The sequence below is a fragment of the Lissotriton helveticus genome, chromosome 7 (assembly GCF_964261635.1).
Source record: "Lissotriton helveticus chromosome 7, aLisHel1.1, whole genome shotgun sequence".
In the NCBI taxonomy this organism is placed as follows: domain Eukaryota; kingdom Metazoa; phylum Chordata; class Amphibia; order Caudata; family Salamandridae; genus Lissotriton; species Lissotriton helveticus.
The window spans coordinates 618,658,550-618,802,728 of NC_136068.1; positions in this window are offsets into that span (position 1 = coordinate 618,658,550).

The following is a 144,179-nucleotide window of genomic DNA, read 5'->3' on the forward strand; positions in this document are numbered from 1 at the left end:
GCTGGCAGAGCCGAACTGGCGGGTGGAGGTGTGGAAGCTGAGTCTGCTGTTCAGGTAGGCTGGTCCAGCGTTGTGGAGTGCTTTGTGTGCGTGGGTGAGGAGCTTGAAGGTGATCCTCTTGTCGACGGGGAGCGAGTGTAGGTCTCTCAGGTGGGGGGGATGTGGCTGCGATGGGGGACGCTGACGATCATTCAGGAGGAGGCGTTTTGGAAGCGTTGTAGTCGTCGTAGGTGTTTGGCTGGGATTCCTGCATAGAGTGCGTTGCCATAGTCCAGTCTGCTGCTGACGAGAGCCTGTGTCACCGTTCTTCTTGTTTCGGTGGGGATCCACTTGTAGATCCTGCGGAGCATGCGGCGGGTGTTGTAGCAGGAGGAGGAGACGGTGTTGACTTGCTTCGACATGGAGAGGGAGGAGTCGAGGATGAATCCTAGGTTGCGTGCATGGTCGGTGGGTGTTGGTGCGGTTACCAGTGTGGTCGGCCACCAGGAGTTGTCCCAGGCTGAGGGGGTGGGTCCGAGGATGAGGACCTCCATCTTGTCCGAGTTCAGCTTCAGACGGCTGCTCCTCATCCAGTCGGTGATGGCCTTCATTCCTTCGTGGAGGTTGGTTTTGGCGGTGCGTGGGTCCTTGGTGAGGGATAGGATGAGCTGGGTGTCGTCGGCGTAGGAGATGATGTTGAGGTGGTGATGGCGGGCCACTTGTGCGAGGTGGGCCATGTAGACATTGAGCAGTGTCCGGCTGAGGGATGAGCCCTGGGGGATGCCGCAGATGATGTCGATGGCTTCGGATCAGAAGGGTGGGAGGTGGACGCTGTGGGGTTTTTTCGGGGAGGAAGGACGTGGTCCAGTCAAGAGCCTTCTCTTGGATTCCAGCTTCTAGGAGGCGTGTCTTTAGAGTGTGATGGCAGATGGTGTCGAAGGCGGCTGACAGGTCCAGGAGGATGAGGGCTGATTTTTCGCCGTTGTCTAGTTTGCACCTGATGACGTCTGTGGCGGCGATGAGGGCAGTCTCGAGGCTGTGGTTTCATCTGAATCCATACTGGGATGGGTCCAAGATGTTGTTGTCTTCCAGGTGGCAGGCCAGTTGCATGCTGACGATTTTCTCGATGACCTTTGCCGGGAACGGGAGCAGGGAGATGGGCCGGAAGTTCTTGAGGTCCTTGGGGTCTGCTTTGGGCTTTTTGAGGAGGCCGTTGATTTCGGCGTTCTTCCAGCTTTCCAGGAATGTTGCTGTTTCGAAGGAGATGTTGATGACCTTCCGTAGTTGGGGTGCGATGGCAGCATCAACTTTGTTGAATATGTGGTGTGGGCATGGGTCAGACTGAGATCCTGAGTCGATGGAGTTCATGACCTTGCGTGTCTCGTCAGCGTTGACGTTGGACCAGGAGGTCAGGTGGTTAGAGCTGGCGGTGCTCTAAGGGGGAGGGTGTCTGGCGCAGTCGGGGCGTTCGTGGTGTTGAAGCTGTTGTGATGTCAGCGATCTTGCGGTGGAAGACGATGGCTAGTGAGTCGCACAGTTCTTGTAAGGGCGGGATGTCGTTGCCGTTGGCGCTGGGGTTGGAGAGTTCCTTTACGATGCTGAAGAGCTCTTTGCTGTCATGTGCATTGTTATCCAAGCGGTCTCTGATAGAGGATCTTTTGGCTAATCTGGTGAGGTGATGGTGTCTGCGGGTGGCATCCTTGTGGGCTGCATGGTTGTCCGGTGTGCATTCGTGGAGCCATATCTTCTCCAGTTTCCAGGATGCATGTTTGGAGGCCTGGAGATCGTTGGTGAACCAGGTAACTCTCTTGCTGGCGTGGCTGTTGGAGGGTTTCTTGAGCGGGGCGAGGGTGTTGGCGCAGTTGACGATCCACTGTCTGAGGTTACGGTCTGCGGAGTCTTGGTTGGTGGGGTCGGTGGGTGGGTTCTTGGCGAGGGAGGTGGTCAGCTGGTCTTCTGTGACTTTGCTCCAGCAGCGGCGAGGCAGCTGTTGAGTGCGGTGGTGCGTGGTTGGTGTCTTGAAGGTGAATTGGATGCAGCAGTGGTGGGTCCAGTGGAGTTCGGTGGTGTGGTCGTAGGCGACGTGGAAGCCTGTGGAGAAGATGGGGTCAACCGTGTGGCCTGCGGCATGGGTGGGTGCGGTGATGAGTTGTCTGAGGTCGAGGTTGGCGAGGTTGTCGATCAGGGTGGCGGAGTTGGCATCGTTGTTGTTCTCGAGGTGGAGGTTCAGGTCCCCGAGGAGGATGTAGTCCGTGGAAGCGAGTGCGTGGGTGCTGGTGAGGTCGGCGATGGAGTCGCTGAACTGAGACTGGGGTCCGGGGAGTCTGTAGATGAGTGTTCCTCTGAGGGTGGTGTTGGGGTCGGTGTGGATCCAGAAGTGTAGGTGTTCAGCAGTGTTGAGGGTGTCATCCGCGTGGGTGGCGACCTTGAGGGTGGACTTGCGGACGATGGCTATTCCTCCTCCGCTTCCGTTGGCGCGGTCCCTGCGGGTGATCTTGTAACCATCCGGGATGGCTATGGCAATGCCAGGGGCCGAGGAGATGTTCCACCAGGTGTCGGTCAGGAAGGCCATGTCTGGGGCGGAGGTATCGAGCAGATTCCAGAGCTTGACGGTGTGTTTGCGTGCAGAGCGGGTGTTGAGGAGTATGCAGCGGAGGTGGTTGGGTCCAGTCCTTGGGGGTTTGGTGGTTTCGTCGCAGGTGAAGCTGCAGGTGTGGCAGGAGAAGGGTCCCTGGGTCCGTTTCGGGGCGGCTTGGAAGCAGGTGTAGTTTCGTCCGGTGTTGAGTGCGCTGAGGGTGCTGGCGTCGTAGTGGATTCTGGCATTGTGGTGTTCGCGGGGTCCAGGGGTTCTGGAGCTGGGCGCAGTCCAGGCACGGACGGGCGCAGACGGGCTTGCCTTAGGTGCCCCTTTGGCGCGCCAGCGGTGCGTCCGCTGCGAGCGTCCGCTTCTCGGCCTGTATATGAGGTGGCTTGGGAGGGAGGAGCAGCTGGGAGGCGGGAGCGGGGAGGCCAATGGGTGTGCAAGGGGGCGGGCCGTAGGGAAGCAGCGGCGGGAGGGGCCTGGACAGGAGCAGTGGGGGGCGGGGGCAAACTGCCGCACAGGCAGGGGGAGGCAAGAAAACAAACTCAGGAACACGGAGGCAGCAAGCAGGTGACGAGCAGCGGCGTGGGGGCGACCTGCCTGCAAGCAGGGTCAAAGGTCGCTCCTGCTACCACTGTTCGGCCTGCATATGAGGTGGCTTGGGAGGGAGGAGCAACTGGGAGGCGGTAGCGGGGAGGCCAATGGGTGTGCAGGGGGGCGGGACCACAGGGAAGCAGCGGCGGGAAGGGCCTGGGGCCTGGACGGGAGTGGTGGGGGGTGGGGGGAAACTGGCACATGTGCAAGGGGAGCGAAAAAACAAACTCAGGAACATGGAGGCAGCAAGCAGGTGATGAGCAGCGGCGTGGGGGCGATCTGTCTGCAAGCAGGGTCAAAGGTCGCTCCTGCTACCGCTGTTTGGCCTGCATATGAGGTGGCTTGGGAGGGAGGAGCAGCTGGGAGGCGGGAGCGGGGAGGCCAATGGGTGTGCAGGGGGGCAGGGCCACAGGGAAGCAGCGGCGGGATGGGTCTGGACAGGAGCGGTGGGGGCGGGGGAAACTGGCGCACGGGCAGGGGGAAGCGAGGAAACAAACTCAGGAAAAGGGAGGCAGCAATCAGGTGACGAGCAGCGGCTAGGGGCGACCTGCCTGCAAGCAAAATATCGAAATTGTAATATCGATATACAAAAATATTGAGTTTAGAATATCATTGGTACAAAATATCGATGTTTTGTATATCGATGTTAAAAATCTTAATAATGGTATGTTTAGTAAAATATCGAAGTAGAATATATCAAATGTTAAAATATCGTAGTGTGAAAATATCGATAAAGTGTAGTATTTTGTGATTTTTATTATTTTTGGGAATTTTTTGTATGTAAGTGTTTTAAAATGTTATTTTGAATGTATTAAAAAGGTATTTTTATATATTAAATTATGATATATTTTTTTTAAATTTCATATATACTTTTAGGAGCGGGATGTTGGGTTTATGGGGGATAAGGGTGGGGAGTGTTTTAATTATATATATTTTAAATTAAATAATATTTAATTTTTAGTAAAATTAAAAATGTATTGATAAATAAAACATTTAATTTTGAAATTTAAATTTGAAATTCAATTTTAGGAGTGGGATGTTGGGTTTATAGGGGATAAGGGTGGGGAGTGTTTTAAAATATGTATTTAAATTAAATATTATTACATTTTTAGTAAAATTTTGAATTTATTCATAAATAAAAAAATACATTTTGAGATTTATTTTTTACATTTATTTTTAGGAGCGGGATGTTGGGTTTATTGGGGATAAGGGTGGGGAGTGTTTTTAAAAGATATATTTTAAATTAAATATTATGTAATTTTTAGTAAAATGTAAAAAAGAATTATAAGAAAAAAATTAAGGGCCCCATTAGGATGGTGGGCGGATTGCCCCCGCTGGGCCGGCGGTAGTCACTGCCGGCCCGTTGGGGGCAATCCGCCCGCCATCCCTGTAGAAAAGACTCCCGCCATATTATTATGGCTGGAGGTCCGCGGCAGCCGGAAAGACTGTCCACCGCTTTTCCGCCCAGTCGACATGTCGACCGGGTGGAAAAGGGTTCAATATGGTGGTGGTGTCTTTCAGACACCGCCAGCCATATTACAATGTGCATTTGTGAATGCCGGAAAGGCTTGCGGAGTCTGCTTAGGGGGCCCGTTGCGGGCCCCCATGCACTCAGGGGGGGTGGGGGGTGCACATGGGAGGTACCTATGGTACCCCCCTGCCTTTCAAAGCACAACATGTATTTTTAGCATTTCGGCAGGCGGTGCTTTCATCACCGCCCTCCGCAATGTTAAAAATACCCCCATGGGATCCCCGCCCTTATGGCGGGCGGTCCCTTTCACCGTGAGGATGGCGGGCGGACAAAGTCCCCCCGCCATCCTAATGATGCCCTAAATTTGAAATTTAATTTTAGGAGCGGGATGTTGGTTTTATAGGGAATAAGGGTGGGGAGTGTTTTAAATATATATATTTAAACCAAAAATTATTTAATTTTTTTTTAAATTGAATGTATTTGAACATTTATTTTATTATTGGGATGTTGGGTTTATAGGGGATAGGGGTGGGTAGAGTTTAAAAAAATACTTTTTGGGTGAGGCAATTGATAATGTTTAGTGATTAGTACGTGGCCCAATTTATTATACACTTGAGTGGGAATAGTAAATTAATTTTGTTTAGTTTCCAGCACCTGCCCTAATTAATTTAGATTGGAGTGGGAATAGTAAAATAATTAATTTTAGTGGCCAGCACCTACTTTAATTAATGTGGACTGGAGTGGGAATAGTAAATTAAAAATGTTTAGTGCCCAGCACCTACCCTAATTTATTATAGACTGGAGTGGGAATAGTACATTAATTTTGTTTAGTGTCCAGCACTTACCGTAATTAATTTAGACTGGAGTGGGAATATTACATTAATTATGTTTAGTGTCCAGCACCTATCCTAATTTATTATAGACTGGATGTGAATAGTGAATTAATTATGTTTAGTGTCCAGCATCTACCCTAATTTATTATAGATTGGAGTGGGAAAAGTAAATGAAATCTGTTTAGTGTCCAGGACCTACCCTAATTCATTTAGACTGGAGTGGGAATAGTTCATTATTATGATTAGTGTCCAGCACCTACCCTAAATTATAGTTGTCTGGAGTGGGAATAGTAAATTAAATATGCTTAGTGTCCAGCACCTACCCTAATTTATTATAGACTGGAGTGGGAATAGTAAATTAATTAATGTTATTGTACAGCACCTACCCTAATTAATTTAGAATGGAGTGGGAATAGTAAAATAATGGATTTTAGTGTACAGCACATACCCAAATTAATTTAGACTGAAGTGGGAATAGTAAATTAATTATATTTAGTGTCCAGCATTTGCTCAAATGAATTTATATTAGGTGGGAATAGTAAATAATAATTTTTAGTGTAGAGCAACTGTATTTAATTATTATATATTGGAGCTGTAATAGTTTAATAATTAAGTATAGTGCAGGAAAATGAATAATGTTAAAGTTTTAATATAATATGTTTATTATTATAGTAAATTTTATTAATATAAAAAAAATATAAGATAGTTTTGGATTTTAAAAATGGTTAATAGTAGCTAATACATTAAAAATATTTATTTAATATAATGTTTGTGAGCAATAAATTGTATTTTCCATATGTAAAATATAAATAATATAAGCAAAAAAAATAATTAGAAAACCACATCATTTTTATTGTAGAAGTTATAATTTGTTATTGTTTTTTAATTTGAGTAGGATAATGCAGTAAAATATATTTCAGAAAATATGTTATGTACATTTACAATACTTTGTAAATTTTTTGTTCATATTAATTATTAACAAAACATTATAATTTTGTGTTTCAAATTATATTTAATACAGTAATAGGTATTGAATATATTTATACAAAGAAAGTGTAAACAGTTTTTAGATAATATAAATGTTTAACATTTTTATATTTTTGTTACGTACAGATTACATTTTTACATTAATATTAATATTAAAAATATTAATTATTTTTACATTTTCTTAAACTTAAAACAATTTTAAACACAAATTAATTTTTATAATGCATGAAAAACATGTATAAAAATTTCTATACATTGTTTTGTTATATTGATTTTTCTGTAATTATGATAATAAATATTATATTTATTATAATATGTATTTTTATAATTTTACAAATCAGGTAAATTATGTAACTAGTTTTAATCAAATAAAAAATATTTCTACTATTTTATTTAAATATTTGTACAATTTTTCTATGTTAAATAACATTTAAGTGCATTAAATGAGTTACATTTCCAATGGTTAATCTTTGTTTGTTTTTGGGCCTTCTATTTTGTAACTGGTGTAGGAAGGTGGATATCTGACTATATGGTTACCCAAACTTTTTGCCTAGTGTTTAGCTGGTTTTTGACTTAGATGGCCTGGGATCCTGCTATTCAGGGCCCCAGGCTATCTGCTCTCCCTATAAAATGGACTCCATGTACCTTAGGTACATAACTGATTGGGTATTGGGTCACCTTTATGAGCCCCTGTATAGTGTACCATAGCTACCAAGGGCATAGGTGCATCCAAGGCCTACCAGGGGCTGCTGCATGTATTATGCCACCCATGGCTGGCCATCCAAACTGACACCACAGGCTGATCACTCAGCTTGGGTAAGGTGGTGTAATCACCCCTTATTTCGATATAGTACATCTATATCTACCTTATATATAGACACATAGCAACCTATAAGTCACTCCTATGGCAGGCCTTAACAATCCTGGAGGCAGATTGCTTGGTTTTATGTGAGAGGGTGCCCTAGCATGAGCTAAGCCCCTCTGCAGCTTTTGGAACCATGTCCTTATAGCTGTTCTATGATATAGCCATACCATATACTCTTAAGTGCATTATAATCCTCGTGGTTAATGCTAACTTTGGTTTGGCTTTATCAAAACATGTTGTGTAAGTTGTCAAACTCTTTGGAATACTACCCCCCCCGCCACTTCTGGCGGCGGGGGTAGCATTCCACCCTTCTAGAGGGAAAAGACATGTACGTTACTGCTTTACCCGGTTAAAGTTAAACAGACCCTCAGTATCACAAAATGGATGCTACAGACACGAGTGTGACCTCCTGCAGCTGGGGGAAACTCCAGAAAGGGAGGCCTGGACAATAGGTTTACTGTCGAGGGAGCCAGACAGCCTGTAGTGTATTGGGGCAGGGTGGGTTGAATGGAAAGATGCTTTTCCAGACACTGCCAGGGGCACACAAGGTGCTCCATGCATAGCCCGGTTCAAACCAGTTGCTGGGGCACTCCAGCCCCACTCTGGCACGAAACTGGACAAAGGGAAAGGGGTGTAACCACCCCTTCTCAGGGTCCACCCATAGGAGGGACCTAGCAGGTAATCCAGCCCCTAAAATCAGTATAAAGATAGGAGCTGTGTCTAGAGACATTAGATTATCCTGGACTGAAACTCTGAAATGGAACTCTTGGACCTTCGACATTCTATACCGACTAGAAGACTGACGACATCTCCCTTGTGGTCAAGGAGTGACCACCCTGTGCAAACAAGCACCACCAGTAACTTGCCAGTTTGCTTTGTCGATGCTCCTGCCGGAACCCGAAGACTCAGCGACTCAGGAACTGGACTTCCAGACTTCTCTGACTCCGATCCACACCCCCAGCAAAGCTGAGACCCGTGGCAGACACGAGAGACGTGGGACTGGACACCCTGGACTACCTGCACTTTGCTAACAGTGCAACGACCGAGGCACCCTCGAGTTGTACATTGGGGTTTAAGAAGCCCCAAACCCGAGCGCCATTTGCACTGAAGCTCAGCCCTCCACACTCCACGAGTGCCGCGTGGGGCCTGCTCTTGCATTTCAGCTTAATGTGTCTTCCCGGTTACTAGCCCGTTGGCTAGTTAGCCCCCTGAAGACTTTTCTTTGAATCTACACTGCTGGCCTGGTTACTCCAGGCTCGCCCCAGCTTCCCTGCAAAGGAGAAGCTCCCCAGACCTTGCTGGTCTGACTCGAAGCCAATCTTCCTTTGCTGTGTGGATTGCGTTGGCCAAGGCTTGTTGGGTCCAATCCAAATACCAACACCGCAGTCAACTAGATCCTTTGTAGGACAGCTTGAATCCAGCTCCTGGTTGTCGTCGATGCCTCCTGGTCCTCGTGGCTGCAGAGACAAGCTTCACCTTCTTCACCTGAAACACTTGAGATCGCCTGGTTCCTTCCTGGTCACTGGCTAGTGACCCAGACTCTGTCTCCTCTGCTTTCAGGTTCTTCACATCTTTGATCCACCCTTGGATCCACCCGGACACTTTTCTCCTGGTCGCCTGTAGCACTTCTTTGCAGCTTTCCATAGGAAACAGTGACCAAACCCAACACGAAAAGACACCTATGCACCCGGCTTGCCTGGGTGAGGTTGCTCGAGTACTCAGGTGCTCCCGTGGGTGTTGACTCTCGAAGTGTCCTAGTTTAAAATGGTTTTACCGTAGTCCATCCGGAAGTGTCCTTAATCAACTACTTTGAAACTTTTACGTTCCCATTATAACTCTATGGTAACTTGTGGCTGTGTTTAGACACTGCACGCGTCTCCTGTGGGCCTCCTACTTCCAATCCTTTGGTTGTCCAGTGTAGCCCCAGCTGATTCCCTAGGCTCTAGGTCTATTCACTATTCCTGAAGTGGTTCTTATACCACTTACTTAGTATATGGTTCGTGAGGCCGCTAGGGCAGAATTGTATTTGTGCAACTTATAGCATGCTTAATGAGTAACCTGTAATGTATCTCGATCTCTGACCTCATAGAGAGTCCAGAGGGGTTGTGTTAGAAATAAATACATATATATTTAATATATACCTTGTGTGGTGTCCTTTTATTTGATATTCAAGGGATTATATATGGTAAAACAGCTGGCTTCACATGCTCTCTGAAGTTTTAGCCTAAGACTGCTGGTCCATTCTACCACTAGGATAGCTTGTCTATAAGGTTGACTTTACAACCACCATCAATAAGGGTTGTTTAGACTGGTGCAAGGTGCCAACTAGAATAGTGGACATCATATGCTAGGCTAACTTCTCACATTGGTGTGCAGCGGATGGGATAAGAGCTTGCTGTTGTTTTACCATATAAACTTAAGATATCAATTGAAAGATCACATTAAGGTACATGAAGGTACATATAAATCAAGTTCTTATAATACTTAAGTTCTACTGAACTTAGTTGTTGATTGTTAGATCTGTTAGTGGAGTATGATGCAGTAAAGTCAGCAACCCCAGATCAGACAGGTAGTGGAGGGGGGGCATCCCTCAACAGAAGATTTCCAGGATGAAAATCTAGGGGGTGCTGATAATGAAGAGGATGATGATCAGGTCCAAGTTGGAGAACTGAACCAGGTCAACCTAAGACTTCATGGGACTGGAGAGGAGAGAATCCAATCCAGACCCCCAAGTAGGCTTAACACTGAGCACAGAAGGAGAAGATCACTTTCCATTGGTTCCAACCCTTCTGATGACTCAATAGGGTCCAATGCCTCAGCTCTAAGGAGAATGAGTTCCCCTGAGAGAAGAGAACATAAGGCTAGGATGAGAGAAACCAAGCTTAGAATCAAGAGGCAAGAAATTGCCCTTGAAAAAGAGACCCTGGGTCTTGAGAGAGACATCAAATTGTGTGTAGTAGAGTCCACTGGTGGCAGCAATATTCCTAGAGATCGGCAAAGGTCATATGACCATAGAAACCTAAGTAAGATTGTCCCGCCCTACAAAAGTGGGGATGACATCCACAAGTGGATAACTGCTTTGGAGAGGGCCTGTAAAGTACAACAGGTACCCCAGAGTCAGTGGGCAGCTAAACTATGGCTCTCCTTTTCAGATAAAGGCAGAGATAAGCTCCTCACAATTAGTGATCAGGATGCTGATAACTACACTATCCTGAAGAGTGCTCTAATAGAAGGGTTTGGCTTAACCACTGAGCAGTATAGGTTGCTGTTCAGAGACACCCAGAAGATACAGACTCAGGACTGGACTGATTTTGTGGACAGTGCTACCAAGGCTCTGGAGGGCTAGTTACTGGGCAGCAAAGTACATGACTATACAGGATTGTATAATTTGATTATGAATGAGCAGATCCTTAATAATTGTCAAAACCAGCTTCCACACCAGCACCTGGTGGACTCTGATCTGACCTCTCCCCAAGAATTGGGTAAGAAGGCAGCCAAGTGGGTTAGAACCAGGATTAGGCCTAAAGATCAGGGTGGTGACCAGAGGAAAGATTCTACCAAACTTCAAGAGAAAGGTCGGGATAAATCCAAGGACAAATCCACTACAGGGCCCCAAAACTCCTCTGAGGGGGGTGGGTCCCAAACTCCTTCCTCTAATGTTAGGAAACCTTATTGTCATATATGTAAGCAACCTGGCCATTGGAAAACTGACATCAGTTGCCCAAAAGCCAACAATCAGGAAAATAGTCCTCCAAGTAATACTCCAAAACCTCCTGTTACTACTAGTAGTAATCCCCCAGGTGGTGGGAGTACCCCCAAAACTGTGGCTGGGTATACTTGGGGAACTCAGGTGGACTCTGACCTAACCAGGTCCCCTACTACAGAAACTCTAGTCTATGAGAATGGCATGGGGTTTGCCAACTTCACTGCTTGTCCCAATACCTTGGGCAAGTACAGACAGGATCCCCTCATCAATGGTCAGAAAGCTGAGGCTAGCATCACTATGGTGACTGAGAGACTAGTCCCCTCAAAACAGCTTTTACCTGGGTTCACATACCAGGTTATCAATATTGATGGAGTGTAGAAAGATCATGCCATGGCAGTAGTAAATCTCAGCTGGGGAGGTGTCACTGGCCCAAAGAGAGTGGCAGTGTCTACAAACTTGCCTGTAGATTGTTTACTGGGCAATGATCTAGAGATCTCAGCCTGGGCTGAGACAGAAAAAGAAATCCATTCCAAGATGGTAGGCCTTCCTGAAAAGGTTTGTAGGGCTGTGATGGTCACAGCCCAAACTCAAACAGATTGTTGTGTTGTGAAGCCTGAAACTATGGATCACTCCACTCAGACAGAGAGTATTGAGGAGGAAGAAACGTCTCCCTCCCACCAGACATTAGGTGAGGGTCAGCCTCCTCAGGGAACTGACCCTACCCCTTGTGAAGTAACTGCCCCAGAGGTAGTCAGGCCTGGTCTGGCAGCGCCCCTGATGTCAGTGGACCCTTCCAAGGTGGGACCCAGTCTGGAGCAGGTAACCTGCCCCTCTCTACCCTGCCTCAGTCAGCCCAGGGCTGTAGGGGTCAGGGAGGCCAGGAGACCCCAAAGGGCCCCTGTCTAAAGGAACCCCCATCAGCAGATTAGGGGCGCCCAGTCTAGCAGCCCTATCCAGGTGAAAATTCCTAAAACGTCTGAGGGATCTCCCTTACCCTTAGGTAGGAACCTCCCCCAGATGGACTCAGGCAAACCTGGGACCTAGTGCCCCCAAACCTGACCTGTCCCTCCAGTGGTCCAACAAAAGGGAGCCAGTCTCCAGCTGTAGGTAGCCAGAGGTTGACCCTGAGAGCACAGTGCAACTCAGTCATGGAAAGAAAGGCGTCCATGGTGGATAGTGATTGGAGGAAGCTGAGCCCTACATTAGTGGAGCCTCACTTCAGTACTCCATCTCAGCACCAGCCTTTTAATTTGCCAAAACACACCACAGGTAGAGATTCCCTATGGTGGAGACTACACGGTGAAAAACCAAAAGTGTAGTACTGTTCACTTGAGGTCCTGAGGAATTGCAGAATTAAGCAAGAAACATGTCAACCTGATCAGAAGGTTGAGGTAGTTCCACTGTGCCCCTTACAGCCTCTATCTCCCCTCCCACCTTTTAACCAAGGGAATCAGTCACGCGAATAAAAGTCCTTGTGAATTGATCCACCTTTTTTATCATCACTATCCCCACATGACTACACCCCCATTTCCCCCTCACACGCACACAACGTTTGGCTTCAACAAAAGAACTCCGACAAAGAGCGCCTTTAAGGCGCCCGTCAGACATTGCAGCTCCAGTCTGACGAGGAGCAAGAGGCCAATGATGAAGCTTGACATCTAGCTCGCTGGGTGTGTGAGGCTTCTCAGTTCTAACAAGGGAGCCTGCTGCTCCCTGCCTCCACTCTCTTAGTCATTATTTACACACTCCTTCCCTCTCTAAAACGTTCTCGGGGAACTTTGTACCTTTTGTATTTCATGTTAGATTGGACATGTACACTGGTCCCCGCTAAATATTGTCCAGAACTGGTTCCCTCCATTTGTACCGATTATTAGAATAGTTCCAAGGTTTGTGGAAATAGCCAGATCACTATTGGTGAAAAAGATGCCCAATGTCGATCGTCAAAATATATGACGGCTCCATCTCGTAATGACACAGTAAACACAAATCGAAGAATCGCTATATTTAAAGATGTTTTAAAACAATCGGTATCAGGTCTACTGGGCGACTGCCAAAATGGCACCCCGAAGGCCGACCACGCCTGTCAAAAAAGATGTGTGTCAAAAAAATGTAAGTACATGGAAGTCTCATTGGTTTATCAATGGGCAGCAAGGTTCATAAAAGAGCAGCAAAGTTCATAAAGGAACCACCGGCACGGATGTCTTATTGGTAAACCAATGGGCAGCAAAGTTTATTAAGGATCAACAATAAAATTCGTAAAGCAACCACCGGCACGGATTTCTATTACTAAATTGGTGCTAAAAAGATAGTAATATTAAGGTCAAAGTGCACGTAGTTTCTAAAGAGCGGGCTTCATTTGGTAAGATAGGACTGAGGGTCCAGCCATAGTGCTTGATCAACTAATGCAGAGCTCAATATGTTTATATTGATATTGAGGATGACCCAAATTATAATCTATGAAGAGTGAACACTTGTAGTTATAGAGAGTCATGACAGCCGTGATAGTCACAAAAGTTGTCAATGTTAGATACAGTCCTCAAATTTGGACCCACGGATTCTCGTCATTCAACCCTCCAGTGGCACAATTCAATTTAAAAATCCACTTCTGTTCCTTGACAAAGAGATAGTGAGAAACATCACTAACATGCTGGGGGATGAAGGGTTTTTCCAGTACTACCCACTTCAATTCCTCAACATTATGTTTCATAGTAAGGAAATGATTGGTCAGGCGTGTTGCCTGTCGGTTTCGCCTGATTGTGCTTTTATGTTCAAGTATCCTAAACTTTACTTTTCTCGTGGTCATTCCGATGTAGCGAAGGGAACATGGACATGATATCATATAAATCACCTTTTCGCTATTAAAATTAGTGTGATTCTTCAGAATCCATGGGCGTGCTGTGCCAATGTCCACTGTTAGACTCTTCTCAGTCTGTGGACACACAGAGCACCCCCCACAAGGGTAATGACCCTGGACCGATGGTAGATTCCATAAAGTGGTAATGGACTCCTGAGGGAGAGAGCGAGGCCTGGTGTGCACTAGACCATCACGCAGATTTCAGCTCCTCTTAAAGGCGAACAAAGGACAGGGGATGGTCACTCCAGCAGTGTTCAGAATCCGCCAGTTTTTACGGATTATCTTTTGTACTTGCGTGGAGGCTGTACTGAAAGTGGTTACGAAAGTCAGATTTTTCAAAGGTAGTTTTGTAACTGGTGGGGCAAGTAAGGCCTCACGATGGTTGTTAGAGGCCCTTTTTCATGCCTTACGTATCAGGGCATTGGGATAGTTCCGTTGTCTTAGCTTGGTGCTCAAGTCACGAGATAGATCATCAAAATCACATTTTTCTGAAAAAACTATGCCCTTGCAGTATTCCGGGCGTTGCTGGGCAGAGTCAGCACAAGTATGCAGGCAAGGATGAGAAGGAACCAGTGAAACCTCCATCCTAAAAGCCGCGACCCCGAAGAGGCAAATTGCTCTGTTTGTAGAGGTACAATGCGACCTTCTACTGCCAGAAGAATAAGGTTCTAAATTTACCTATTCTTTTGACTATTAGTCACTTCACCACTCCCTGGTCCTGAAGAAAGCCTACTGACCTTTTGGCACTTAAGGCTGAAACATGTCGACCTTTTTAACCACAATTATAAAGTGCGCTTGAATTCATAACAGATTCCACAGCAGCACAATTTTGAATAATTTGTACCCGAATCCAGACCGATTAAAGTACCTTATCTGGCTGTCCGGGTTTTTTAAACAAACTGTCACCACTACCCCACCATCCACTTTTCCACGATCACTACTGCCTTAAACCAAAGGTAAAACCTCCTGACAGAGGGTGTACACAAAGAATTGACCCAAGGATTACGCACGCACGTGTAAAACAAGAGCGGGGACACATCATATACCCCTACGAGAACCTAAGAACTTTAAAACACGTGTATGAGTGTCTTTTTATTGGCAAACATCCCGTTACGTACCTGCAAACCTTGGTTTGCGCAGGACAAGTGATCCTTTCCCCCACTTGATTATAAATATTTGTTTTTAACCATCCACACTCTGCTTTTAACCTTGTCACCATGGTGACCGCCTCAATAAAATTAGTCATTAGGAACCATATTAGTCCATTTTAAACCAACACTGTTTAGTCTCACTTTTTATCAGCACACATTTTCTTTGAGCACTGCAACTTATCATCACTCACAGCTCATGATACACTGCTGTATGGCTTTCCATCACTGGTGGATCCTATACTAGAGTTTCCTCTCAACACTCCATGGTGAGGCACCTAGTGGATACCAGTTTGTATTCTGAAATCCCAGATGATGATGTTCCGCCAATGGGTGGGCTGATGGGTTTTCTTGTCTTAACTCTTTCCTCTCTCTTTTGTCACCCTTATTAGTTTATACAAACACTCATCAATTAGAAAACAGACACTCTCTAGCCATTACAGACCGATAGCACCCCTTTGTGTTTTGTACTAGTTTGATTAGGGGTTAGGGTGTATATAGGTCTTTAAACACTTGTTCCCCTGTAGACCTTCTATCCACTTCTGTTTTTTGTATGCACCGTACCCCATGTACGCTGGGTGTAAGCACCGTACCCCATGTACACTGGGTGTAAGCACCGTACCCCATGTACGATGGGTACACCCATCGTACATGGGGTACGGTGCGTATACCCATCGTACATGGGGTACGGTGCGCACACCCAGCGTACATGGGGTACGGTGCGTACACCCATCGTACATGGGGTACGGTGCGTACACCCATTGTAAATGGGGTACGGTGCGTACACCCATCGTACATGGGGTACGGTGCGTACACCCCATGATCGCAGGGGTACGGTGCATACCCCTGCGATCATTGGGTGTACAGACCGTACCCGGGGGGGCCGTTCCATACCTGTTTCGGCGCGAACTCTGCTTTTACGGCTGTTTTCAGCTCCCGTAGTCAAAGGGTCGTACGGTGCGTACCCTACACGTCTCGTAGTTGCTGGGTTGTAAAAACCAGCCGCGAACCGTACAGATGTCGCGTACAGCGGGTTCCGAGGGAGAATCGTACGGAGATTAGAGTCGTATGGTCTCTGTACGACTCGTACGGAGTACGGTTCATGGTACGAATCATACTTTGTCGTACGTACGGGGGACGTTGCAGGGTACGATTCGTATGGGAAAAATGCTCCGAACGGCTATTCGGAGGGTTTTTTCCCAAATCGGAATCAGCCCCATAGTGTTTTGGATGTTGTTATCTCGATTTAATTGGTTAGTGTGAATTTTGAATGTTTCTATTGGTTCATTTGTATTTTTTTTTCATGTTTTGGTAGTTAATTTCCAAATAAGGAAAACGCGAATTAGTAGTAAGTTGTGTATAATTTTGTATATATATTTAAATTGCATTTGTTATATGTTATATTATAGATTTAAATTATAATAGTAATATTTAATATTGTTGATGTTTAATTTAGTAATGTTGTTAATAATATTTTTGTATTTTCTTGTTGTGTTAATAGATTTTTTATGCAGTAAAACTGTTATTTGTAATCATTAATTTTGTAATGTGTTTTTAGTCATTTATTTATATTCATGTTGTTTTAATTTGATATTTATTATACTTTTATATAGTCCATATATTTAAAATTACGGTATTAGTGTTGTCTATAATATTGTGAACGATATTTTTTACCTAGTCAATGTATTTTGATGAAGGTCGATATTTTTAAATTTCGATAAGTGTGTTAGCGATATTTGTAATGTTGATATTTATGTTCTTCGATATTCTATCTTCGATAATTTGGTAAGTTTTTAAATAAGTATATGATGTCGATATTAATGTTATCAATAATTTTGTATCAATATATTTGTAGCTCGATAATGTATCTGTCGATTTTTTGTCAGTGACTCCTCATAGCCATTGTACAGAGCAGACATGAGTAACTTAGAGAAATTTGTTATGTAACTATGTAGTGCTAAAACAGTAATAATGTTGAAAGGCAAAACAATAAAAGTCCCAAAGCAAATTGGAAAAAAAGAGCACAAAGTAATGCACAAAAGGGCTCTATGGTGAGAAACATCCAATAAGGAAATCTACAGATACAATTTTTAAAGTTTCAAGCAGAGATATCACTGAGAAGGGCAGAGCACAAACGGTAGTCAATAAGTATATCGGTCCTGGGTTGCTTGTGTTCCAGTTCAGGGAGGACCTGGCTTGGCAGTTCAGGCTGGTGTGTTCCCATGAGGAACAGGGTCAACACTGATTTGAATATGACTGGGTCCAAATGTAGGTGGCATGGTGACCAAATGAATGATGGGTTAGAGTGCTACCCCAAAAGATGGCCAGTGGTTAGACTTATTGCAAGAAGCCTCCATCACCTTTTGTGTGCTTCATGTATCACTCTAAGTGGCATTTGTATGCCCAGGCATGGGTCCCATGCTCATTGTGTCACTGGAACCAAGTTGCAGCTGGCTGATGAGCCCATACCTAGGGTGAAGCTGAACCTGGGTTTTTTGTGTTTTGATTCAGGGAGGGCTGGTTTGACAGTCTGGGTTGGACCGTTCCCGTGAGGAACAGCGTCAAGACTGATTTGAATATGGCTGGGTCCAAACTGAAGTGTATGGTGAGCATAAAACAATGGGTTAGAATGCTACCCCAAGTGACTGCCAGTGGCTAGACTTATTGCAAGCAGCCTCCCATCATCTTGTGTGTTTGCCACCTTAAGTGGCATGAGTATGCCCAGCTGTGGGTTCCATGTTTGCTGTGTCACTGAGACCAAGTTGTACCTAGCTGATAAGCCCATAACTAGGGGAAAACTAATCATGAGATGCTTGTGTTCTGGTTCAGGAAGGACATGACTTGGCAGTTTGGGCCAGACTGTTCCCATGAGGAACAGGGTCAAGATTGATTTGCATATGGCTGGGTTCAAACTTAGGTGGCATCAGATGAGCAGAAGAACGATGGGTGAGAGCGCTACCCTGAGTGATTGCCAGTGGTTAGACTTATTGCAAGCAACCTTGTGTGTGTTTCATGATAGTCAATGCTCACAACAGATCAGGAACTAGGCGCAATTTGACATTGCCCACGATGGAGTGTGGGTCACAAACATTAACCAGGCTTGTCCTTAGAAAATATTTTAGCTTCTGACTTAGAGCTTAATTACAGTTTGGTCGATGGATATCACTTTGAGGGAGTACCCGCCCACCAACTTTTGAGAGTTACACCTGCCCAGTGGACATGTTTTGCATTTACAGGAACGACTGTAATGGCAGCTCCTGTAAATTCACTGAAAGTTTGATGGACGGCTCTGTCAACATAACTGACCAATGATGAAAACTTTATTCATTTCTTTTTGAAATAAGGAAAATAATAAAATGGCGAAACAGACAAATTATCGAACCTCTGAGGGCCCTTATTCTGTTGTCTGTAAGAGGTGTCTGTCGGCGGCAACACTACTGTAGTCAAACTACTGAAGGTGCGCCAGACCCTAAAGGAGGTAGGCAAACCTCCAGTTTGTCACGGAGGTCATCCCGTGGAGGATCCCAGTAAAGTAACTTAAATACTCACTGGGCGTCAGACAGAAGCCAACATCAGGGTCCATTCCAGGTCCAGCCATCATTGGTAACCTAGGCAGTTGCAAGAAAGACCTCTCGTAGCTTTCTGTTTCCCTGTAGCTTGAATAGGACGTGATCTTTATGACCCTTTGAATCCACTTATTTGACCTGGGTATAAGAGGGTGAGCAGGTCCAGTCTCTTAAGGTTCTTCTGAGATTTCAGACAGCAGGTTCAGTCGTCTTCCACTGGTCCAGGAGTGGTTTGATGTGGGTGACTGGAGATACCACATTTAAGCCTGACATGAATTAGTAGGTGTGAATGACCCATGGGCACATCCTAATCAATGAAGTAAAGGTTCTCAGGCTAACACTACCCAATTTGACCATTTTCAAAGAGTCTTTAGCCACACTAAAATTGGGTTTTGAAAGCTGGGGGTGTGTGTGAGAAATGTACTATGGCAATTCTACAGTCCTCCCAAATCTAACACTAAAATCCAGTTTTAGGCAGTCTCTGCACCTCCTTAAAACTCAGAGGCAGACGTCTGGTAGGAAAAAGCTGAGCTTTCAGCAACCAGACAGTGGATGAACAGAAATTGCTTTGGCATTTTGTTTCTGCCCTTTGAATATTATTCCCAAGGTTATACAAAAAACGCCAGCAGATCTACTTGACACTGCAGCAGGATCCAACACTGTGATGTTAACTGCATTGCTGCGGCGGCTTTTCCCGCTGTGCGCGGCAATTTTAAAAATACCGCGTCACATGACGAGCTCAGCTCGTCATGAGCGCACGGCAGGTTACGCTCATGACGAGCTGAGCTCGTCATCAGCCTGGAAGGGGTTAATAAGCAGTCTACTGTGTTGGAGATCGGTCTGATTGGAGGACCAAAACAATGGTGCAGGTCTGGGTGTTACCTACATCTGCTTGTGATAGGTAAGGCCCTTGAAGTTAATCATTTCCTTAGGTCCAGCACACAGGTCATACGCTCAAGGTCCCAGCAACACCTCCCCCACAACAAAGGCTTTCTGTCCCTGTCATGAGAGCAAGTTCACACCTCATCCACACCCACTGAAATGCTAATTACAAGCTGGCAGAAGTGAAAGAGTAAAATGCAACTTTAATTTCCAGTGAGGGAATTCAGGGAGGGTTACGGTGACTTTTTAAAAGTCACCTTTCTCAAATATCTAATAACTTTCTGACTTCCCCAGAGAATTTGGCTTGTAATATATATTTAAAATGGCAACAAATTGTATTTGTAGATGTTTCCTAGGCCGAGTTAATATTTATATTACTTAATATTGCATTCCAATGCTTTCCTGTGGAACAACTAACCCTCTTACAGTGCAAATAGCTTTGAGAGAATGTGTACTGTAAGGACATGTTTAGCAATAAACGTTTCCATGTTCTGCTTTTAGAAACCATGCACCATGCTCTAGGGGTACTTAGGATGACATATAAATATTTTTTTAGGATGGTTTAGACCTATCAAATAGGGGTTATCTTGGTGAATTTGCAGTTTAAAACTGCACAGGCACGCTACAATGGTAGGTCTGGAGACATGCTTTACAGTGCCAGTGCAGTGGATGGCACAATGAGTGCTGCAGTCCACTGGTAGTATTTAATGTACCTTCCCAGGGTACATTTGGTACCATATATTAGGGACTAATAGATACATTAAATAAACCAATCAGATGTATGCCAATTTCATCACATTGAAAGGATGAGCACAAGCCTGTTACTACTGGTTAGCATGTGTAAAGTACGCAGAAAGCCCTCAAAGCTATTTTCACTGTAGGAGCGTTTAGTGTTCATAGCAAAGAACTGGGATACAATATTGACATATATAAATGTAAACTACACTTAGGAAATGGCTTCACATGTAATTTGTTGGCTTTTTAAATATTTATGTCAAGCAAACTTCACTGGTGAATTCGTATTTATAATTAATATTTGAGTTCAGCAAAAGGCAATCAAATCTAGGGTGATCCTGCAGAAAGAGAACATTTCTAACAGGAGCTCACTCAAGAAAGGACACCGGCACCTATTTCTCAGGGCCGGGTCTATTGAATTTTTCTCCCATGCACAGACAGCACTGTGCACAAGCCATTAAAAAGCCCCAGCCTCTAGCGAGGCTTGTGCAGCTGTACATTCAGATTTGGTGCATGCTGCTAGTGTGCTTGCTTTGTGCGCACCAGTGCCTGGTCCTAAGGGTGGGGGAAGGGCAGGAGCATAATTTCAGCTGCGCTACCTAGCAGTCTGCACTTTCCAGTGTAACCAAAGCTGAAAGGTTAGGTGAGTTGTGTGTGTGTTATTTTACACACAACTGTTATCCTACAGGTGATAGAATAGTGCTTGGCCGTGGGACACCATCGATAAATTCCTGCAAAGTGGCACCTGCAGGAAACTGCCCAGTAGCTGCCTGCCTCAGGAGCCCTGACAAGGCCTAGCAGCATAATAACAAAATATGGGAAGCAGCTGAGGGTGGTCCGAAAGTGAAAAAATGTCTTCCTACCAGTCAGTGTATTAGTACCACACTCCTACCTGTCCCGTACATCTCCTCTCTATCAGACCCGTCCTCTCGCTTCTGCAATGGGCACTGTTTTAGCCACAAGCACCTTGAAGAACACCTCCCATCCCTGCCACTGTGACTGTGCCCCACTGCTACCTCCAACGGTGGCCCGGCCCTCTCTCCACAGTGGCCTTCTCCCACTTTCACGGTACCCCTCTCTCCACACTGCCTCTCTCACCTGTATCTCAGTGCCCCTCTGCTTATAGTCCCCTTCCCCCCTGTATCACAATGCCCCTCCCTGCAACAACACTCGCTCACTCCTGTTACAGTACCCCTTGGCTCCCTGCCTCACTCTCACAGCACCCCTCCCCACCATCGCTTTGTATTAAAGCATGCACTGGGCCCTGAATATCCATACTTTGAGTTTGCATGTGAGACCGCGAAGCCCTTCTCAGTCTTGGCCAATCAAACCGGGAGGCTTTCCCAATTACCCCCTAACCAGAGAGAGAATACACAGGGAATTTCTCAGCTTTGACCTGGAGAACAATAGCATTGATTCAAAATGTGCTATCAGAGGGACTAGGCGGTGTTAGGCGCTCTGTACCTCCCCCCACCCCCACAAGCCTGCTGAGATCTATCACCCCACACCTTCTCTTCACCTCCATAGACCCATTTCCCGTAAACCCCTGCTGCATACTTACAGCCTTATGTCCCTGTTGGATAGAGATGAGAGTTTTGTCTAGTTGAAGTTTTGACTGGTGCACAGAGGGGTAATGTAGAACATTTACCATGAGGGGGAGGGACTGCAATAATCTACAAAACGGAGATTGAAATTAACATCATCGCCACGCATCTTGAGACCTGGGGAGAGTTTTTAATCTTTTCTCTTGTCCTCAATAGGAAGGAATCATGGAAAGGAGCCCTGATTTACCGACCCCCAGTTATCAAAGCCAATTTTGCCGCTCAATTAGTCGACATCCTAGCACCCCATATATTAGCCTGTAAAAAGTTTCTACTGCTAGGTGACTTAAACCACCACATGGAAAATAACGATGACCTTTACACAATGGAACTAATGAACAGTATTGAGTCCCTGGACCTGAGACTACTCGAAACTGACCCTACACATAAAGCGGGTCACACGTTAGACATTGTATGTACCAACTCCCAGGATACGCATATAAACAGACTAATTCCTGTTCTATGGTCAGACCACGTAATAATTAAATTTACCATTAAAACAAACGAGTCCCTACAGGTTCACTCTAAAGAAAAAATGCTGAGCCGCCCATGGAAAAAGATTAATTCAGAAGTGTTCGCCAAAACCTTTGCTCCCCCGAGAGTAAGTGAGGACATAGAACTAGATAGATCAGTCCTAGAGTTTGATTCCACAATCAGTAAGACTCTGGATTTTATACCTCCCAAACGCCTAATAAACTGCCCGAAGCTGAAATCGCCCTGGTTCACCGATGAATTAAAAATTACTAAACAACATACCAGGAAAGCTGAACGAAAATGGCGCAAATCAAAAAACACTGACGACAAATTATCCTATAAAATTGCACACAAAGAATATATGAACAAAATCGCCAATGCCAAGAAAACCTATCTTGGGGAAAAAACTTAAAGCAGCTGGTAATTCACAGAAAGAACTTTATGCGATTGTAAAAGAATTCTCTAATCCCCTTGCGTGCCAAAAAGTCGTTCAGGAATCCCAGGACTGGGCTGATAAAATAGCCATCTATTTTAAAGACAAAATAAACATAATTCATGAATCATTTCCCACAGAAACAGGCACAACAAGTGAGGCATGCCATACTGTCCTCCGCACCATAAACCCCATACAGCAAAGCTTAGCTGACTTCGGTATAATCTCTGAAGACGAGGTAGCTGACATACTAACAAAGGCTAAATCAGGATCTCCCAAAGACCCAGCGTCCGCCCAGATTCTAGCTAAACTAGCGCCTGCCCTGGCTCCCACACTGACCTCCATTTTTAATGCGTCCCTAACTCGTGCCACGTTCCCTACTCCCTGGAAAGAAGCCATTGTGAGGCCAATCCTGAAGAAAAACAACGCAGACCCTAAGCAACCGATGAATTACCGCCCCATATCTCTATTACCACTTTTTGGCAAATCAATGGAATCTATTATCAACGCAAAACTGGTCAAATACCTTGAAAGACACGCGCTATTAGATTCCTCGCAGTCAGGATTCAGAGCTTCTCATAGCACTGAGACTGCACTGATAGAGGTGGTTGACAACATCCGGTTGGCACTGGATTCCAAACAGTCGGCTATTCTCATCTTGCTAGACCTTTTGGCGGCCTTCGACACCACATCCCACCGAGTCCTATTAAAGCGACTGGCGGAGATAGGTGTCGAAGGCCAAGCCCTAGGCAGGATCCAGAGCTATCTTGCAGGGCGTAGCTCTAGGGTCAAATCAGGACCTTTTTCATCAGAAGCTATTGACAATGACAAGGGAGTGCCCCAGGGCTCAATCTTAAGCCCAACCTTATTCAATGTCTATTTATCACCACTGGCCAAAATAATTAGGGACTTCGGCTTCGACACATTGTCGTATGCCGATGATACTCAAATTCTCATAACCCTTGGCTCTGAGCCATCTGAGACTAAAGTGAGATTCAGGAACTGTATGTTAGAAATAAAAGGCTGGATGACCAATAATTTCCTGATGCTTAATGCAGGCAAATCCGAAATATTACTTTTTGGTGCGGCCAAATCCATCTGGTCTCATGAGTGGTGGCCACCAGAACTCAGACTCTGCCCATCCCCAAAAAACACTGTCCGGAACCTGGGTTTCACCCTTGATGACAAGATGACCATGGCTCCTCACACAGACAAGCTAGTACACACCTGCATAGGTCTTATGAGGAGCCTAAGGAAAATATTCAAATGGCTACCCCTACCCTACCGTAAACCACTGATCCAAGGCTTAATCACTAGCCGCCTTGATTATGGTAACGCACTGCTCGCAGATGCAAATGAAGGCACACTAACTAAGCTGCAGACACTACAAAATGCAGCAGCCAGATTGACTCTCGACTTACCCCCACGTACTCCCTCTGCCCCGTGCCTGAAGAAACTGCACTGGCTCCCAGTCAGAAAGCGCATAAGGTTCAAGATCTGTTGCCTAGTGTACACATCATTAAATGGACAAGGCCCGAAATATTTAAAAAACAAACTTCAGGAATATCGTCCGGAAAGAACATTGCGCTCCTCAAACAAAAATCTCTTAACAATACCAAGAGTTCGCACTGTCAGAAATGGAGACAGGAGTTTCTCGAAGGTGGGCCCTATGGCATGGAATTCCCTGCCTACGGCCTTAAGATCAAACCAGAATCACAAATCTTCAGAAGAGAACTCAAAACATTATTATTCAAGGCAACGGCTTAAACAACCCTTCTTTTTCGCTTTCCTCAAACCCTCTGTCAGCGCTGTGGGACCGAATGGTGAAATGTGCGCTTTACAAAAATAAATACATACATACATACATACATACATACATACATACATACATACATACATGCAGATGACAGAACTATATTATGTAGATAGCTCAGTGGGTTTCTGTTTTTTGTCACAGACGTCCTTTTGTTACTCACTGATCATAAATTGCAATCCTAATATAGCACAGGCGGCAGACTCAGTTGAATTTTGTGCTTTATTAGTTAAAAAGTATGTGTGGAAGCTAGTCTGAATGGAGTTGAATGTCTGACTTCATTTGAAAATAGGTGGCAGTGGGATTTTGCGACTTACAGTCTGATCATGTAAAATAACTATTTGTTTAAAGCATGAGAGTGTGGTTCTCCATCAAGGTGTAATCCCAATGGTATAACTGACACTTTATTATGTTTTATCAGGAATACCTATTGTGACATAACAAAACATCTTTTTATGGCATAAAACTTAACACAGTTAAAGAATCACTATTGTGTGTCTTGGACTACACTACTGTGCATTGATGAGACAGGCCAAAAATGATACACTCCTGTCACCTCTCAACTTTACATAATTAATGACTGTATATTTAATAAAGCAGAGGTGTACTTTTTGCTTGCTCTATCTCAGTATCTGGTTTTCTTCCTCCCCTTCACACCTCACACCTTCACTTCTATCCAATCTTTCTTCACTTTCTGCCCTACATCGGCTTTCTCTTTATCGCCACCTCCCCTCATTGAATGCTTTTCATTGTTCAACTTTCCATCTTTCCCTTTCACTCTACTCTCACAGCCTCCCCACTGTTCTCTTTTCTTCTCTTGCCTTTCTCATTTTTTAACTTTTCCTTCTCATCTTGTTCCACTCCAATCTTGCATTCCCAAACTCTGCTTACTACATTTCTCTTCACATTGTCTACTGCATCTATCTTTGCCTTTAGACCTCTCCTCCTCCCTCACTCTCCCCTTTAATTGTTTTCTTCTTGCACATTTGTTTATATCTACTCCAGGAATCTGTGTTCTATCTCAGGGTCATAAATTGAAATCTTGGTGTGGCCACTCAGTCTTTTCATCTTTAGATAAAATGAGTGCAATTGAGCTGGATAACAACATGTTTGATTTGGTGTCAAGGCCCCCTCTAGTGAATATGTGCTTTACAAACATACATGGTGTGTTTCTCCCTCTATCCCTTCATTTCTACCTTTCACATTTTTTTCTTATTTCCTTCTTCTTTCATCCATTACTTATTTATTTCCTTACTCCAGTGCGCCTCTTCCTGCCTGCATTTGTTACTGTCTACTTTAATGTCTCCCTTCCTTCATTTTTTTTTGTTTGCAAAGCTGCCTCAAGTCCTCAAATGACCTTTCTATAATTTTAGTTTTTGTCATATGCTTCCAATATGTTATATTATGTTATATTGATTGGTATAGCGCACTACCAGGAGGGTATCCAGGGATTTGGGCAGGTGTGTAGGTGTGAGGTGTGAGTTTTATAGTTGCTTTTGGGAAGAGCCAGCCCTTCAACTTCTTGCGGAACTCAATAAGGGAGGAGGTGACTCCGATGTGTTGAGGCCTGTGGATGTGGGTGTAGCCAATAAAGGGAAGTGGATGGGGCCACTGGAGGGAGTGGGCGGAGCTCGGAAGTGGGTGTGGCGTGGTAAAGACTGTGAGCACCTGCAAATTGCAATTACTTAAATGGAATGCATGATGAGATCGCAAATAGCGATTGTGCTAGTAAGGGGCGCAAATTACCATCAATTAGGACTTCAAGGTAATTTGCAAAAACTTTGAAAAATACACTAAAGTGCATTAAGTTCTAGGTTACACACACATGCCATTGGGGCATGTGTGTGTGCAACATGTGTGCACAGTTCAATTTCAGAGGGGCAACAGGGTGTCCTTTTGACACCCTTGCACCCTTGAATTTGCATGCGCAATTTGCCAGTACCTTTTGGTACTCGCAAATTGTGCATGCAAACTCTCACTCATTCCTATGGGCCTGTAGGCCCACAGGAATGAATGGGAAGGCATTCCTTAATTGCGAGTCGCAATTTGCAAATCGCAATTAAGGAATGTTTAATGTTTGGAAATCTCGAATTTTATAGCGACTCCTACATGCAAAGGCTTTTGCAATGTCTTCATTGCGATTACTTAATAATCGCAATTAAGGAATCGCAAAAGCCTACATTGATGCATGTGCCTGTAAGTCTTTAAATTGTAGACGGCTAAATGAAGACTGATCTTCAAAAAGGAAAAAAATAGTGGAAACCAAAATTATTTCTCAATGCAAATTTTTCAATGAATTGATTATAAACAATTATATATTTGTAATAAAAAGCTATTTTGTTTGCAGTATCTTTAAAAAAACATTAATTGGGATTCAAATTATATATAAGCTGCCAATGTATACATTAAAACAAAGTAATGGAGAGGCATTGAATATGTCAAAAGAAAAAAAAACATAACAACGGTGAAAAAAAACAAATACAAGGCCACTGAAATAATAACATGTAGTTGTGTAATGAAAAGGAGATAAATGAAGCATATTTAAATGTGACTTAGATACCAAAATGAATTTGAAATAAAACAGTTCATACTGATGTTAAATTTTAGAAATGAATATTCAGTTGTATTAATACTATAAAAAATTAATTAATTCTTCATTATTTGATTACTTAAAATCTTACAATATTACCGATACAAAACATATACTATAATGTTAAAAACCATTAAAAACAATTACATAAAAAATACATTACAACTTACTAAGCCTCAAATTTAAGGACTTGGGGCCAGATGTAGGTAGGGTTTTACCGGTCGGTAACGGCCGAATTCGGCCGTTACCGACCGGTAAAAGGAATTTGAGATGTAGGGGGCAGAATCGGTAAATTTACCGTTCGGTAAATTTACCGATCGGTAATTTTACCGAATCTGTAAATATACCGGTCGGTAAATTTACCGACCGGTATATTTACAGAATCTGTAAAATCGATATGTAGGTGGGACTCTTATGAGTCCCACAAGGCCTAAGAAATCGGTATTTTACCATCAAATTCATTTTTAGATGGTGAAATACCGATTCAGGTGTGCATGCACATGTGTGCATGCACACCTGTGCCATATGACAGGCAGACCTGCCCTTAGGGCAGGTATGCCTGCCATATGGCCCCCGAACCTTTTTTGGGGGTGCTAGAGGGTGTCAAAGTGACACCCCCTGCACCCTTGCCAAAAATCGGTATTTACCGATCGGTAAATACTGACCGGTAATGCCCCATTCATTCCTATGGGCTTCAAAGCCCATAGGAATGAATGGAGCATTACCGGTCGGTATTTACCGAATCGGTAAATACCGACTTTTAAAGAATCGGTAAATCCACATCTGGATTTACCTACATCTCGGTACTTCATATTTACCGACTCTTAAATACCGAATCGGTAAAATTCGGTATTTAAGAGTCGGTAAATATGATTTACCTACATCTGGCCCCAAGTCTCCCAATTTTGCCTTAACTCTCAATAAATGTTTTATGAAGGCAGAGTTCATACTTATATCATTGGGGTGCAGACACCTTATCAGTGCGTGCCTACATGTCCTTATTCCTCGTATATTAAAAGATGGTTTCAGTAAAGTTTTTCTTTCAATCTGAAGTCCAGGGCAGATACATCGCAGGTGGACAATATTCTCCTCTCCATTTTTACACAATCTGCATTATTACTATAATGAAATTAGAAAACTATTTAACAAAAACAGCAGTAAGAAAGATGGACAAGGCTGGTATCTGATTGAATTAAAGAATAACAATTCGATTTTATGGGCAAATCGCTATTAGTACTAAATAACCATCCATTTAAGTTACATGTATACTATTGCTTCTCTTTCACTAGCTTATAAGCTCAACATGCAGAGTAATTCGATTTTTTTTGGCTAATAGAATACCTTCATTGCATGAGAAAAGCTCATGACGGTAATCGTTTTATCCCAAGTCTTAGTTGAAGCCGCAGATCATCATTATTCCATCTTGGCATGCCATCCATCCAAGAAACCAACAGAATACCTGCTTACTTTCATGGCACTGTAGAACATAGCAGTCATATTTTAATTAAGAAGAATTATTATCATTACTTCCATCTCAAATTTGGCAGGATTCAGACTTAACCATATAATACACTCAATTTTGTTTCCCACAAAATAGAACACAGCTACTTTGCAGACAAAGCACCTCAGGTAACTGAACTTGAGAGACATCACCCAGAAATTACTATCAATTTATTTTTTGAACATATAATTTATGTATAATAAATTATCTTAATTACAGATTGCTGAAATGAAGCTGTATTTTCTTGACTTTTTAACTTATCATATTTGCAAGTACTTTTGCTAAAAAAGAGTGTCTACATTTGTCAAGCAGATCTCTCATAAATATATTAAATTGTTGTTAACTATTGAAAAGGTCATACATGTTATTCCCTCTGCTGATATTTAACTATTTACCCAGAGATTGAGGGCATCCTTCAATTCTCCATTGCCCTATCGCTTTGATTTTCATTACATAAATATTTATTTGTTTTACTGATAGCCAAAGAAATAGTCGACACAACCACAATTGACTAAATAATCTATTGCTATTAACTGTTTTTGACACAAACATTTTAAATTTTTCCTGAAAATCCAAAAACGAACCTGTTGATTTTGGTTAAAATACCACCTCTTTCAGCTTTTGGTTGTATATTCAGTGAGGATGAAAGAGTAAAATGCAACTTTCATTTCCAGTGAGGGAATCCAGGGAGGGTTACGGTGACTTTTTAAAAGTCACCTTTCTCAAATATCTAATAACATTCTGACTTCACCAGAGAATTTGGCTTGTAATATATATTTAAAATTGCAACTAATTGTATTTGTAGATGTTTCCTAGGCCAAGTTAATATTTATATTACTCAATATTGCATCCCAATGCTTTCCTGTGGAACAACTAACCCTCTTACAGTGCAAGTAGCTTTGAGTGAATGTGTACTGTAAGGACATGTTTAGCAATAAGCGTTCACATGTTCTGCTTTTAGAAACCATGCACCCTGCTCTATGGGCACTTAGGGTGACTGTAGGCGTGGGAGTAGGGACGACCGTGACACCAGGCAATGCGGGTAAAGAGGGCTTTATTTTTAGGCTGCTTTTATACACAAAAGTCTTTCTCCTTCTCTGGGTCAGTCTGTCTCGGGGAAAAGTGCTGGAGTCCGTGACGGCGTTCTTCTCACGTCAGATGGCGGACTGGACGTCCGGGAGTGTTCTTGCGGGACCCACACCGGCTCCGTACATGCAAGAAACCAACAAGAGGGAGGCCGTTAGATCAAGTCCTCTTGGAGACAGTGCACCTGGGGGCCCGGGGTATGTGAGGATAGACCCAACGTGAGGTGTCTCACTTTTTACAGTGCACTGTGAACGAGGGGTGAAGGGTAGGAGGGTTGAGGCACAGGGGAGGAAAAGGGGAATGGAGGCAAGGAATGTAGCCACAGGGGAAAACGACGAACAGGGTTTTTTTTCAATATCTACACACGAGCACTCCGGCTCCCCACCCAGGCTGCCCAACGCCGCCGTACCTGTGACAGCCACACTCCTCCCTCGGGAGTGTGGCACGGCGGATCACGGGGTCGTTGGCCTCCTGGCTCTCCTTCCCTCTCTCGCTCTCCGTCTTCCCCGCGATGTTCCTTCGGGTCGGTGCTCTCTCCGTCTTCTCTGCTCTACTCCGTTGTTCCTTCCGCCTTCCGCTCCTCCGGGGTGAACACACACCTTGAGTACATTACTTCCTCCCTCTTTACCAATCCGGTCTCGCTGACGTCATCAGGGGGTGGTTCCTCCTCCTCGGTTAGTGACGCCCATTTAAAGTAGCCGCTGAGTTCGTCCTCTTCTTCGGGGTTGATCGGACCACCCGTCCATCTGTTGTTCTGGAAAGAAGGAGGTGGGGTAGGGTCAGCAGGGTAAGGCCTCCACCAGTCCTGAGCGATACGTTTTCCTACTCCTACCTCGTTACAGTGACATATAAATATTTTTTTAGGATGGTTTAGACCTATCAAATAGGGGTTATCTTGGTGAATTTGCAGTTTAAAACTGCACAGGCAGGCTCCAATGGTAGGTCTGGAGACATGCTTTACAGTGCCAGTGCAGTGGATGGCACAATGAGTGCTGCAGTCCACTGGTAGTATTTAATGTACCTCCCCAGGGCACATTTGATACCATATATTAGGGATTAATAGATAAATTAAATAAACCAATCAGGTGTATGCCAATTTCATCACATTGAAAGGATGAGCACAAGCCTGTTACTACTGGTTAGCATGTGTTAAGTGCGCAGAAAGCCCTCAAAGCTATTTTCACTGTAGGAGCGTTTAGTGTTCATAGGAAAGAACTGGGATACAATATTGACATATATAAATGTAAACTGCACTTAGGAAATGGCTTCACATGTAATTTGTTGACTTTTTAAATATTTATGTCAAGCAAACTTCACTGGTGAAGTCGTATTTATAATTAATATTTGAGTTCAGCAAAAGGCAATCAAATCTGGGGTGACCCTGCAGAAAGAGAACATTTCTAACAGGAGCTCACTCAAGAAAGGACCACCTCAGTCAGCTCCATCCATGCCCTAGGTCATATTTATCCAAACCAGAGTGTGCCCATAATAGTCAAAGGTAAGAATAATAACCTTTTAGAAATAGGCAATAATGGGACAGCCACCAAAAATTTGCCGCTGTTTACTCCATCCACATCTTTAAATCCTAACGTCCTTTTAGGGGTATAGTGGATGTTGGTTTCTAAATGATGATTGATCTGCATCGGTTTAACTATCAGGGAGCATCACTGATGCTGATTTATTGCTCGAACAGAGTGCGTGAGATGGTCCATCCTATTCAGTGAGGGTCCTGCAAGGTTTTTATCACAATGATGGTCCCAAATACCAATAGTGACAAAAAGTCCTAATCATACTCACCGAAACATTCCAATTGAGGACAGATTGATTCCCATTTTGAGGGGCTGTACAGAGAGAATTAGGAAACTGCTGACATACCTGCCATGTCGTCATTGCATGGTGGACCAACAGTCACACTTTTGTTTCTACAGCTGTTTTCTCTGTTGAGAAAAGATCCAGTTTTGCAAAACAAACTTACATACATGATGGGGATTTTCAAATAAAGCAGTTCAAAAGTGTCCCTCAGCGACACACAAGTGGTTGAGTACCCTGTCCATCAAATCCAAAGTCCATCAACTCTATTATGAGTCTAGCTAATGTCATATTTCCCACAACAATGGCCCAGCTTGCTCCATCATCAGAATGCTCAGTCCAACAGCTTTCAGCTTAAGGACATCAGCCTGCCCACCTTACTTAGAAAGGAAGCTCTGATGTATTTTTTCTATCTGTCAACATCAGGAAAAACCTGTGGGCCTTGAACAGAATAAAAGGAAAAATAGACCCAAATTCACAGTTTGCGAATTTGTTTTTGAAAACTAAATAAGTTTTGTGTGCTACTGCCTAAAGGATGGCTGCATATCAAACTAGCAGTGACTTCGGGGGCAACTCTGTATGGTGGCTGCTCTGAAGGCAGTGATCTCTAGATATGGCATGAGGTAGTCCATTCGAATGGCACAAATAATGTCCTTCCCTACCATGAGAGACTTTGGGTCTCCAACTTACCTATAAATAAGGACCAAGCAGGCACATGCATCAACCTTTTTTGCGAGCGCAAAAGGTGGGATTCGCAAAAATCGGATGTTTGCGCCCACAAACAGGGCCTCTGCAATGCATGAAACTAAAAGGCTAGCGCAATTTAAGAAAGTGCAATTTATTGCAATGTCTTAAATTGGGATTGCATTTAGGGAATCGCAAATTGCAATTCCTTGAATGGAATGCATGATGAGATCGCAAATAGCTATTGTGCTAACACAGGTGCAAATTACCATCAATTTGAACTTGATGGTAATTTGCAAAAACTTTGAAAAATACACTAAAGTGCATTTTTCAAAGTTGTAGGTTACACACACATGCCCTTGGGGCATGTGTGTGCGCAGCATGTGTGCACAGTTCAATTTCAGAAGGGCAACAGGCTGTCGTTTTGACACCCTTGCAACCTTGAAATTGCAGGCGCAATTTGCGAGTACCTTTAGGTACTCACAAATTGTGCATGCAAACTCTCATTCATTCCTATGGGCCTATAGGCCCATAGGAATGAATGGGAAGGCATTCCTTAATTGCGACTCACAATTAAGGAATGTTTGGGAATCGCTAATTTTATAGCGATTCCTACATGCAAAGGCTTTTGCAATGTCTTAATTGCGATTACTTAATAATCGCAATTAAGGAATCGCAAAAGCCTACATTGATGCATGTGCCTGTAAGTCTTTAAATTGTAGAGGGCTAAATGAAGACTACTCTTCAAAAAGGAAAAAATAGTGGAAACCAAAATAATTTCTCAACGCACATTTTTCCATGAATTGATTATAAACAATTACATATTTGTAATTAAAAAGCAATTTTGTTTGCAGTATCTTTAAAAAAAAAATAATTGTGATTCAAATTATATATAAACTGCCAATGTATATATTAAAAGAAAATAATGGAGAGGCAGTGAATGATATGTCAAAAGAAAAAAAAACATAACAACGGTGAAAGAAAACAAATACAAGGCCACTGAAATAATAAAATGTAATTGTGTAATGAAAAAGGAGATAAATGAAGCATATATGAATGTGACTTAGATACCAAAATGAATTTTAAATACAACAGTTCATACTGATGTTAAATTTTAGAAATGAATATTCAGTTGTATGATTACTAAAATGAAATTAGAAAACTATTTAACGAAAGCAGCAGTAAGAAAGATGGACAAGGCTAGTATTTGAATGAATTAAAGAAGAAAAAATTCGATTTTATGGGCAAATCGCTATTAGTACTAAATACCCATCCGTTTAAGATACATGTATACTATTGCTTCTCTTTCACTAGCTTATAAGCTTAACATGCAGAGTAATTAGATTTTTTTTGGCTAATAGAATACCTTCATTGCATGAGAAAAGCTCTATGACGGTAATCGCTTTATCCCAAGTCTTAGGTGAAGCCACAGATCATCATTATTCCATCTTGGCATGCCATCCATCCAGGAAACCAACAGAATACTTGCTTACTTTCATGGCACTGTAGAAAATAGCAGTCATATTTTAATTAAGAAGAGTTATTATAATTCTTTCCATCTCAAATTTGGCAGGAATCAGACTTAATCATATAATACACTCGATTTTGTTTCCCACAAAATAGAACACAGCTACTTTGCATACAAAGCACCTCAGGTAACTGAACATGAGAGACATCACCCAGAAATTACTATGCATTTATTTTTTCAACATATCATTTTTGTATAATAAATGATCTTAAGTACCAATTGCTGAAATGAAGCTGTATTTGCTTGACTTTTTAATTTATCATATTTGGAAGTACTTTTGCCAAAAAAGAGTGTCTCCACATTTGTCAAGCAATCTCTCATAAATATATTAAATTGTTGTTGACTATTGAAAAGGTCAGATATGTTATTCCCTCTGCTGATATTTAACTATTTACCCAGAGGTTAAGGGCATCCTTCAATTCTCCATTGCCCTATTCCTTTGATTTTCATTACATAAATATTTATTTGTTTTACTGATAGCCAAAGAAATAGTCAATACAACCACAACTGACTAAATAATCTATTGCTATGAACTGTTTTTGACACAAACAATTTTAAATTTTTCCTGAAAATCCAAAAACGAACCTGATGATTTTGGTTAAAATACCACCTCTTTCAGCTTCTGGGTGTATATTCAGTGAGGATGTTTAAACACAGAAGCTGGCTCAGGGTTCAATAGGAACTAGAAACCTCTCTCGCAACATAAGATACAAGACAGGAGATGCCATAAACTCAAATCATTCCACTCATAAAAACCTAATCAATGCATCAGATCTTCTAACGTAACCTGCTGGGCAATAACACATCATCTTTTAGTAGTAATGCTCTTAAAAATTAGATATCAGTGTAAATTTACATGAAGGATAATAGTCCTACTTTCTTTTCTTATCAGTGTCTGTGTTCATAACTTGAACTGGGGAGGAAATCTGGAACATTTTGAAATGTCTTTCATCATGCATTGATTTGGATGATTTGGAGCACAGTGTGAGAAGGTGGGTTGGTATATGCTGTCCACTAATTAAAGTGAAGAAGGGGTCAGTGTTCATTTCTTTCAAACACAATTAATGTCCACGATATATATTATGTGTCACAAATAGACGGATACAAGGACCCGACTGGCACGCACACGGCGGAGTGTAGACAGAAAAAGAATAGAACTACCAGGCAGCTGTGACGATCTGCACACCCCTGTAGCTACAACTCAACGGACCGGACATTATTCTAATTTGGATGATTGTCTTACCCCAGATGAATCACTCATAATAGGAACCCAAGGAGGTCCAACCAATATGGTCACGGGATGACCAAATGTAAAGCGCTCTCGTTTTGCGAATGTCCTGATGAAGACCCCAGAAAGAGGTTTCAACTAACCCTTACATGATGCGGGGTCGAAACATAGACTGTTGTATACTACCTCTCTAAACATAGGAGCAAATCAAATGGAGTAAACCCTATCCTATGTGATAAGAGAAACATGGAACTGTGGATCTAATTCAGACTGTAAAGGACGTATTGATTTTTAATTGTGATTGTGTTATGGTCACAACACCTTTACCCAGTCCCCACACTTATCCCATCATACCTATCCCACTTAACTACCTTTCTTTTTCTTCACTGAGAGTGCGTCGATATATATGTAGATACTTTTTCGTAACTTTGAATGATAAAAGTTATGTATAATCTTGTTTAAAAATTTTAAGGGGCTTATTGATTGATGCTAAGTCTCCGTTTATCTATCTTTGTGCTAAATAAAATGTGCATCTGAACAGTGGACTGATCAATATTTGTGACACATAGTATATATCGTGGACATTAATTGTGTTTGAAAGAAATGAACACTGACCCCTTCTTCATATGTACCTAATCATTGGCCCAGGTCAGGTAGTTTTAGGGTATACCCCGTTAAAACTTAACACTAATTAAAGTGGGCACCTTGTACCAGTCCACACGACCCTTATGATGTATGAGGTCAAAGATAACATTTATTGAAATCTATGGAGAGCAGCCTTCATTCTTAATCTTGAAGGAATGTAAAGCAGCTTGTTTTACCAGACAATCACCCCCTAAATGACTAATTGAAAGGAGAACCACACAGTAGTTATATAAAAATATGTATTTATTATTATAACTATCTCTACTAATCTCTGCAAGAGATTAGAACATAAAGCACGCAATACTGAATCAATAAACATTCATAAATAACAGAATACACAGGGGGCTCCTGGGGGAGACCGAACCATATACTAAACAAATGGTATAACAACAATGACTTCACTAGCCACAGTGCCTAGAGCACATAGAATCGCTGGGACCCCAAGGAACCACTCAGAGGAGTGACACAGGGAGCCCACGGAGGACGGGTGCAGTGAGGAAACACAAATACGTGCTCCGTACAACTCTGGGAAAGTCATGGTTGGAAAATTACAAGTTAAGGACACTTCTAAGAGGACTTCAAGCAAGCCCTTTGAAACATAAGAGGTTCTAAGGCCAACCCACCAGTGAGTACCGAGGTACCCGTGTTACCTATCCCAGAGGAGCCGGGTGCATAGGTGTCAAGTGGTGTCGTAAACCTTCTTCGTTTTAAATGGAGGGCTGCAAAGAAGCACTGCTGCCAGGAAGGCGAAGAGTGGCCTTTGAAATCCAAGCCTGGATTCAAGATGAAAGGAACCTGAAAGCAGGGTGAACAGAGTCTGGGTCACTTCTGGTGACCGGGGTCTCGGTAGTTGAATGCCCACCAATGTCAGGTGCTTCAGGTGCAAAGGAGGGTTGCTTGACTCTACAGCAAGCAACCCTTGGGTACCAGGAGACGTCTTGGATGGCCAAGATCCGGAGGTTAGCTGACCCACAAAGGATGTTGAGAGCTAAGGGGTCGATGTCCGGCTGGAGCACCAACAAGCCTTAGCCACTGCAACCCATGTGGTCACAGGAAACAGGTAAATGTGTGGACCAGCAAGGTCCTGGGGTCTCTCCAAGCAATGGAGAGTCAGGGCACATCTGGAGAAACCAGACCCACAGGCCAACAGACCAGGGATCGCACGGAGACCTCAAGCAAGTAAGCAAAGGACCCGCCCACAGGACACTCTTGGAGTGGAGGCTGGAAATTGTCACTGCAAATACTGCTCGGTGTCAGGACTACAGAGAGTCCAAAGCACTGGCTCAGGAATCGTCACTAAGCATATAAAACTGCAAACGTACGCAGTGCACAGGGGTTCGGGTTGCACAGTCCCCGCGACGGATACTGGTCTCAGAATCGCTGAGAGGGCAGATCGACCTCAGGGACCTTTGGGAACCCACATCTTGTGTTGCTGAAGTCTTCAGAATCCTAAGGAGCTCGGGAGAAGCAGGACAGAGGGGTGGCTACGCCCATGTCCTTTGTCCGGTTTCACGCAGAGCAGGAGCCAATGGCTCCCAGAACTGGTTTGAGCTGGACTATGCACAGGGACACCAAATGTGCCCCCAGTGTAGACTTTCTGGCACTCAGAGAGTGAACCTACCCAGTCCCAATACACTAAATCCTGTCTAGGAGGTGGTTACACCTCCCTGTGACAGGATACCTATTGTCATGCCTTACTCTGTATGATTCAAAAGGGGGTGGTGATGGACAGAGTATCTGAATTAAGCAGAACACTCCTACCCAGTCAAAAGATCAGGGCTTGATCCATCACCGTTTTTTAGCTCACTGCACCATCCCAGTTCAGAACCTGGCTACATGCAAATTAGTCTGACCCTGGCCCAGTGCATCATGGGAACAGGGCAGACCAAACTACCAAGCCAATTCTTTACTGGAAAGGAAACAAGCTTCCGGGGACCGGTTTCTGGCATTACAGCCGTCTTCGGCCCGGCTTGCTTGAATCCTGATGGTGCAGTGAGCAAGGGACTCACATCTGAGCATACCCTTCCACACTTGTGGTGGCCAAAACGATTCTGTATGGGCATTGGCTCAGCAGCAGGAGTGCAGACCCATGTCTGTGGCTGGCAGCATCCCTTTTGTGCTGCCCAGGTCGAGAAAGCTGGTACCGGGTATTCCGGTGACCCACATATGTCCCTCTAGAAAGGTAGTATCATACCTCCCACACCAGTTACTGGCATGGGGGTATGATTCCAAGGTGTTTGACACCAAACACAACATGTTTCTTAGCATCCATTTAAAAGTTAGCATTTACGACGAGGTTATAATGCACTTAAACATATATGTCTGGCTGCATCACAGACAACCCCGGAGAATATTCTCCGATGGCTGCAGAGGGGCTCTGCTCATGCAGGGGCACCCTCTCACGTAAAACCCAGCACCCTGCCTTCAGGATTGTTAAGGCCTGCCATAGGGGTGACTGATAGGTATTTAAGTGTAGTGATTTGCAGAGATATCGTGTACCTATATGTCAGTAAGTGGTGCAAGCACCATCTTACACAGTTTGCAGTAGCAGGCCTGTCGTGTCAATTTGGATGGCCTCTCATGGGTGGCATAATTCATGCTGCAGCCCATGGGAGGCCTCTGGGGTACTTATGCCCAGGGTACATGGTGTACCATATACTAAGGACTGCTAAGGGTACCCCAGAATCCAATCTGGAGTGTACCTAAAGTACATGCATTGCAATTTAAGTGAGAAGCCAGATACACTGGGTTCCTGTATAGCAGGATCCCAGTCAGACTAAGCCAAAAACAGTGCTACAAAAGCAAAAAGTGAAGGTAACCCTAAGAAGCAGATACTACTTTCCTAAACGACCCCCCAAATGTAAGGACATTAAACTAACCTTGCCCAGTTGAGTCTTCATGTTCTAAGTGGAAATATCTGGAGAGTCCATCTGCATTGGCATGGTTAATCCCAGGTCTATGTTCCACTCTATAGTCCATCCCCTGTAGGGAAATGAACCACCTCAAAAGTTTGGGGATTTCACCCTTTATCTGTTTAGGCCAAAAGAGGGGCTTTTGGTCTTTCTGAACAATGAAGTAAGTGCCAAACAAGTATGGCCTCAACTTCTTCAGAGCCCAAACCAAAGCAGCAAAGGCTTCCCTCTCAATAGCTGACCAGCGTTTCTCTCTGGTGGTCAGCCTTCTGCTAATAAAAGCTGCTGGCTGATCCTGACCCTCTTCATTCAGTTGTGATAACACAGCCCCTACCCCCAACTCAGATGCATCTGTTTGAACAATGAATTGTTTGGAATAATCAGGACTTTGCAGAATGAGAGCAGTTCACATGGCCTACTTCAGGTCATCATATGCCTTTTGACAGCTAACTGTCCACTGAACTTTCCTTGGCATTCTTTTGGAAGTTAGATCATTCAAAGGGGTCACTATGGAGCCATAACCTTTGTCAAACCATCCTGTAGTACCCAATCAGGACCAAGAAAGCTCTGACCTGAGTCTGGGTGGTTGGAACATCCCAATCCAAGATGGTTTGGATTTTGCTCTGCAATGGTTGAACGTGTCCTCCATCTACCAGATGGCCTAGGTATAGAACCTTACTCTGCCCTATCTGGTACTTGGTGGACTTGATAATGAGGCCTGCTTTCTGCAGGGTCTTCAAAAGATTTCTGAGGTGGACCAGGTGATTCTCCCAGGTGGAGCTAAAGACAGCAATATCATCGAGCTAAGCTGCACTATAGGCTTACAGACCTGTGAGAACTTTATTCGTCAGCCTTTGAAATGTGGCAGGTGCATTCTTAAAGCCAAAGGGCATCACCACAAATTGGTAGTGTCCACTAGGGGTTGAGAAGGCTATTTTTGGTTTTGCATCCTCAGCTAATCTGATTTGCCAGTAACCAGCTGTCAGGTCAAATGTACTGATGAACTTGGCTGAGGCCAAAGTCTCAATTAGCTCATCTGCCCTTGGAATAGGGTGACAAATGCAAAAAGAACAACAGGTCCTCCTTGAACTAGAAACAAGCATCCTAGGACCGGTTTCGTGCTTTCAGCCCTCATTAGCCAGGATAGCTTGACTCCAGTGGCATGGAGAGCAAGAGACCCACGTCTGGGCATTCCTGTCCCACTCGGGGTGACAAAAGCAAAAAGATCAATTGATGAATAGTATGCAGACAAATGTCATACATTCACCCCAGTACAGAGATCTGGGCCTAAATCCATTGCGTTTTGCTCACCATGCCATTCCAGTTGGACCCAGCCATATGCAAATCAGTCTTGACCCTATACCCGATGGGAACAGTCCAGCCCGAACTGCTAGGCCAAGTCCTCCCTGGACTGGAAACAAGCATCCAAGTACCGGTTTTGGGCTTTCAGCCAGGATAGCTTGACTCCAGTGGCATGGAGAGCACAGGACCTACGTCTGGGCATACCCGTCCCACTCAGTGTGACAAATAAATGCAAAAAGAACAATTGATGGATAGAATGCAGAACAATGTCATACATTCGCCCCAGTACAGAGATCTGGACCTAAATCCATCATTTTTTTGCTCACCATGCCATTCCAGTGCGGGCCTAGCCATATGCAAATCAGTCTTGACCCTGCGCCCAATGGGAACTTCCACATATAGCTTGAGCCTGTTCACATGGAGCACACTGTGGGGGCTCCCGGGAGTTCCAAGGTCCACCAAGTAGGTAACCTCTCCCTTTTGTTCAAGAATGGTATGGGGTCCACCCAACTTGTTTTGGAGAGCTGCTGGGGCCACAGGCTCCAACACCCATATCTTCTGTCCTAGCTGGTATACAGTCTAAACAGCCTTTTGGGCATGCCTGGCCTTTTGCAATTCCTGGCTAGCCTCAAGGTTTTTGGTTGCCTTCTTTATATACTCAGCCACCCTGGAGCGGAGACCAAGTACATAGTCCATTATGTCCTGTTTAGATGGTTTGGTAGTTAATTCCCATCAATCCTTAACCAAACATAAGGGACCCCTAACTGGATGTCCAAACAGAAGTTCAAAAGGGCTGTAGCCAACCCCCTTCTGAGGAACCTCTCTGAAGGAAAATAGAAGGCAGGGCAAAAGGAAGGATGTCCCATCTGAGCCTAAGCTTTTCAGAGAGACCTTTTATCATGCCCTTGAGGGTTTTGTTGAATCTCTCAACTAACCCCTTGCATTGTGGGTGATAAGGGGTGGTGAATTTGTAATTCACTCCACACTCCTTCCGCATTGCAGTCAGATAACCAGACATAAAGTTTTTATCTTTGTCTGATACTACCTCCATAGGGAAACCCACTCTGGAAAAGATTCCCAAAAGAGCTCTAGCCACAGCAGGAGCTGTGGTACTCCTAAGGGGAACTGCCTCTGGATACCTAGTGGCATGTTCACTAGGTAAACGAACAAAAACAAAAGGAGGAGTGCCCCCTGGAGGCGAGCAGAGAGGGTCTATGCGCCTTAAGGTTTAAGGCTTAATTAAGCACCTGTGCCCAATCCTTGTTATAAGACATAACATGTCTTTTTTGAAGACCCCTCACTCACCAACCTGGTTGGTGACATGCTTCATCATCGGGGTCCCACCCCGAAGGCCGAGTGCCAACAGGGTGTGCTACGACACCTGATTACAGTGGAGCAGGTATTATCTCTTTTTATATGTGCAGTGATAAAAGAGGGGTAAGTGTTTTAAAAGGGGCCAGATCTACTCACATCAAGACTTTATTCCCGAGTGACTGGACACCTGGTTAAAAAACTGTGATACCTTTGTCTAATTAGGTAGACTTCGGTATCTAAGACGTGTAGTGTTGTAAAAAATAGCGACGTGTGCTATGTGATTAAAATATAGGTCTTAGGTCTACATGTTTCAACCTCGTATGATTGTGGGTTTTCGTCAGGACCAAAAGGAAAAAGAGAAGGACCTGGGTGGTCCGCCCACGCTAAGGCGCGCCCTGCCCTAGATCCGTGAAAGATGGGTGCACAAAAATTGTGTCCCTGCAAAATGTAGTCTTCTCCCCACTCTGGAAGAAAAAAACCTGCAAAGAAAAATATCAGGAAAGGGTAGTTGGGAACATACATGTTTCAACCTCGTATGATTGTGGCAAAATCACGAACTGATAGTGGTAAAACATTCAGCTTACTCATAAAGCGGTGGAAATCCGCCTCATGGGCGTTCGTGGTCCAAAGGCGATGCTCGCGTAATCTAAGGAGTAACGGACAAAACACGATCGGGAAAATGCGATGAGTGACTGACCGTCATCTCGTGCGTGAAAGTGGAATCCGGGGTGATCGTGTGAGGCCTGACTTACTTGCGGCTTCTGATCCTTGGACTGGTAACCTACTTGGTCCCTTCAACGATACGCCCCGTAGTAATCCCTAGCCTTCAGTGCTAGGGTATTATAATGTATGCGCTCTGCTTCCTGGAAAGGGCGTTGTCCGGCTGATCACGTGGACCGCTCAGCCAATCAGCGGATAGGTGTTTGAAACTGAGGCTTGGAACTCAGTTGAGTTCCAAGCCTCAGTTTCAAACACCTATCCGCTGATTGGCTGAGCGGTCCACGTGATCAGCCGGACATGAGTAAGCTGAATGTTTTACCACTATCCGTGCGTGATTTTGCCACATCAAAAAGTCACGATCAGATCCTATAACTGGGATAATTGTATGTGGCATGCATGGGTATTTTGTGAGACATTACCACCTTCCAAAAACAAGCCGTTTATTCACCATGATATGCTTTATTGCACAATGTTAACCGCTGACCAATTTTTACGGATCTATAGGCTTCAGTAGCCAAATACTCTCCCCCACAAGAGGCATTCACAGCGCAATTGCCTTTTGATACCAGTAGCAATATCAGAGCCACATATAGATGAGCTCATTGGCAGAATATTCCATGAATGGAGTAGATATATGTATGGCTCATCCACCAGCTCTATCTACTGATCACAATTTATATGTTATGTGTACAAGCAATGTCTGTCATGTATGTTCCCAACTACCCTTTCCTGATATTTTTCTTTGCAGGTTTTTTTCTTCCAGAGTGGGGAGAAGACTGCATTTTGCAGGGACACAATTTTTGTGCACCCATCTTTCACGGATCTAGGGCAGGGCGCCCCTTAGCGTGGGCGGACCACCCAGGTCCTTCTCTTTTTCCTTTTGGTCCTGACGAAAACCCACAATCATACGAGGTTGAAACATGTAGACCTAAGACCTATATTTTAATCACATAGCACACGTCGCTATTTTTTACAACACTACACGTCTTAGATAGCGAAGTCCACCTAATTAGACAAAGGTATCACAGTTTTTTAACCAGGTGTCCAGTCACTCGGGAATAAAGTCTTGATGTGAGTAGATCTGGCCCCTTTTAAAACACTTACCCCTCTTTTATCACTGCACATATAAAAAGAGATAATACCTGCTCCACTGTAATCAGGTGTCGTAGCACACCCTGTTGGCACTCGGCCTTCGGGGTGGGACCCCGATGATGAAGCATGTCACCAACCAGGTTGGTGAGTGAGGGGTCTTCAAAAAAGACATGTTATGTCTTATAACAAGGATTGGGCACAAGTGCTTAATTAAGCCTTAAACCTTAAGGCGCAGAGACCCTCTCTGCTTGCCTCCAGGGGGCACTCCTCCTTTTGTTTTTGTTCATATATTTACTGGGGACCAGGAGTTCTCACCTCACTTTTGAGTGAAAATACCCTCACTCTCCTTTTTGTTTTCCCTAATGTTCACTAGGTATCCACTACTATCAATACCACTAGTATAAATCTGTGCCCAGAAGCAGTTGGGGGATCCATGGGATCAACAATGTCAATCTCAACACTCTCAAAGGGAACCCCCACCACAGGTAGTGGTATCAAGGGGGCCTTTGAAGTACCACCTGCCTTACCATTGGATTGGCAAGTGATACAGGAGCGACACAACTCCTTTGTGTCTTCTGACATGTGAGGCCAGTGAAAGTGAGGGTCAAGCCTGTCCCAGATCCTGCTTTGGACTAAGTGTCCTGCTAATGGGATGTCATGTGCCAGTGTTAATAGGAAGCCTCTAAACTTCAGAGGTATCACCAACCTCCTGGTACACCACCCAGGCTTGGGGTCTCTACCTTCTGAATATATAAGTCCATCTTCCCAGTAGATCTTGTGGGATCCACTGGCACTCGCAGCAGCCTCAGCAACAGCTTGCTCTCTGAGGGGTTTGAGAGAGGGGCAGCTCAGCTGCTCCTGGATCAGATTTACCCTGGAAGGCCCCCCTGTCTTCAAGAACTCAACCTGATCAGGTTCAAGTTAATCTGAGACAATTCCTTCACAAGGACTGGGATCATCTCCCTCAAGTGACTGATCCTCACTCTGAGGCAGGGGGGAAGACACTGCCCTACCCCTTCTGCTCCTTCTCTTGGAAGGCACCTGGTCCATCTTTTCAGGATCCAGGGCCTGTTCATTGTGAGACATTTTTGCCTATGACCTAGGCATGGCAAACACATCTGTAGGGATGCCCAGCATTTCTGGATGTGTCCTGAGTTCCACCTCGGCACAAGCTGAAGTTTTCAAATCATTGTCCAGTAAGCATTCAACAGGGTGGTCTGAGCTAGCCACAACTTTCTTAGGGCCAGTTACCTCTCCCCAGGGAAATTCACAACTGCCAAGGAATTGTCTGTTCTGACATTGCTTGCATTGGTCACTTGGTACATCTCACCAAGTATAATCTGTTCAAGGGTCACAAGATCTTTTGTCACCATTGTGACACTTGCACCTGTGTCCCTGTATGCCATGGCCTCCTTAACATTGATCAAAGGCTGCTGTATGTATTTGCCCAGGTTACTGGGACTGACAAATAAGGAGGCAATATCCATGCCTCCATCACAGACTAAAACAGCCTGAGTTGGAATTCTGACTAGGCCAGAATACATCTCAGATCCCAGTGTTAACCCTACTGAACCCTTATTCTGTGCACCTCCACTTGGAACTGAGCTAGGGGGAACAGTTGCCTTAGGGGCAGTGGTGGCTGGAGTAGATTCCTTAGCCCTTGGACAATCAGCTTCTTTTGTCCAATGTGTCTCCTCTCTAAAGATATGACACCAAGGTTTATTTTTGCCTTTTCCCTTGTTTTATTGTGACCCCCCCCCCTCAGATGCAGGTTTTTGGGGCCCTTGTGAAGACTTCTGGTCGTTACCCTTCTCCCCACCCTTAACTGATGTTTTAGCATCTTGCTTCTTGTGGTCACCACCTTGATTCTGAGTTTTCTGCTTCACCCTGGTTCTGATCCATTTGTCTGCCTTCTTACCCAATTCTTGTCAGATCAGAATCAAACAAGTACTGATGCAACAACTGATTTTGGTAATTATTAAGGATCTGCTTCCTCATAATTAAATTGTACAATCCTTTAAAATCACACACCTTACTGCCAAGTAACCAGCCTCCCAGACCCTTAGTAGCACAATCTACAAAGTCTACCCAGTCCTGAGTCTGTGTCTTCTGGGTATCTCTGAACTTAATCCTGTATTGCTCAGTGGTTAAGTCAAACCCATCGATGAGAGCACTCTTCAAGACTGACTAATTATCAGCATCCTCTTCTCTAACAGTGAGGAGCTTATCTCTCCCTTTGTCAACAAAGGAGAGCCACAAGATAGCTGCCACTGCTCTTGAGGGTCCCTCTGTACTTTACAGGCCCTCTCTCGTGCAGTCATCCATTTGTGGATGTCATCCCCACTTTGATAGGGAGGGGCTATCTTGTTCAGGTTCCTATGATCATGTGAATACCCTCTAGCTCTAGGGACATTGTTGCTGCCACCATGGGACTCTAGTCCCAATCTTTTACTAGCTCTCTGGAGCTCTAAGGCTTCTTTATCCAATGCCAATTGCTCTATTTTGTGCCTAAGATTGATGTCCTCAAGCTTTAGGCATTGGCACTGCCTGTCATAAGAGTTTTCTCTCTTATTAGATATGGAAGTACCTACAGAAATCCCTGAGTGTCTAGATTCTTTAGAGGGAGATCAGGTCTCCAAGGTAAACTCTGAATTCTACCAGGAGGATTAAAGAGAGGGCCCTCAGGGCCTTCTCCATGTTCTTCCTGATCTGATTTGCCAGGTTAGAATCATCTTGAGTCCCCTGGTCAGGATTTGATTCTAGGTCACAGAAAGTGAGACCTCCTAGCCTGTCCTCATTCCCTGTATCACCCCTCTACCTAACTCATCAGACCCTGTAGTTTTTCTGAGGTCATCTAGAAGCAGTATCTCTATGAGGCGTGGAGTGTTGGCACTCCTCCCTGTCCTCAGCTTCCTAGACACAGACATGGCTTTCAATTCTAAAAATGGAATACCTTTGTACCTAGTTGGCAGAGAGCCACTGGGCTCTTTTCTAGAAGACATACTAGTGTTATGTGGTGTAGGCACCTCCCTAACCTAGTGGAAGACTAAACTCTCTTGAGTTGGAGAAAGGGTGTGCTGGTCCCTTAACTTACCCAACTCCAAATTCAGTAGAACTTACTTTATTCTAATCTTGATTGTGTTATATGTACCTAATACTTTAGTGGTTTTCAGTTAATCATTCAATGAGATTTATGTGGTAAAACAATAGCAAGTTTGAATCCCAACCACTGCACACCAATAGGAGAAGGTGGGTTGGTATATGCTGTCCACTAATCAAAGTGGGCACCTTATCCCAGTGCACATGTCCCTTATGATGTATGAGGTCAAAGATAACCTTTATTGAAAGCTATCCTAGTGGTAGCTATGGGGAGCAGCCTTCAGGCTTAATCTTGAAGGAATGTAAAGCAGCTTGTTTTACCAGAATATCACCTCCTAAATGGCTAAATGATAGGAGCACCACACGGTGTTTATATAAAAATATGTATTTATTAATATAACACTCTCTACTAGACTATATGTGAGATTAGGGCATTAAGCACACAATACTTAATCAATAGAACATTTGTAAATAGCAAAATACACAGCGGGCTCCAGGGGGTGACCGAACTATATACCAAAAAAATGGTAAAACAACAACGACTTAACTAGACGCATGCTTTGTACAACTATATGGGGAAAGTCGTGGTTGGAAATTTACAGTTTAAGGGCACTTCTAAGATTACTTCGAGCAAACCCTTTGGAACATAGGAGGTTCTAAGGCCAACCCACCAGTGAGTACCAAGGGACACGTGTTACCTATCTCAGAGGAGGCGGGTGCATAGGTGCGAAGTGGCGTTGAAAACCTTCGACGTTTTCAAAGGAGACCTGCAAAGAAGTACTGCTGTCAGGAAGGCAAGGAGTGTCCAGTGGAATCCAAGCCTGGATTCAAGATGAGAGGAACCTGAAAGCAGAGGGAACACCGATGTTGGGTGCTTCAGGTGCAAAGAAGGGTTGCTTGACTCTGCAGCCACGGGGACCAGGAGATGTCGAGATGACCAAAGTCTGGAGGTGAGCTGTCCCATGAAGGATGTCAAGAGCTGAGGGGTCGATGTCCGGCTGGAGCAGCAACAAGCCTTGGCAACTGCACCCCACGCATCAGAGGAAACAGGGTGCGGTGTGGACCAGCAGGGTCCAGGGGAATCTCCAAGCAATAGAGAGTCAGGGCATGTTTGAGGCAACCAGGTAAGCCCAAGAATTCACAAGGTGACACTCGATAGAACCCACAGGCCAACGGACCAGGGATCACGAGGAGACCTCAAGCAAGCATGCAAAGGACCAGCCCACAGGACACTCGGAGAGTGGAGGCCAGAAATCTTAGGTGCAAATACTGCTTGAGATTGGGACTACAAGGAGTCTAAAGCATAGGCTCACAAATTGTTACTATGCACATGCATTTGCAAAAGTGCACGGTGCATAGGGGTTTGGGTTGCACGGTCCCCATGTGGGATACTGGTCTCAGAATCACTGAGAGGTCAGATCAACCTCAGGAACCATCAAGAACTCCCCTTGTGTGTTGCTGAAATCTTCAGAGTCCTCAGGAGCTTGGGAGAAGCAAACCAGTCAGATGCGTTTAGGTGCCTGCTTTTGCAGGAGAGTAACTCCTTTACTCCAAGGGAGATTCTTCAGTCGTCCAGCATCATGTAGGCAGTCAAAGTATTTGGTTTCTTCTTAGCAGAATTTTGTCCAGGTAAAATCTAAAGTCTTGTAGCCAGGTAACCCACTTTATACCCATGGGAAGGGGTTGGATAGATTCTGTGGACCCTCCTATGGGAGGGGCAGGACAGAGGGGTGGCTACATCCATGTCCTTTGTCCCGCTTCATGCCAGATCAGGAGCAAATGGCTCCTGGAACTGGTTTGAGCTGGACTATGCACCGGGACACCAAATGTGCCGCCAGTGCAGACCTACCCAGCCCAATACACTAAATCCTGTCTGGGAGGTGGTTACACCTCCCTGTGACAGGATGCCTATTGTCATGCCTTCCTCTGAACGAGCTTGGCTCAGCAGCAGGAGAGCAGTATCTTGTCTGTGGCTGGCAGAGTCAATTTTGTGCTGCCCAGGTCGAGAAAGCTGGTACCGGTATTCCGGTGACCCACATATGTCCCTCTAGAAGGGTGGAATCATACCTCTCACACCAGTTACTGGTGTGGAGGTATTATTCCAAGGTGTTTGACACCAAACACAACATGTTTCTGAGCAGCGATTTTAAAGTTAGCATTTACCGCAAGGTTATAATGCACTTAAACATATATAATAATAATAATAATAATAATAATAATCCTGAGTTTATAAAGCACCTGGTTACACTAGCCAGTGTGTCCCCGCGCTGTACCGCTGAGGAACCCATCCTGGCCTGTTCCTGTGAGGTGCCCACTCCTGGGTACCCCAAGGTGAAGCCAGGCATCCTAGCGTTAGTGCCGGTGTGGAGATTAAGCAAGCTATTGCCCAGAGTTGCAGAGTGGGACCCATGATTAGAGTAGGCACCGAGGTGAGAGAATTATCGGGTCCGAGGATATTGAGCCCAAGACCCTGCCGCGACAGGAATTGAACCCTGGTCCCGGGCCAGACCTCTGCATCAGGGTCTGCCGCTCTAACCGGTGAGCCACACTTCTCCACACTTCTCCTGTCTGGCTGCATCACAGACAACGCCGGAAAATGGTCTCTGAAGACTGCTGAGGGGCTCTGCTCTTGCCGGGGCACCCTCTCACATAAAACCCAGCACCCTGCCTTCAGGTTTGTTAAGGCCTGCTATAGGGGTGACTGATAGGTATTTAAGTGTAGTGATTTAGAGAGATATACTGAACCTATATCTCAGTAAGTGGTGCAAGCACCATCTTACACAGTCTGCAGCAGCAGGCCTGTCGTGTCAATTTGGATAGCCTCTCATGGGTGGCATAATAAATGCTTCAGCCCATGGGAGGCCTCTGGGGTACCCATGCCCTGCTCTGGGTACATGGTGTACCATGTACTAGGGACTGATAATGGTACCCCAGAATCAAATCTGGAGTGTACCTAAAGTACATGCATATCAATTTACGGGAGAAAGCAGATAAAGTGGGGTCTTGGATAGCAGGTCAGACTAGACTGAAAACAGTGTGACATCAGCAAAAAATGGGGGTAGCCATAAGAAGCAGATACAACTTTCCTATACTGAGCAAGCCAGCGACCTGGAAAAAGATCAGCTGGGAATTAGAGGTACAATTCTGGGCGGACGTTCTGCAGCACAGACTTCAGCTTCTATAGAGCCTGAAGACAGCAGCCAAACCCAACAATAAGAACACTAGTAACAACAACAGAAACAGTAAGCCCCATAATCTTCATTTGATTGATTTCTAAGGGCAGGGCTTAAGTCAAGTGCAGAGTTGTAGGCAAAAGAGATCAAGCAAGGTGGAGCACCTATAGCTATTGAAAGGATTGTCCAGGCCTAACTGGATAACCCGATCGAGGTCTATATGGATAAAAACCCATTGGTGCATTGGTATAGGAAGAGACGCAAATGTCCAGTGCTCAGCAGTCTGGCAATAAAGTATCCAGCTTGCCCTGTAGCCACTGTGTCTGCTGAGCATGTATTCAGTGTAGCTGGTGCAATTGTCACAGTGAGAATACCAGTTTTTCCCCCAAACGTGATAAGACTAACCATAATCAAAACAAATCAGCACTTTATACCACTGAAGTACACTGTACCTGAAGTACAACAGGATGATGAGGGTGATTGGTCAGACTCAGGTCATGGTAGTTGGTTAGCTGGCCAAATTCTAGGCAAACCCTCTGAATTTGAGGACCAAATCTACTTCTCTGACTACTGAGTAGGCCTGGGCCACCATGGAACTTTCTATTACTGAGCTGCTTTGACAAAAAGATGACATCAAAGATATAGCTAGATGTACATTATATTATTTTTTTTGTTTGTGTCTGACTGACTAATGCAGCCTGTCCATTTTAGACACATGTGTAGCCGGATTGGAGCAGTGTGCAGTGAAGAAGGCTCACCATCCCCTTCAAGGATATTGGAGAGAAAATGCCTGCCCCATCCCAAACCTTTCATTTCTTTAATCCCCTGTCAGGACTGCCATATGATATTTGATTTAGAAGACTGCCCAATGTGTGTTTCATGAATCAAAGGTGATCAGCAATGTACCTCTATGTTTGAATTGGAACATGTAACTAATATGTCAATGAGTGACATATGAGTTATTGTTGTTTATGTGTGTTATTGAAATGATTCATGTGGTGACAGAGAGTGCAGTTGGGTGCTTAACTATAATTTGTAAGCTTCATTGTGTTTGTAATGTTTACAATGTTGGTGGCCTATTGATCGATAATTTTTTTCCTGAATGTGATTTTTTCTTCTCCTTTGACAATTAGCTAGATTTGTTTGACAGGTCCACACTGCTTTGTTTTCTGGTTCACACTCCTCAAAACCCGACCAGGCCATTTAGCTAACAAACACAAATTTAGTCTACACCAAAAAATTACTCAATGTTTCTAATGTTGTTCATCAATTGCATTGCACTACAAGTCGATCGAATTCATTTGGGTCACACGTCGGCATGGAGTAGGACATATTTGTTACTCGGAGTCAGGTAGATGAAGAAAGAACTCAGGGTATGAGTATCAATCAACTTCACTGAAACTAACATGGTGATAACTCTAAAAGGCCTACTCAACTCTGTGGACTGGTGAGAGGTGTGTTGATTACTTGGGAAATGCAATGCTGCTGAGTGTGTGTGTTGGGTGGATCAGATTAGAAACTATATGGTTGGGCGGGGCCTGTTGTAGGCAACTAGAGAAAGGCATGCAATGATGTCACATCATCACATCATGCATGCATTAGGCTAAATGTTATGATGATTGTAGGAGAGTAGGGTCTGCTTCCTATGGTTACCCCCACTTTTTGCTGTGTTTCACTGGTTTTTCAACTTTAGTATGGCTGTGGCCCTGCTAATCAGGCCCACAGCCTAGCTGTTCTCTCTCTAAATTGATACCATGTACTTTAGGTACATACCAGATTGGATACTGGGTCACCATTGTGAGCCCCTGTATATGGTACCTTAGGTACCTAAGGGCATAGGGATTCCAGAGGCCTACCAGGGGCTGCAGCATGTATTGTGCCACCCCTGGTTAGCCTTCCAAACTAACACCACAGGTCTGTACTTGCAGCCTGGGTAACGTGGTGTAAGAACCCCTTACTTAGATACAGTATACCTATATCTACCTTATATATAGGCACATAGTAACCTATAAGTCACTCTTGTGGCAGGCCTTGACAATCCTGAAGGCAGAGTGCTTGGTTTTGTGAGAGAGGGTGCCCTAGCATGAGCTGAGCCCTCTGCAGCTTTCGGAACCATCTCCTAATAGCTGTTCTATGATATAGCCATACCATATATTCTTAAGTGCATTTTAATTCTCGCGGTTAATGCTAACTTTGGTTTGGCTTAATCAAAACATGTTGTGTAAGGTGTCAAACACTTTGGAATACTACCCCCCCCCCCGCCAGTTCTGGCGGTGGGGGTAGCATTTCACCCTTCTAGAGGGAAAAGACATGTACTTACTGGTAAACCTGGTTAAAGTTAAACAGAGCCCCAGCATTACAAAATGGATGCTGCTGCCAAAGACATGTGTCTGCCCTCCTGCTGCTGGACGAAACTCTGGCAGCGGAGGCCTGGACAATAGGTTTCCTGTCCAGGGAGGTGCTAGCACCTCCCCAGACAGGTTTTAGTGTATTGGGGCAAGGTGGGTTGCATTCAGTGAATGCTTTTCATACACTGCCTGGGGCACACAAAGTGCTCCATGCATTTCCCAGTTCAAACCGGTTGCTGGGGCACTCTCAGCCCCAGCTCTGGTGCGAAACTGGACAAAGGGGAAGGGGTGTAACCACCCCCTCCCCCGGTCCACCCATAGGAGGGATATTAGAGTTAGTCCAACCCCTAAACTTACTGTAAGTACAGAACCCCAGTCCCTAGGACTTTAGATTACCCTTGACGAAACTCTGCAACATATATCTTGGACCTTCGACATTCCATATCGACTGGAAGATGGAAGAAATCTCCCTTGTGGTCAAGGAGTGACCACCCTGTTCAAACAGGCACCAACTGCATCTTTGCCAGTCTGTATTTTTGAGGCTCCTGCTGGATCCCGAAGAATCTGCGACACAGGACATGGACTTACAGACATCTCTGAACCTGACACGAGCTCCCAGCAAAGCTGAGACCCGAAGCAGACACAAGAGACGTGGGACCGGAACTCTTGGACATCCTGCATTTTTGCAACTGCACCTACTTCCCAAGGTATCCCAAAGTTGTGCATTGAGGTATTTGATGCCCCTGCCCCAAGCTCCTTTTGCACTAAAGTACAGAGGCCTGCACTCCACGAGTTACCCGTGAGTTTGCTTTCTTCTCCGCAGCTTGAGGCGCATTTGTGGTTCCTAGTCCATTGGCTAGTGAGCCCCCATGAAGGCCAATCCCTTGTTTCTTGAGCTTTCCTGGTTGTTCCAGATGTGCTCCCACTCCTCTTCAAAGGAGGAGTCCCTCAGACCTTGCTGGTCTGCACCAAAGTCAATCTTGTCATCATGCGTGAGTTGCTGTTGCCAAGGCTTGTTGGGTCCAATCTGGATTTCGACACTGCAGTCAGCTAGATCCTTCAAGGGACAGCTCGAATCCAGCTCCTGGTCATCATCAACACCTCCTGGTCCTCGTGGCTGAAGAGTCAAGCTTCACCTCTTTCAACTGCAATCACCCGACATCGGTTGGCATCTTCTCCTGGCCATCCTAGTCACTGGCTAGTGACCCAGACTCTGTCCCCTATGCTTTCAGGTTCTTCACATCTCCGATCCACCCTTGGGTCTCCCCAGACACTTTTCCTCTAGTCGCCTGCAGCATTTCCTTGCAGCTCTCCATAGGAGTCGACGACTAAACCCGACACCAAAAGACACCTATGCACCCGGCTTCCCTGGATGAGGTAACACGAGTACTCCGGTGCTCCCGTGGGTCTTGACTCTCGAAGTGTCCTAATCTAAAAGGGTTCCATCGTAGTTCACCTCTAGGTGCCCTTAATCTTTAAAATTGTAACTTGTTCGTTCTCCATAGCAAATCAATGGTGATCCGTGGCTGTGTTTAGACACTGCACGCATCCCCGTGGGCCTCCTGCATCCTAACCTTGGGTGGTTCTAGGTAGCCCCAGCAGTTCTACAGGCCCTAGTCCTGCTTTCAAACTCTCACGTGGTTCTTATACCAATATTTTAGTATATGGTTTGTGAGGCCCCCAGGGCATAACATATACTGTGCAACTTATCGTATGCTAATTAAGTTCCTTGTATTGTTCTTTTACCTCTGACCTCATAAAGAGTCCAGAGAGGTTATGTTTAGAATAAATACAAATACATTTGTTATATACCTTGTGTAGTGTGCTTTCATTTGATCATTCAAGAGATTATAATTGGTAAAACAACTAGCTTAACTCGCCTCTAAGTCTTAGCCTGAAGGCTGCTCTCCACAGCTACCACTAGGATAGCTTTCTATAAAGGTTGACTTTAAGCCTTCCATCAATAAGGGTCAATTTGACTGGTGCAAGGTGCCCACTAGAATAGTGGACATCATATGCCAGGCCAACTTCTCACAATGATGACCATGACAGTTGTGCATTTGATCAGCCCGATACATACAGCCACTTGTCTGTGATTGCTGGTTTTTGGAATTGTTTTCACTTAATTGATCGCACATCAGTCATAAAATGAATATTTGCAAAGGACTTTTGCTCTGCCTCTGAGTCTTCTTGGGACACTCTTGATGAAGTTTACTTTCTGTCCTTCTTGATTCCACAACATAATTTCTGTTTTACAATCCGCAGGCCTTCTTTTCTCTTAAACAAAAGGCCAAAGCACTAAACCACTCATGCGTACCATACTGTTCTGCTTCATTCAGTTACCGAAGATTGATGGGCAATCCACGAAGAATGCAGATGCACCACCCAATTTGGCAAAACAGTATCATTTTTCTTTTAATATAATTTTTTAGAAATGTGTGTGTTGTTTTCTTCACACTTACATAATTTGCATTGACCATTTTTCAAATCCAGGTGACAGAACATTTATATATATATTAATATAATATAATGTGGGTCTGTCTAGGGCTGATGGACTGTTTTCAATGCATTTAAGTTAACTGTGTCATAGTCATTCCTTTGTTTTCTCCCACAATTGATGGTTGGCTGCTCATCGCCCAGATGAATATTGTCTTTGTGTAGTGTTTGTCTTTGCCACAGATTTCGACAAATCCCCTTTCCCATCCATTCATCAAACCCATAACCCTCTTCCCCTGTGCAGTGTGATTTATTGAGGTGTGACTTAATAATTTACACCATTTGTTTATCACATACTTGGTGGGGTGGATGTAGTAAAAGCAACAGTTACTCAGTGCAGGATCTTCAATTCTGTTACCAAAACAATATCCCACACTGGCCTCATTTACCCACCCACGCATAAAAAGTGATCAATATTTTATATATTGAAGAACATCATTTGTCAGCATCATCATTCAGCCATTGTGTTGCGTAAATGCTTAACTTTGTCCACTCCAGATCTTGAGTCCACTTCATGATTTGAGTATTTCATAACGTTAGTTTTAATTGAAATACTAGCTCACTATTGCTCTGAATAATTTAGTATTGCTTGCTATATTTTCAATATCCGGTATTATTTACTGTGGAGTCGTTTAGTCTCAATTGTTTGTAAAGCTTTGATATAATAATATATAATCCAGCAACTCAATTTCTATTTCATTTTAGATGCCTGAAGTGAATAATCCTTCCAATTAATCCTTCAGTAGGTAGGAGGGGTGCCTTGCTTCTGATTCCTTCACTGTTGGGACACTAGCCCGCTCCTACTACCACCACCATGGCACCTTGGGCAACACAGAAGCTCTTGCTTCATTTATTCAGTACCAAATCTATGGAGCGTTGTTCTACTAAGTTGTAGGCAATGTAGGCGATAGCACCCCCACCCCCTTAGTGGTCAATATAGTTGTAGACTGCAGAGACTAGTAGAGTAGTAGGACAAAGTTACTGCATAACTTATTGTTATACGCTATCAGCAAACAGGCTGTGCTAAAAGGGAGCATTGACAGTAAAACACCCCCAAAAAGATTTGAGGCAAAAAGAAAGTACAATCAATAATTATTACCCTAACAATATAATAAAACCCACCCCTTCCACCAACCACAACTGGACCACCTATCTTCCCAAACAAATCCCTTGTCCCCAACCATTGTCTGACCAAAATGTCAATTTTCCAACAAAGAAAATCCACTCTAAGCTGTCCCGGTCCCAAATCCCACATTCCCACCCTCTCTACCCACAACATGTCCCATCCACCAAAACAAATGTTAAAAAGGGGCAGAAGAGGGCACTACATACGGCGGGCATGGGTTTTCTGCGGTGCCTCTCCATCTGGGTCTGCCTGGCTTCAATCCACGCAAGCCTCAACGGGACGTGGTGTTTGAATATGTTGTCTGAGGGGGGCAGCAAAGATGGAACTGCAGCGGGCGGTTGTCAGCAGACTGCGGTGCTGGTATTGTTGAGAGGCGGAAGACGCTGAGGGCTGGCTTGGGCCATGGGCAGCTGCTTCCTCCTCCTGGGTCACTAGGCACTAGTACTCTGCCTGTATGGCCTCCAGCTTCTGTTGCCACAGCCTGTTGCTACATCCTTCCAAGATGGATGACCGGCAGGAGTAGCTAGACAGAAAAAAAATAAAGTTCAAACAATGCTATGTGAAAAAAACCTGTTTAAAATTATGAAGGGGTGGAACAGCAATATGGAGTGAAGCTGTTATCTGGCCTACCGCTAACTTGTACATAGACAACCATGACCACACTGTATATATTGTACACCCTTTGAGCACTGAGCACTATTGTCACTCTATTTAACCTGCATCCTTGTAAATATCTCATGTTGACAGTTTTCCGGTTTTTGTTTACTGTGAATATCATTGAATGAATTAATTCTGATAAAAGTAACAATACCAAGCCCTTTCTCTCAGTCCTTATTCAAGAAGTGATATGTGCTTTATCCCACAGGCGTCTTCTAGAGGTTGCGCCAAGTTATTATAATTGCACTTTGAGCAACTTTAACTAACGTACTTTCTACCCGACAGAACCATTTTTTGTTTAATTGAAACTTACCCAGTTTCTGATGGACACATGGTTACCCCATTATTACCTAATCGGGTGGTACAGTAGCAGCACATTGATGGTCTCCTTGGGCCATTTGATTTGATGTGATTAGAGACACAGCCACTACCCACACATGACTCACATAAAACTAAAGGCAAATGGCACCTGCACTAGCTGTCTGAAAGGAATTAAAGCAGAATAATCTCAGCAACCCCATTTTAAAAAAACGTTTATTTTTCTTTTGAAAAATAAAAATAAATGACCTCCCATTAATGAGGAAGGCATTATGCTCAATGGAGTATAAGTATCTTCTCTATTGTTGTGCTAAATACATTATGGAGGCAAAGTAGCTCAGCTGGCACCCTACTGGGAACATAGGCCCAGATGTAGGTAATAGCACATTGCCGAATGGTAAATACCGAATTTTACCGATTCGGTATTTATAATTCGGTAATTGCTATGTAGTTAAATAATTCGGTAAAAATACCGAATCGGTAATATTCGGTAATTACCGATTCGGTCATTACCGAATCGGTATTTGCCGTTGATTCCAATGGGCCTTGAAGCCCATAGGATTCAATAGCAAATACCGAATCGGTAATTACCGAATTGGTAAAATTACCGAATTTACAAGGGGGACAGGGTGTCACTTTGACACCCTGTTGCACCCCTGTTTCTGGCATGTGTGCCATGTGACACACATACATGCCCTTAGGGCTTGTCTGTGTGCCACATGGCACAGGTGTACATGCACAGATGTGCATGTACACTGGAATTCGTTATTTACCATGGAATAGTATTCCATGGTAAATAACGATTCGGTAAGGGCCTGTGGCACTGATTACAGTGCCACCTACATCTTGATTTACAGAATCGGTATATTTACCGATTCGGTATTTTACCGATTCTGTACATTTACCGAATCTGTAAATATACTGATTCTGTAAATAAAATGCCCCCTACATGTCAATTCCCAAATACCGGTCGGTAACGGCCGAAATCGGCCGTTACCGACCGGTAATTGGCGACCTACATCTAGGGCCATAGCTTGTTACATTGCATGCTTTAAAATCACGTTCCTTTACAACGCAGTTGTTACAACGACCACGTTGTTAGAACGCAATACCTTTACAACATAAGTCATTAGATCGACTTGCTGTAGGGGGAGTGCTGGACTTAGGAATAGTATAATTTACTATTCCAACTCCAGCCTGCGCACCAGTAGGGAAGATATTGGAAAAGTAAATTATACTATTCCTTAGGTGAGAGTGCCTCCTACAGCAAGTCGATCTAACTACTTGCGTTGTAAAGGCATTGCGTTCTAACAACACAGTTGTTTTAAAGGAACTGCGATGTAATGACTGCGTTGTAAACGCTGTCTCCCCCTATTAGTACTCGTTAGTTGTACTTTGCTTCTCTCTACAGTCGGCAGCTGGGGCAGCTGTAATAGACAATTATCTTATTCCGATGGTCGTACTCTTGTCCAAAATGCCTTTCAGTTTTACCCTTACTATAAGGTAGATGAATAATATGAATTCACACGTCGCATATACATTAAATCAATTATGCCGACATCCTGTCTGCCGTAAGTAGACAGTGGAAAATCGATGTACTGCATTGCATGGAAAGGATTAAGGAATGGATACAGCTTTGGCACATTCGTCTCAGACTATCCTATTGGCAAAAGTCAAGCAATTGTCCATTTATCATTACATTGTTCTTCTAGTATTCTTAATCTTCACCCTTGGCTTTGATACACCCCATTTAAGCTTTCCAATCTCTCATCTAGTCTTTCACCATTGAAAACCATCCATCCAGATATACTTCCATCCAAGCATGGCTCTCATCAAACATTTCACCAAGATCCATTTAGCCACCCATGCATCCTTCTACCCATTGACCCATCCTGCTTTGCCTTTAACCCACGAGCATTTCTTTCACCCACCCAGGCAGGCATCATTTCACCGATAACCTTTCACATACCCAGGCAGGCATCCTTTCAGTCGTATACCCTTTCATCCATCTTTCACCCACCCATGCATCCTATCACCCACCTATATACATCCTTTTACCTACGCATCATTTCACTCATATTACATACATTTCACCTATCCTTTCTCATTCAATTCTTTTTTCCCTTTTTCATCAACCCTTCATTGGTAAAGGTCATACTGAACTTTTGTCTGCTGTGTTGCAGATAGAGGATGCCATTAACTACTCAACTCCTGCTGTATCAGCTAAAACAGGGTGTTCATGAGTCAACACCCCTGCAGTGAGTATATTACTAATTGTCAATAAGCAAGCAATGTGACCTACCACCGCCTATCTCTGCTGCAGATGGGAACTCCCTTGACTGCTGCTGCCACATCTGCTCCGCTGGCGCTCTTGATGCCGGCCCCAGCGGTCAGTGTGGCCTGAAAAAATATTACAATGTTGTCAGGAGGTGCAAACCCTTTTAATTTACTAGTGAAACAATTGCTAATTTTAATTAATCAACAGATTGCGTGCTCCCTGGACAATGGGCAGCCAGCCCCAATAAATGTTCATCTGCTAGTGGAGAACCACTGGTATACCAGGTGCACTGCCTGAAATAAAGTATCGTACTAGATTCTAAACAATTTTGTTCTTCATTGCTGCTAGTATTCAAGAAATAATAAACAGAACAACTCACTTACTGTCAAATATCAATTCATGTTTGAATTATTAGATGAACTTTTGTTTCATAATTCAAACATGAATTGATATTTGACAGTAAGTGAGATGTTCTGTTTATTATTTCTTGAATACTAGCAGCAATGAAGAACAAAATTGTTTAGAATCTAGTACGATACTTTATTTCAGGCAGTGCACCTGGTATACCAGTGGTTCTACACTAGCAGATGAACACTGAAAAAATATTACACATGTTAGATGCCAGATACGCTTCCCCCTATTGTGTATTTTTTTTTTTTTTTTTTTTTAGGAAATTACAACCACAACACATCACTACAGTGCGGCTACAGTGTCTTCTACAAAAAATATCATGTTGGTCACTTTGTTGGCTGGCAATATTTAAAATCCAGGTATTTACGCCAACCCAAATTGTTTTTGTAATTGAGGGACAGAGCTATGATGAATCTGAGTCATTAAAGGGCGATGAAGGGGTCCAATAATTGGTCAATAAAGGACATATTATCTTGGTTGACAAATGCAATGGGGCCATCCTCATACTTCCAGCCATGGTGCTCTGTCATCAACTGCTGGTATACTATGATAATAATACATACAGAACATTTGGGGGATCACCCATACCACTCTCATTTTACTCTTTAAGAATGAGCAAGAAATAGAAAGCCTTCTCAACAAACATCCGTAGAATACATTACTTGGGCATGCAATCTTCATAGTAGAGTATCTGAAATAAAAGGGTTCTCTGAGTCTTACAGTTATACCAGTCCACAACTTATAAAAGGGGAGAGGGAAAATGTACTGACAAAGCAGAAGAAAGGAAGCTACAGTCAGACTAGTAAAGCCAGTTTGAAGTCAAGTACAGAAATTTGAAATATATCAAATTAATAGATAGGATAATGCAGAAATAAGAAGACTTTAGCCAATAGATAGAATGAAGAAGAGTTGGGAAAAATTAGGACTCAGACACAGTAGAAACGAAAAATAATTCTATACGTGGAGCAGTAAAATTTAGGGAAATAATAATAATATTAACAACAGGAAGACTTACAGGGGCCAGCCGAGCCATCTACAGCAGCACTTGTGGAGGCACCTCCAGCTCCTTTGAACTCAGTGGTTTCAGTCCCACACCTCTTCTGGCCGCTGGAAGCTGATTAAGAAATAAAGAAAATTTAAAAAAATAGTGTTACAGTTAATAATCTTTTGACAGGGAAAGGCAAATGTAGTAACATTGACCTTTTCTAAATCAGATCTCCTATAGCACTAATATCGTGGACCTATTCCTAATTTCCTAAACCTAACCCTATTCCAAATTTCCTTAACTACATTTGGTAACTACTAATAATTTGCAATGAATGATCTTTGCTTCTCATCGTATTCTCAATCTCTCAGCCTCAACTCCCTTTGATGGGCCAACTCAGACTGCTGACAGCAAGGTATGCTGGTGCTACGGGTGATGTGCCTGGCTCTGCCACTCCCCTGCTCTGCCATGGCACTGGGTGAGGGGAAGGGAAGAAACAAGAAAAGGAAGAAAGGAAAGAAGAAAAAAATAAGAAAGTAAAGAGATAAGTGAGACAATAAACACATGAAAAAGGGGTAGATCATTTTATTTGGGGTAGCATTAAAGAGATTAAGTAAGGACTCAAAGAAGGCTTCAGCACCATAAATTGCGCAAAACCAAAATGGCCTTGTCCTTGTGAATCGCATGGTGCCATTTGTGCGAAATTTCTGGCACAAGAATGCACTTTGCATTGCCTATGACATAAACATCACATGAACAGGAGCAGCAAGGAGCTCCACCCACTCACAGAACTGATCGCTGCATAACAAAGCAGAGGTTTTTTATACTTTGCAGAGTTCAGTATAGCACGACTATGTGAACTTTGCCCAGGTCTATATTGGACTGATCAGAACAGGGGAAAATCTACTCATGCAGGTAGGCCCTCATATTTAATATTCAGCACCCTACCTTAGGGCTGTCAGGCCTGCTTTAGGAGTGAGAAATATTAAATGCAGTGTTAAGAGATATGGCACACATGAATGGGTGACATGTCATGTTTTCACTTTTGTTTGCACCTAGACACGCAGCCTGCTATAGCAGTCTTGCATGTGCTTGATGAGGAGTCCCTTAAGGTGGCACTATTTGTGCTGCAGCCCCCAGGGACCCTCTTTAGTGCCTCAGGCTCTAGGTACCGGGGGTACCATTTATTTGGAACTTACAGAGGGTGCTTTAGGTTTTACCAAGTGGGGGGAAATGTTTAAAGGTTTCAGAGAGAGCTCTGGCACTGGGGACCTGGTTAGCAGTAACCCAGTGCACTTACAGTTGAAATTACATTTACTAGGCAAAAAGTGGGAGTGACCATATCAAAAAGTGCTACGTTCCTACGGGAATAGCGTAGAGTGGCTTAAACTGGAGTGGTGTAAAGTTTAAAATTGTAAAGTGTAGTGCCATTTAGTGAAATAGAATATAGTGAATTGGCGTAGAGTGGAGTGGTATACAGTGGATTATTGTACAGTGGAAGGGAATGCAGCGGAGTACCGTAGAGTGGAGTTGCTTATAGAAGAATAGCATGGAGTGGAGTAGAATGGAGTGGTGCAGAGTGTAGTTTAATAGACTGGAATAGTGCACAGTGTAGTGGGGTGCAGTGCAGTAGCGTTACAGCAAACAAATGATAGATGGAATGCTGACAATGCAAACATTCTCCCCCTAGTCAAAAGATCTGGGTTAAATCCATAGTTCTTTTGCCCACTAGGCCACCCCAGTTTGGACCCAGCCATATGCAAATAAGTCTTGACCCTATGCCCCAAGGGAACAGTCCAGACCGAAATGCCAGGCCGGGTCCTCCCTGGACCGGAAACAAGCATCCTGGGCGTACAGTGGAATACCATACAGTAGAATGCAATAGGGTATAGTGGAGTGGAGTGGTGTAGAGTGCAATTGCATAAAGTGTAGTGGTGTCTAGTCTAGCTGTGTACAGTGGAATGGCGTATAGTGGATTGGCTTAAAGTGGAGTGGGATATAGTGGAATGGCATAGACTGGAGTGGGGTACTGTGGAGTACAGTGGAGTGATGCTGATTGTGGTGGTGTACAGTGGAATAAAAGAGAGTAGAGTGGCGTAGAGTGGCATAAACTAGAGTAGGGTACAGTGTAGTAGCGTAAAATGGGATAGTGTATATTGGTGTGGTGTATGGTGGAGAGACATAGAGTGCAGTGTGGTACAGTGTAGTGGCGTACAGTTAAAATAGAATACAGTGGAGTGGGTGCTAGTGGAGTTGTGTGAAGTGGATTGGCCTAGTGTTGAATAGTTTATAGTAGCACCATGCAGAATGGAATTGCGTACTTTGGGGTGTCACAGAATGGAGTGGCATACAGTGGTATAGCAATGATTGAAATGTCTTAGAATGCAATTGTAATAGCTTAGAGTGGAGTAGTATACAGTGGAGGGTTATACTGTAGAAAGGTGTACAGTGGAGGGGCGTAGAATGGAGTGGCATAGAGTGGAGTGGTGTAGAGCAGAATAGCATGGACTGTAGTGGCACAGGATGGAGTGCTGTAAAGTGGAGTGGCATTCAGTGGAGTAGTGTACAGTGGAGTTCTGTAGAGTGGAATGATGTTGAGTGTAATGGCATACAGTGGTGTGGCATATAGTGGAATAGTACAGAGTGAAGTGTTGTAGTGTGGAATGAGGTACAGTGGAATAGCGTAGAGTGTTGTAGCATACATAGAGTGACGTACATTGGAGTGGTGTCGAGTGGAGTGGCGTATAGTGTAATGATGTACAGTGTTAACACTATGCACTAGAGTTTCATAGAGTGGAGTGGTGCGTACTGAAATCAAGTACAGTGAAGTGGCATACAGTGGAGTGAGGTACTGTGGAATGGAAGACAGTGGAGTGGTGTACACCGGATTGACTTAGTGTGGGTGTCTTAAAGTGGAATAGCATAGAGTCTAGTAGTGTAGAAGTGGAATAGCATAGAATGGAGTAGCAAGCAGTGAAGGGACATACAGTGTAGTGGTGTAGGTTGTTGGGTCATAGAATGGAGTGGTGTAGAGTATAATATCGTAGAGTGGAGTGTTCTAGAGCGAAGTGGCATAGAATGGAGTAGGGTAGAGTGAAGTGGCGTTCAGTGGATTTGTGCAGAGTGGTTTGGCTCACAGGGGATTAGCATAGAAAGGAGTGGTATTTAGTGGAGTGACATAGAGTGGAGGGGTGTAGGTTGTAATAGTGTAGAGAGGAGTGGCTTGGTTTGGGGTGGCATACAGTGAAGTAAGGAACTTGAAACACGCGTAGCATGAAAGTGCCAGATGGATGCATATGTAATTTGCCAGGAAAATAGAATATGATGTGTAAATGCTAATTTTTGGAAGTACGTGTAAATAATGTTAGTGTTAAAGTTAAGAATGTTAAAATACTTCCTAATATATTGTGCCATGGTATATCATTGTAACTTTGTGGTATACTTCAGCACATGTAGATAAGAAGGCAGTTTTTAATTGGCTAGTAGCTGTCTTTACAAAACATAACAGGCAGCCATCTCGTTTTCAGCACACTTTTGCTGTGTTCTGAGTTAGGACCTTATAGCTACGTAAGGTTTTATTGTTGTTTCCTACCTATTATTACTTTATGAAAGTGATAAAAGTGAAATAAATGTATTTGTAATTTTCCATATATTTTTAGAGCAGTGTAGGGAAAATGGTGTATTTATAAAATACATTTTAAGAAACATGATCATTTGGAGGTATTACTGTGGTGCTCCAAATACTTTTTCATGAAGATTTAAATATGTTAGAAATTGAAAATACACTGTATTACTCTCTATATGTAAAACAAAGTGTAATACAGTGTATATTTGATTTGTAAAACATGTTTTTACATTTATTTGAACATACATTTTTTTAGATTATAAAGAAACTTATAAATATTTCCTTTCCTATTACCAATTTCATTGATTGGTAATATATAGGGAAAAATATCAAACCTACTACTTACCAATGTGAAATGGTATACACCCAAAGTGTACCTCAATACAACATGGCTGCCATTAACTTTCCTAAATAGCCATTCACATAATGCTTTTTCATTGCTATGTACCACGTAGTTCTGTGAAACACCGCATAATAATGCAAAATTGTGGATCACTGCAGTTGCAACTGATATCACTATGTTAAGGACCGTATAACTTAAACAAATACATACCTTACTTACCTGTAGTACCCAAAATGATCATCTGCTCACTAGAGCATGTAATACGGCCAAATTTCATGCAAATCCGTTCAGCCATTTTTCACGCTGTGCATGAGTACAAAATCTATGGAAAATACTTTGGTGCTAAAATGTATTTTGGGATACCCTTTTTAACTTTGCAACCCCTAGGCGAATCTCCAGAAGACTTTGCATTCTTCTCCCAATGGATAAAAGGGAATATGTCTGCAAAGTTTCTTGGAGATTTGGCAAATAGGTGCATAGCAAAAATCAGAGAAATTTTTAAAAGTGGAAATCCTTAGACTTTTTGTTTTGCTAGTAACTCTGGCCCTTGTCACTATACTTTAAACAAAACAAAAGGTTCATTTACCTCAGATCTTTCTTGGAAAATGTCAGGGTAATCCATCAAGTGGGCTGAGAAAAAAGTAGAGGGAACAAAAACATATTATCCCCATCCAGTTTTCCATTGGATTTCATTACATTACAGTCAAAACAACCAAAACAGAATGACACCATATTCGTCAGAAAGCTAGATTTTTACCTAGAACACGTGCTTTTTTTGATTCTGTGCAAATTTTCAAGTTTATAGATATCTAGTGACACTCTACTTCTGAGGAAGTATAGAGGGGAAACATGACAAATTAAAATTTCTGATTGGCTAGTCATGCATGACTAGGGCCAGTCCCACAATACCAAGTCAAGTCAAGTCATAAATTTGTATAGCGCGCTATTCACCCAGAGGGTCTCAAGGCGCTTAAGGGAAGAGGGGTTCGCTACAGATCGAACAGCCAGGTCTTGAGTTGTTTTCTGAAGGAGAGGTGGTTCTGTGTAAGACGGAGGTGGGTGGGGAGGGAGTTCCAGGTCTTGGCCGCCAAGTAGGAGAAGGATCTTCCTCCCATGGTGGCTCTTCAGATGCGTGGAATCGTGGCGAGGGCTTGGTTGGACGATCGTAGTTGGCGGGTGGGGGTGTAAAAGGTCAGGCGAGTGTTGAGGTATCTGGGACCTAGGTCGTGAAGGGCCTTGTGTGCGTGGGTGAGGAGTCGGAACGTGATTCTCTTGTTGATGGTGGCCAGTGCAGGTCTTTCAGGTGACCAGATATGTGGTTGTGGCGAGGTATGTCCAGGAGGAGTCTGGCGGAAGCGTTCTGAATGCGTTGAAGTCTATTCTGTGATTTGGCTGTGGTTCCGGCGTAGAGGGTGTTTCCGTAGTCCAGACGGCTTGTGACAAGTGCTTGGGTGACCGTCTTCCTTGTTTCGGTGGGGATCCAACGGAAGATCTTTCGGAGCATACGTAGGATGTTGAAACATGATGATGAGACGGCGTTGACTTGTCTGGTCATCAAGAGGGAGGATGCTAGGATGAATCCCAAGTTGCGAGCATGGTCCGTTGGTTTGAGTGCGCTGCCTAGGGCCGAGGGCCACCAAGAGTCGTCCCAGGCAGAGGGGGATGATTCTAGGATAAGCACTTCCATCTTGTCTGAGTTCAGTTTTAGGCGGCTGTTCTTCATCCACTCGGCTACGTCTTTCATCCCTTCGTGTAGGTTGGTTTTGGCGGTGGTTGGGTCGTTGGTGAGGGAGAGGATCAGCTGGGTGTCGTCTGCATAGGAGATGATGTTGAGGTTGTGTTGGTGTGCGATGGCTGCGAGGGGGCTCATGTAGACGTTGAAGAGGGTGGGGCTGAGTGAAGATCCTTGTGGTACACCGCATATGACTTCTGTGGCGTCTGATCTGAAAGGGGGGAGGCGGACTCTCTGGGTTCTTCCGGCTAGGAATGAGATGATCCAGTCCAAGGCCTTATCTTGTATTCCGACGTTCCTGAGGCGTTGTACAAGGGTGCGGTGGCAGACTGTGTCGAACGCTGCGGAGAGGTCCAGGAGGATGAGGGCCACTGTTTCCCCGTTGTCGAGCAGTGTCCGGATGTCGTCTGTGGCTGCAATGAGGGCGGTCTCGGTACTGTGGTTGGCTCGGAAACCGGATTGTGAGGGGTCTAGTGCATTGTTAGATTCAAGGAAGGCGGCGAGCTGACTGTTGACGGTCTTCTCTATGACTTTGGCGGGGAATGGGAGGAGCGAGATGGGACAGTAATTCTTAAGCTCGGTGGGGTCCGCTGTAGGTTTCTTCAGGAGGGCACTAAGTTCGGCATGTTTCCAGCTTTCCGGGAAGGTGGCGGTGTTGAAGGAGCAGTTGATGATGTCCCGGAGTTGGGGGGCGATGATGGAGTCGGCCTTGTTGAAGATGTGATGGGGGCATGGGTCGGTTGGCGATCCGGAGTGGATGGAGTTCATCGTGCGGATGGTGTCTTCGGTGCTGATCGGGGTCCAGGCGCGGAGGGTGGTGGTGGGGGGCTTCTGTTCTGTGGTTGGGGGAGTGGTCAGGTCGCCGAAGCTGTTATGTATGTCAGCGATCTTGCTGTGGAAGAATGAGGCAAGAGAATCGCAGAGGTCTTGAGAGGGAGTGATGTCGTTGTTGCCGGCGTTGGGGTTGATAAGCTCTTTGACAATGCTGAAGAGTTCTTTGCTGTTTTGGGCGTTGTTGTCTAGTCGCTCCTTGAATGCTGATTTTTTGGTGGTGCGGATCAGCTGGTGGTGTTTGCGGGTGGCGTTCTTGAGGGCGGTCATGTTGTTTGTGGTTGGGTTTCTTCGCCATGCTTTCTCGAGGGTGCGGCAGTTCTTTTTGGAGTTCTTGAGGTCGTCGTTGAACCAAGGGGCTTTTTTGCTTCCTGGCTTGTTGGGAGGGTTTTTCAAGGGTGATAGTTCGTCAGCGCAGTGGGTGATCAATTGTGTGAGATTGATGGCTGCTTGGTTTGGGTCCGTTGATTTGGATGGAGGGTTTTGGTTTAGAGATGTGGTGAGCTGGTCGGTGGTAATTTTGTTCCAGTATCTTCGGGGAACTTGTTGCGGGTGGTGGTGGGTCGTGGTCTTTCTGAAGCTGAAGTGGGCGCAGCTGTGGTCAGTCCAGTGGAGTCCCGTGGCGTGATTGAAGGAGATGTGCTTGCTGGAGGTGAAGATTGGGTCGAGTGTGTGTCCGGCGTAGTGGGTGGGGGTGTTCACCAATTGTTTGAGTCCGAGATTGGTGAGGTTGTCCAGCAGGGTGGTGGTGTTGCTGTCGTTGTTATTCTCCAGATGGAAGTTGAGGTCTCCTAGGAGAATATAGTCCTCGGAGGGGAGGGCGTGCGGGCTGACGAAGTCAGCGATGTCTTCGCTGAATTGTGTGCGGGGTCCTGGGGGTCTGTAGAAGAGGGTGCCTCTGAGTGTGGTCTTGGGGTTGGTTTGTATTTGGAAGCGGAGGTGTTCAGTGGCTAAGAAGGTGTCGTCGGTGCTGGTCGTGATGCGGATGGTGTTTTTGTGAACGATGGCGATACCTCCTCCAGTTTTGTTGATGCGGTCTTTTCGGATGATCTTGTATCCGTCCGGGATGGCTATGGCGATGTCGGGCGCTGATGAGGCGTTCATCCATGTTTCCGTGAGAAAGGCGACGTCCGGAGTTGTGGTATCGAGTAGGTTCCATAGTTCAATGGTGTGTCTGTGGACCGAGCGGGTGTTGAGCAGGATGCACCTCAGGTGGTTGTTGTTGGAGCTGTGCTTGGCGTTTGTGGATGCAGTGTGGGTTCTGATGCAGCAGAACTTGCAGGTTAGGCAAGTGAAGGGTCCGTGGATGCGTCCTGGGGCGGCTTGGTGGCAGTCGGGGAGTAGGCCGGTGTTGAGTGTAGTGAGGGACGCGGCGTCGTACGTAAGGCGGGTGGAGTGGTTTTTGCGGGGGCCAGGGGGTATGGCTCTGGGCGCGGTCCAGGCGCGGACGGGCGTAGACGGGCTTACCTTTGGCGTGCCTTCGGCGCTCATGGGGCGTGTCCGCTGCGCGTGAACGCTGCGCGTGAGTGCAGCAGTCATAAGTGGAGAGTGGAGGGGCAGAGCGAGGTGGCGATGTCCAGGGAAGCTTGAGGGAACGGGGGTGGGGCCGTGGGGGAGCAGCGGCAGGGAGCTAGGACCAAATGGCACAGTACAAAATGCAGTGGGGGGGATCGGGGGCACAACCAGGCGCAAGCAAGGCACAACAGTTGAAAAGCAACAATAATACGATACCAGATACAGCAATACGATCACAGGCGAGATCGGAGGCACAATCAGTTTGATTTGATCGCTGCAGCATTAAGAGAAATGGTGCATCTGCCATTTTAGGACTTGGGGACTCAGTCCACGTGTCCTGAATTTTAACATAAAACATCACAAAACAAAATATAAAGAGGCAGGGAAGTGTTACACTGACCCCGCAGGACTTAAATGGGGAGTTGTAGTAGGACCCCCCTTGGCTTAAAGTGTAATTTTTTTTCACATGGCATGGACTCGCCGTACTTCGGAGGGAATACCAAGGGAGTACTGAGGGAAAAAAACAGAAAATCAAGCATTCTTCTGCCCAATATAAAATCAAGCATTCTGATTGACCAGTCCTACAAGCATGAGTGCTGTGAATATTTGTCTGCAAAATCAAGAGAAATGTTGCATCCACAATTTTAGTATGTGGGAACTTGGTACCTATGTCCTGAAAATTATTAAGAAGACAATATCTAATTGGGGAAGATAGGGGTACTCTGACCCTTGTGGTGGGATCTTGGAGGGACTCCCTCTGAGTTAAAGTGCAAACAAAATTGTTCCGTGCCACCTTGGGATTACACAACTCCTCTGGTACTCAGCATGACCCCCTCACAAACATTAATTATAGCAAAAATATGTGAGAATTAGCTCTTGGTGGGGTTCGCGGAGTGACAAAAAAACTCCACTGAGTTCCTCAAGTGGCGGAGTGCAGGGTGAATTGCTGTTCACACTGATCTTCCTGCCGCTCGAGTAGAAATTCTACCTGAGCAGCAGTTCGCGCTCGTCAACTTACTGTTGGCGAGCGTGAACGAGGAAAAAACTCTGCTGCACTACACAGAGTTGAGTTTTCTGCATTACGCAAGCGCCACTGAGCACGGATTGCAGAAAACTCCAAATACTCCGCAAACTGAGCAGTGTTCACCCCCCAGGCATAGTGAGAATACTGAGAGATTATATGGCACAAAAAAAGAAGCCAACAGTGGCCAGCATAGGAGGAGCTAGCAGCATGCAGGAGGTTGGACACAATGTCTGGCCACAGGCCAGGCCCTATGCTCAACCCCACACCACTCATGTGCCTGGAGCCCATGCGCAGTAGGGGTTGATCACCAACACAGGGTTGGGCGTCCAAGTTTGTGCCATGCACAACCAAAGGCTGAATGCCATGTGTGCAGTGGTTAGGTGCCTGTGGTGGGTTGGGCAGGGTCTGGCAACAAGACAGGCCCTGCAACTGACCCCCTGCTGCACATAGCCAAAGGTCATGAACTGCTGGGGATTGGGAAACTTAGGTATGTTAAAGAAACCATAGAAATTCATTAAAAAAACTAATGTTGATGGGATTTTATAGTTAAGCATGGTAATACTATGCTTTACAATAAAAAAATTACAAATTCAATGAAAAAATGATTAAAGAGATGATATAGTTAATGAAGTAACTATAACTTGCACACTTGCCATGCACAATTTATGACCTCATATATTACATCACTGATGACATTTCTAACATCGTTGATGACATTTGAAATCCTATCATTAAGGACGTCTCTGTGCATGGTAAGTGAGCAAGTTATAGTTACTTCAGTTATGGTTAACCTGGGTGCCAGTGAGCCTCATGTTGACACACAGAGTGCTATTCTTCCAACCATTCCCCTGCTCCTCCAGCATACCTGCATACTATTTCCTTCTGCTGTAACTCACCGTTAGACTGGGAACATCATTATGTCGTTTATTCCTCTTCCCTGAGGGTTCTCTTCAGATCATCAAGGTGCTGTCTTGCTTTTTGCACTGCCATTGTAAAGTCTTGAAACGAAGGGTGGGGGGAGTTGGCATGGAATTCTGTTCCGCCCTATTGCATGCAGGCAGCACATCCAATAGTATCCGGCCGGTAACATCCAGAATCCAGAGCTGTCAGTTGACTAAAGGCAAAGATTCAATGCTACGGGCCCCATCGTAGAGACCATTCAAACCTGTGGCCAATGGCTATTAACAGACAATGACAGATGCAAGGGGTACACACACTGAGAATCCCTACTGTAAGGTCACCGTGATGACCTAGGCACCAACAAGCCGTTCGCGGACCATATGCCTTAACGCCTTGACCACTCACCTACCCGCTCTCTGGCTGGGAGGCTGTAGGAAGGCACTGGTGGTACTCAGAAGGAGCTCTGCCTTTGCCGCTACCTCGGTACGAGTGACAGTGACTTCAGCCAGGATTTAGGAGAAAAGACCCAGCCACAGAGAGGAGGAGGCCACGGGCAGGCTCGATGGTATGGTGCACCAGCCAATGGCGAGCTGCGCGCCGCCGCATGTCCCCGCCATTGCTAGAGACTACTAATCTAGTCAGCTTTCATTATGGTTGATCAGATGGCAACATACCATCTCACCATAGATTAGCTATCCAATGGCAGAGCTGGAAGGGGTGTGTGTATATAATTAGATGGGGCGGCAGGGCCAAACATTTCCACACTGTGGAATCAGAGATTTTGCTGAACTCCACATTACCAGCAGACTGCGTAGCTGGCAAAACTCTGCAAACTCCGCTGGCAGAGCAGAGTTCGCCACCCAGCCTTACTTGAAACAATCTACTTTTGGTATTCCTACATGGCATTGGCAGATCATATGACTTCCTTTGGTATTGGGTCACACTTGCAGTAATTGTACAGCCAGCTGATGATGACTGCATATGATGTCCCAGGCCTTGAAGGAGGAACTGGGGTACTGTGCACCTTCTTCACTGAAGTGTGTCACATCCTTGAGTTGAAGGACTTTCATTTTCAAGGCTTCTGTGAAATTTCAATTCTCAGTGCCTTCAACCACTTTAGTAGCCCGTCAATCTTCTAATATTACTCCTTGATATGCATTTCTCATCCCTCAAATTAGCTTGGATTGACCAGGTTTCAGTCTGCAGTGCTCCCATACTTGTTTTGAATGTGTTTACTTTTCCAATCCAACCCACCAGAGTTTGATCTCTTTGTTCTCCACTACCAGTGACCTTCCTAAAATCGGCCATCAATAGGGTATATTTAAAATTGACTGTATCTATTTTCCATTCCTACACAGATTTTGAGTCGTTGATTGCAAGGGGTACTGTAGTTAGGGTGGATTCCTTTGCAAGACTGCATTCCAATTTTGTTTGGCTCCAGCGACAGACCATTCCCATCTTTATTCAATTTGTGTCTGAGAATGTCATATTTTTATGTTCTGCGTCATTAGTCCAGCATATTGCCCTTATTAGTTTCTTTGCATGATCTGGGTTATATCTGAAGGGCTTTTCGCTAATCTGTTGTAAGCAGCCATCCACTGTATTTCTCGCTATCACACTGTGCAGTGCAGTAATCCCCTCCAGCTGTCATCAGCAATTCTTTCTTTTAGATGTTCCCTTGTTTCTACCTCATCTCTGCAGAGGCCTGTCAGTTTATTCCACAGTACAGCAGTACACAATCACTTTATCGGTCTCAGCCTAGGCTGGAGCTCTGCAACCCGAGTAGGGTTCTCGAACTGCATGTGCAAATGTGGCGCCATAGGAGTTTCTGTTGGGCCAAATGAACGGGGAAGAGTTGGTGCAGTGTAAATTCATTGTTCTCTGATGAGAGTCACATTGCACAGTGACTCTGCTTCACCTGATGTTTCAGTGCTTCCTCAATGACTTGATTGTATAGATCTATAATGCCTGCTGGGAGATCGTACTAATTTCAGCTGAGTGAGGCCTTTGCCACGAACGTTACATTATTGTCACAGAATGAGCCTCAACAGTGACCACCTTCGGCCGCTGCTTCCTTCTGTTTGTTTTCCAGTAACATGCACTCCAGATATACAGGGGCGGACTGCCCGTTGCGGGCACCGGGCAATCGCCCGGTGCGCCACAAGGGTTGGGGCCGGTAAATCAGGCTGGCAAAGAGCTCGGTCACACCCCATGGCCGAGCACTTTGCCGGGTCCGGTTTTGGTTCCCAGTCCGGCCCTGCAGATATGATGCAGCTGATCTCCGCTCCAATCCTTCCAACGGAAGTGAGCAGCAGTGCTTTAAATGGAAAAAAATAAGTGCAGTTACTCACCAGCTTTAACCAAAGGGGTGGGGATTGGGGCGTGGTTGCGAGACAATTATTTAGGATTTTTTTGGTGTGCAACTATGCACAGTAAATCAGCAACTGTTCTGCTATCTGTAGAGCATTCTTTCCTGTGTGCAATTTGACTCTGCACTTATGGCTCTTGAAAGCTATTTGTATTGTCACATTACGCACAATTAGGGATACTGTGGGCAATTTGTGAAAGAAGCATGCACAATAATAAACCATGATCCCTTTCTTGTTAGGAGATTGACAAATGTTGAGAGTAAAATCGAAGTTCCCTCACTGCAAGTTTATATAAGGAGTGATAGTTCAGAAGAGAGAAGTGCTAGAGATCGCGGGTCACCCGACCAATAATTTCGCTGCTTCTGGCTTCGGGCCCATATACTTTACTTTATCATATACATTGATCAGATGACCACGCAATCTACTACCAATAATTGTGAGTTCCCTTTCGATTTATTTCCAGTGTACCCAACTTACCATCCACCGTTATGGGTACCTATGACAACGATGGGTCAGGGAGCTAGCTGTAAAAGGAAAAGGCAGCAAAATATACTATTCAACATAAGACTTTACTTTTCATGAAATGACCACGGACAACTGGAAGTTTTGAAAGTTTTATCTTAAATTCAAATAAAGCGCAGTCATACAGTTTTATCAAAAAGAATGCTAGTGCGACCGGGAACCCGCTAAGTGAGAGGGAAAAACTAAGATAAGGGCAAAGTGAACACGCTATAAATCTGAGTTACTTTAGTCAGGTTTACGAGAGAAAAAAACCAAGATCATAACAGGAAGTTGCAAACTGCAATACAAAAAATGATTTCTAAAAGGTAGGGTAACATAGGAACACGCTATGAAATAAAAATGCAAACAATTTTATGAAATGCAATGGTTGCAGGAGAAAGCATGGAAAATTATTCACGTGCAAAGGTATGTCTTTATTAAAGCAAAGACAGAAAAATAGAAAGGTGCAGTTTAAGAACTCAGAGCAATATTTACCTAGACTGGTGTGAAAACCAACCCTGGCCACGGGTCAGTTAAGGACAGGAAAACCCCTCAAGGAACGATAACCCTCAGTGGGACAGCAGGTGCAGAATGGACACCCCAGGACAGGACAGGAAACCCAGATTCGGATCAGGACAGGACCACCAGGATACGACCAGCACCCGCAGTTCGGAAGCAACGCCTGCGCTCCACCCTCTCTGCAGCTATCAGTCAGGACCCCGATTGGGTCAGCGAATTCCCCAGCAAAGTGCTCCGCCAGCACTTAAGGTTCAGTAAAACCTTCAGAGTCTATGGTCAAATTTCGGACAGAGAGCTCTGCAGCACCTCTGTATCAAGTCACCTATTGAGTGCGTTGGGTCAGTGACAGGTCAGCTATTCAGACAAGTCGGACGATTTCCCTAGGGGAACCTAGGCTAGATATACTGTTTTGAGACAGGGTACCACCCCCCAAATGTTGCAAAGTGTCAGAATCCTCAATTTGGATTGGTCCTAAAGTAGGATTTGGTTAACACACCAATCAGAACAGACTATTCTAAGGCCTAATTTACATTTTTGGGTGCCGCCTAGCAAGATTGGGGTTCCCACGAGAAGTCGCACAGAATACAATGAAAACTTATACATTTGTAACAACATAGGGACATTGGCTCCATCCTCCTGGGTCAGAGGTAATTCTCTCAGGAGCATCTCGACTGTGGCTGCCAGCTGGCTGTGTTCCACGGTCCAAGTTTGTCTCTGGCCTTGCATCTGGAGCATGCGCAGAAAGGACCTTCAAAATGGCTCATGACCCATTTGGACCCCCATTTCCCGTGATACATGAAAAGTAAGCGAAAACAAATTAAAACATAGAAATGAATGAATGTATTACATGTCATGATTTCACATTTCAGTTTTCATCATTATAAAAATATACTATGCATTAATGGTAAGTGCAACGAACAATGTCACAAGAGCAGCAGCACAAGGCTTCACCACGTTATCAAAGCATAGTCATCATATTGCATATTACGCATCCGCACCCTTTCCCTCCAAAACTATCTCTACACGAAGTCACGTGAGTGTGACTGACGCATGCGCAGACGAGGAAAGTCAAGCAGCGGCCATTTTAGAATTACAAAAGTTATTCGTATTAATAAAACACATAAGCAAGCTTCTCTATCATACATATATATCGGAAATAAAAGATATTAGTAAAACGTACAATTCGTTACGAGGTTACAACGGTTTCGAGGTTCATGAATCGAGCAAGTCGCGATGCGAAATCTTGCTCTATCAATCCCCTCTTTGATGATATTTACTATCATCACAAAAAATGGAACCAGATGCCAACTTTCTTTCACACCTTGTACATTTCTATCTCTTCCAACAAGCGATTCAGCTTCTCTTTCTCAGTTTTGGTAGGGTGAGAATTTTTCACCTTTTTATAAATCTGATTATTCATTTCTTCCAATTCAAGCTCATCCGCACTCCGTTTCACTCCTCTTGCATTCACTTGGTATTTCTTAGTATGCTTTCGACATTTGCAACAGACGAATATGAGAAATAGGATAAGACCTATCACTCCAATTGGCATCAGTACCTTAAGGAATAAGCTTTTACCTAAACTAGCAAACCAATGACCTACATTGGAGAGACCATCAACCAGTCTCTTCCAGGCACTATCAACCTCGAGTGGTTTGAGTTCCTTTTCCAAATTAGTAATGTTTTTCACATATCTTTTGAGCTGTAGGCTTTTGTCCGGAATGTAAGTGCAACAATGTTGCGCCTTCAACATCCGGCAGACTCCGCCCTCTTTTGCTAATAAGGTGTCAAGAGCAAGTCTGTTTTGCAAAACCATTGATCTGATCGCAACCATTTCGGTATTGACCAGCAGAAATCCATGAGCTGTGTCAGTAGACAACACATCCACTATTGTGGACAATTTGCAAATTCTGTGAGTGTTCAGAACCACTCCCACTCCAGGTATCAGTGCACTAAAAATACTACCCATTATTTCACCTATGCTTTCTCTTTTGCTACGCACTAAGCCATTAGTATTTTCACTGCTTCCAGCAATTTCATTCACATGGTATATTCTCGGGAAAACAATGCCAAAGTAGCAGCTTCCATACCAGTGATCCGGCAATTTGAAATAAGCCTTGTCTCCACATATATAATAAATTCCAGGAAACACAGGCTCTGACCCATTTTTGAATCCCCAACCTCCAATTACCTTGTAATTGTGCTCACATTGACTGGAACCAATGAAAATGTTATTATAATAACTAGTCTTCTCGCGATGAAGACAGAGTTTCCCTTTCTTCTCGAAATCCAGCAACAGAGCATGCCCTGCCCCACCATTTGAGGTGCTTTCCATGTTCTCCGCCCATTTAGGTGTTTTCTGCCTTTTGTCATTTGCCTTTCTTTGGAAACTCTCCCTTCTTTTCTCTGCCATGTTCAAAAATATCTTTTCTTGTTCATGTAATGTACAGGTCAAGTTATCTCTGTGTGCTTCAGCTATGTCTATATTTCCTATAGTCAGAAAATAGTCTCCCATATATCGTATTACGTCACTTTTGATATGTACAGGATTCAAGTTTCCACGAATGGGAAGTTCAGAAAAGATCACGTCATTATTAGAATAATAGTACTGCAACGGTCCTCTTTTGTAAAATAAGCTTGCTAAAATACTACAGGAGATTCCATAGGTCAGAGGTAGATGATGATATGTCACACCTTCAGCCACAGAAGTAGGTAGCTTCATGCAAACATAACAATCTTCTATTTCCATAGTTTCTACGTAATGCACTAACAAGTTTGCGAAAACATTTAAATGTGTCTTGTTTCTAACTCCGTGGTAATGTAGTCCTTCCTCATCTGATGCTTCTAAGTCTCGTTTTGTCTGTCTGAGTGCTTTCTCACGTTTTTCTACACTTCGTGTTGTCAGTTCTTCAGTGTCGGTAATCTTAGTAGGGTCAATATTAGTATTTTTGCTAACCATAAAGGGAATGAAAACTGTTAATCCTATCCAAATTAATATTACTATAACTATACTACATATACACACCTTGCAGCATGTTTTGCAACAACTGCGGCTAGGTCTACCACTCACGTTTGTATCAGACATTTTGGCTCAGAAGGAAATTTTAACCCCTCTTTGTAGCTTTTCCCAGGTATTTTTTATTGCTGTGCAATCTCACGGCGGTTCTTCTTCTTACTCTGTAGAGTAATCAGTAATTCGTTCTCCGTCGCTTTAGTCAGTAATATCAAGATCTTCAAAGTTTTCCAAGATTAAGTAGGTCCACTCCGGATCCTTGTATTTTTCGTTTTGTCTTTTTATTCGCTCACTCCTTCTTTTGGGGCTATCTTCAGGTATTTCTGCAATTCGGGGACTTCTACTTATGTCTGAAAGTTTCTCTTGGACTGTTTTTATTCTTAATTTTAGTCTCTTAATATACCTTGGCTCAATGTGCTTCTTTTTCTTGAGTCTTTTAGTTGGCACTGTTATTTGGCTTTCTTCTAATGTCCTTTTATTTTCACTTGTTTGGGGCACTTCAATTTCTGCCTTCTCCCTTTCTGTCTGACTAGTCCCAGGTCTTGTATCTATTTCTTCTGCCTGGTTACTAAGCTGGCCTTGTTCAGGTGAGTTTTGATTTTGGCTTTCAAATGTCTCTGTTTCTGTGTCCTGAACACGTTCTTCTAGTCCTGCCTGATCCTGCTCGAGCACTTCGATCCCTTGATTTTCTTCTGCTCGAACTATTACACTATGTCTAGTCTGTCCCTTTTCGACATCAGGAGTCAGTGGAGGAGTATCGATCACTTGTTCTGTCCCTGTCTGACCTTCTTCTTCGTCCTCAGATTTGATGCGAATCTCAATGATCTGAGGGTCTTCGCCTGTGCCTTGCTCGACCTCTCTATTCCACTCTCTGTCTTCTCTTATTCGCTCTCTTGTTCTGAGTGGGTCTCCAGGAAGGTCGATTATGGGTATCCAATCTTCTGGCCAAATCCTCTGCAGCTCGTCATCAGCTACTTTCGGACCAACAGCGGTGGGATCCTCAGCAGTACTAGTGCTTGGCCATACGTCGTCAATTACCTCTGGACCAACGCCTACAGGACCCTCAATGGGACAGGTGCTCGGCCGTCTGATATCAGCTACTTTAGGACCAACAGCTGTAGACCCCTCAGCTGGACAACCTTCTGCTCCAGGTTCCTCGTCGGGTATCACCTTCTGGGTATGGCTGGCATGGATCCACTTGGGAACTCCTGCACACTTCACCGCTGTCGGGGTGACCAGGATTACTTGGCGCTTTTGTCCCCAGCTTGGTTCAAGGCAACTCGAACGAGTATGCTTCTTTATCTTAACCCAGTCACCAGGAACCAATTTGTGAACTGGTGTTGTCGGGTTGGCGACGGCGTCTGCCCCAATCTGGCGAGAGATAGAACGCACTTGGTCACCCAGTTGCTTGCAGTATTCAAGTACCAAATCATCAGAAATGTTTAACAGTTTGTATCCTGGTACCCAAGCTTGTCTCATCACTCTTCCCATCAATATCTCATGGGGGCTCAGGCCTGTTCTTCGATCTGGAATGCTTCTGAGTCCCATCAGAACAAGAGGCAAGGCATTTATCCAATTCAAGCCAGTAGAATCACACATTTTTGCCAATCTATTTTTTATAGTGCCATTTATTTGTTCTACCACTCCAGAAGCCTCTGGATGATATGCACAGTGTAGCTTTTGGGTGATCCTGAATGCTTTGCAAAGCTGGGCCAAAATTTCATTCTGAAAATGTGTGCCTCTATCTGAGTCAATAAAGACTGGAACCCCGAACCTAGGTATCAACTCTTTTAGTAGGAGCTTAGCTACTGTTATGGCGTCATTCTGTGCGGCAGGGTAAGCTTCCACCCACTTTGAAAATAGGCAGACAATGACAAGGACATACCTTTTTCCCTCACAACGAGGCATGGTAATGAAATCAATTTGTATTCTCACAAAGGGACCCCCTGATCTCCCAATTTTCATCAGTTCAACTACTGTTCTTTTGCCAGCGTTGAACTGCTGACAGGTCAAGCACCTCTGGCAGAGAGATTCTGCTACCTTCCTGAATTTCTTGTTGTACCAAGTCTGTTGAAATACCAGAATCATGGCGTCCCTCTCAATGTGTGATCCCTCATGTATCAATCGAGCCATTGGGGCAAGCAGGTGTCTGGGTAGCACAGGCATACCATTTGGGCCCACAATGACACCATCCTCACGTCTCGGTTTACAACCTTCTTCTTTCCATTTCTCTTTCTCTTCCCAGGGCGTCACATGCTGCCATTCTCTCACTTCATCCCATGTAGGCACCTGTTCAAACATTCCAAGTTGGCAGCTGTTTCCAACCCCACCTCGATTGGGATTTATTCTCATTTGTTCCATAGCACATTGTTTTGCCACTCGATCAGCAAAATCATTTCCCAAAGATACAGGGTCAAGGCCCTTCTTATGAGCAACACATTTGACCACTGCCAATTCTTTTGGTAATTGGATTGCCTCTAAAAGGTCTTGGACAACTTTTCCATTTCGAATGGGGGTACATGAGGAAGTCAGGAATTCTCTTTGTAGCCATAATTGGCCAAAGTCATGCACAACCCCGTAACAGTACTGACTATCAGTATACACTGTTACCTTTTTGTCTTTTCCCAATTTGCAAGCTCTTATCAGGGCGATCAATTCGGCTACTTCAGGCAGGAACCATCCACAAACCATTCCTCATCATTCCTCATCATGTATGGGCAAAGGAGTTTCTTTAATGTCTGGGCGAGGTTTAGTACTGAACTCTGTCAGGTCAATGCAGTCATGCTCATTGTCTCCCTTATCTTCCATTACCATTGAGTCAGGGAGTAGAGTGGCAGGGTTTAAAATGTTACATCGGGTAATGACTATATTTGCAGCACCCATGAGAATCCTCTCATATTTAGTCAGCCGACTAGGGGTGAGATACTGAGTTTTCGTACGAGTCAATAGGATCACAACTGCATGTGGAACATACACAGTTACAGGATGTCCCATAATAATTGACTCACTTTGTTCTAAACTGGTGCAAGTTGCAGCTACTGCTTTCAGACATCCAGGTAATCCAGCAGCCACTGGATCCAAAGTGGCAGAAAAATATGCCACAGGCCTTCTGGTCAACCCATGCTCCTGAGTCAGGACTGACAATGCACAATTGTCACGAGTGTCACAGAACAAGCCAAACTCCTTGGAGTAGTCAGGCATTCCCAGAGCAGGAGCTGTACACAGGCAATTTCGCAACTGTGTGAAAGCTGTTAGGCTCTCGTCATTCCATTCAACTGGGTCCTTTGCTCCTTTCTTTGTCATTTGTATCAAAGGCTTTGCAAGGACTGCGAATCCCACAATCCATTGCCTGCAATAACCTACAACTCCGAGGAACATTCTGATTTCTTTCTGAGTACGGGGTAACTGCATATTTTGACTTATTCTGTCTCTCTCTGAGGTGACTTTTCTGATACCTTTTTCTATCTGGTGTCCCAGATATTTCACTGATTTCGAACAGAACTGTAATTTTTCAGGTGCCACTTTATGTCCCTTTTCACTCAGGTGATTCAGTAGGGCAATGGTGTCAACCATGCAATCCCTATGGCTTTTAGACGCCACCAATAGGTCGTCTATGTACTGTACCAAAACAGATTTTCCAGGTAAGACTAAAGTTTCCAGGCATTTTTTCAAGATCTGATTAAAGATAGAGGGGCTTTCTGTGTACCCCTGGGGGACCCTGTTCCAGACATACACGTTACTGTTGAAAGCAAATGAGAAAAGAAATTTGCTATCTGGATGCAATGGGATCGAAAAGAAAGCATGACATAAATCTATCACAGTGAACCATTCAGCATCCCAGGGAATCTGATACAGGATGACTGCTGGGTTTGGGACAATGGGACAGCAAGGAACCACAATTTGGTTTACCTTTCTCAGGTCCTGCACTACTCGATACTTGCCACTAGGCTTCTTAATGCCCATAATGGGTGAATTACACGGGCTACTCATTACTTCCTGTATGATGTTTGCTTCTAGCAATTTCTGTATTTCAATAGCAACACCTGCCCTCACTTCGGCACTCATTTTGTAAGGCTTAGTGTTAGGGTAAACTGCATTTTCTTTCATTGTTATCTGTATTGGATCTATATTTTTCATTAATCCCACATCCTTTCCAGTAAAGTCCCACACTTCTGACTTCACTGTCTGCTGGAGTTCTTCAGGCAAGTCCTGTATAGTCATTCGTTTTATTTCTGAGTCAGGTCTAATTAGCATTAGCTTGTAGATACCGTCTTCATCTGGGGTTTGAATTTCGACGCCCTTTGGTGTGCAAAAGATGGTACAATTCATTTTGCACAGCAAATCACGTCCCAGTAAGTTTACCGGACTGGTATCACAGACAACAAATCTGTGCATTTGTTTAAAGTTTCCAATTGAGATCTCCATGGGTTCGGTAACAGGTGTACTAATCAGTTGATTAGATACTCCTACTACTTGGATTGCTTCTCCCGAGAGGGGTAGGTTTGGAACGTCCACTGTTCTCACAGTAGAACGGGTAGCACCAGTGTCCAATAGAAAGCTGACATCATTTCCATCAACCTTTCCTTCAATGTATGGCCCTGACTGGTCTACCGGCAAAGAGGCGCCAAGTACGCACTCCTTGTCCTCCCCTCTCAGGCCCCGTCAGTACTGGTCATCACAGAAAAAAGTGTTGTTCAACAAATACTGCGAAGTTGCTGTATTTCTATCTTCATTGCCTCCCCAGATTTCTACATCATCACCCTGTGGTGACTTCCCTTTAAAAATAGGCTTTGGCGCTCGAGGCACTTGAATCGTTTTTACCTGCTGCTGGGTCTTTCTTTGCTTTTCATTCTGCGTCTGTGGAATTAAATCAGGTGTTTGGGCATTATCACTTTGTAAATATGGACACTCGTCTCGCCAATGTCCAATTTCTCCGCACTGATGGCAGGGAAATTTCTTTTTCGCTTCTTCTCTGCTCATTTTAGGCCTAGGTTTTCCTCCACCCCCAGCCCCAGGGCCTTGGTTCTGAGTAGTTTTGTTTAACTTACTCAATTGCTTTTCCTGCTGTTCTGCGAGCTTTACTTGAGCCCACATCACCTTCTCCTTCAGGGCCTTTTTCTTTTCTGCCATTTCGTCCTCACAGTACTTTGCGTACCGTAGGACCTCATCTATCTTTTTGGTATGCCAACAGATTTTATTATCCTTTATCCACTGACAAATTTCGGGTCTTAAACCGTTTACAAACCTGTAAATGAAATGGGTCATGTCCTTCATCTCGATGTTATCTATACCACTGTATGTTTTAAATACCTGCAACAGCCTTTCATAAAAAGAATGCACTGTCTCGTCCCTTTCCTGCGTGGTTCTATCTATCTTGGTCCAATCAGTTTCCTTTGCAGTTACTTTTATTTTCAAATGTTGAATTACTTGTTCATACTTCCTCATCACTTCCTTCGATGGTTCCCCTGTTTTGTCATCCCTCGGGTATTCCTCACTAGGCCAAGCTATGGCTATCTTACACTCAGTCCACAAATCTACAGGGACCACTATGTCGAAGAACCCATCCAGGTCCTTACATAGGCATTTCTGCACTTTTACGAATCTCTCTACCTGCCGGTACCAGTCGACCGGTTTTTCTCGTAATTTTGGGAAGTCATTTGTGAAGGACACAATATCCTGACGGGACCATGGGACATGTACATATTTTCCCCCTGGTACTTCACGCATAGGGCATAACTGTTCTGGCTTTTCAGCTTCTCTTAGAGCGAATTCGGGAGTTACCTGCCTAGACCTGGCCTCATCTTTTTTCCTAGCCCATCTGGCTTTCCATTTTTCCACGTCTCCCCATTTCTGCAATACTGTCAATAGTTCCTTGACCTGTGCCTTTTTTCCTGATATATTCAGGTTTTCCAAATCCTTGTCTGAAAATTCTGCCCGGTATGGCTTCTGCAAGGGTTTCGATTTAGAAATGTCTATTCCCATACTAGCAGCAGTATCTGTCAATTTTTCATGAAGTACTCGGACATTGCGGGTAAGACTTTTGCACATAAACAACAGCTCTTCTTCAGAGTAGGTATTTAATCTGTCTAATCCCACATTTCCTGCCATTAATTCTTCTATTTCTACTCTCAGTTTGTAGAGGTCTAAAGGTTTCGTTTGCGAAGTTTGTTTCTCTAATTCTTGACTCCATCTTTCGATTTCCTCAGGTGTGACCAAAGTGACACTTCTAGTACCCGAAGTCGATTCCATCTGAATCTCCCTCGCATTGAAAGGATTATGTCTTTTCTGCATCCTTTTCCCTGTATTTCTAATGGGCAGATCCATCAGTGAGACCTCAGATTCACCCTCACTCGTCTGTTCATCTACAATTAAGGGTTCTGGTCTGGGCTGTGCTATGACGGGAGTAATGACTGGAGGTTTTGGACTTTCATGCCGATCCCCGTACAATGAAACTACGGGTCCGATTGTTACTGGGATTGTCAATGCTTCAGGACTGGTATTTAACTGGGTCATTTTCTGAATGATCTCAGCTCTCTGTTTTGCTAGAACCTCCCGCTCCTTCTCTTCCAGTAATCTCTCTAAGGATTTGTCATGTAACACCTGCGGGGTCAGTGTGGGAGCATAACTTGGGGCAGTGGGATGAGTCTCACTAGGCCCTTCACCATAATTTGGTTTTGGGAATAAACTTCCTGTACCTAGGGATCTTCGTTCTTCCTCATACTGAGGCTGTAATAACGGCATTCCTGAACTTAAGGGTCTCATCTCGCCTCCGTAGGGAGGTCGAGAACAAAAATCTCCTTCACGGGAATATCCTATCTCCCCACTAGCCGACATTCTGGGGTATATGTTTCTGGTATCCACTGGTCCTAGACTCTCGGTATAGGGAGGTATGTGGTAACCCCCTCCTACACTTACGGACCTAACTTCTTCCTGAGGAGGAAGTCTTCGGGAAATATCTCCTGCACTGGAAGGTCGATGTCCTTCATTATAAGGAGGCGGACTTCTTGTACATAGATCATCTAATAATTCATCATCCGACTCTCCGATGGGTACCCAATGTTTAGATTTTTCCAACCGTTTCTTTCCCCCAGAAGGATCATCTGCTGGCCTCATGGGAAACAATCCCTCCACTATCATGTTCTGCCTCCACTGTTTCATCTTTTTGGCTCGGGCTTCCTGCTTCAATTTTGGATAAAATTTTGTTAACCCTTTATCCATTCGGGGCTTATCCCTTTCAAAAGCCTCAATTTCCCATTCTTCTAGTGCTTCATACTGCGTTAACCTAGGTCTGGGATGTAAATCATTCATGCGGGTTCTCAGATTGAATAGAATTCTGCTGTTAAATGTACCCTCTAACGGAAAAGCCAATACTCCGTCATCTTTCGTGTATTTCACCCAATTCTCCAACCATACACATGTGTTGTACCCTTTATCGAACATCATAAAAGATGCGGGAGTGTTGGGTTGCGGTATGACAACACCTTCTCTAGTTTTAATCGGCTTGTCCTTTTTGAAATAATTCTTCACCTTATTTACAAGAGATACTTTTCTCTTAGTTCCGTACATAATGTCGTTTTTGACGCCTTTCCACTGATCGTTCTCAAATCCCATATAACGTGGATCAGGTCTGGTATGCGTTCTATACGAATGCCACATACGAATTTTACGAGTGATTTGTTTACAATATCACTTCCAATCCGAGTGCGTCTTTTATTTTCGTGCGACCAATAAAATGCACGAGTTCAAAAAATCTCGACCAATGGGTGCGCGGCCTTTTCGCGAGACAGTTCCCATGCTCTGGCGCTCGCCCCTCCTTTACAATTTCAGCTCCGCTAGCAGCCCGCTGTGTCTACCAATCCCAGCGCGGCACGGAGTGACGTCAGAGCCGCTTCGCGACTGACTCCCTCCTTCACAAGGTAACGGAAACTTTCTTTCTTTCTAAAGTGTTCAGTGCTTGGTTATTTAACAACGAATACACATTCGCCACTGTGCTCAAGTGTCTAGACAGGAAAGATTTGTTTTACTGCAAGTAAACTACTTCCATTTACTTTTCAATCACTACGAGTAGATCTCTTCTGCCTACCCTTCACACTAGCATTGGAGAACCTGTTACTCCCCTAGACTCATCCACCTTTCCGGGATATATCCGAGCCTAAAGTTTCCCTAGCGAACCCCTTTGCTTTCACTCGAGCTCCGATGAACCTGCTATTCTTCCGGTGCGACCCTCACTAGGTTATGCCACAGTAGGAATTTTGCAAATGAACCTCGTTACTAACATTTATTCAATCATATATTCAGAAAAACCCTAGTTAGTGCTTCCAGTTCTGCCTAACCTGCACCAACTTTCCTTGGGCCAGTGACCTCAAAGCAAGTGGATTCTATTCACCACTCGCTATTCAATTCCCCGGGGATTCTTAACAACATGCAAGACGTTTTACGTACGAATGGATTAATACATATAACAATATGATAAGAAGAATAACAATTTTAAAACATTTCATAATTTTTCAAAGTAAACGATTTTCAAGTGAGTGATCAATTTCCCTTGAAGCGCCTACTCTTATAGCAGCATCCGACTTGGCTAGACTAACTAGTCCTACCTATCCTTTAACTAGTCCCTAACCATCCTCTCTGCTACCAGAAAATTACTGCTAGAGATCGCGGGTCACCCGACCAATAATTTCGCCGCTTCTGGCTTCGGGCCCATATACTTTACTTTATCATATACATTGATCAGATGACAACGCAATCTACTACCAATAATTGTGAGTTCCCTTTCGATTTATTTCCAGTGTACCCAACTTACCATCCACCGTTATGGGTACCTATGACAACGATGGGTCAGGGAGCTAGCTGTAAAAGGAAAAGGCAGCAAAATATACTATTCAACATATGACTTTACTTTTCATGAAATGACCACGGACAACTGGAAGTTTTGAAAGTTTTATCTTAAATTCAAATAAAGGGCAGTCATACAGTTTTATCAAAAAGAATGCTAGTGCGACCGGGAACCCGCTAAGTGAGAGGGAAAAACTAAGATAAGGGCAAAGTGAACACGCTATAAATCTGAGTTACTTTAGTCAGGTTTACGAGAGAAAAAAGCCAAGATCATAACAGGAAGTTGCAAACTGCAATACAAAAAATGATTTCTAAAAGGTAGGGTAACATAGGAACACGCTATGAACTAAAAATGCAAACAATTTTATGAAATGCAATGGTTGCAGGAGAAAGCATGGAAAATTATTCACGTGCAAAGGTATGTCTTTATTAAAGCAAAGACAGAAAAATAGAAAGGTGCAGTTTAAGAACTCAGAGCAATATTTACCTAGACTGGTGTGAAAACCAACCCTGGCCACGGGTCAGTTAAGGACAGGAAAACCCCTCAAGGAACGATAACCCTCAGTGGGACAGCAGGTGCAGAATGGACACCCCAGGACAGGACAGGAAACCCAGATTCGGATCAGGACAGGACCACCAGGATACGACCAGCACCCGCAGTTCGGAAGCAACGCCTGCGCTCCACCCTCTCTGCAGCTATCAGTCAGGACCCCGATTGGGTTAGCGAATTCCCCAGCAAAGTGCTCCGCCAGCACTTAAGGTTCAGTAAAACCTTCAGAGTCTATGGTCAAATTTCGGACAGAGAGCTCCGCAGCACCTCTGTATCAAGTCACCTATTGAGTGCGTTGGGTCAGTGACAGGTCAGCTATTCAGACAAGTCGGACGATTTCCCTAGGGGAACCTAGGCTAGATATACTGTTTTGAGACAGGGTACCACCCCCCAAATGTTGCAAAGTGTCAGAATCCTCAATTTGGATTGGTCCTAAAGTAGGATTTGGTTAACACACCAATCAGAACAGACTATTCTAAGGCCTAATTTACATTTTTGGGTGCCGCCTAGCAAGATTGGGGTTCCCACGAGAAGTCGCACAGAATACAATGAAAACTTATACATTTGTAACAACATAAGGACATTGGCTCCATCCTCCTGGGTCAGAGGTAATTCTCTCAGGAGCATCTCGACTGTGGCTGCCAGCTGGCTGTGTTCCACGGTCCAAGTTTGTCTCTGGCCTTGCATCTGGAGCATGCGCAGAAAGGACCTTCAAAATGGCTCATGACCCATTTGGACCCCCATTTCCCGTGATACATGAAAAGTAAGCGAAAACAAATTAAAACATAGAAATGAATGAATGTATTACATGTCATGATTTCACATTTCAGGTTTCATCATTATAAAAATATACTATGCATTAATGGTAAGTGCAACAAACAATGTCACAAGAGCAGCAGCACAAGGCTTCACCACGTTATCAAAGCATAGTCATCATATTGCATATTACGCATACGCACCCTTTCCCTCCAAAACTATCTCTACACGAAGTCACGTGAGTGTGACTGACGCATGCGCAGAAGAGGAAAGTCAAGCAGCGGCCATTTTAGAATTACAAAAGTTATTCGTATTAATAAAACACATAAGCAAGCTTCTCTATCATACATATATATCGGAAATAAAAGATAATAGTAAAACGTACAATTCGTTACGAGGTTACAACGGTTTCGAGGTTCATGAATCGAGCAAGTCGCGATGCGAAATCTTGCTCTATCAGAAGGAAGCATTACATATGGGGTGGTAGGTTGGAGAACGTTTTTGAGTTCACTCGTCAAGTGATTTGCCCACGTGGGTCACGCAAAACAGGCCCAGTGAGACTCTGGGGTTCTCAGCTGTTGAAGGATGTACACTAGATGTATCTTTACTTGATTACAGAGTTGGCTGTGGCCTCAAGTCGAAGCCCTACTCACTTGCAGTTATGCACACAGTCAAGAGCATGGAGATAGAGGCACATCGCGACAGGTAGGCATGTGCATACTGAAGGGACAGGGCAATGTGCTATTCAAAGAATCATAGCACAGGGTCAGCTGTTTTGAAGGTTGACGCTGTGGCACAGATATTGATGAGAATAAAACTATCTAAAAAAAAGTATGTTTTTCCATTTAAAGCTGATTTTATAATCACATCTATATCCTTTATATTTGTTTATAGATCATCATTTAAATGGGAGCTGTAAAGTGTATGAGGTGCATATATTAGAATAGATTGCTCGCACCCCTATGGAATTCTTGCAGGACTCTTATTCATACACTGAACCACTTAAAGGTTATGTTAGAGCTGCCAGATAACCAAGATAAGAACAAAAAGAGCCTTTCGAGATTCCCTTGGTGATGCGTTGCTACATGGTGTCCACAAGCATTTTCCCCTTTCTTTCTTCCTGATGTCTCTCCTCCTCCTACCCATGAAACACCTATTTTCCATGCCCAACCATTTATTCTCACCCCTTAACTTTTGTCTATCTCACATGCCTAAACCTTTCCCATGCTAGTTACTACTTTCTGTCCTTCATGTCTTGCACAAGTTTTTTCCTTCCTTATATTCATCTATCCGCACTTCTCCTATCTCTCCTCTGCCTTGTCTGTCTTACTCCCCCTTACCCAGTCTTTCTCTCCTATGTTTCTCTCCTCCTTCACTCAGTTGCCTTACTGAATTCTCTTTCTCTTGTCTTTCTAGAGCTTTTCATCTCTTTTCCCTGTCTTTACCAATCACTCTGTCCTCTTTCTGCATCGCTCTATCTCAGAACCTCTTTTCCCTTTTCGCTCTCTAATCCAAGCAGTTGTGGAGAAGCGCAAGCCCACCTCTTTCCCCTCTGTACATTGTGACAGGCATGAAAAAGCTCAATGCAGATTAATGTTGGTGGGAGCCAGGCGCGTAATGCCCATTGGGCTGAAAGGGCTTCAGCCCCCCCACTCGTATGTGTCAGTCCGGGCTGAGACAGCTTCCCGGGCACACACACTGCCGCACCCGAGTACTTCACAGGTCTTTAAAAGACCATTTGTGTGTTAATGAGGCTTTGTTGTTTTCACCCCTTCTTCGAGCCTCTGCATCTCCACTCTGCATATTACTGGAAGAGTCAGCCCCCCTGAAATTTTTCGTAGCCCCTCCCGAACTTGGCTCTAGTTGCGCCTCTGACTCAGAGCCCCTGAGGCCTGCTCCAAAGCACATCGGAACAGACCAGGACGGGCAAACCGATTGTGCATACATCAGCCTACACAATAAGTCTAATCTTAACATAATCGGGCAATAAGAATGTGTGGTTGTGTGCAAGATGGCGATGCCAGACACAATTAATGCGCACAAGTTGTTCATTCATTCAAGCAAGTGAAGATACTGCTCTCTGCTGATTGCAGCGCAAGCTCTGCTGTCTGATCACACAGCCAGCTAATCAGGTGCACTGTGATTCACTGACAGTCTGGGAATAGCTAAGAACTGCGTGCTGCTAAGCTCCTGTGAGTACCGGTACTCTCCTTCTCTAATGAAAAGTTCCAGTACTCAAGGGAAGAAAATTGAAAAATGCCGGTACTCAGTACCAGTGAGTACCGGCCCATTTAAATCGCTGGTGCGCACGTGGCATCTCTTGTCTTGTATCAAAGAGAGGAGAACTATCACAAGACCGGGAGGTGCAGTCAACTCTAGAGAGATAGCAGTTAACACCCCAGTGGGCGCAAACAAAGGGTGAGGCAGCAACAGGGCAAGAAAGCATACCAGTGTCACCAAGTGACCAAAACAAGTTTGGTTTTGAATGGTTCAATAAGGTGAGAGGGGAGTGGCCACAATCACTGTAAAAAGGTGTGCAGGGCAACCGGTCCCCATCATTGTCACCAGAGGAAATTGACTATCGTTAGATCGCTGCTGAAATTGGTGTACCTTCCCCTGAGAAGAGGAGAAGACCACTGCAACACACCTACCATGGGCTAGTGTTGAGAAGCTTGCAGAGATGACATCGCGCAGGCTCTGAAGCCCCCCACCCTGCAAACAGCATACTGCCAACATCGGCCCATACCCCAGCCCTCCCACAACAATTACTGAATAACAGACACAAAACAATTGTTTGGTGGAGAAAGTTGTTGCAGCTTTATTTGCATAACAATATGCCAACATTTTGGGTTATCTTACTGGCGATCCAGGGGCAGGCAGCCCCTCGCCCCCTGCCCACCTGATGAGCCATAAACCCCAGTGGTATTCACCGCGGGGTATTGTCAAATTGGGTGAAGGGCTAGCCCCTCCCACCGGCGGACCTCCAGTCCACCCCTTACTCACACCCCTCCCTGATACGGGGGGGGGCGACAACCGCCCGTAGGACTAACGGGGCGCCCTCACTCCTCCAGGATCCCCATGCGAGGACCTCCCTGGGGATAATTGGCTTTAGCACCCTTACTGTGCTCTTGTTGAGGTTACCCGTCTGTACCTTATAGCCTTTGGATCGCCCTGTAACTCCGCAATGGCTCTGGGTGTGGCACCCGCCGCCCCAGAGCCCCCCACCTTATACTGTCCTTTCACTTACAACCTGCTGCTACCAATGCCTATGCTAAATCTAGCAGGAATAGGTCCATCCACAACCTTGGCTAGGTGTATCCCATTGTTTTCAAAGCACCCTGTGCATTTTGCATGTAGCAACCCATGCCTGACAAAACCAAATCCTCTTTGCTCCGTGAATTTGCGCATCACACTGTTCACCCACCTGTGCGAGGTCTCCATGGCATCCCCTGCTCGTGCGCCCCAACAAAACAGCCTTGGCGTAATTTCGGACCCCCATATCTCACAGGCCCCCAGCAAGTTGCTCAATTCGCACAAAGTGCCCCTCATCATGAGCATCAGGTCCCGGCGCCCTAGGTGAACCAAATCATCACCTCCTGGGTGTATTACCAATAAATCGGGTGGTGAGTCCCCCCCCCCCGCTCAGTCTCTGAAGATTTTTCCCTTCAAGCTATTCCAATGCATGTCGGGTGTTTCCAGCCAAATTATCCTTGTTGCTGTGAACCCGTGCTTCCATTTTCTGCTATCAGTCCACTGAGATACCCTCAGGATTCCAGAATGTCCCGTCACCCAGACCGTTTTACCTGTTTTATGTGTGTTCAAATGCCTCCCTCAGATCAAGCAAGGCCCGTGAACTGTAACCGTAATGTTCCAGATCCTCTCAACTATGACTGCAAACTGTGCTCTGGAGTTGTCCGTATTAGAGCTCCATCCACTCCATTTCAGCACTATCAAGGCCAATCCTCCTGGGTATGGCTTGTTCACGCCCCCTGCTCACAGGAAGGCCTATTTAAGTGTAGAACATAACCTTGCATTTATTCCCGACTGCATATCAGGGTTCTGCTGAAACTTAGCTTGCTTGACTGCTGAGTGCGCATTGCACCTTCACAGATATGATTTTTTCTTACTCCGTTTCCGGCCGCCAAGCTGATTACCTTGCCAGCCCCAACCATGGGTGAACTAAAAGAAGCTATACTGCTACCCATGTGCGCAGCTGCTGTTGCTAATGATGGTCCTATACAGAACCGGTAAACTAGATGCTGTACTATATCATTTACTCATGGTGCAGCACCAATTGGCCCATCACATCAACTTTACAAACCTAGGAGCAAGCCTGAGCTGGCTACCCCAGGTCAATGCTGCACACGCCTTATACCTAAGGAGTTCTACCCAACGGAGCATTCGTCCCAACAGCACTGACCCATCTGTATCCAACTCAAAGTGTGTCAAATGAAGCGAAACCAGGCCCCCTTAAGGCTAAAAGGATGCCCTGGGCCGAAGGCAATTGTCCACCCTGCTCATGACTTACTGAGTGAACAACATTATTAAACTACCTAGTCAAATATAACACAGGAGAACTCGCTGCTGAAACAAAAATTTTGGGCGGGCCCTAGCCGCGCTTACGGAAGTCCAGACTTGACAATACCGTTGCCCCATACCACCTGGACATGCCCTCTCCCCTGCTGTGTGCAAACCCTATAGTGTGTCACAAGTACTGATCTTCAGATAACTTCAGGAAAAGACCCCTGGGCACCCCCCAATGAGTACCATACAAGTCTTCTGCCCATATACACTTGTGGTTACTCCTCCTGTCACCAATGAGGTGAGGCCAGTAGTTGCATAAGGTAATTAAGCACAACTGGGGCTGATGTGTAAGGATGTCATGGTAATTGCAAAACCACTACACTAAACACTGCTTCTACTCTCCCCTACAAGAGGTCAGAACCGGGTTGTCACCTTGCCCCCCAAGAGCACTTAACCAGGAACAGCATTCAGGCTCTGAGCCCGGGACACGCCCTGGCCATTCCTGCTTCCGTTCCCACCTGTCCTTCTCAGAGTGGGGCCTGTGTACTTGATCCGATTGTCCTTAAATTAGAAAAAGGTTACACTCCATTCCTGGATGTGCTGACCCAGAACCCCACACACTGGCCCCAGTGTGTTCTTCCCCTGTACCTGCTCCGAGCCCTGGCAGGCCAGCCTGCTAGTAGTGGTTTGACCATTACAGAACGAAACCCTTGCGTTTCTGGAAGAGAGAACAAATCCATGTAAACAGCCCCTAACCGCCATTGACATGTAAGCCTATTGCTAACTCGATCTCCAGGATCAGAGCCCCTTACTTGCGTACCAGTTGCTGAAAAAGAACACATTCCATTATTGCACATGGGATGCATGATATGCCCAGATACACCAGTTGTTTAAAAGAAAACGCATTTCAATTTTGTCACAGGGGATGCATGATTTGCCCACACTTTGCCACTGCTTACAGAGAAAACACCCCAATTATTGCCCAGTAAACCAACAAATTTCCCAGACTCATCAGTTGTTTTACAAGAGAGAACATCCAATTATTGCACAGGAGCTACTTACTATGCTCAGACTCACCAGTTAACTACCAATGTATTACTTCCATGGGGTGTACCTGCGCGCCCCACAACCATGACAGTAATGACACCTAAGGAGAACCTGGGTATACCAGACCCTAGCATACAGCCCCAGTGTGCTATGACCCTGATACCTGTTGATAGTTCATGTGGCCCCCCATGTGAGTAGGGCGGTCCTCCAGCGCGGTTCCTGCTTTTGAGACATAAAACATCCATTAGAAGCCCTGACCCCCTCCATATGCCATTATGGATTCTCTGCAAGAGACAGGGGCCATCAATGCCCCCCACGCTACCAAGGCCAGGCCTGTTTGTCAGTTACTAGGACTAGTTTGTCCACATTACATTCTCGTAAGGAGTTGAGTGGGGCAAATACCTGCTTACCTCCCGCGCCTTATGCAGTATTGTAGTGTCTTGAAACTAAGTCAATTATTCAAATGCTAAGTCTGATCATGACCATTGCCCTTTGGTGTGTGTGATTTATAATCACTTCTTAACTCGTCCCCTTACTATTCTTCCCAGAAACACCTCCTCCTCCCACGCCTTCAAAACTGACCTCAAAGTTCACCTCCTTCAAAGACACTTCCAAATGTAATTCATGCCCTCTCTATTATCTGAAGGACAACCTTTTCTTATTGAAAATTCTATTCTTCATGACTATTGAAGAGTCATCCCAGTGTGCCCCTTTTTACCTGTGTTTGGCACTAACATGCACACGTCACTTTTCTCTTGTAACACACTGTTGCTACCTCTTACATTGTGTTTGCTTTCGATACTTGCACAAGTGCCACCATTGCCTACGTAATGTTTGTTCTTGAATTTGAGTGTCTGCCCTGTATTGCAGTACTTTACCTCTACTTGTACTTTATACGCGGTCGCAGTTAGCGCGCTCATGTGGACCTTGAACAGTAACTGCTGTAATCTGCGTACACGCCAACGTTGCATTCTCCTTTATGAAGCGGCATGAGAAAAAAAACTTAAACCTTTTTCTTGCACACACAGCATCGGAGGTCGTGTAAAGAACTGCATATGATGACAGAACGGTCAAGTAGGCCGCGAAAACAGGAACATGCTGGAGCATGGACAGCAAGCACCACACTGGATAACAAGCAGCACTCCTGCTGTGATAAAGAAACCTCGCCGCCACGACCTGCAAACACACTGCACCCTGCAATGGAAATTGCAGCAGGGATGCACTAATTACTTGCCGCACGCCCATGCCTCGGGCCCTTGTTACCGCGGTCACCCGGGACCCAGGAGAGCCCGCACCGCCCCCCAACTGTGAGGGCACCACCATATAAACTGCTTACCCCCTGCATGGGCGCTGCTCCAGGAGAACGGTCAAAGTGACCCCCTCGGACTGACCCGAACTGCGGGTGTGCTGCCTCCGTGTGACTCCTCCACAACCAGTGCCCCCAAGAGTGAAATGAAATGGCCATGACCTGCCATCTCTCTCGCCCGCAACACTGTGCAACAAAAGGCTCGGGGTCGCAACATCCGAAATTACCCACTCGAACCCAAACAAGCTCCCAAAACTTGGCGCTGCAACAATAAAGAGATCTACTAAGGTGAATCACATGCAATGGAGCAGCGCAGTGCATATGCTCTAAGGCACACTCTATGCCCCCTTGTAAAACAAATAACAAAAGAAGCAGTCCTGTAACTAAACTTGCCTGAAACCAAGGCTCTCCCAATATTGCCTATTGGTGTGCTCTATCTACCTCAACGTAAATAGTTGTGAAATGACTGCCTTGAAACCACATCATTTGTGGTCCTCAACCCTGGACAACAACGCGCAAATGAATCCATTTTTAAGAACTGTTTCTGCAAATGAACAGTGGAGCAGCACCATCCATTGGCGGAAATACCCATGGCGGAATGCTACACGGACCGAAATCACATCCCAACAGGCCAACAACTTGTCCTGACCTTGTCCAATCAACCTTTCCATCGTCAATTACACTGCATTGTATGTAGCCCGCAAACCTGAAACAACATGCAATATGCAATTTGCAGTCCTAATCTATCGCAAAACAGTGCGTTCAGACCAGCTTGTGCATATAACCCAAACAAGTTAACCTATTATAACCCCTTCCATGCTCATGACGAGCTCAGCTCGTCATGCAGCACAGTGCTCGTGTGCTCGTGTGCTGAGTTCGTCATGACCACACCCGTTTTTATTGCTGTCCAGCACAGCAGGGGAAACTCTCAAGCAGCGATGAGGTTAAAATATCCTACCATATTTACCCCGTTCGGTGGGAGGGAGTATTTGGTCGGTGCATCTGGGAACTTCCTGCCGTCCCGGGCAGTTTCACAGCGGGTAAATTTATGACCGCGTGCATGGGGGCGCTAGTGTATTGCACTGCATGTTTGCTCTGTCCGTCCAGCTCTGGTCTTATCCTGTGGCCAGACGCGTTAGTAATCAGCCCCCCCCCCCTTTTGGGCCCCTCCATGGAGCCTTCGGTAGTTCATGTTCTGCCCTGGGAACGGGCGGGGGCCAGCGCTCTACCCATTGCGGATTGTGGGGCAATGCATGTGGCAGAGAACGTGCGATCACATTAGAGGCGCAATAATAAATGCACATACAGAACGGTGCATGCTTCCCCATTAATAGCAGTGACACATTGTTTAATCGGCAATTTAATCGAAGAATCGGGACCTTATAATGAAAACGCCACTGATGTTACTGGTTTGACATTATAAAACAATACCGCGGCATAAATCCGCACCCGGTTTCTGCCCATACACCCTGCCAATCCAGCCAGTTCTGAGCAACAAACTTATACGCAGTACCAACCATATGGGCACCGAAGCACATTCCCTGAACTGCAATCGCGCCACAGAAGGTTACACCAAAATTCAGTGATTGCCAGGTCCGCAAAAGTTGCGTTTTCCCGCCGAAGCTCTAACCCGGCTCCTCGAAATCAAGGCTGAAAGAACTGCCCCTAAATTGCGTGTCGGGGTCACCGGCCCTACACGCCTCGCGTTACCCGGTACCCCTTGCCGGTAACACCAATTGATAACTATCAGCTACTAACATAGGCGCCACACTGCCGGAATACTGTGGGGGGCGACCGCACATTCCTCTCCTCGGGCCCATTATTCTACCATCCCAAGGTACCGAACCGGCAGCGCCCCTTTACGTGGACGGCCCCCTGAGCCAGCGAACCCTACAAATTCCAGAGCGGTGTATTCATGTCATGTATCTTTCACTAGCATGAATGTACAATGTCTTATTCCATTCCACTTTGTGGCAGGGTGGTGTGTCCTCCATTAGAGTCTAACACAGCTCTATTAAGTCACCAAAGTGACACATAATCACCAAGTACCTCCGTGGCAGTCGTTACCTCCGGTCCTGTCGTAAAGGAGTTAATTAGCCCTCCAGTATGCTATACAGCCTCTGCTTACAACTCGCGTTGCTACTAACAAAACATGGCTGCAGCGGATAACAAAGCAACCTCTTTCATAGCGCACATGCCCTTCACAAACATGGTTTATCCCCGCCACTAGTTACTCGTGACAAGACCTATTTCAAAGATGGCCGCCGCAAGGCAGTTCGTCGACTCACAGTTCGGGCCTGAACCCTCTTTTGGGTGACAACGGTTTGCCAAAAAGAGATGGCTCAGTCATTACCTCCGGTCCTGTCGCAAAGGAGTAAAATAGCCCTCCAGGAACTATAAAGCCTCTGCTTACATACTTGCGTTGCTAGTAACAAACATGGCTGCGGCGGATCACTAAGCGACCTGTTTCATAGCGCACATGCCCTTCCCAAACATGGTGTATCCCCGCCACTAGTTATTTGCTACCAGTCCTTTACAAAGATGGCCCCGGAAAACTTAACAATCAGGCGGTTAATCGAGTAACGTCGAAGAGGGAGAACGGGGGTCTAGCGACTTCTACCGCTGTACAGCAATATGATGCGTTCGTCCGCTCTCTGGACTGGGCAGCGGACGGAAAAGAAGGCACAAGGGGTCACCGTGTTATAGCTCCCCTTACTTTATAACAACTTATTTAGCGCCCCTCCCCTGCGACTGCCCAACCACAAAGACCAACGACCCCCGCCCCCTACCTCTGTGTGCCGGAAAGCACCACCACGAAAGCCTGCCCAACTGGGAATCCCGCTGCTACGGTAGAACACCACGAGACGCTCTACTGCCCAGGCCTTGCTCTCTCCAGTCCGTGAACCACCCGATCCCAACCGGACTTCCCACTAGTATCTCCGGCCTTGGACCTTCTCCAAACCCCGTCCACCACCTGCAGGGGGAATAAAGAAAGAACAAGAAGAGAGGTCGAGGCCCAAAACAGCGTTCGGGCAGCTACGGCAAAGCCAGAGGAGGGGGACTGTCCTTCTTCGTCGCCGACCAGGAACCAAAGAGGGCGCTTGGAGGATAGCAAGGATACAAATACCTCAGCTGGCCCCTCCCCCGCCAAAGTGACGTCACCTGGGGACCCACACAGGTCCCCAAGACTACAACGCTAACTGGTGTCTGTGCCATCGTGTGGCACTAATGATGGCTGCCCTCTTAGGGGGCCCCCTTCGGTGGCCTGGGGCCGCCTGGCAAAGGCGGTGTGAGGCGGTTTCAGCTGGAGGCACACAGGACCTAGAGGCAGCAAACCCAGGCAAGAACCAGCAGCGAGGCAGTGGAGGCAGCGGTAACAAGTAACTGAGGGCCTTATTCTCATTGCAGAGATTCTGCCTCGAGTGTGAAGACTCCCCCATGACTAAGGGGCCTCCACCACAAGTGAATATGCCCTTCGTGAATCAGGCCCTGATTCTGTGGGGAGGGGTTGCTTAGTGGCGCTAAATCTGCTGCTCGCAACCCAGGCAACAAGCAGAACAACAAGCAACTGCGCCTGCACTCACCAGATATCAGAAACCACCCATGACACCCCATCTCAGTGCAGTTCTGATAGGAGCTTAACTGTTGTTTTTGTCTGCCAGGGGAATTAAAGGGGCTGCTCTGAAAGTGAGCGAGTATTGAAGCCCGAATTTAAAGGCTCAGACATTGGAAAATTGGAGGAGAGGGTCAGGAGCAAAACACGTGTAATTGAAGGGGCAGTGAACAGCGAGCATGTACCTATTGCGAAGAGACGAGGCAGTGCTCGGATTGATGCGCTTTGACAAAGCTTGCTTTAAGACAGCACTTGGAGCACAGTGCTTTGAAAAATATTAGGGGCATTACGGGGGCATTGATGAAGCACTTTGGACAAAGGTTGCAGTGAATGGCACAAGAATCATGTGTCCCCCCGCATTTTAAATAAAAAGGATTTAAATGCAGTGACTTTGGGCTGCACAGGAAGCTGAGGGATACTTAGGCACATGAACAGGTTCAACTATTATGTGCCTCCCTCATTCAAACAAGAAGGACTTAACAGCAGCTCATTTGGGTCACATCAGTCAAGTTTAAGATCAAGCAACTGATTGCAGTCACACACCACCAGTTGAGGCCATTAAAGGGGCCACAGAGCGCGCCAATCAGCAGGAGCAGTGGAATAAGAAGGGGACCGGACTAGCAGGCCCCCCCCATGGCCATTCCGCAAAAAAAGGCTTACAGGAAGCCCACAAGGTTTCGTTAAATGGCCAGAGACTTGACCCTGGAAACAGCAGGTAAGCCATAGAAGCCAACCCCTCCCTGTTGGCATGTAAAAGTAGCAAAACCCCTAGAGACACAGGGGAAGCAGAGTGATGCAGATGTAGGGCAACTCCTATGACAGATCAGGGAGGCAGTGAACCGGAGCTCAGCGAGCAGCAATCCCTGAAGAAACCATGTAGAGGCCACAGTAGGGTGCACCATAGGAGAGCGACCTGCAGGACGGACTTCACGACCTCATCGAGAGGGCATGGACCCACATCAACAGCCCCACACAGGCAGAAGCGTCCATGATCACTGTGGACAGTGAGGAGAGGAACAGTGGAGAGAGGGACCCACCGAGCACCAAGAGGATACCTACAGCCTTCATTGTGGTGCCTGACAAGGACTGAAAGGGTGCACCAGGGTGGGCCTCCTGCGCCAGACGATGAGACAAACACTGCTAGTGATGGGCGTGGTGCAGACCAAGGAAACCCAGTGTCTATGGTGTTCACAAGCAGTGTTGGTGGGAGTAAGAAGGATGTAGGAGCCAGATCCTGACAGGGGCGTGAGGCCATGAGGGCACACGGGATAGCCAATTATGGTACACAGGTCGAGGTAGTTAATTCAGGGAGTACATCATCAGTGCAGCCTGCAGGACACATGTGGTATTTACACACCCATTGCTACCCCTGGCTTGATGGCTATGGCTGGGGTCCGGAGGCCTAGTGGTATCCCATCTGCCACCATTTGCATGGCCAGCTACTACTATGGGGCAGGACAGGGGCAGGATGCGGGGCAAGGTGGCACAGCGGAATACTGAGAAAAACAGATGGTCAAATGCGTTAGGGCAGACGGGGCCAGGGCAGCCAAAGAACCATACAGACAAGCTGGGCACCCAAAGGGTCAAAGGGCAAGAAGGGGCAAATCAAGACCCCCAGGGGAAAGGGGACCACCAACATCCGGGAGGCGGACCCAACAGCAGCATGGGAGTCAGTGTCACAGTGGGCAGGGCAATTAGCAAGCCGGTCACTGAGTATATCAGGCCTTCCCTGGGTGACCCATCTATGTTAACACTCGAGACCAGGCTAACAAGTCTGGTTCCATTACCAGCTAAGGAGAAAATATGGTCAAAAATGGTCAGCATTGGGTGGACATGGCGCTTACAGCCAAGGCATGTCCACGAACACCAGACATTTGGTAGCAAGGGAAGGCTCAATGCCGCTATCCACTGTGCCAAGTAAGCAACAGAAGTAGAGCTGTCATGGCAGTTGGTAAAAGTGATTTATGACAACCAATGTAGTGACTTTATGGTTGTAATCATGATGCTTTGCAGGATAATGCAGGTTTGGGTTATTGATATGCAATAGAGACTATATGGTCATCCCACCAAGTGGTACCTTCTCACCGCCAAGTTGGTAGTAATGGAGCCCCTTTGCTTTGGGTCCTGACGATTGCCACGGACCCTTCTGGGCCAAACGGTAGAAACATGTTGACCACACCTACTGTGGTGAGGGGACAATAAAATTCCCCGATTTCACCGTCCACTCTTTTTAATACCATATAGCTGCTGGTCACATAAAAAATGTAATTTGGTAACTATAATGGTTTTTAAATTTCACTCACTTTTCACGCGCCCCCACTTAGTTTAGAAGTGCATCCCTGTTGTCAGGTGTATGCCCGCCCTCTACAAGGGCGAGGACTGCCAATGATGAAGCATGACACCTGGTGGTATGTGAGGCCAGTCCTTCACTTTTTGTGAGGTGTCCACACTCACAATTAAGCCTTAAAGCGTCTTCGGTCACTACACTGGGAGCGGCTCCATTTGTGTTGAACATATAGTGCACACAGCCTTACAGCTGTAAGGCCTGCAGTAGGGGTGACTTACCTATATCTCATGCAGTGTGAGGGGCATGGCACGCATTACTGTGTGTCATGTTGACTGTTCATTTTTCTCTGCACCAACACACGTAGCCTGGAGTGGCAGTTTGCATGGTCCCTGGGGTGGGACAATTTCTGCTGCAGCCCCAGTAACCCTCTTCAGTACCCATGTCCTAGGTAATAGCGGTGCAATTTACTAGAGACTTACAAGGGTGGCTGAAGTTGTGCCAATCATGGTACAGTTTTTGGAAAGCGATCTGTCACTGGGAATCTGGTTAGCCAGGGACCCAGTGCACTTACAGTTCGAAATCACATGAGGCATCAAGCAAAACGTGGGGGCTAACAATGTCAAAAGAGGCACTTACCCACAGTCAGCACCTCAGTCAATGTAAAATCTGTTGCATCAGTAGATCAGCAGGGGCCATATCTTTTTCAAGAAAGTGGCCATGTGAACATCTTGGTCAGCAATAGGCCACAACTTGATTTGGATCATAAGTGTAGATATGTTTATAAAACAAATTAATGTATGTACTTTATATAATATTACAGTTTCAAGTTTTCTGAACTTGATATAGTTTTTGTGATGCATTATTAGTTCTTTTAGATCTGGATATGTCATGTTTTATTTGATATATTTATGTGTGATATATGTAATGATATCTATGTTCTCTCATTTTTGCTTTATGGAACCATTATCAATTTTTCTTATCCTTTTTGGCCATAAATGTAACATTCTGTTGTCTGGTGTTCAAATCAGAAATATATTTTACTCTCATTTTATAATTCCTATTCATAGTTGAGCATTCTTTCACCAAAACTCTTTCCAAGATGTAAAGTAATTTCACCATCTTCCATTCATTTTTAGAGATATTTTTCTGCATGCAATCTTGGTCAATGTATTCACATGCTATATGGTGCTTACTGCATCAAATGTTATCTCCATTCTTTATTCCTATTTTTCATTGCTTGTTTTTGTTGAATTAAATGTCTAATAAAAGAAATCTATCCGGCTTGCTGTTTTGTGAAATTAACACTGAGAAATATTGATCTCTCTTAAAAAATAACTTTGTAAACATTTGGAACCTAAAGTTAAAAAATGCCATAATGGAAGAAAGATAGCCTCTCCCTAAGAGGGAAACCAGAAGGTGTGCATACACCCCTTTCATCACAAAAGAGTAAATAATACAGCAAACTGAATAAACTAATTGGGCCATAAACATAGAATTATTCAAGAAGTAACTCAAACCATTGAGAATGAGGAAGACTACTGATAATATGGGAATATATCAATTTACAAGAAGCACAACACCTAATTGAATTATTAAAAACAGAGAAAAAATAATAATGACACTCACTAATGACAGCTCTATGAAAAATAGACTGCATCAGATACTTTCCAAATCCATCAAAAATAAATTAAAAGTAATGATAACTCCATACTATTTGCCCAAAGCCGAATGGGTTCATAATTTCTCGGGGTAAGAATAGGAGGCCTTTCAGAAGAAGCATTTGCAATGCAATCGGTCTCGCCTTTAGGACCTTATAGGTTTTTAGCTATGCAGCATATTACCCTGGGTGCTAAGAAACATAAAGAAAGACAAATTCATTTTTGAGCCCATGATGACACTGTTAAAAGGCCAAACTGCAAGGCCCACAATTCAGCAAGAACATAGTTGAAGAAAACTAAAATAGAAGATTCTATCCTCTGTCTTCCAACCAAAGAATGGGGTTGTGAAATGCTAAATAAATGTTTGTTCCTGGTTGTTTTAAGTTTCTTTCTTGTAGGCAATGAAGGATTAAACAGCCCAGGGAGAGGGCAGGAGTACCTATCAGATTTAATCTGTTACATTAACACTCCTTAGAAAACCTGTGGTGGGCATTCTTTCCAGAACAATGCAAGCAGCAACAGCTAGAAGTGTCCAAACTTGACACTCAGAAATAAGATGTTGTTGACTGCTTAAACCACCACTGTAAAGTGCCCTGTTTAAGCAATTGCAGCCCAGGCTGCACTGCTACCCCGCGACAAATGTCAGGGAAGTCAGAAAAGGATGTATAAGTTCCTTCAACTCCTGTAGCACTAATTTGCTTATTGCTCAACATTTTTGCACAACAGCAGGAACTTAAGCTCAAGCGCTCTAAAATGTCCTCTTTTGAGTTTAAAGAGCTTTATTGAAGCAAATATAAGCATAGGTACAACTTTATACAAAAATGACACAGCAAAAGAGCAAAAAGTAACAAACAGAATATAAATTATAAAGCAATGAACATTACAAGAGATCTACCAATAATACACAATAACCCAAAATATGAAAGCAATAGTGAAAGGTTGTACCTTGAAACACAATAGCAATTTACATTTTTCAGAAGAAGCGAAAAGCTGGAGAAAGAAAGAAAAAGAAAAAGGAAAAAGGGGTGAAAAGAAGAAGGAAGAAAAAGAAACTAAGATGATATCCTTATTTAATGCCATATTTAAAATTACAAAAATACATTATTATATCATTTTACTGAAAAGAAAAAAACAAAACAGGATAGAAACCAAACCTTGACTAATAAAAGCTACAGAAGAAAAAGAAATAAGATAGTCATGGTGGTTGATAGACAAAAGAAATGTCCTTATTCTGAAGAAGTGCAGATGTGGATAAATAGTGAGTGGAGACCAAAAGGCTTCCTTCCGAATCAGTTGCTGAGACGTGCTGACAGAAGCTCTATCCAGTCTGTGATGATAACAAAGAAGGTTCCACCAGACAGAAAAGGAGACCTTAGAGGCATCTTTCCAATTAGAGGTTATTACAGGGAAGGCAATAGCAATTAACAAATCCACAAAGATACCCACCTTGCAAGAACCAAACCATGTTACAGAGTTACTTCCCAGTAATATGGAATATATACATCAAAAGGAAAATCAGTAGAACAAATGAAGAAGATTGATTCACATACTTTAATCCAAAAACGGGTGGTGTTGGGACAGAGAAAAAAGCAGTGCTTTAACGAACCAGGGTCGTGTTGACATGACCAACAATTTGGGGATAATTCCATACTATACTTTGAAAGGGATAATGGAGTAAAAAACAATCTTTAATAAACATAATAAAGGGTCTGAGTGGTGCTAGCATTGCAGGAGGTATGGTTTATGCATGCCCAAATAGAGTTCCATGTGTGAATAGAGAACGTATGCTGCAAATCAGATTCCCATAAAAGTTCAACTTTGCTCTTGGCATGATCAAGAGAGGAAAAATGAAGATATTTATAAATGTGAAAGGCCCGAGTAGAGGGAGAAGTAGAAAAAGGTTCTAACAAGGAGTCTGAAGTAGAGGGAGGAGATCCAGAAAGGAGGGAGAACCGATTAGTTAAGAGCAATCTCTAAGCCTCATATCTAAGTAGTGAGGAAACAGGCAGATCAAACTTAGACTATACCTCCTGAGGGGAGAGAAAAAGAGAATCTTTTATTAAATACTTAACAAGGAAAATCTCTTTAGCGGCCCATTGTTTCCAAAAAATAGTATGATTTGACAATCTAATGAATTTGTTATGCCACAGGGGTGAGTCAAGAAATATTTGTAGAGGAGAATGGGATCTGCGCTGAACTGGGTGGAAGGTAGAAATAAAGTTTGAAATTGTCGGGTAATTAAAAGAACAAGGAGGATTAATAAAACTGGCCAACAAGGAAAAAGTAAAAGAATAAATCAGAGATTACTCCAATCTGTGCCAGACTGAACTAGAAATCCCTTCAGAGGAGGATAGATACGGTAACACTTGGTGAATTAAAAAGGAAGAATGATATTGTTGAAAATTGGGGAAGTGAACACCTCCTCGATCTTTAGGAGCGGACAAGAGGCTAAGGAAATTCAGGTCTTCCTACCATTCCAGAGTAACTTACTCAAAACCCCATTAACGGTTTAAAACATTTTTAAAGGAAGTTTCACTGGTAACATAGACGATAAAAATTAATGACGGGAAGCAGCATCATTTTGATTCCATCCAATCTACCCCACCAAGACAGGACAAGGGGAGACCATTTGCTTGTCATGTTGTTTACTTTTAAAAGAACCTCATCTAAATTAAGCTGAATCATTTTTGTAATAGAAGGGGAATATTTAATCCCCAAGCAAGTGATCCTATTAATGTTCCACTTAAGGTCAGACCGTGCAAACATGCTCCTTAAACAGTATTTGTTTAATGAAAGCACTTCAGATTTAGAAGTTTTTTATTTACAACCAGATAAGGAGGCATATAAAGAAAGAAGGTCTGAGAATGCATGCAAAGAAGTAAATGGATCTGAAATATATAACATAATATCATCTGCAAAGGCCGTTAATTTAATTTCAATTGCCTTGTGCTTGAAGCCGCAGAAGGTAGGTGAATTCTGCAAAGAATGAAGAAAAGGCTCAAGGGAAAGAAAAAAAACGAAGGAGAAAGAGGACATCCTTGATGGGTACCTCTTTGTAAAGGAAAATAAGACAATTGAGAACCATTAGCAAAAACCGATGTAGTGGGAGAAGAATATAACAAACTAATCATAGATAAAATAGAAGGTCCAAAACCATGCCACGTTAGAGCTCGCATCATAAAAGGCCAATAAACGCAATCAAAAACTTTCTCTGCATCAAGGGTTATGGCTGCAACAGGGGAAGAGCTCTTATATGCTACAGTTCTCCCCTTAACAAACCCGGTCTGCTCATGACTGATCAATTTTGGGAGTACCTGATTAATACAAAGGGCTAGTATCAATAATATGGGACGAAAATTAGCACAAGATGAAGAATCTTTATATTTTTTCGGAATTAAACAAATCATAGCCTCCCAAAAAAACCTCGAGCCTCATTGCAGAAAAAGAATGTTGAAATTCAGATAAAAGATGAGGCAAAAGGATATGATAAAATTCAACAGTGAGAACGTCCCGGCCAGGGACCTCATCACTGGGTAGCTTAGATAAGGCGGATTTGATCTCAGAGAGGGATATGTTGGCATCCAAAATAGAACAATCTGGAAGTAGGGAAGAGCAAGGAGGTAATGAATCAAAATATGAATTGTATTATGAAAATCTGTAAAACACTTTTTATATCTCTTCATCTTTGAAGCGATGAATACTGCAGTCATCAGTAATCTTGACAATTCTGGATCTTTGAGACTTAATCTTCAAGTAGTTTGCCAATAATTTACCCGCTCTATTGCGACCACCATAAAATTTAGAATTCATTTTTAATAATGTTCCAGAAGCTTCCTCTGTGGATTTCCTATTAAAAGCTAGTTTTGCCTGGACCAAATTCTTAAGAGTGTCGGCGTTGTTAGATGAAAAATATGCATGCTCCAGTTTCTTAATAGAACATAACAAAGAAGCAGACTCCTTACGATATTGTTTCTTTTTACTAGCTATGCAATCAATAATAAATCCTCTGGCTGTCACCTTAAAGGCATCCCAAATGGTATAAAAAGGCATATCTGGAGTAGCGTTCACAAAAAATTCTGACATAAAGGCCCCCATTAGGATGGCGGGGGCGATCCGCCCGCCATCCTAGCCGGGAATGACCCCCCGCCATATTAGTATGGCAGGGGGTCCACGGCGGACTTAAAGAAGGCGACCGGGCGGAAAAAGGTTCATATGGTGGCGGTGTCTGTCAGACACCGCCAGCCATGTTACAATGGGCTTTTTCCGATGCGTTTCTGTGGCGACAATGCCGCCAAGGAAAGGCATGCGGAGTCAGCTTTGGGGCCCAATGCGGGCCCCCATGGACTCCGGGGGGTGGGGGGCACACATGGGGGGTACCTATGGTATCCCCCAGCAGTTTCATGCACAGCATGGCAGGCACCACGCAATGCCTGCTATGCTGTGCATGGAAGTGCACAGCATGCCCTCCCTAATGCTAGCCACAGGACCCCTGCCCTTATGGCGGGCGGTCCCTTTCACCGGTAGGATGACGTCATCCTAATGACCCCCAAAGTCTTTAAAACGTCCAATAAATGAGGGGTTTTTAAGAAGATAATTTTTAAGTTGCCATCCTCGAGATTTAGAGGGCAGGGAGGAAGATCTAAATTGATATGGACAGGAGCGTGATCGGAAATTAAAATGGAACCAATCTCAGCATGCGATAGGTTGGAAAGAAGATGTGGGCTCAAAAGAATATAGTCAATTCTGGATGTAGAGTTATGAGTCTGTAAATTAAATATTCTTCAGGCATCAACCAACCCTCTAGAATGTAAAGGTTTAGCAAAGGTGTTTTGCATTTTCTAAGGGACATACCTGGAAGAGGATTTCCTATCAATAAATGGATCCATGACCTGATTACAATCACCACCCACTATGAGATTAGAGTCAGAGCACGAATGAAGAGTGTGAGACATGGATTGCCAGAATTGGGAGTCGATACCTGTGGGACTGTAAATATTGAGGAGAGAAATACGTGAACCATTAATGAGAGTGTGAAGAAGAAGCCAACGTCCGTGCGCATCCTTCTCCTCTCTTCCTACAGTAAGGGAAAGGGACTTATGAAATAATATCACCACACCATTACTCCTATCTTTAGATGGGGAACTATAAACATCACCAACCCATTGTTTTTTAAGGTAATTAACATCAATGTCATTAAGGTGCGTTTCCTGTAACATTGCAATTTTACATTGTAGTTTGAAAAGATGCATAGGTACTCGTTGCTTCTTAACAGGATTACGTAAACCTTTTACATTCCATGAAATAATTTGAATGTTATCAGTCATCGCAAAGGGGAAAGGACATTAATGAATAACATAAGTGCTGCAAAAATTATCAATAACATGAGCATTACCAAATTCAAAAGGGTTTTACAAACAATATGACAGCTGTCATAGTCAACAAGGTTGTATGGTTGAACTGAAAACAAATAGTAATAAAGAAAGATATGAGAAAGATGATAATTAAAGGTTACATAGAGAAGGAAAAGAAAAAGAATTAGAGAAAATGCAAATGCAGAAGGAAATACAGGAGAGAAAATAGAAAAAAGAAAAAAACAGAAAGAAGAAGGAAAAGAAAGAAGGGATAGAAGAGGAAGTTAATAATAGACAAAGAAAGGTTGACAAGAAGTCGAGGGACTTCAGTCAAGCAAGATGGGATAAGTATCCAGATTAAGGAAAATAACATGGGGAGTGGGAAACCACAAAAGGAAGACAGATGGCAGAGCCAGGAAGAACAACCGAAACCAATAATAAAAGTACAAGTGAAAACAAGGAGCTTACTATGAAATAACACAACACCACGGGGAGACCAACTATATATTAAACATAAACGGATAAACTTAAAACAGGTCAGAAACAGCAACAAAGGGAGCATTATGAAATTCGCAAACACTTACCAAACATGAGGATTAACTGGGAACATTAGGATTGAGGTGAAAAGGAGTGAAGGAGGGACACATCAGGGGAATGGGTTCGTACAGGGGGAAAGAACGTCTGTGGAAATAGACAAAGAAAACAGTAATATGAAATGACCTCCAAAGAGTGCAAAAGATCCATAAGAAACTAAAGAAAACAGCAACAACACACCATAACCTACAACACTTTAACAAAAAAACTCTTCAGAAAGATGGAGTAAAACAGATGATCTCAGAGAGCATAATGCAAAGCAGAAACTACAATGTTACTTATGGCCCTCCAAAGTCCATTGCATCTCCTTCTATGACAAGAAATAAATTGTCTTAGATCTTCAGGACGATCAAAAGAGTAGGACCTCTCTTTATATGTAACTTTAAAAAAGCAGGGATGGACTAGGCCGTATCTTGTGTTCATGGAAGATGGGTCGGGTGAAGAGAAAGAAACTCCTTGCGATGGGCAGCAGTGGCGCGGGCCACATTTTGAGAGAAGAACACTTTCTGACCGGACCATAACATCTGCTTTCTTAACTTTGCCGTTGAGAGGACCATTAATAACTTGGTGTACTCCCAAAATAAAACCATGATCCCTCTAGGGCGAGTGACTGTCGAAGAAGTAGGCAAAACCCCTGTTTTAGGACCAATGCGGTGAGCACTCCGCAAATTAGGAGTGGTGCCATCCTTGAGACCAACAATTTTAGGGATTTGCATTTTTAAGAAGGTGAGCATGTCAGATCCTTCCTCTCCCTCAGGAATGCCATACATTTTAAGGTTGTTGCGTCTATTGAAATTTTGTTCTAGGTACTCTGTTTACATCTTGAGGAGAGCAATTTCCATAGACATATCCGCAACCTGAGGAATCAAATCTTGAGCATCGCTAATCTTCTGTTCCACCACCGACACTCTTGAGTCCAAGTTAGACCATTTTTCATCCAACTTCTGAAGGGTAGCATTAGTTTCTATCACGAAAGGTTTAAGCATCTTAGTCTCTTCCATGAGGTCCTCTATTGTTATGGGTAGTGGAGACTTGGTAGGCGAGTTAGGTTTCTTCTTGTGATGTTTTGAAGGGACAGCAGGATTGGAGTCCTTACGAAGAGAAGACATACTTGCTGAAGTGATATTCTGCCCAAGTGGGGAGGAAACCTCCATGAAGGTGGATACATTGGTGTATTGACATTTTTCAGACGATAGGCAGCGTATAGACGAGTAATATGACACCTATAAAAAACTGCTAAAAAGAGGAATAAAGGAGCACCTCTAATCTTCTGCGCACCACATCTGGATTAGGAAGCCTGATTCTGTAGGCAACTTCACGAAGAACGTATTTAATATCAACCACCAGACTTAATAGCAGTAGCCTTACACTGACAGTCTGCTCACTGTAGAAAAAGCGTCAGAACACAGCAAATGACTCAGTCCGTTTATGAGGCAGGCCACTCAATTAAAGGAACATAGAAAACAATAGCTATAATGTTAGCTATAAAGTATTGCTAAGCCAATTTAAACATATAACTCCAAGATAAACGAAGGAAAATGGACATATAAGACATTAAAGAGGGCGAAATAGGAGAGTGTCTCCCAAAATAGATGCATTTACTGAAAGAGAATAAACAGAGTCATAGTATTGCCACCGAATATGAGCTTAAATATTGATGTAGTGGCGACTGCTGAAATAACGGTGAAAATGCTTCCAAATGTAGCCCAAAATACAAAAAATCATTTAATGAGTGGACTTAACTGATATCCTGCTGCCATTCCTATTAGGACAAATAGTTGAGGTATAATTATCCAGCAAGGTTTAATGCACCAAAATGTAAGCAGCAGCAGCGTCTCAGAAAACATGCTGCAAGCAGCCCTGGTAAGCCTGTGAGGAGGAGCGGCGTCCGAGTACAAAATGGCGGGCAACACCTCAGACACTTGAAAGGAGAGAGCGGCACGGGGTAAAACAGATTAAGAAACAGGTTAAAACATGAAAAAAAGCACCGCTACCTGTGCCCCCGCTCCATAATTGCCTTCACTCCGTGACTTCGAACACCGAGGGAAACAGCTCCGACAAACAAACAAGGTCCCGATCACTCGTGGAGCCTCAGCCGGACGCGGCCATCTTGTGGCGGTTCAAGCCATGCCCCCTAAAATGTCCTCTTATTCTCTCAACTACCTCGTTCTCTTCTCGCCTGATTTCCAACCTCTTCCTCTACATTCTCTTCTTATCTCTTGTTTACCAGCCTTCCAAATGCACCCTACACGATGGTCACGCCTCACAACACCCCGGTGTTGCAGCTTCTAATGTACTTCTCTCTCATTATGTAATGGGTAGCTGTTCCAACACTCCTCCCTGCTTTTAGCCATTAAATTAGTGTCTGTGCTGGTTGAGGGGTGTACAGAGCTGTTTAGAAATGAACCACCGGGAGCCATGGAAGTGAGTGGCCATACTTATCCAAACCCTTTGTGCGAGCAGTAAACTGCCTTGTAGTATATCTGCTCTCAACAACGTGGCGTCAGAATATTCGTGTGACGTCTGTACGCACGCATTCATGTGCTAATCAAACAAATAAAACCCGTTGACCACTAATTTATTGAGACCATTTCCTTTAGCTTAAATGCTTCTGTGGCACCACTGTTTATCTATATTAGTCCCTACACATATCAACATATTGCGCATTCAGAACATTTTGCATCATTTTCTTTAATCTAGGAGCTCTGTGTGTGAAATCAACAACAAAAGCGGCAAGGCGGTGGTGTTTCCAAAGGAAAAGGAGTGTGATAAACTGATACAATACAGCGCACCAATATTGTGGGACAGCGTGTTAAGTGCACACCAACAGCCTCTTCAAACTGCGAATAAATGGCACCCACGATACGAGTGGACAGTCGGGTACTGCCACCTGATTGTGGGGACAACACCAGCATTGTGTGCATCTGTGGAGGTGCTGAGACTGCCTGTATTTGTGTTTTTTCAGCTCGGTGGGCTGCAACTCCCTGGCAGGCACCTCCTTTGCTTATCACTATTTAGCTTAAAGGCCACTCTCCTAATCGAGAGTTGGAACATATGGATAACAGCACAATAAATCTGATGTAAAATACAAGACACCTTTTTGCAGCAGGGAATAAAACCGTCTGAATATAAGTAAGATACGTTACATGCAGGTTACACCTGTAAGAAGTGAAGGAGAGAGCAGGGAGGGACAGGGGAGATCTGTAGGGGATTACTAAGGGGCTTATTTATGAGCCCCTGCGTCACTTTTGCGCCACCGGTGCGTTACTTTTTGTGACGCACCAGTGGCGTACAAAATGCGCCACGTTGCACCATATTTATGAAGTGAAGCATCTAGGTAGATGAGTCACTTCGTAAACCCCTGCGCTACATTATACCTGCACCAGGTATAAGTATGCAGGGTGGGCGTACCCCTCAAGAAAGGGTTGCAGGAGTGGCGCAGCAAAATCTATGAGATTTTGCTGCGCCACTTCTAGAACGGAAATGCAACAAAACCGAGGCAGGCGTAAGGGTGATGCAGGCACTTTCACATGGAGCTTGCCCCATGTCAAAGGAACATTGCTGGAGTTGCGTCAGGCTTCCTACACAGCTCCAGCAATGCGCCACTTTTTGTGCTGACTGATACGTCAGTTATACTGACGTATCTGTCCTTCCTTGCGACATGATGCATCATATTGTAAAAATGAAGCATCATTGGTGTCGCAGGGAGGGTGCACTGAGAAGTGGCGCATCGCTGCTTTCACGCAGCGATGCGCCACTTCTCGTTAAATGAGGCCCTAAATATTTGGACATAGGACAAACGAACATCATGGGCGCAGGGCTCAAGCAGCGAAGGGGGGGGGGCTGTGGGAGCTGCATGCAAAACTTGTAAATCCTCTATTTGAAGTCAGTGAAAGAAAATAAAGAGGCGCTCGAAAACAGCATATGACATTTGACTTATGTCTTTGAACGTTTAGCAAATGTGAGCAGATAACATTTACCGGCCTGACCGTCTCTCCTTGGGCCGGCGGAGCTCAGAAATTAATTAATATTCATCAGCGGCCAGCATTTACATAAAAGCCCGCACAGCGGGGGCCCAGTCTTGGCTGCGAGCAGCACTGCACTGCAGCACTGCGGTCGGACCGAGCAGCATAAAACAAGTGGTTGTACTAGTAACCTTACTGGAGCTGATGGTTGCTGGAATGAAGCTGCCAGAAGGAGGAGGCAGGGCATTGACTGACGTGAATTCCAAGACGGGAAAAGGGGCCATCCGGCTCTGGGCCAGTAGCAACCGTGAAGTTGGATGGCCAAACAAAAGAAACAATGAGTGAAATCGCCTGGCCTCACCCAAGCACCCAAAGGTAGGACAAGGGTTTGGAATAGGCTGCATTAAAGGACGACCGACCAGCAAAGAGACTTTCAGGTTTCAGGTTCAAGAGCATGAAAATAAACTCTGCACATTCTGTGAAATCGGTGAAATCTCTGTTTGTCAGGAACAATAATTTTACATTTTTCGAAGAAAGGCTTCAACTTTGTGGGACTACATATATAAAATTAAGGTACTCCTGACAGGTCTGTCATACCCCCATTGCATTGTAGAGGGTGCGTCACTTTGCGTCTTTTTGCCGCAGCAGGTCTCTCTATCAAGGTAGGATTAATATCTGCAAAAAATACCCGTTGACCAATTTGGAAACTTTAAATACTGCAGTCGTCTATGCGAGGTCCTAAGTACCTAAATTAGCAATATAAAGACTTTACACTACAGATTACTAAGTGAATATTAGAAGTCAAAACGTGTGAAAGATAGCAAAAAAATCACTCCATACACATTTTCAGGATGAATTGTTTATTTTAATTATACAAACCAATTCTTTCTGTTGCAGTATTTAAAAAAGCATTGATTATCATGCAAAGTATAAATGAACTGTCAATTTATGAATATAGACAATACATGGAGATGCAATGGCTAATGTGTCAAAAGTGCAAAAATGTATAGTGTGAAAGAAAACAAAGAAATAGACTGAGTTAATGAAATTGTGATTGATGTTAAACCGAAGAATTGAATATTCATTTGTCTTACTGACATGAATACATTCAAGGATAGACAAGAAGTGAACGATATAAATAAAAAAATAAAAAATATTCCGAGTGAATCGCTATCAGTAGTAAATAAACTTGATTTTTTTAAAACAATAATATCACTTCTTTTCCTGTAGTGTATTGGCCGTGCATCCTGTTTAAAAGTAAACATTTGGCTTACAGAATAACTTCAGTGCGTGCGGAGAGCTCTAAGCTGCTAAGGTTTATATCCTGAGTCAGAGATGCAGCCACAGATTAACCTTAATCCAAGTTGGCATGTCGTCCAGGAATCCAAGAAAATGTTGGCTTCATTGCGAGTCTCAAAAGAATTCAACGGGCAGATTTTAATTAACTAAAGCAATTATATTTTAAAAAAATCTAAATTATTAAGGATACTGACATAAACGTTTAATACACTTGTTTGCTTATCCCACAGAATAGAACACTTCGAATCTACGGAGAATGCAGCCTATGTAACTGCATTTGAGAGAGTTCTCCTAAAAATCCCTAATCCTGAACACGATTCATTTATACGAAAAGCAGTTTAAGTGCAGACGAATGTCAGAAAGTGTACTGATTGCAAGTAGTTTGGCTAAGCAATTGTCTACATTGCCAATATATTATTTTGTTGTTGCTGACTATAAAATGGCTACATCTGCAATTTTCTTTTGATGTTACTTGCCCCGAGATGGAAGGCATAATTCAAGTCTCCATTAATACATCTTTTTAAATTTGAATTTGATATATTCCCTCCAACAAATGAAGGTTGAAATCTACCAGTACGCGGATGTCATGCAACTGTTCTTTTTAATTGACGAGGCACAGGACTCCAACGTTTTCTTTCAAAACACTATGGGCATCATAAGGATGGCGGGCAGACTTTACCCTCCCGCCATCCTTTCATAGAATGGGACCGCCCGCCATTGGTGCGGAGGTCCCGTTGGTGACATTATGTCATTAGGATGCGCCTGCCACACTGGCGGGCGCATCCTGCATTCTTGACATTGCAGCGGGCGGTGCTCTCCGCACCACCCGCAGAAATGCCAAGAAGGCATGTTGTGCAGTTCCATGCACAACGTGGCAGGCAACGCGAGGGGCCTGCCAGGTTGTGCATGGAACTGCACCCCCCAGAATCCCCGCTGCGGGCCCCCAATTGCAAAAAACACCTGTCTTTCCATGACAGCGTTGCCGCCACGGAAAGGCATGTCCCCGCTGATATGCTAATATGGATGGCGGTGTCTCACAGACACCACCACCATGTTAACAGCAAAGAGTCGACCGGGTGGAAAACTGGCGGACGGTCTTTCCACCCACTGGGGTCCCCCCGCCATGGTAATGTGGCGGGGGGATATTTCAATGCAGGCGGTGGCTTTTAGCAGGCGGATCGCCACCGCCATATGGTCGGTGGCAATCCGCCCGCTATCCTAACGACCCCCTATGTTATTCATCCAAGATTAGATGAATAACAAGCATCTAAAACTGAACTTTGAGGAAACAGAGATAGTTATCTTCAACAACAGATTAAACCATTGGACTCCAACATACTGGCCCAAAACACTAGGCACTCCACCCACCCAAAGAGCGCTGTAAAGAGTCTTGGCATTCAAATAGACTCCAACCTTTCCATGCAATCTCAGATAATCATGGTCACGTCATCCTGATTTTTTCAACGTAGAAATTTTAGAAAGATCAGAAGATTTTTCACCAGGGAGGCCAGCATGTTAATCATAATGGCCATGATCCTGTCCAGAATTGATTATGCCAACGCCATATACCTAGGTCTTCACATTAATCAAACCAATAAACTTCATTTGATCCAATATAAAGCAGCCAGAATAATCTTCCAATAACCCAGCCACTGTCATATGAAGCCTTTGATGAAGGAGCTTCACTGGCTTCCTGTAGTACAGCGGTCTATGTTCAAAGCGGGTTGTATTATCTTTAAAGCAATCCGAAACAGAGGCCCCAAATTCTTTTCTATGAGGATCCACCCATTCCTCCCAAAACGGAACCTTAGATCTGCGCAAATGAACTTACTGACAGTACCCAGAATCAAGGGCAAAAGATTGGGTGGTTCATGCTTCTCCATGTTGGGACCCCAACTGTGGAACTCCATACCCATCGACATAAGACAGACAATTGATTATATGTGTTTCAGGAAAAAATGAAAACCTGGCTCTTCGTTCAAGCCTATAGCTAGGTACAACATCAGTGGTGGCCTCAAACTCAGCGCCAAGAGACCTGCTGGTGTATGTGCGCTTTACAAATCTCCCATGACATAACATATATGAGTATTGTTTTAGTTTCATGAAAGTCAAATAAACTCATGACAGAGAAAGATTGTGCAAATCATATTCACTGTTACCTGAAATTTAATGCACAGTGCAACACAACTCAGAGGAATGAGATGACTATAAAATCTATTGATATGCACTGTGTCTGGTTCAAACATTTTAAATCGTTCCTGAATAATTATAAAAAACCCTTATGTAGTTGGCAAAATTAGCAACTCAATATGCTTTAGCTTCTACATTTATATTTGGTGAAAACCCCACTTAAACCCTTTGATGCAAGACAGGAGAGCCACAAACTCAAGTCATGATACCTGTCAAAACCTACTGATGAGCATTCAGTAAATTTCTTGGGACTGCCCACCATGCACTGGCATACTGCTAATGTCAGTTCAGTTCAGTTCAAAGACTTTATTCGAATTGAATTCACAATTCATAAAAGTATGCACATAAAAATCACAAGTAAAATTCCGTCTTTTTGGTTCAGATTTAGACATTACTAAAATTAGATCTTTCTAAAATTGATAAAAGTGGTTAAAAGGATAAAACAATACAATCAATTTAATTGCATAATAGTTAAAAATACTTAATTAACTCTTGCTATCCCATGACGATGGTCCGTCTCGCTCTTATAATTGTATTCAAATAAAGGCTCACTATGCTGATGATAAAAGAATCTTCTAGGGACCTGAGTTTGTTATAGGCATCTCTTGCTTTCGTTAAGCCCCAAGTTAACAGGAGGGGTTTTAAGATTCGTCGTCTGGAGTGGCTGTATAAAGTACAAAAAAGAATGCAGTGTATATTTGATTGGAATGAATGGTCATCACAGGGACACCGCCTTTTTACTCTCGTCCAGTCATTGCAATTCGGGAACGATACAAGTCTATAGAAGGTTTCCAGGCGGAAGTATGTCAGGAGCCTACGATGCTGTAGGGGGTGGTCTATTACAAGGTACAGCTGAGTGCCCCTTTTAGGTGTCACTTCATCGTGGCTCATGACAGATTTTTTATTCCTTTCGCCCTTCCACCTTTGCAGTTCCAAATGTTCGAACAAGATCTTTTTCAACGTGGATCGTGAGAGCTGTTCCTGTGAGGCTGGGTCGGTAAAGTATTCAGGATGACCAATCTCACTGACAAAGTTCTTAATGTAGCTAAGCCATTTAATATTTTTCATCCCGTCACAGTTTAAACAGTCCTCAATGATGGATCTATTCAGATCTGTGGCAGGGTTGGTCCAGACATTATGCCATAATAAAACAGGGGCTATTTTTATATAGTCCGTAATGTAAATGAGAGCAACTTCAGCATATAAGACATATATAGGAGTACTCCCCGGTGTAGCAGTTATAAATCGAAGGAACCTATTCTCGAGTCACTGTATCGCCTCCACTTGCTGCCAGCCCCAGATGCCCGCCCCATAGGTCCCAATAGTCACACATTTCGATTTGTATATTTGGAGGAGTTCCCTGACCGGCCTATTTCCTATTTTTTTAGCAAAGCTCATAAGAGCACCAATTGCTCTATTAAATGCCATGGCCCTTGCATTCACAGCAGGCTTCCACGTGCCCTGCCTATCGAAATGAACCCCCAAATAGCAAATACTGCTAATGTAAATTAGACTATAGGGTAATATTACATGAAGGAGAACCATACTTTTTTTTTTAATGGGCATGAGCCGTGTTTTCCTTGGTTTCTGAAATTAGGGCCTTGTGTATAAAAGCCTCTGGCCATAGCAAACCCTTGGAGTTGCACAATTATTTTTAAAGGATGTATACTAAAGGCACAATTTAACAACTTGTTTGTTTTAGTAATTTACCATCAAATCAAGTGTGTCTGTTGGCTGATGCCAACTCAGATCCTCATGAGCAAGTGCAAAGTGGGGGAGCATGGATATGGCACTTCAGAATCATATCAACAATCATTTCCTCATGCCACATAAAAATAGGCCAATTGAACTGCAATTAATAAGTTGTTTGTTTCAATTACTTAACAATGATACAATTACATAAACACTGAATTAAAACATCAGATAATTAATATTAACAAAGTTCTTTAAAAAAATGTAGGATCTAAAAATCTATGAAAAAATGTATTAAAATATAAACAATGTAAAATGTTAAAACATTCAATGTAATTGTTAACAGGCAAACTGTTCATCTGTTAATGTTTCATACATATCATTTATTTCAAGAGAAAAGTCCATTGGAATACTGGTTCTCAGCAGGGCCAGTTTTGAAAAGCTGGACACCGTTTTATTATTTGGGGGCCGCAATATCTGCCCCCTGTAACAAAAGCAGGTGCAGTGTTTTACACGCACACCATCGCCCACCCCTTGGCAATTGCCATGGCTGGTTTGTTTTCCCAGTACGGCCCAGTTCTCAGACTCATGGCTTCTTTGCAGGTTGAGATTCTGTATTTTAAAAACAAGGGTTTTAATAAAGTGTGACATGCATTGCTGACAAACATTTGAGGCAGCAGCAAAGCAGGTGTAGCATGCATTCTTGTAATGTATTTGCAAAACCTGTAATTAGTTATAGCAGGCATGTTTTTCCAGTTGCATCTAAGCTCATTAATAGGAAGAATAATAAGTCTTGCTTGAAGAATTTCGTTTCTGTATTCCCTATTCAAGGCTGTGTTTAAGTATGTATGCATTTTCAGTCCCTCATAAGATTTTACGATTATGTTTGCATAGGAAGTGGAAGCCCTTGGTCTTTGTCCAAGTCCACCTTCCTCAAGACCTGTTTTTTAAGATGGATTTAATAGCCAGACACAAGACAGAAGTGGTATCTGGGTTTGAGTTTAGATCCTTCACTGTGCTTGTTAGGTATGCAGACATGGGGCTGTAATATAGAAGTGCCCCCGGGGTGCAACTGACGTTTGCACCCACTTTGCGCAGCACCTAGGCCCTTGAATTATAGAAGGGGGCACAGACGCTTGCATTATTGAGAGAGATGGCACACATACAGCACCAGAACTTCCTCAAGAGGACATTTCCTCATTTGCAAATGAGGGTGTCCCTCTGCCTTTGCGCTGTATTACAGATGCAGCAAAAAACACAAGATGATGGACGGAATGTTGCACAGTGGTAAAACATTCACCCCCAGTCACAAATCTGGGTTTAATCCATCGTTATTTTGCTCACCAAGCCACCCCAGTTCAGACATGGCCATATGCAAATCAGTATTGACCCTGTGCCTCATGGGAACAGTCCATCCCGAACTGCCAAGCCATGTCTTCCCTGGACCGCAATCAAGCATCCTAGGACCGGTTTCTGGCTATCAGCCGTCTTCAGCCAGGATAGCTTGACTCCAGTGGCTTAGTGAGCAAGGGACCCTTCCCACATAGGGTGAACAGCAAAACACACAAGATGATGGACGGAATGTTGCACAATGGCAAAACATTCACCCCCAGTCACAGATCTGGGTTTAATCCATCGTTATTTTTCTCACCAAGCATGATTCCGGTCCAGGAAAAACATGGCTTGGCAGTTCGGGCTGGACTGTTCCCATGAGGCACAGGGTCAAGACTGATTTGCATATGGCCATGTCTGAACTGGGGTGGCTTGGTGAGCAAAATAACGATGGATTAAACCCAAACATACTCCCCACTCTTTACCCGTATGAAAGTAAATCCCACATAAAAAATAAACAAATACCCTAATTAAATATCAATTAATTTCTTAATATTAATGATCAACAAATTATAAATTAATTAAACATACATTAATCTCCCCTTTACACCTATAACCCCCACAACACACACCTACATTGAATTACATAATTTCCATATTTAATTTTCAATTAATTAATTAATATTAATTAACAACTAATTAATAATTAATTAAACATAAATTACTTCCCACTCTTTACCCCATAAATCCCACAGCCCACACCTAAAATTTATTACACAATTCCCATAATTAATTTTCAATCAATTAACATCAGTTAACAACTAATTATTAATTAATCAAACATAAATTACTTTCAACAGATTACCCCTATAAACCCCACAAGCCAAAGCTAAGATTAAAAAATATTAATTACACAATTAAAACGTATTTTCTATGACAAAACTAAAGTATTTACCAACTATTTCTTGCCAGATAGGTCTGAATGAAAGAAATCAGGTCATATTCAGATCTCTTAGCCGGGCTAATCCGAGGACTTTAGTTATGCGGTTCCGATAGCGTATAGCTAGGATCGTTTCTTCCATCGTTGCTGGAGTCTTGTCTGCGGCTTGGCTTGCCATATCGGAGCAGAAGAATCAAAAATAAAATTCCTGCTGCGAGTCCCAAAAGTAGCGGTAGGCCGCCAAAGACAGAATGGACAAAATTGGGGAAGATGCCCAGAACTGTTTCAAAGGGTGTTAACAGTCCCGAAAAAATTGTCTTAAATATATGTGGAATGCCACTGGTATCTGACATGTTTAGGATTCTGCTCAACATTTCTACGAAATGCACGGGGCAATTTGTTGATAAAAGGGTATGTATCTCTGCCGTTGTCCTTCCAACTTGCAGATCATACGTTTCTTTAGACGAGGTCAAAGGCACAGTTGTCTGTGAAAGAATAGACATCATTCTGCTTAAAGTATCAATTCGAATAGAAGAGATATTCAAACGAGGCCATATTGCCGCCTCCATTTCTGGGTTGCTGTTTGGATACAATACTTGCATACAGCAAGTGACCATGGAACTAACGCTGACGAGATAGGCTTTTCCTGGCACCATGCCACAACAGCTGTGGTCATTTATTAGAATATAGCTCCCGTTAGAAAGTTGTCTAAAGAATGTCTCTATCTGTGTTGCAGGAGTGGCGTGCAGGTGACATGAAAGGTTATTCGAAGAACCTTCGCAGGCTCCATGCAAGTTAATACCTTGACACTGAAGTGTACCGCTTAGTGATCTTTTACAATTTTTACCACTAAGAAATACATTCTTTTTCTTTTCACTGTAACATGTGTGTGTATAAGGTAATTTCCATGTTGACTTGATGTACCCTTTACCCAACCTTTCATACTGGCCCACTGGTATATATTCTTGTCAATATTTAAATTGGAAAGTTGTTATCGGAATTGTGATTATTCCGTGTGTTATCCATTCAATGACAGGTCTTTCTGACATTGTCAATGGTAATCTCTCAAGTTTTTCAATGCTCAGAATCGTATAGTCTGCTCCTTTTTGTGCCAAACTGATTTGTTTATCAGGAAGGTTAAAGATAGAAAATAATGACGTTATGTTGATTAAACGCCATGGCATGTAGCCCGAACGCAGATTTTGCAACGTCCAGCCAAGCTGTTCAATAGAACGTAATTGGGACTGACCATGTTGTAACATTAGTAAGTCTTGCTCTATTATATCAATAGCAGATTATACAATACTGTCCAGTGAATATATTCTGGAGGACAGAGTCGTTAACCCATTGTCCACAACAGAAAGTGATTTTTCCAAATTAATACGATCAATTTCTCGTATTTTTTCTGCTGTTTCAATTTGCATTACATTCCAAGCTTCGTTGTACGCAGCGTATATACCAGCCGCTATGAAACGTTTTTGACGCTGTTTGCATGGTCCCAATATGAAATCACGCAATTCAGCACCGTCTTTAAGTAAAGTCAAGTGTTGCTTAATTTCAGCCAGTGTGGATTTCTGTAGCCATTTGAGGCATAGTTTCCCTACACTGTATGTTGTAACTATCCCTGGATGTTGTCTCTGGGAGTATCTTGGGTCTGGCCTGTTCAGTTTTAACCCCTGTATTTTGTTCAGGAATCTATCTTAACAGTTATTTGTGTCTGTGGGCCAGATCAACCATTTTTTCCAATCAGGATGTCTTCTGCTTTGGTATAAAATATGGGATACGTCTATCTCCATATCAGTAGTGCTATTACTTTCAGGTATGGGCTTTGGAATAGACGGTTTGTTTAAGTCCTTAATTTTGGCTAGGCCAAGACAGGTAGTCTGTTGAATGGTGTCATTCAGGATAATAATTGTTCTGGGATCATGCAGGCTCTAAACAATGCTTCTAAACCTTGGACCTGCCATTCTTTTGTACCCCAGATGGTTTTTGTTTTAATGGTGTTTTTCCAGAATTCCAAACCAAATGTAATCATTTTTTCATAAAATGTTTCAGAATAGATCAATTTAGTATTTGTCAGCATTGTTTTCATTCCTGTCTTATTTAACATTTTAAAATTAAACTTTTCTGCATCACTTGTGTTAAACCCTGAGAAGTATGGGAATTTCTCATAAAATGTTTTCGAGCTGCTTTTAGGTGGTGTTGCACAATGTTCCCATTGATTATAATTAAAAACATTTCTAGGTTGAGCAGATTTATGCAAATAGTGATGACCAAAGTGATTATAACAGTACATTTCTTCATAATTTGATGAACCCTGTAAGTAATCATGTTCTGTAAATTTTGTTGACATTACTAAATCTGACATCATATTATTAATATGTTCAAAGTCCCAATCATCAGAGAAAGTACTTGGTTTTACAAAATCACTTAATGAAACCTTGAACTCATGTGGATATTTCAAGAGCTCAATCGGGCCAAAAATGTCGAACTCAGTTCTGTCCCATGCTACCCCACCGGGTATTGGATTGGCTGTGACATTCACTGATGATAGTTCTCTTTTCTCGATGTGAGATGACTTGTGAGGCTTTAGGACCAAGTTGATGTTCTGACTTGCTGTGTCCATTGTACTGTATTTTCCTTCAATGAATTTTCCCAAACAAAGAACCATGATGAGCCAAAGCAGGAGGAAAAGTACACCTAACACAATCCAAAATTCAATCCATGGAGAAATCAGATAGGTTTCTTTGAGTTGATGAAAGAGTTCTGTTACTTATCCTTTGAAAGTTTGTGTTGCTGGCGTTTCTTCAGGCTCGCTTGGATCTTCAGAAAAGTCATCGAAATTGATGAAGTAGCCAGATGCAGTTCTGTCAATTGTTGGAATTGCTTCCGAATTTTCATTTGCTTTTGGATTTTTCTTTGTTTCATTAGCATAGTCTGAGGCTACATCGTTGTAGACTGGTGTCTCTTGACGAACTGTTGCAATTTGGGTTTCAAGAGGGGTTTCCATGGCTTTGTTGCATAGTCCTTTTTTATTCACTGCAGGTTTATCGAATGTGATTAGTCTCTCAGTTTGAACCTCTTGTATTGTAGCAAATTTTGGTATTCTGCTATTTCTTGGGAGTCCACTGGGCCTACTACTTATTATTGGCCACATGATTGTGGTTTTACCAGGTCGATGGATACAACTCGGTTCTCCTTTTTACCACCAAGGGGCGGTAGTACAACTGATCTTGTTCTGCTGACAGCTAAGACATGTACTGCTTTTCTGTAAGAAGGCCCAAATTCCTTTTTTACCGCGATCTTCTCTCTGACCAGATCCCCAATCTTTGGAATCCAGACAGGTCATGCTGGGACAGGTGGTTTTTCTTCAGTGGCTGTTGGCTGTTGCTTTAACCTTATGTTGCTCAGGTTTCGTCTTGTTTCATTTAATTCCTAAAAAACAGCCAAACGGTCTTTGATATTAAAGCATTTTTCTTCTACCACTGAAGTGTGACTATCAAGGTCCTGAATACACATTCTAGTACCGAACAATAGTTCGTATGGACTGAGACCTTTTAGAGAATTTCTTGGCAGATTATTAAGACTACGTTGGACACTTGTTAAATGTTGGACCCACCCATCACCCGAACCTAATACCCTCGTCGTTATAGATTGATTTATGTCCCGGTTTTTTCTTTCCACTACCGCATTTCCCTCCGGATGGAAGGGACAAGAGTACCGCAATGCAATGCCCATGCTGGTCATGGCCTCCTTATATGCCTGAGAGCTGAAAGCAGGACCCTGGTCAGAATGTAGCATGCCAATTGCGTATATGCCGATAAAGACTCGCAAATCTTTTATAACAGTGCGCTGGTGTCTACAGTTTAAGTGAATCTAGTCTTAAACATAAATGGGACGCATTTTTCCTGCTGGATTTTTGCCTATAGAAAGCCTTATGCTTTCTAAAAGAAGGGTCCTGGCATTACTCCGGTCGGTTCGTGACTGCGATCTCTGTTGCAGTTTGGACAGCCCATTGCAAATTTGTAATGTTGAAGGCTCATCCCCGGCCACCAGTATTCTGATTGTAATTCTTTCAGAGATTCCTTGATCTCTCGATGCCTTAGACCCAATTCCATGTGTGCATCTGCTATTAAAAAGACTCTCCTGTTCGTGTTTGGAATTACTCTATCCCCCACTCCAGGGATTCGAGCAAAAGGAACGGAGTTTGCATCAATTATGTATGTATAATTGAGTGGATAGTTCACAGGTAATACTGCATAGTCGCCTTTTGAAGACGCTTTTACTGCCAGCATTGTTTCCCCGTCTATGTATTTTTCTGAACGCTTGTTTGAGGCTACGGAAGCCGGTTGAGCTGCTTCCGCTGTGGCTGTGTAAGCCAATGAATTCCCTTCAACGTGAACGCCATCACGTTGATGACTCAGTGTATGTATCACGTGAGTCTTTTGTAGTTCTTTCTGCAAAAGAACTACCTGTTCCCAAAGCTTTTTATGCTTTATTGTGGCACCTGTGTCATCTTTGTAATCGTTTTGAACCCAGTTCTGCAACTCCTTATTGTAAGATTTGACGCAGTAATGCGAATCGCACACTATTAGTGTGGGGAATTCGCAATCGGCATTTTCAAGCGCCATCTTTAAAGATCTTATTTCAGCTCGCTGAATTGAACCGTTTCTGAGCGAATCAGTTTTGGTGACTATTGGTCTGAATTTACCAAAGCGCCAGTGACCTTTAACAATCGCGCATGATGCGTTGTAGGATTTCTTCTCTACATCGTAGTGTTGTGCAAATCTATCCATGTAGATTACACATGTGTACTGTTCGAGAGGCAGAATTTTGATTGGCAGAGGATATTCTTCTTCATATTCTAGATTTTCTAGTTTTGTCATTTTCGGGTCAAAATAGTATTTCACGTCTTCTGTAGCAAGAGAATTTTCCCATTGTATCCATTTTGGATCTAATGCCACAGTAGTCAAATTGCGTGGGCTTGTTAATGCCTCAAGGGCTGATTCTGCTGTTAAAACAGTTATCTTCCTGCCTTGTGCTTGGGCTCTTTCTTTTGCTACAGCAGTTTGAACCGCTATTATAATCTTTTCAGTAGAACTGAATTTAATTTCATTTCAGCTTGTGTGTACAAGTGTGATTTGTAAGCTATTGGTACCGTTTCTCCCTCATTAGATTTCTGGTACGTGAATCCGCATCTTCCTGGGATGACTCGGATTACAAGGTTGCGAATGTTTTCGCGTGTTTGCAATTTTGTTTTAGCTAACATGTCTGTTTGCAATGATCTCAACATTTCTGTGTGTTTCTGAGTCCAATTGATTGGTTTGAAATCAGGTTTTATTAATTCATAGAGAGGTTTAACCCTCTCTGCATAATTTAGAATGTATGTTCTTCCGAAATTCAGGAAACCTAGTATTGATTGTAAGATCTTCAGCGTTTTAGGTGCTTGGAGTACAGCACACTTCTCTAAGAAGTTGTCTGCTAGGCTTTTGCCTTCACTTGATAATTCATATCCTAAAAATAGGACAGTTAGATGGGCAATTTGTGACTTTTTAAAGTTGAATTTGTAACCCTCAGCTGCGAACCAAAGTATGATGGTGTTCACTCTTTTCAAGTGAGTATCCAGGTCATCATCTGTGAGATAGATGTCCTCGACATAAGATAATGCCTCATCATCATATATTTGTAGTAACTCTGTTACTCTTGCTGAGAATAATCCTGGGCTATTCTTGAATCCCTGTGGGAGTCAACAGAAGTGTTTTTGCGACCCCATTATTGAGAACGCGGTCAAATACCTGCTCTCAGGTGCAATGTTTTGACAAAAGAATTCATTAGAGATGTCTAATGTCGTTTTGTATTTTTTGCGCACAATGTTATTCATTAGTGCTGCACTGTGTGAGTTTTGTACTGCAAATGTTTTGCAACATGAGTTAAGGTGTCTGTAGTCCAAAACTAGACGATATGAATCGTCTGGTTTGGAGACAGGAAACAAAGGATTGTTCATTTGTGAGGTGCATGTTTCAATCACCCCCTGGTATTCAAGTTGATCTAAGATCTCCCTGACTTGCGTTTTAGCTTCTTGTTTAACTGGGTACTGCCTTTGTGCAGTGGGTTGACTTTTTAACTGGATTTTGTGAGGAGGAGAGTCCTCATCCCATCCTACATGATTTTTATATAATGCAGGAGCTTGGGCCTCTGCCCATTTTCTTGCAAGTGTATATTTTTTATGAATTGGAATATTATCTGAGAAGGCAGGCACAATCATTTCTTCGCCATGAGGGCACTCCCTGACAAACTCTGGTGGCCAGTCTTTCTCAGCTAAAAGTATGTCATAGCCTTTCGAAAGGTTATCCCAAAAGAGACCCCTTACTTTCCTGGTCTTGTCCCCCTCTATACGCAGTGTTATTTCGAATATTGTATGAGGTTTGCTAACTCGGTTATCTGCAGTTTCCACCTGAATGTATTCATTCGTGTCCACTGTCTCCAGAAGATTCATCAGGATCTTGCGAGCTATAGTCACTTCTGCTGCGCTGTCTAGCATTGTCTGGGCCCACTCTCCGTTTTTCAGTTGTGTCCTCAGTATCCTCGGCATGTTTATTTATTTTAATGCTGGCTACCTTCTTTCTTGGAAATTGTAATTTTTTACTTTGATGAGCAGGTTCCTTGTCTTTGGACTTGACGTACTCTTCCTTGTGTTCTGACCGTCCTCTTCTTTCCGCTTTCTGTGAGGAAGTCTGAAAAGATCGAGAGGGACGTGTATCAATATCTTGATATCTGTCAGGTTTTCTTAATTTATCCCTATCTCTAAGGTTGTATCTTTTCTCAGAGGGCTCCCTGTGGTGAGACTTGTGTCCTTGGTCCGGAGATCTTTATCTCCGTTGAGGAGACCTTCCTCTGGACTGGAATCGTTTTTCTTTGGGAGTGGATTGTTTATTACCATCCCAACTCTTTTTTGGAGTATTTAAATTATTTTTAATATATGTTTTTTCAGGATTTTCAGTTAGTTGGGGTTTTACTGGTTTCCCACCCAAACTATCTCTACCTAGTTCTTCATAGGATTTTTCTATGATTCTGGCAAGTTCAAAAGGTTGTTCTGCTATATCTGTTTCTTTCAATTTCTGGCGGATCGCCACAGATGCTGCTTCTCCTTTTATATTGGCTAATAATATAGCCGAGACCTGCTTGAAGTCTTTCAGTAATTTCATACCCAGAGTTAAAGCAGGTTCTGGACCGTATTCATTTTGAATTTGTCTTAGCACATCTGGTATAACCGACATGGACGGAACACCAAGGGGCCGATTCTGATCCTGGATTTTTATTTTCCATACAAATAGGATTTGTATTTTTTTCCATACAAATTGTAAAAGTCCCTTCCAACCCGTGTAGTACGATTCGTACTGGAAAAATACATTCAGATCGGCCCGATCCTTACAAATCGGATCGGGAAAAGCTGTACGACACGGACTTGTAAAAAAGACCATACAATTTGTAAAAAGGCTGTCCAACCCGTCAAGTACGATTCGTACCGGGTTGTCAGCATACGATTTGTATGGAAAATGGCCTGAATATGGGGAATGACTCGTACTGGGCAACGAAGCGAACCCCTATACGCCTCGTACCCTGGTATGACTCGTTCTGGGGGTATGACTCATACCGGGGTACAGGTCGTATAGGGGTATGAGGCGTACAGGGGTCCCCCCACATGCGAGGCGTGTGTATGGTACGTACCCCAACATCGCGCATGTACATACCGTACGTACGTGATTTTGGGCTACGGTGCGCACATACGCAATTTTGGGGTACATACGCGATTTTGGGGTACGGTGCGTACGTACGCGATTTTGGGGTATGGTGCGTACATACACAATTTTGGGGTAAATACGTGATTTTGGGGTATGGTGCGTACATACGCGATTTTGGGGTACGGTGCGTACATATGCAATTTTGGGGTACATACGTGAATTTGGGGTACGGTGCGTACATACGCAATTTGGGGTTCATATGCGATTTTGGGGTACGGTGCGTACATACGCAATTTTGGGGTACGGTGCGTACATACGTGATTTTGGGGTACGGTGCTTGTACGGTGCGTACACGACCAGTACCCCTTCATCGCGTATGTACGTACCGTACCCCACTTTCCGTGTCATCCGTACGCACCATACATACGCACAGTACCCCTGTATTCATGGGGTGTACGACGCGTACATGAGGGGGTCTGTCTCGTACTGTTTTCGGGGCGTACAGGGTTTTTCCGGCACTTTTTGGCTCTTGTAAAAAAGAGCCGTACCGAGTGCCATTTGTACGAATCGTACTTGCCGGGTTGTAAACTGCTGCCGGGAATACATGGGAACGTCGCCTACAGAGCAATCTGAATCGGAATCGCTTGTATATACGAGTTGTATGGTCTTTTTTACAATTTGTATGGAGTGCGTCTATTTGTACAGATCGTACTTCCTAGGTTGTAGGGGCCTCCTTACAAGTACGAGCTGTATGGGGAAAACGCTCCATACCACGATTTGTACAGCGTTTTTCCAGGATCGGAATTGGCCCCCATGTGTTTTTGTGTAGATGGAAGCAAAGACTGTGCCCCAAGTGTCACAGTCCTCCACATGCGGTGCGATCCCCATTGGAAGACAGATAGTCAGAATTCTGTGTTTCTCAGTAGGTGTAGTATCAGGAAATACTGCCTCTATTTGAGTGATTTTTTGTGCTAACCAGAATGGAATTTGTTCCCGTTTTGCGGGTGTTTTACCAAGACATGATTGTATGTTCTGTGGTGTAATTTTGTTTGTGTTCCCCTGATAAGAGGTCAGCTGTGGAATGTTAATTGCTGGTTGGACTGTTGAAGTCCGCATTACATATTGGACCAATTGTCTATGTATCTTAATTAGTATTTTTAGCTGGGCTAAAAGTTCCTGGTCTGACATTTTATCAATGTCTGGGTGAGGTGTGCAGCTGGCTAGAACCGGCCACGTTGCTCCTGGTCTACCTAGTGGACCGAGCCTGGTGATGTGATTTTTATGTTTTAGGGCGCCTTTAAACCAGAGCAAGTGCTCTTGGTAATTTATTGGGATTTCAACCTCCTCGAAAGGAGTGTATTCATCCGGAGGTTCCTCTATTTTATAATAGTGGAAGTCGTGTGTCACAGCATTTGCTGCTGGAAAATGTATCCATGAATAGAATACCTCTGTCTGCCGATATTCATGGGCCTATACCACGAATATGACTGTACCACCTCGTGATGACAGTCCATTTTCTATAAGTTTAATAGTTATAGTTCTTCTTATATTTGCCGGAATGTAAATAGCATTCGGGTCATTCTGTTGGATATTTGTGTCATCCAACAACAGTTGAAATGCTGTAGCATCTCTTTCTTCGTCTCCGTCAGGCATTTTACTGACACAAAGTTTTTTTGGTTGCAGATCAAGTTTCAAGGGAAACAAAGATTAGGTGCACAATATTTTGGAACACTGTATCCTTCAACGTTGACTAAACCAAAAACTATACATAGGAATCTCTTCCTACTAAGTTCCGGCGGCTTTTAACCTTTTACCCACTCCGGATGTCTTTTGGAGTATTTACGGGAAAAAGGGTTCTGTGTGAAAAAGCACGACTGAGTTACTCTAGTGTCTTGCGTTAGATTATCGCCTTACCAAACATTGGGCGCCATGTAGTGTAGTTCCTGTATTCCCAATAGGCTCTGCACATTGGAATAATATAAACAGCAGTGTAGACGTAGGACTGAGGTCGACTAGGTCTCTACTGACTATATTAGACTTAATTAGTTTTGCCAGCTAGTTCAGAGGTCACTAGAAACTTTCTCGAATAAACAAGGAGGAGTTTAACTTCCCTAGATAGACAAGAAGGGATTAGCTTCTGACAACCATAAACATGACAACGTTGCTCCCTCAGAATAAGAGTGTATCTCTAGAGTTGTGTGAAAACAATAGACAGCTATTTTACTCAGTCAATCGTGCATACAGAGTTTCACCAGAGTGCAGAGAATAGAGAGACGGGCGTTTTCAATAAAAGGTGTTATTTATTGAGCAGTCTTCCTTCTCATGCAAGAGAAATGAATTGCCACAATTGCAATACTTATCATAAATTAAAGTGCGTACAGTAAAAGGAGTATTATAAAATAATACTGTAAAAGCATTGATATGGTTTCTTAGCCATATGATACTTTAAAATGGATGAAATATATACATACATATATACATTGACTAACGAACTCAACTGGTGCTTCTAAATACGCCTACCCCGGTGTACCTGACCTAAGCCTAATACGTGGGAAGGAGTAAGTAAGTTGCAGTTTAAGTTAAGTTGGTTTTGCCAAGAATCTGAGTCAAGAATTCTCTTTAAGGGTTTAGTCAGCTCCGTACCTGGGTAATAGAAAGCAGGAGGTCTGGTATCTCTCTCTCAGGACTCGATATCCCAGGCAACCCGCAAGGGCAGCTGGAAACACCGGAGCTGGATTTCTCGGCTGGAGAAAAGACAGCGTCTTTCCCAGTGCGTCAAAAGGGAGGGGTGGCGTCCGTGGGCAAGTAGATAGCCGCTCTGCTCCAAACCACCATGTGTTTGCTTAAGGCAACGTTGGTATATTTATACCTGAAAGGTGCCGGGTTTGACGTAAGGTTGGACATAAGACGTCAATAAAGATGTCACTAAGAACTGGCCGTTCTTTCAGTGTTCGCAGGAGTTCTAGGACAAATCAAAACAGAAGCATGGGGATTTCCCAGGTTGCTGGAGGTTTGTTTTGTTTAAAGAACTCGTTGTACTCCCTAGGTGCCTGGGGAAGTAGCCTTGCTTAATTTGGACTGCATGGGCTACGACTATATATGGATATGATTCTTATGCCTTTATAAGGATATTATTTATTATAACCACATAAGGGCATAAATCAGGAATATCGAATTAGGGTCCTAGATAGAAATACAACAACCCTCTACCCCTATAAAAGAATAAAACCACACACAATATTAAACAATTACCCTAATTAAATATCAATTAATTACTTAATATTAACGATCAACAAATTATTAAATAATTAAATTAGATTACTTCCCACCTTTTACACCTATAAACCCACAACCCACATCTAAAATTAGTTAGTTTCCATATTTAATTTTCAGGTAATTTATTAATATTAACAATGTATTAATAATTAACTATAAATAAATTACTTCCCACCCTTTACCCCCATAAACCCCACAACAACAAAAAATTACACAATCACTATAATTAATTGCCAATTTATGAATTTATTAATTAACAACCAGTTAATAGTTCATTAATAAAAATGATCTTCCACAATTAACACTATAAAATCTAAATTAAATAAATATTAATAAATAAAAAATAATCATGAAATTATTATAATTAAATTACTTCCCACTCTATTCCTATATAAAACCACGGCCCGCTATGGAACTAAAAAAAGCAAAATGTAATTAAAATAAATTGATAGCTACAAAAATTTTAGCACATATATTAAAAAACATAAACAATTCGTATAGGAACAAAAATCACATACATTTAAAATATACACTAAAATACATGACACTAATTAAAGAAATCAATATTTTACTCAGCTATATTTATGCAAACAATATTAATGACTTCTAAATTAGTTTAAACAATATTTCTTACCTTAACATTGATATTATTGACCACGATATTCTTGCTGTTTATTTTTCTGACTCACTCCATATTTCTATAGTTTAATATTTCTCGTGCCCATCTATTAGCTTGCAGGAAGATACAATCACTGGGTTGCTAACCATGCAGGTGCATCATTGTGGAGAGGTGTGGCTCAATGGTTAGAGCGGCAGACCCTGATGCAGAGGTCTAGCCCGGGACCAGGGTTCAATTCCATGCCTCGGCGGGTGTTGGGCTCAAATATTCCATGGACCTGATAATTCTCGCCTCGGTGCCTATTCCAATCATGGAGTCCCACTCTGCAACTCTGGGCAATAGCTTGCTTAATCTCCACAACGGCCCCCACAACGCTAAGGATGCCTGGCTTCACCTTGGGGTTGCCCAGGAGTGGACACCTCACAGGGAAATCCAGGATGGGTTCCACAGCGGTATTTGTACAAGCGCATTGAGACCCTTGCGGGTGAGTAGTGCGCTATACAAGTATCAATTTATTTCAATTTACTGTCCCACCAGCCCGCTCCCGCTTACCTCCTGTAGCTCTCTGCTTTGGTAGACATTTTTATGGAATTTTAAAGCGACTCTGCTCTACCTGAGACTTTATTCCACTATGCCTACCCTCATTTGTGTGGGTCACATTGTGACAACATATCTAAATTTCTAAAATTGGTACGATAAAGCTTGAATCACTACAGGGCTTCATGGTGAATCTGGGCCTGATGTGGATCTTGCAGGATGGGTTACTCCATCACAACAGATATCCTGTCAGCCGAAATATAAATCTCAGAGGATATAATTGGATTTATGTTTTGGCAGATGGGATATCCATCAACTTTGTGATGGGGTAACATACATTCGTCCTTAGTTGGACCCCTGTCAGTCCTTTTTTAATTTCTTCACTAACCAACTCTTATTTACTACTTTTTTATTACTTATTGTATTCCTTCATTGTTTTATTATGTATAAACCAGTTGTACTGATGATGACCTTGAGCAACACTGAAGTAAAAATGCATCAACGTTTGCCACTGCATTGACTCTAGTGACTTCCATTAAAATAAGCTTTGTAGTCAAGTGTCATGTAGCCTTTTATGGATAAGCATTTTTCACATATTCACCTTCTTTGAACCGTATGATCACTGTTCAAGCTCTCTTTATATTGCTCTTATAATACATTTATTTGCAAATAAATCACCTCAGCACCAGGACTTAAATATCTTTGATTGGACCCAAGGTAGACAGTCTTTCCCATGGCAATCCCAATCAATCACTCAAGTACCTGAAGATAAGGATAGTTATCTTGCAATTGTCTTTGTTTGTGTGGTGCTTTTTTTGACATCATTTTTTTATTTCATGAACATAGGTGTTTTAAGTTTGTTTAATAAAAAGTTACAAAGATAGAAGAGATAGAGGAGAATTAAATTCAATTTCCCATAGACTTGTGAAAATATTACAAATACAATGTAATTTGATCTGCTACAAATTACACAATATTTCTTTGACATTTGAAGTTTTAATTAAAATCCTCTTTATCATTTCACTTTGCATATTGTAAAATAATGGGATGATTGTGTGATATAAATAAAAAATGCAATAGTATAAATAATGCAATACATAAATATTAATAAACCTAGAATGTCAAACAGTCTCTCAGAGTCTAGCACTCATGCCTTACCAGATTCTGTAAAATGTTGAATTATTATTTCCAAATTATGTGCATACACATTGAAATATGATAACTGGATGTATGGCTCATGGAAAGCAGTGAACCAAATTTACAGCTAGCCCACTTCAGGAGAAACCTACTGCTGTAATATAGAAACTAAATAGCTACTTACATGGTCCATCAACATAAGCTATTTTCAGAACCATTTGAGCTAAGCTCCTTACAAGATGTCCTATGGCCATCAAGCTTAACGAGGGAAGTTTTCACCTGTCTTGGATAAAATGCAGTATAGCACATACAGACAAACATACAACTGCATCACATTTGGTGATGCAGGGCACGCAACGAAATTCGTTTTATTTATTTTAATGTTTGTTTACCTGTAAAACTCTGTAATCCATACATTACTACCCCCCACCCTGCCCCTCCCCCTGCCCACATCACCGCCCTACAGAAACACCTACGGCTGACCGCTACTGATGGCATATGCATTTAACATTATAATATATATTTTTAAAATTATATTAAATCTATCTACATTTTAATTTTTAACGTATTTATATATTTTTTATTTATTTGTTTTGTTTTATTTTTTGTTGTTGTTACTATTTTGTTTGTTTTTAATTTTGAACTGACTGGAGAGGGAATATTATTTGCTACCCCTCTCTGATCCAAATCTTTCCCTACTGTTGTTCTGATTGGAGTAGCAATGGTAAATGTTACCCCTCCGCTATCCAACAATATCCCTATTGTTGCACTGACTGGAGTGGGAATAGTAAATGTTATTCCTCCGCTATCCAATACTTTCTCTACTATGGCACTCTAATCTCCAATACTGCTTGAGTTGTTCTTATATTTCCGAAAAAACATCTCCTTGGTCGTGTCTAATTGGCAGCCTGTATGATCCAATTGTTTGGGTTTGTCTTTGAGGGTATGCTGCCTGGGTCTGGCTTTGTGTACCAGACAGAGTGACTTAAAATCGACACGTCGTTGGACAGGAAGCCAGTGAAGTTGTTTAATACTGTTTGATGTGGGGTGGTGTTTAGGTAGTTTGAGCAGCACTCTAGCAGCCGCATTCTGAATTGATTGAAGTTTGGTAAATTGGGCAGCACCAGCTCCTAGATAGAGAGCGTTACCATAGTCGATCCTTGAGAGAATTGTAGAAATTATGACTGTTTTCCTGAGCGAGAAGGGAATGAACGGAAGGATCTTTCTCAGGCCTTTCAACATAAAAAAACAGGCAGATGACACTTGATTAATATGAGCGGCCCAAGTCAGATCTTTATCAAACATGAAGCCAAGGTTCCTAACTTTGTTTACTGGCACAAGACATTCACCGGGTGTGGTTGGCCACCAAAGCTGATTCCAGATAGAAGCTTTCTGACCAAACTCTAAGACTTCAGTTTTATTGGTATTTAACTTTAAAAAGTTAGAGTTCAACCAAGTCATCAGAGCAGAGGTGCACTTGAAGAATTCAGCTGCCCTAACATCCACCAGGTCAATTACAGACACTATAAGTAAGGGTCTAGATGAAGGGATTTTAGTCAGGTTAGAGAAATGGCGCACAGCTAATTATTAGCGCTAAATTAAAGTAAATTCCAGTGAGATATGTGGTGCAAAAAGGTTGAGGGGATAAGCCCTATAACCCTCCAATTACGGTGATAGCCTAGGCTGCCACTGTGTAAAGTACAAGACAAACACCTATGCACACTCTTGTTATTAAGCAAAATTGTCAATGTGGACATATGATACAATGGACATAAAGCCTTTCAATCAAACAATTCAATCATAATAATTTGTGTTCTTGAAATTGATCGTTTTGAAAAGGTGTCTTTAATGTTCAACAGAAACCAGCCGCCATGTGTTTCGTCGCACAAGGGACAGTCTTCCCGCGACTCCTCAGGGTGCTCTGTCAGAGATAATTCCGACCTGATAGGGCCCAGGACTGTAGGGAGGCGGTGGATGTTGTTCAGGATTCTAATATCGGAAGATATAAGTCAAGAAGCATAACATGCAATGGATCTCTATCTCCCAGGATCAGAAGATGCTGGAGAAAGAGTGTTGGATTGGTAGTAAGGACACTCCAATGGCTTGGTATGGGCAATCCGGTATTTATCATGCAAATTCACTGTTGTTGTAACAGCTGTGTTAATAGGTAATGATGGAAGTAAATCAACGATAATCCTAGTCAGGAAATCTCGATGTAACAGACGGGTGCATCTGTCACTGGTTCCTCGGTCCGTGTTCCAGGTACCCGGAGATAGCGATCCATTGCATGTTATGCTTCTTGACTTATATCTTCTGATATTAGAATCCTGAACGACATCCACTGCCTACCTACAGTCCTGGGCCCTGTCGGGTCGGAATTATCACCGACAGAGCGCGCTGAGGAGTCGCAGGAAGACTGTCCCTTGTGCGACGAAACACGCGTCTCCTGGTTTCTATTGTACATTAAAGACACCTTTTTGAAACGATCAATTTCAAGAACACAAATTATTATGATTTGAATTTTTAATTGAAAGGCTTTGTGTCCTTTGTATCATGTGTTCACATTGACAATTTTGCTTAATAATGAGAGTGTGCATAGGTGTTTGCCTTGTACAGACACTATAAGCTGAGTGTCATCAGCGTATGACACCAGCGAAAAGTCATGGCCTTTTATTAATTTGGCCAAAGGGGCAACATAAATATTGAATAGTGTAGGGGAAAAGGCAGAGCCCTGAGGTACTCCACCAGGGAGGAGAAATTCCCCCGATTGATATCCATCCCAAAAAATGACTTGTTTCCTAGACAAAAGGAAAGAGGTAAGGAGGGCAAGAGCAGTACCACTTATACCTACGTCCTGTAGCCTTTGTATTAATATCGCATGGCTCACGGTATCAACGGCTACTGTTAAATCAAGCAGGACTAGTATAGCCCTTCCTCCCTCATCCATAACCTTACGTATTTCCTCTGCGGCCATAATCAATGCTGTCTCCTTAGAATGTTTTGCACGGAAGCCATGTTGTGTATTATCAAGAATATCATTAATCTCCAAATAAGATGTTAACTCAGAGTTCATGGCCTTCTCCAGGACTTTGGCAGGCAGAGGTAAACAAGAGATAGGGCGATCGTTTTTCTCATCTTGCAGGTCCAGCTTGTTTTTTTTTAGGAGGGGACAGGTACAGGCTTTTCCTGAAGTCAAAGCTTGATTTAAAACAGGAAATAATAAAGAGCTTATCTCCTCAGGGGCCAGATGTAATACATGCGGCGGGCAAGAGTCCATGGGAGAGCCCGATTTAATGTTTAACAGCAAATCTGCCACTCTCTCTTCTGCCAGTGATGAAAATTGCGATAAACCGCAATGCGTGACCCTGACATTAGACTGTGCAAAAGCATTTCCTACTGTATCCTTTGCTACTCTTGAAAGATCATTATACACAGACTGCACCTTACTTTGAAAGAAACTGGCTAATTTATCTGTGAACTTTGGTCAGGTATGAAAGTTACATCTCGTGGGTACTTGAGTAATGCAGATGCTGTGTGAAACAATTATTTTGGTGAATTCCTGGCCTCTTGGATTTTGATAATAAAATAGGCCGTTTTAGCCTGAATAATTGCATTCTTATAATCTGCAAGCACCGCACAGTAGACTTTCTATTGTGCAACGTCATAGTGTGATCTCCAGGCACGCTCTTTTTGTCTGCATTTGATTTTTGCTCGTTTGAGATCAGTAGAATACCATGGGGACTAGGCCTTTATCAGTCGTGATCGTAGAATTCTTTCAGGTGCTACTATATTAGCGGCTCTATTTAGCCAGTTATCAAATTCCAAAGCAGAATGATTTGCATCAGTTGGAATCACAGGCCTATAATTAAGTGCAGACACAAGATAATTTTTTTTTACTGACTTCCACGAACGGTGTTTGCCAGTAAGAGGTAAAATTCTCCGCCCATTGGCTGCCGTTACTGATGCAACGGTAAAATGCATCGCAGAATGATCTATCCAGGGGAGAGGACAAACTTTTTTAACCTCCATCCGAGGGTATTGGAACAGATGCCATCAAGTGTGTGTCCAGCTATATGCGTAGGCTCAGAAATGATTTGATTTAGTTCAAAACTAGCAAGTTTATCTAGTAGACAGGTCTTGTCAGGATTATTATTGTCTTCCAAATAAAAGTTAAAATCTCCCAATATGGCACAAAATTCAGAGTCTAGACAGGACTACAAATATGTCTGAAGGTGTAGTGTAGCTCCTATCATCCCAATAGGCTCTGCGCATTGGAATAATACCTACAGCAGTAAAGGCCTAGACCAGACGTTAACTAGGTCTACTACTGTCGATACTAGACTTAAAGTTTTGGGTTTGCCAGCTTAGCTCAGAGTTCACTAGAAACTTTCTCGAATGTTCAAGGAGGACTTAACTTCCCTGATTAGACAAGAAGGGATTTAGTTTCTGACAACCATAGAACATGACAACTTTGCTCTCCCCTAATCAAGAGTAAATCTCAAGAGTCGTGTGAACAAAAGGCAATTTATTTTACTCAGTCAGTACGTGCATTCTTAGTCTCATCAGAGTGTAGAGAAAAGGAAGAGACGGGCGTGTTCAATAAAAAGGTGTTATTTATTGATCAGTCTCTTTTCTCGTACAAGAGAAATGGATCGATATTATTGCAATACTTATAGTTAAGTAAAGTGCATACATTAAAAGCAATAGTATAAAATAATACTGTAAAAACATTGATATGGTTCTAAAGCCATATGATGTTTAAAATGATTAAAATATATTTACATACACATATACATTTGACTAAACGTACTCAACTGGTGTTTCTAAATACGCCTACCCCGTGTACCTGACCTAAGCCTAATACGTGGGCGGGAATAGAAAGTTACAGTTTAAGTTAAGTTTGTTTTTGCCAAGTGAAATAACTAAAGAATTCTCTGTGAGGGGTTATTCAGTTCTGTACCTGGAAGTTAGGATGAATGAGGGATGGTATCTCTCTCTCTGCTCTCGATATTCCAGGCTGCCTGCGAGGGCTACCCAGAAGCGCCGGGGCTGGATTCTCGGCAGGAGAAAGCAGCGCGTCTCGTTCTCAGCGCGTCAGGAAGGCGGGGCTGCTGCCAGCGGGGTCTGCTCTGCTCTGGGCTTCGGCAAGTATGGCTGCTCCGTCTCGTCACCACGCGTGTGTTTGCATAGGGCAAGATCGGTAATATTTATACCTTTAAGGTGCCGAGATTGACGTAAGGATGGACATAGATACGTCAATAAAGATGTCATACGACTTTCTCGTTAGCACATTCTTTTGCTGAAGTTCTCTGTGAAATCAAAACAATGGCCGCACGGTTTTTCCAGGTTGTCATAGGTTTGATTTGTTATGAGAACTCCGTATGCCTTATCAGGGGCTGGAGGAATATCGCTTGTCTAATTAGATCTCAAGCGTTATGACCTAATCAGATAACACGTTCGTGTGCCGTAGTGTGACTGCGTCAGATAACGGTATCTGCATCATGGGGGTTTTCCTTGCCTCATGGGCTGACTGCTAGTTAACTTGTTGGTTTGTTAACCAGAATAGGGTCAGGAATAGGGGGATCGATTCAGAACCTATAGGAATACATGACACCCACTCCACGCTAACTATGGACATATTTACTAATCTAGGCATAGTATAACATAGTACAACATACTATAGAGTAGTGTGTATACCTTACCACCCCAAAATACATAAATGCATTTTGAAATTTTCAAATATACGGAAAAATTGCAGTTATATGTATTGTATGCACTCAAGCTGTAGAATAATGCCAAAGTAATCACGCATTTTCATACATTAATACTATTCGGTATATTTCGAAATTACACATGAAATGGCTCTTAATACAGAAAAAAGGTTCGAAACCATTCCATCACATAATAAAATATTTACGAACATACCAGCGGGCAGCTAATGTCTATAAAGTATCGAAAAATAGAAATCTTAGTTCTCTAGGAATAGTTTCTTACTTTAAGCAGAAGATAGTGTCCCGAAAAATTGTAAAAATCAATTTGGGGCTGCTAAAAAATTGCTGTCCGTGAACTGGAGGGAAAAATGTTCATGTGACTTTATTTTTAAAGTTGAAGGCCGAATTCAGGGAACACCGTGTGCGAGTTTGCTCAAAAGTCTCTATTTCTGCTCTGGTGAGAACATCATATCATTTAGGCTTTCGAAAAAACTGTCAACAGCTTCATGGGAAAGTTCCACTAACTTGGAAATAGGTGTAACCATGCATTCGTGCGCATGATTCTCTCCATTGACATTCTGATTCGCATTGCTGACAGAAGGTCGTACCTGATCGATACTGCTTTCATCTTGAACTTCACTACCCATCAATCGTAGTGGTGAAGCTTCCACGAATGCCGTCATCAGGATTGGTAGCCTTTGAGGGCAGCACAAAGCATGAACCTTGATCGGGCTCAACAATGTTTCTGCATCCATCGGCGCATCTGATTGTAGCGTCAGACAGGTGTCTAACACGCATTCTTCTCCGCATAGCAGACACCTTAGTACAGGTAAAACACATCTTTGCCACATAGGTCGAAATGATAGAAACCAAGTCATGTTCAGGTCTCTAAGCCGGGAGAGTCCCAGGATTTTTGATATCCGGTCCCGGTATCCAATGGCTAGGATTGTTTCTTCCATTGTCGCGAGAGTTTGGTCTGTGACATGGGTTGCCATACCGAAAAATAAGGACTAAGGATAGGATTCCTGCAATTAGTCCCAAGATCAGGGGAAGTCCGCCAAAAATCGAATGGACGAAATCTGGAAAAATACCCAGTATGGCTTTGAATGGTGTTAATGCCATCGAAAATACTGTCTTAAATACCCCTGAGATCCCATTGGTATCAGAAATATTTAAGATTTCGTTCAGGATTTCCGCGAAATGTACGGGGGAATTAGTTGATAATAATGTATGTATCTCTGCAGTCGTCCTTGCGACTTGTAGATCATACGTTTCTTTTGATGACGTGAGCCTTGTAGGCGTCTGAAGAAGCACTGTTTTCATTCTGCTTAAAGTATCTATTCGAATAGAAGTAATTTTCAAGTTGGGCCATGCCCTTGCCTCCCTGTCTGGAAAGGAGCTGGGGAACAAAGAGCGTCCACAGCACTTGACCTTCGCAGTCGTAGTTACTAGATAAGGAGTCCCGGGCATGAGACTACAGCATCTGCGGTCTACAATTAGAATGTAACTCCCATTATAGAGTCTTTGAAAGAATGGTTCTATTTCTGTTGCAGGTGCGCCTTGCTGGTGACATGAAAGGTTGTATGAATTCCCTTCACAGGCTCCATGCAAACTAATTCCGTTACACAGAAGTGTGCCACTTAGTGACATCGCACAATTGTTGCCACTAAGAAACACTTTCTGTCCTTTATTACTGACACATGCATGTGAATAGGGCAGGTTCCAAGTTGTTTTAAGGTACCCCTTTCCCAATTTCTCGTACATGCCAGCCTGTATATATTTTTGGCAGTATTGAAACCTGAAGGTTGAGATTGGAATATTTATTATCCCATGTATTATCCATTCACTGACAGGTCGTTCTGACATTGTCACTGGTAATCTTTCTAGTTTTTCAATGCTCAAGATTGTATAATCAGCACCCTTTTGTGCCATACTGATTTGGCTATCAGTAAGGTTAAAGATTTGGCATAGTGACGTTGTGTTGATCAAACGCCAAGGCACATAGCCTGAACGCAGATTTTGTAATGTCCAGCCAAGCTGTACAATAGAACGCAATTGAGACTGACCGTGTTGTAATAACAGTAAGTCTTGCGATAATATGTCGATTGCTGAAGACACAATGCTGTCCAAAGAAAAAATTCTGGAGGACAGAGTCATTAACCCATTGTCCACTACAGAAAGTGATTTTTCCAAATTAATACGGTCAATTTCCCGTATTCTCTCTGCTGTTTCAATTTGAGTAACCTTCCAGGCCTCATTGTATGCTGCATATACAGAGGCTGCTATGAAACGCTTTTGACGCTGTTTGTGTGGTCCCATAGTGAAATCACGCAAGTCAGCACCATCAGTAAGTAAAGTTAGATGTTGCTTAATTTCTGCCAGTGTGGAAGTTTGTAGCCATTGAAGGCATAATTTGCCCACACTGTAGGTTGTTATTATCCCTGGGTGATGTCTTTGAGGATATCTAGGGTCTGGCCTGGTCATTTTGAACCCCTGTGTTTTGTTCAGGAATCTGTCTTGACAGTTATTAGTATCTGTGGGCCAGATCAACCACTGCTTCCAATCAGGATGTGTTCTGTTTTGTTTTAATATATGGCTTACGTCTATCTCTTCATCTGTAGAAGTGTTGCTAAACATTGCTGGCTTTGGAATAGACGGTTTATTTAAATCTTTGATTTTGGCTAGGCCAAGACAGGTGGTCTGTTGAACAGTGTCATTTAAAAATATCATTTGTTCTGGGATCATGCAGGCTCTAAACAAAGCTTCTATACCCTGTACTTGCCAATCTTTTGTACCCCAAACACTTTTCAATTCAACATTTTTGTCCCAATAATCACAACCAAAAGTATTCATTTGTTCGAAGAATGAATCTGAATATATCAATTTTGTGTTTGTTATCATGGTCTTGGTCCCTGTTTTGTTTGACAATTTAAAATAAAATGTTTCAGCATTACTTGTGTTAAAACCTGAAAAATATGAATATTTGTCGTAAACGGTTCTTGAGCTCCCTTTTGGAGGTGTTGCACAATGTTCCCATTGATTATAATTTAAAACATTTCTAGGTTGTGCAGATCTATGTAGAAAATGGTTACCATAGTGGTTATAACAGTACATACTATCATAATTTGTAGAACCCTGCAAATAATCATGTTTGGTAAATTTAGCAGACATTACTAAGTCAGACATCATATTATTAATGCTTTCGAAGTCCCAATCATCAGCAAATGAGTTTGGTTTTACAAAGTCACTCAAGGAGATCTTAATTTGGTGTGGATATTTCAGGATCTCGACCGGACCATAAATTTCATAGTCAGTGTTGTCCCATGCTACCCCACCCGGTATAGGATTGGCTGTGAAGTTGGCTGAAGAAAGTTCTCTTTTCTCGACGTGTGAAGATGTTTGTGGTTTGAGGATCAAGTTGATTTTCTGACTTGCTGTGTCCATTTTAGCATATTTTCCCTCAATGAAGCGTCCCAAAGTTAGTACCATGATGAGCCAAAGTATGAGGATAAATGCACCAAAACCCACCCAAAATTCAATCCATGGAGAAATCAGATATGTTTCTTTCAGTTGTTTCAAAAGTTCTTTAGCTTTGTCTTTAAAGGTTTTTGATGATGGCTGTGTATTTGATTCACTGAAGCCTTCAGAGGAATCATCGAAGTTTATGAAGTAGCCGGATGCAGTTCTGTCAATTGTTCCAATTGCTTCAGGATTTTTGTTTCTTGCATTTTCACTTGGTACTTCATTGTAGATTGGTGTGTCTCTGCTAAATGTTTTTATTTGGGTTTTCAGAGGTCTGAGTTCTATTGCATTGTTGCATAGTCCTTGTTGTTCTTCTGTAGGCGTTTCGAATGTGATGAGCCTTTTTGTTAGGACCGCTGTACTGGTAGCAAACTTTGGTGTTCTGCTACTCATTGGGAGTCCACTTGGCCTACTGTTTGTTATCGGCCACATGATTGTGGTTTTACCAGGTCGATGGATACAACTCGGTTCTCCTTTTTACCAGCAAGTGGCGGTAGTACAACTGATCTTGTCCCGTTGACAGACAAGACAGGAACTGCTTTTCTGTAAGAAGGCCCAAATTCCTTCTTTACCGCGATCTTTTCCCTGACTAGATCCCCGACTTTTGGAATCCAGACAGGTCTTGCTGGGACAGGTGGTGGTTCTTCAGTGGTTGTTGGCTGTTGTCTCAACTTTATGTTGCTCAGGTCTTTTCTTGTTTTGTTTAAGTCCTGCAAAATAGCCAAACGGTCTTTGATATCAAAGCTTTTTTCTTTCACCACTGAAGTCTGACTATCAATGTCAGAGATCATCATCCTAGTTCCAAATAATAATTTGTGCGCACTGAATCCCTTCAGAGAATTTCTTGGCAAGTTATTGAGACTACGTTGGACACTTATTAGATGTTTGACCCACCCAGCTCCCGAACCTAATATCCTTCCCGTTATAGATTGCTTTATGCCTTGGTTTTTTCTTTACACCATCCCGTATCCCTCAGGAAGGAAGTGAGAAGATTCCCGCTGGGCTATGCTCATTTGGTAATTTTTTCCCCTCAGGCTGGAGGGCTAGAGTGAAACCAATGGTCAAACGTAGCATGCTCTTAGCGTATATGCCATTTAGACTCGCAAATTTCTGTATAACAGTCCAGACGTCAGCCGAGTGCTGGTGATCTACATTATAAGTGGAAACTAGCCTGTATATGTTAATCGCAACCCTTCCTTTTTACTTCTCATTTTTTCTGGAGTAAAACGACGAGGTATTAAACTGTTTTTCTCCCCACTGCGATCTCTGTTGCAGTTTGGGCAGTTTTTTACAAACATGGTGTGACGCAGGCTCATGCCTGGCCACCAGTACCGTGATTGTAATTCTTCCAGAGAATCTTTTAGTTTAAGGTGTCTGAGACCCTCGCCCATATGTGCGTCTGCGATTAACAAGTTTCTCCTGTCCATGTTTGGAATCACTCTATCCCCCACTCCAGGGATTCGAGCAAAAGGGACGGAGTTTGCATCGATTATGTAAGTATAATTGAGTGGATAGTTGATCGGTAACGCTGAGCAGTCGCCTTTTGATGACGTTTTCACCGCCAGCACTGTTTCACCGTCAATGTATTTTAATGTACGCTTTTTTCGAACTACGGGAGCCGATTTAGTGGCTGCCGCTGTGGCTGTTTCAGCCAATGAATTCCCTGCAACGTGAACGCCATCACGCTGATGACTCAGTGAGTGTGTCACGTGAGTCTTTGGTAGTTCTTTTTGTAAAAGAGCTATTTGTTCCCAGAGCAGTTTCTGCTTTATTGGTGCATCTGTGTCATCTTTGTAACCGTTTTGAATCCATGTCTGCAAATCCTTGTTATATGATTTGACGCAGTAATATGAATCTGACACTATAAGTGTCGGGAATTCGCGATCCGCATTATCTAGCGCCATTTTCAAAGCCATTATTTCAGTTTGTTGTTCTGAATTAGTTTCTACTGAGTGTGTTTTTGTTAATAGAGGTTTTAGTTTACCTCCGCGCCACACTTCTTTTGTAATCCCACATGTGGGGTTGTATGCTTGTTCTCCCCAAACGGGGGGTTGAGCATGTCCGTCTGTATAAATTACACAGGCGTAATGTCGTAAAGGCAGAATGTCGGTTGGCAGAGGGAATGTTTTTTCATATTCTAAATTTTTTAACTCTTCTAGTTCTAGAAAATTGTCAGCCAGGCTATATTTGATAATTCATATCCTACGAACAGGACTTTCAGATGGGCAATTCTGGATTTTTTAAAGTTGAATTTGTAACCCTCTGCAGCGAACCCAAGTATTATGGTGTTTACTCTCTTCAAGTGAGTATCCAAGTCATCATCTGTTAAATAAATGTCATCGACATAAGATAATGCTTCATCATCATATATTTGTAGTAATTCTGTTACTCTCGCTGAGAATACTCCCGGGCTGTTTTTGTACCCCTGGGCTAACCGACAGAATTGTTTTTGAGTGCCATTTATTGAGAATGCAGTTAAATATCTGCTCTCTGGTGCTATGTTTTGACAAAAGAATCCATTAGAGATGTCTAAGGTTGTTTTGTATTTTTTGCGCACTATGTTATTCATTAGTGCAGCACTGTGTGAGTTTTGCACTGCAAAAGTTTTGCAACATGTGTTAAGGTGTCGGTAATCCAAAACTAGACGATATGAATTGTCTGGTTTGGAGACCGGAAACAAAGGATTGTTCATTTGTGAGGTGCAAGTTTCAATCACCCCCTGGTATTCTAGCTGATCTAGTATTTCATTTACCTGTTTTTTAGCTTCTTGCTTAATTGGGTACTGCCTTTGTGCAGTAGGTTGTGATTTTAACTGGATTTTGTGAGGAGGAGAGTCCTCATCCCATCCCACGTGATTTTTATATAAAGCAGGAGCTAGAGCCACTGCCCATTTTCTGGCAAGTGTATATTTTTTATGAATTGGAATTTGATTTGAGAAGGCAGGCATAATTATTTATTCGCCATGAGGGCACTCCCTGACAAACTCTGGTGGCCAGTCTTTTTCAGCTAGGAGGATATCATAGCCCTTGGAGAGATTATCCCAAAATAGTCCCCTTATTTTTCTAGTCTTATCCCCCTCTATACGCAATGTTATTTCGTATATTTTGTGAGGTTTGCTAACTCTGGTGTCCGCAGTTTCCACTTGAAGATATTCATTCGTGTCCACTGTCTCCAGATGATTCATAAGGACTTTGCGAGCTATGCTCACTTCTGCTGCGCTGTCTAGCATTGTCTGAGCCCACTCTCCGTTTTTCAGTTGTGTCCTCAGTATTCTCGGCATTGTTAACTACCTTGATACTGGCTACCTTCTTTTTTGGAAATTGTAATTTCTTTTTTAGATGAGCAGGTTCCTTGTCTTTGGACTTGGCGTGCTCTTCTCTTTGTTCTGATCGTCCTCTTCTTTCCGATTTCTGCGAGGAAGTCTGAAAAGATTGAGAGGGACGTGTATCAATGTCTTGATATCTATCAGGCTTTTTTAGATTATCCCTATTTCTAAG